General features: G+C 57.0%; 1 protein-coding gene across 4 annotated transcripts; it reads right to left on the bottom strand.

The window, feature by feature from the left end:
- Window positions 1–815: 815 nt before the first annotated feature.
- Window positions 816–85,710, bottom strand: FOXP4 (forkhead box P4). 4 transcript variants are annotated; one of them, XM_054181563.1, is made up of 17 exons: window positions 85,582–85,710; window positions 40,694–40,910; window positions 31,466–31,555; window positions 22,988–23,110; window positions 20,928–21,014; window positions 15,010–15,157; window positions 14,285–14,489; window positions 13,894–13,998; window positions 11,335–11,422; window positions 9,246–9,329; window positions 8,464–8,665; window positions 8,283–8,359; window positions 7,961–8,062; window positions 3,576–3,697; window positions 3,383–3,449; window positions 2,871–3,037; window positions 816–2,634 (listed from the first exon to the last, which is right to left on the bottom strand). In XM_054181563.1, exons 2-17 carry the CDS (start codon window positions 40,892–40,894, stop codon window positions 2,490–2,492), a joined length of 2,013 nt encoding a protein of 670 aa, XP_054037538.1. In that variant the 5' UTR covers window positions 40,895–40,910; window positions 85,582–85,710; the 3' UTR covers window positions 816–2,489. The 4 variants fall into 4 exon arrangements, with proteins under 4 accessions (XP_054037538.1, XP_054037536.1, XP_054037537.1 ...); XM_054181561.1 differs by lacking the exon at window positions 85,582–85,710 and adding an exon at window positions 64,665–64,847; XM_054181562.1 differs by lacking the exon at window positions 85,582–85,710 and adding an exon at window positions 63,561–63,690.
- Between the last annotated feature and the right edge of the window lie 36,186 nt (window positions 85,711–121,896).

Below are 121,896 nucleotides of genomic sequence, written 5' to 3'. Positions count from 1 at the left end.
AAAAAATAAAAAAGAAAATGGTAAGTTTTTTAAAAGAAAGCAGGTGGGGAACATACGCAGCGCCTTCGCCTCACGGCAGCTGTGGAGCTACGGGGGGGACACGGCGCTGGACCCACAAGAGATGGGGGTCGGTCCGTGCCCCCCGGCCCGGGCGGGGTCTCTGGTGCCCGGCGGAGCGCGATGGGACGGGCCGGGAGAGCGGGGACGGGGGGGCAGCGGGCGGCTCGGCCACCTCCTCGCCCGGCTTTTGCGGCGGCGGCGAAGGAGCGAGCCCGGAGAAACACGGGGCGAGTGGAGACACCTAGCGAGGGCCACACGGCGAGCACCCACGGCAGCGCGGCCACCACCCCCGCGGCGCGGCCACCACGCGTGGGGCTGGGGAGGGCGCGTTTGGCAGGATTTTCTGGGGTTTTAAGGAGGGGAAAGGACCCCTCTGCAGCACCGGGCCGGGGGAGGGGGGGGTGCTGCTGACCCCCCGTTAATAGTCCCCACCAGGCTCTGCTCCCCGAGGGTCTTGGCACCCCCCAGATGGTGCCAAGGGGGCACAGGGGAATGAGGCGGGGGGTGGGGGGGCTTCGCTCGGCCTCACTGGTGGCTGCGGCGGGGGGGCAACCAGGGACCACCCCATCTCTGCAGCCACCTGGGTACCGAGGATGCAACAGGCAGCAAAAAGGCTGGTCCGAGGTACCGGCTCGCCCCAGGGACACAGGCCACTGGGCCAGGAGCCCACGGGGAGGTCACAGAGGTGATGCACGGGGACAAAAAAGTACAGAATTCCCTCCCCCCACCCGCTCCGCCCCCAGCTGTGTTGCATTTTCAACCCAAAACGCAGCTCCCGGGGTGCCAGCGCCAGGACCCCGACACAGGGCTGGGGGCCATGTGCTGGGGCAGGCACGCAGCCCCCACCACCGATGTCTTAACTGGGGGTACTGGGGACAGGGAGGGACGGAGCAGCGCTGCCCGGGAGAGCCCGGAGCTGGGCTCAAAACCGAGAGCAGCCCCACGTCCATCACAGCAAGTCCCCCAAGACCCCACCACGTGCCAGGACAACCTGCGCCAGCCCCACCATGCTGGGAAAGGGGCTGGTTCCCAAAACTGGCACAGGGTACCCACATCACCACCACGGAAAGAAAGAGCAGGGAGAAGAGGGGTGTTTGGTTGTGTTGTTCTCGTTATTATTAATACTTCTTTTTTTTTTTCTTTTTTTTTTCTTTTTTTCTTTTTTGGCATTAATACCATCTGTTCACCTGAACTACGGACCTTCTGTCTCTAAAAATCTTTTGGTATCTTCCCATCTGGACGCACACGCACACAAAAGGATAACGAAAAGAAAAGATGAAAGCAGGAGCCCCAGCACCGGCAGGCTCGGCTCGCTGGCCACGGCCAGGTTCAGCTGCCACGGGGTGTCACCGGGGTCGGCTTTGTGACCAGCAGGATGGCCAGCAGTGGCCCACCGCCCGGTACCCCCCAGAGGAGGCTTGGTGGTGGTGGGTGCTGCCTCCCTGCGCCATTGCCCGTCCTCAGAGACACTCCCCCGGCTTCAGAGGGGGAATCGGGGGCGCAGGGGACCAGGAGCCTTTCCCTGGAGCTGAAGTTGGGCCACTGACCACCCGGCATGGGCTGGGAGAGGTGTCACCCGCTGCAGCCAACGTGGAGAAGGAAGCAGGGAGCCGTGTCCTCGCTGCCCGGCGCTGGCAGTTGGCTGGGGACGGTCATCGCTGCTGGGTGCCACCAGCCCCGCCACCAGCGGGAACCAGGGGTCTCGGGGAGGGTGGCCAACCCAGGGGGTTTAGCAACCTGCCAGAGGTGACAAGGCAAAGGGGACACAGTCCCACCGACGCGCCAGTCCTCATCCTTCCCCAGCCACGAGACAACGGTGCAAGCCCGACGTCCAGACCACGGCAGAGGACTCGCCCCCATTTCTGCTGTTTCTTCCCCCAAAGCTGGGTGGAGGCAGCGCGTGGGGAGGGTCCACGGTCCCTCTTAGTGCAAAACCCACTGGGGGATGGAGAGATGATGGTGGGTTCCTGCCATCACCTTCCCTCCCCGGGGCGGTCGCTGGCAGAGGCTCGAGCATCGTGGGGGAAGCGGGGATGGAGGTGCCTTCCCAGCGCCCACCGTGCATGGGGAAAGAAGGAGGGACCATTTCGGACAGAAACAACCTACCATCCTCGTTCACCAGTCACTAACCAAGGGAAGAAGGGAGAAAAAAGTCCAGCTCTTGGGTTTTTGCTTCTCGTGTCGCGGGACGTCCCCTGCGGCAGGGGTCGGTCAGTCACCGGGGCCGCGGCGCGGGGCAGTGGGGAGCGGGAGATACGCGCCGTCAGCAACAGGTGGTTGCACCAAGGAAACCCTTTTGCTTTGTGGAAGTGCCTTTAAGAAACAGGTATAACGCCGAAGGTCACCTTGGGGAGGTGGGAGCCGTCACTCGGTCTCCGGCCGGGAAGGTGGGAAGGGTTTGCCCCTCAGTGGGGAGGAGGAAGGGGTCCTTAGGACAAGTCTTCCACCGGCAGCTCCTCCTCCAGGTCCCTGTCGTCTGGAATCGTCACATTCTGGTTGGTGGTGGCCATCAGCGAGACAGGTCTACTGTCGTCCTCTGCCTCGGCGGGTTCCTCCTTCACGTGCACTGGATGGCTGCGGGGAGGGAAGCCTTCAGCCCCGGGGAGCCCGTTCCCGCTGGATGCACCCCCATGAAGCTCTCGGTCCAAACCCCCTCCATCCCTACGCTGCCTGGGGGGACCAGCACCAGGGGAGGCAACGAGCAGCTCCGGGTGCCCAATGTGCCAACGTCCCTTAGCTCCAACCCCTCCAGCAGCTCAGCAACACCCACTGGCACCGTCCCTCGTCCCCTCGCTCCCGGCCAGGCTGACCTGTACTGCTGCGGGGACAGGCGCGGGCTGTTGCTGCCGTTGCTGTTGACCTGCTCCACGGTGCTGCTGACATCGTCGTGGCCCACGTGCAGCATGCCGCCGGCAGAGCTGGTGTTGATCATGGTGGGGCTGTTCAGCAGCGGGAAGCTGCTCTCCGCCAGCGCAGCCTGCAACAGAAAGCGGCCGCCGTTCAAGGCGCGGAGGATGCAAGACCCCGATGGAAAACTGGGCTGTGGAGCAGCGAAGGTTTAGTGCCCCAGGAAGAAATTTTTCCCTCTGAGGGTGGTGAGATCTCAGGGGTCTCAGGTTGCCCAGAGAAGCTGTGGCTGCCCCATCCCTGGAGGGGTTCAAGGCCAGGTTGGACGGGGCTTGGAGCAACCTGGGCTGGTGGGAGGTGTCCCTGCCTGGGGCAGGGGGTGGCACTGGCTGGGCTTTAAGGCCCCTCCCAACCCAAACCGTTTTGTGATTCTCTGATTCTCTGACCCCCGCCAGGGATGGGACCACCTCCTTACCTGGTAACTTGCATTAAGTGCTCCGTAACCGAGTCCTGAAATCATGTTTTTGACTAAAGTTGGACTCCTGCAGAAAAAGAAAGCACAATGATGCAGGGCTGAGCGCTCCCGGCCCCGGGACCAGGGGGTTTGGCAGCGGGGATGGGCGCGATCGTGACTCCCCAGCTGCGTCCTGCGGGAGAGGAGGACCCACCCTGTCATCTTTGGTGGCCTTCGCTTTTGGTACTCGTGCTCGTCGACGGTCCAGACGGCTCCCTTGACGTTCTCCACGCGCACGAAGCACTTGTGCAGGCTCAGGTTGTGGCGGACGGCGTTCTGCGGGCAGAGCGGGCAGGAGAGCTCAGCCACATGGCCCTCGCCCTGCCCGGACCCCTCCTCTTCCTCCCATCCTCCTCCCCCAGCCCCTGTGGGTCCCCATAGCCCTGGGCTGCCCCAGCCATGGTCATCTGCAGCCAAACGCTCTGCACAGCCCATCAGCACCCAGAGGGTTCAGGAGCCCCCGAGCCGCACGTGGAACACAGCGCTGTTCCGTCAGCCTTGGCCAGATGCCGAGGAAGACGGGGACCGAGCGGGACAAGGGACAAGTGACACCAGCAAGGAGCCTGGAACCGAGCCGCCCTCTCCGCTGCAGCTCGTTCGGCGACGCTCGGCAAAGCCAGCTAATCTTTTCCCTTCTTTTTCTTTTCCCCCCACCCTCCCTTTTCGGTCCTTTCCCTCCCTTTCTTCTTTACATCGACCATCTTTACATTTCTAAATGTAAAATAAAGAGACACACACGTAGGCAGACAGCGCAGCCCCGAGAGATACCAGCTCCCTTGTCCCCTTCCAACTCCCTGCCATTTGCTACTGCCCCTATTTCATTACCAATTTTAATTTGCCTCTAATTAAATCCTGTGTATTTTTCCGACTCACTTGCTAATCCATGAGGGAGGCAGGAGGCTGGAGTGGAATCTCTCCGAGCTATAATTACAAAGGGCCTAATCACGCCGGGGCTCTGCCTTTGAATAAATTTCCTTGCATTAAGGTTCTCAGATTCTCTGCCTTGCAAATGAGAATGACCCCAATTTCAGGAAGTTGGCCTCGGAGGGTTTTTTTTTTATATATTTTTTTTTTTATTTCGAGTCCTGATTCGTGATGAGAGACTAATTCGTTACGCTAAAACATTAACAGCAATTTAAAAGGTCGAACGGGGGCTGTATAAACAAAGGAGCCGGCCAACACAACAAGGCAAAAGGAGACACAAGGACTGATGCCCCCCCCGCGCTGCAAAGTGTTAGAGTTCCCAGAAACTCACCAAATTGCACCATCGCCCCTTTTTCTTTTTAATTTAAGGACAAAAACAAACAAAGCTGGGGTCCTTCCCTCGTCATCCATCCATCCATCCATCCATCCATCCATCCATCCATCCCTCCCTCCCTCCCTCCCTCCCTCCCATCCTATCCTCTGGCCACTGCCCTGTGCCCACTGCCCGCCATCCGCCCCAGCGTCCCCGGCCGTGCCATCACACCGGCACACGGGTGACGCGGTGGCAGGCAGCGGGGACAGGCCGGCTCCTGCTCCTCCAGCCGTCCGGCAGAGCCAGCCCGGGAGAAGGGGAAACTTTGCAAGCGGCTGTCAGGAGCCTGTTCCTGGGAAAGGAGATTTGAGCACAGTCGATGCTGTTTGATGCGATTTTTTGGGGGAACTGGGTCACACTGGGAACCTCAGGTGATGCTCGGTGCGGTGCAGAGCCGTGTCCCCAGGTCCCAGCCCGGTGCCATCGCCGCTGTCACCCAAAGGGATATGCTCCATGTGGGACATGCCCTGCTCCGGGGGACAAGGCATCCCTCATCCTGAGACCCCATCACCCGGAGAGGAGGGTCGAGCTGCGCCCAGCACTGACACACGGGCATCCCGGGGAGCTGGAAATCCAAGCGGAACCGCAGACACCGCTGTGGTCCCCGGCCAGCAATGGAGCAGGATGAGTCCCTGGCTCTGCCCTTGCAGCATCTGCACAGATACCCCGCTCCCTGCCCGCACCTGGGGGTCTGAAGTCCAGCCGGGGCTGGGTGGGACACTGCCCTTGAACCCCTGTTCCCTGCTGAGCAAACACAGGAATTCCTCCCCTGGCCGGGGCCGGATCCTGCCCCGCGCTCCCCTTCCTCCTTCCTGCGCGCGCCGGGGGCTCCGCGTCCAAACAAAGCCCTGATTAAAGGCAAGAAGCGTGGCAAAGCCGAAACCCTTCCTGCACGTGGAAACGCAGCCCCGGCCCGGCAGCAACCATGTCCCCCGCCCCGGGTGACACCCCCGTGCTTCCAGGCACCGGCGGGTACGCGTTTGCTAGGGCAAAAATGGAAATAAAATAAATCCTGGCAGCGGGCAGGCGGTGGATGTGGTTCAGCATCGGCAGAGCCTGGGATGCCCCGTCCCCGGGTGTCGGGCAGGGTCGTGGCCCCAGGACACGGAGGAGGTGCCACACGAGACCCCTGGCATGGGAATCCTCCCACCCTGTGCCTGGGGAGGCAGGGGGGGGTGTTGTCCCTTCCTCATCCTAACGGGGCTTTTGTATTTCGACAGAGTATTTGTTCAGTGCCAGACTCGGCTGCTCTGTTTGCTTCTCATCTTTGCCTTTTCTAATGATGTTTGCTTTACGCCCCCGGCCCCGCTCCCCGTGCCGTGCCGGGGGTCTCCCCGTGGGCCCCCACGCCGCACCATGGCTCTGCCCCACCGTGGGGACGGGGTACCCACCTCGGCCCCCGCCAGCCCCAGCCCCATCCCGGGGGCAGCTGAGGCCGGAGACGAGGGAGAAGCCACAGCAGAAACAGTGGTTTTCCGAAGAGCGGAAATACACTATTTTTTCCTGCGTATCCCCCTCCTTTAAAAAAAGCCCGACCTTGGGACACTGAAAGCTGGGAAGGGAATCACCCTCCCCCGGCTCTTTTTAATCCCCTGCCATCCCTTTGGGTGGTGGAACAGGAAAAAATAAAGAGCAGCAAAAAGAGAAGGGCTGCCCCTCTCTGGGACATCAACCCTGGGGTAACATGGGGCGCAGGGGAGCCACAGAGAAAAAAAAACCCAAAACTTTTATTCCTTTCAGCTAGCAAAAGGGAAAGAAAAAAGCACTTTCACCTGCCATTATCCCATTCCACAGACAGGGAAACTGAGGCACAGAGCAGGGAAAAGGCTGACCCGGACAGACCCACAGTGGGACACCATTCTGGGAGAGCGATGGCCACGCCGGGCTCTCCCCGCCGATGCTCCCCATCACTTCTCACCCTGTCCCCAAAACCGGGGGTGTCCCCACGGGCCTGACGGGAACAGCGGTGGCGGCCAGCGATGCTCCCCGCGGCGTGCGGCGCCGGCTTGCAGTGCTGCACGCGTGCCGTGAGGGGGACTCCAGACTGACGCAGGGCCACGGCCAGCAACCAAAAATGGCCCCGACACCTCTGACTGCTCCTTCCCGCTCCTTCCCGTCACCATCCTCCCCGCTCAGCCCGCGGGGATGCTCGGGACGGGCGATGCCGAAGCCGGGGGCCACCCATAGCGCTCTGGAGCCAAAACACCCGTTATTCACCCAAAGTTTGCTGCGAAGAAGTAAACCCCTGCTGCGGCCAGCTCTGATTTGCAGCAGCAACGCACGGGGGCCCCGGGCTCCAGAATAACCGATTCCTGCCTTAACCCTTTCAAAATGCACCATCTCGCTTGCAATCTCACTTATTCTAATTTATTTTTTTAAGTGTTAAGGTTCCCTCTGCCACTTTGCCTCGCGCCGCCCTGGCCAGGAGGAAGCGGTCTCAGTAAATACATGCAGCAGGAAACAATAAATAAATCCATCCTGGTTCGGGGCAATAACTGCTCCTTCTCACAACCGCCCTCTTCCTCCGAGACGCTTTTTCTCAGTTCTCTCAGATTTGGTGATTTCTATATAACCGAGGGGGAAACAGCTCCGGCGCCCATGGGTTGCCCCAAAATTCACACCCGTCAAGCCCAGGCCTGTGAAAAAAGGCTCCTCGGTGCCAAAATCTTTCAATGCCTGCCTGTACAGCGCCGGGCACCGGGTGGGGGGAGCCGATGGGCACAGGGCACCCACCGGTCCCCCCACCACCCTCCCTCCGTCCCCATGGAGCAGTACCCGCGGCCCCGGCCACCGCCCAGCCCCAGCCGCCGCGTATCGCAGCCCGGCTGCGGCATCTCCCGCTCGCAGCGTGCCACCCGCCCCCGGGTTATCATTAACCTTATTTGCTATTTCGAGTGTCTGGCTCTTTTCTCTGCCCTTCTCCCGGCGCCGCGGCGGGGGCTCCGCTCCAGCCCCAGCACCACAGAAAGCCCCGCTTTCTACAGCGCGGCACTTTGCCATATCCTACGGCGTGGACGATGCGTCCCCAGAGACCAGGGATGCATTTTGGAGGGGGGAAAATGTGGGATTTATCCATAAAATCACTTCCTCCACCGTCTCAGAGCTGTGCAATGAACTGGTCCTTTACCACAGGTGCCCATATAAGCTGGAGCATCTCCCGCAGCAGGTAGCCCCGGGTGGGATGGGGCGAGCCCTGAGTGGGATGGGGTGAGCCCCGCGGCTCCGAGCAGGGCTGCTCTCACCTTCCAAGTGGCCGTGTTCCTCCGGAAGTAGGCAAACATCCGCGTGAACCAGTTATAGATTTCGTTCAAGGTTAGCTGCCTGTCGGGGGTCTCCAGGATGGCCTGGGAAACCAGAGAGGGGACAAGAGCATCACTCGTGGTGCCCCGGCAGGGTGTGACGCCCGTCCCGTGGCGGGGCATGAGGGGGAGAAATGGGGGTTCAGAGAGCACGGGGACTCCCCCAGGGCTGAGAAAGTGGGGAAGAGCATGGCTTTGCTTGCCGTGCCCCACAGGAAGGTCCCAGGGTGCAGAGCTGAACCCCGCGGCACGGGGAGTCACTCACCTGCCGGATGAGTGAGGCATACGTGAAGGGCGGCCGGACGTCCGCGTTTTTGTAAAACTCGTGATTCTGTGCAAGTTCTGGAACGGGGGGACAAGAAACGGGGAGGCAGGGGATGAAGGGACCCGCTTTGGGACTCGAGGACTGTGCAATGGAGGGTGCCGAGCCCCATCCCGGAGCTCACCTGAAGATATCGGGGTGCAGAACTTCTCCGAGTTTCTCCTGCGGATGGGCCCCACGTTGTGTAAAGTGGAAGAGCTGATGACGGAAGGGCCCTGCCGCAGGGGGGTGATGGGCGCCGTGGCGGAGGTGGGGGGATGAGGTAAGCCATCGGGGAACGTGTCGGAAGTGCTCTTGGAGAGGGTGGCACTGGAGACCAGGTTCAGCTGCGGGGACAGGCGGGAGGGAGGGCGGGTGGTTGGGCACCGGCACGGGGAAGACGGGCTGGGAGAGCCCCCGGCACAACCGGCAGCTCGGCAGGGCTGAGCCGGGTCATGCCGCAAAGCAGGTGATGAAGGGCTTGCAGGGGGGAGACTTGCTGGGCTTGGCAGGGACAAGATGCAACCTTGGGATGGTTGGATCCCACAGGGATGCAACCGTGGGATGGGGATGCAACCATGGCAGAGGATGCACCCACGGGACGGGATGTAACCATGGGATGAGATGCAACCGCAGGACGGGATGCACCCACTACATGTCCAAGCAAGCACGGAGCAGCACGACAGGCTGACACAGGCTGCGTTTCACTCCTGCTTGATCCCTTGCACCAGCACAAGGGACCAGGCTACGCGCACCAGAGCGTGGCCACGGAATGCCTGTCCCAGGGATCTCATCCAGCCGGGCCATGCAGGGCCGTGGTGACCTTATGCAGGGCAGGGAGGGGACGTCAGACAGCAGCGAGGGGAAAGGGGAGGAGAGAGGGTGGCTGCAGGGACGCACAAGGGCAGAAGGGACACGCACGCTTACAGGTTGGCTGAAAGGCTTTGGCTCTGAAGGTCTCATGTGAAGATGGGCCATCATTGCTTGGAGACGCTCGCTCTCCTTTGCCAGCTGTGGGAGGCAAGAAGCAGAAGAGAGATGGTCAGGCAGTGCCGGCAGTCACCCACGGAGATGCCCATGGCCCGGAGGAGCTGCCCACCCAGCCCCGAGCCCTGCCTGTGGGCACACAGCATCCTCCAGTGTCCCCACAGGAGCCGCCTCCTGCCTGACGCCGAGCCCTCCTGAGAGCCCCAGTGGGACCGTGGCTCCGCGGGGGGCTGTGGCGCCCATCACGGGGGGGACTGGGGACCGCTCCGGCTCCACGTGTGCAGCCAGATGAAAAATCTATGGTGAAACAGAGTCATTTCAAGTGTCCCGGCCACCCACCAGCTCTCGCTCTCCTTCCCGGGCGCTCCAGTCCCCGTGCCCCGGTGCCAGACGTCCCCGTCCCCTTCACCCTCCTCCAGCCTCTGCTGCCTCCCGCTCACCAGCAGCTCCCTGTCCATCCACCCATCCCTCTGTCCGTCCGTCCATCCATCTGGCCGCACAACATCGCTTTAATTGCGCGCTCCTGCCTGTTTACTCCCCGGAGTGCGGAGAAGGGTGAAATATTCACTCTGGCACCAGGAGAGATTTTGAGCCTGGCGGAGGCGATGGGATCTGACACCCGCTCTCTTCCCGTCACCTTCCCTTTCCACCGCGACCCCTCAAGCTCAGGGCTCGGCCACATCCCCGTGTGCTGCCGGCTCTCCGCCAGCCAAGCCCCCTCCCCGGGCAGGCGCCGGACCCGGGAGCCGGGTGAGGAAGGAGTTAAAGGCAGGAGCCAGAGCGGAGTTTGCTGCAAGTTTGGAGCAGCTCGGATGCTTTCGCGCTGTCGTGGTGCTCATTAGAGCTGACAGGTCTCCCCTCGTGATGCAGACGCTCTCCGCCGGCACAGCGGGAGCTCCGCGCTGAAAACTTTATAATTGGTAGCTCCGGTGGCAGGTTCTCCTCTGCACACGCAGCTTTCTGCTCGCCCTTCAGATTTTTTTTTTTCCCCCCTTCCTTTCCCTCCCCTCTTTAAGCCCCAGTAATTGCTTTCAACCTCTCGCTTTAGCGAGGGCTGGGGAGCAGGATGCGATCGCTCGGCTTCGCCCGGGCAGCTTGGCAGCCTCCCCTCCCGGGGAGGTTTTGCTGTGTCCCCCCCACCCAACCCTGCAGCCCCCGTTATTGTAACTCCAGGCGCAGGCTCCCAAGGCTGCCGCACATCACGGCTGGTGTCCCCGGTGACGATCCCCACTGCCACGCACGGCGATGGGCACAAACCCCTCTGAGCTGCTGCCAGCCCCTGGCCCAACAGCCGGGCACCGTCACGCCATGGGGGGTCTCGGTGAGCGACCCTCTGACACCCCTGCCCTGTCCCGCTTTCCTCCTCAACCGCTTTCAAGTCCCAAGATGAAAACTCTCTGTTTCCTCCCATTTTCCCCCCTCCCTTCTCTATTAACCGAATTACGCACGGCACGTCGGGGAGTCGGGAGATGCTGGGAAAGGCGCTATTTAAAGAACAGGCGTTCCAAAAATAGCAACCCAAAGTCGGGCTCCAAAGACCATGCTCAGACACCAAAATAAGTGGCCTGATTTCTAAAGAGCCCAGCAGCCCCGCGGCTCTCGCTGTGGCGGCATGGCTGGGCACGAGGGCTGGGGCACGGCTCACGTCCCGCCTGTGGGTACGCACCCCCCCAGGCGCCACGTGCCTTCCCGGTGTGTGACATCTCCTTGTACCCACAGGGACACTTGGGGCAGGAGAAATGGCTTGTCCCTTCCTCCAGCCCCACCATAATCATGCAGGGATGCTGGTATTGAAGGGGCAACCAGTTTGAGGGTCTCCGAGGTCTTGAGCCCAGCCAGGGGCAGCACCTCTATGAGGGAAGGATGCTTAAAATGAGCCCCCCGTGGCACTGGGGTGGCCAGTTACCTTGCTGGTGGCCCCCAACCTCGCTACCCCCACCCTGCAGAGAGCAGCCAAGTCACAACGTGCAGATTTGGGAAGGAGATGGTTTTTCAACCGTGCGGCCTTCGAGGCTGGGGCGGTACCCACCTGTATTTCCAGCTGCTGTACCACTTGCATCTGGACTCGACACTGGGCCGTGCTTCGGTCGTCAAGTGCATGTTCTGTATTGAGGTGTCTGGGGAGAAGAACACGGGGGTTGATGCCTGGACGTGCCCAAAATGTGCTCCCTCCACCAGGGCCACACCTGGGATCAGCCCCGACCTGCAAACTGCCTGTGCTGCAGCAACGCTTGGAGATGCCGGTGCTGGGGATGCTCCGGGGCTGCTGCCCAAAGCGTGACGAGCAGAGGGGAAACTGAGGCACGAAGGCAGCCAAGCAAACTGGGCTGTTCCTCCTCCCCTAGAACAGGCTGGAGGGCGGCCATAGGCCACCAGCCCTGCCCAGGGCAGCCCCGCGGTGTTTAGGAGCAGCCGCTGGTTGACGGAAAGTCCTTGCGAAGGGCTGCTGGCAGGAGGCGCCCAGGAGGACCTGAGGAGCAGGTTTCCAGGACAAAGGCGGTATTATGGAAGTTTACTTACACCCTCTAAGGAAACCCCCGAAGGCAGGAGGTGACATTTCCAGGGTGCTCCTCATCCTACCGCTTTCCTGCCTTGTGTTTATAAGGCACTTCATGTTTATAAAGCACAAGGACCTTTGGTCCTCGCCGCCCTCCCTCGTTCTCGGGGAGGGGAAGGGCTCCCAGCAGAGGCGAGCAGCGGGTGACGGGGACACCGCTGGTGGCAGAGCCAGGGACATCCCAGCATCACCTTTTGGGGGTCCTCGTCCCCAGACCCAGCAAAGCAGCAGCCCGGGGACGCACCCAGCCCTGAAGATGCCACATGGCCAGGGCACGTCCTTGCTGGGGTGGGTGCAAACCCCAGGGGGGTCCTCACCGGGGGAGTGGGACAGCTCAGAGGGGGGATGCCGGGCAGCAGGGCAAACTGCACCAGGGCCGCCCCAGGAACACCCCAAAAGGTGGCATCCGATGCTGGGAAACACAGAGGTGTCCCAGGGCTGTGGGCCAATGCTCTCCAGGACCAAGAGTGAGATATTTCTGCTGGGACATCCCAGGAGAAGGTGCCTGAGGAGCACCTACCCTCCGTGCAGATGTGGAAGACAGCGGGAGTCTCACCCGGCTGTTTGTGAGAGACTTCCAGCCCCAACTTGCAAAAACAAGTTAGGTAACTGGGACCAGCTGCCAAGCCGTATGCAAGCAAACTCTGCCGGTGTCCCAGCCCTGCTCCGCAGGGCTGTGGCTGGACCGACGGCCGGAACCGGCCGTTTCTCCCGGGAAAAAGCTATGGAGAGTCTAGGCTGTGCTGAGCAGGAACGGAGACGTCTCCCACTGACCCTCACAGGCTTCAATAAATCACTGCTCAAAGCACGCGTGGCCCCTTGGCAGCCCAGCGCTGAGGCTTCCGAGCTGCTCCGCGGAGGCGATGCTCCGAGAGGGCTCAAAGCCGGTGCCTGAACTCAAAGCAAGGTCCACACTGCAGCTGGGCTCAGCCTTTGGGAGCAGGAAGTTTTTCATCTGTCCCACACCCCGACACGTGCTCACATTGGCAGAGAGGGGACAGAAAGACTTCACTAGTGCTGCCGCGGAGGCTGCCTTCCCCTCGGGAAGGTTGCTCCTGGAAGAACTAGGTGTGCTTAGGGGGAGCAGGCAGGTGGGATACAGGGATCCTCCAGCCCCAACTGGAATCCAGCCCCAGCCATCCCCTGCCAACCCCAATTCCAGCTTCCAAACCGGAGCTTGCTCATCATGTAAACACGCCTGGAGAGGCGGGAGGAGATGCCTTATCTAGGTTCACCCTGTGAGTCAGAGGAAGGAGAACGCAGGAGCCTGACTCACTCACTCAGTCCCCACCAGGCAACGCTCCCCCGGCCTCCCCGGGCTGCCCTCGCACCCCCTCATCCTCCTCTGCAAGGCCTCTGCCCAGCTCCTTCCCCGGGAACGAGGAGGCCAGTGTGGTCTGAGGGATGCTCCCACCGCAGCTGGCCCCGAGTGCGTGGCAGCGGGTGGGATCGGTTTGTAAAAATCCCCAAAATCTTGCTGATGGAGAGCGAAACGCGCCGGTGCGTCTCGGCCGCCGCATCGAGCAGACAGCCGGAGAGGCGGGGGAGGAAGGAGCAAGCAAGCCCGTCAGTTCCTTCTGATGTCTTTGCTAAAAATCCCGGCTACAAAGAGATCTAATTGCAAATGAACTAATTAAGTAAACCTCTGACGAAGCGTGAAAACAATTTGTTTGACCCTGACGCTAGCAGAGGGCTCTTCGACAGCGGAGTTAATCAGTCAGCGCCGGAGCCCACAAGCGGTGTCAGCGGGCTGCCGCGCCGCCATCTGCTTCCTCCCCTCCTCTCGCCCCCCAGGAGGGGACCCGCAAACTCCCCTCGCCTCCTGCCCGCTGCAGTGGGTCTCTTCTCCTCTTGCAGCAATCTCTGGTGCTTTCTCCTTTTGCATGGACAAACCCCCCCACCCAGCTCTGGGCAGACAGACTTTGGGGTGTCCGAACCCATTTCCAGGGTCTCCCCCTCCGCCAGCCCCCCATGCTGTCCTGGCTCTCCCCTCCTCCGGCAAAACCTCCCCCAAAAAAGGGGAGCACTTACTTGACAAACTGTCCCAAGTCCTCACAGAGGGTTTCGCAGCCAGGCCACTTGCACTCTCCGTGGCCGTAGAGCGGGTGGGAGCTGGGGGTCTCTTCATGGGAAGAGCTGCAGGAGATGGGAAGGGATGGTCAGATGGGCAGCCGTGATGCTCCAGCATTCCCGTGCACGGGGCCAGCCCCGTCCCCAGCTCAGGGACCCATGGGAGACCCTGCAGCGATGGCTCCCTGCCCTCCACAGGCACAGCGAAACAGCGATAGGGCTTGTTTATGGGGTGGGCAGAACCCCTCCAGCCCTCCCAACCCTGCTGCCAGCTCCATGGGTGACAAATCCCAGCCCCTTCCACCTCTCCCGGGATAAAAACACCAAGTGCCAGGGCCCGACCCGGCTCTACCTGTCCCTTCTCGGCGTGTGCATGGTGCTCTGTCCATTGGGCAGAGGGTGATGGGAAATGGGAGGCGAGACCTTGGCGGCCGAAAACGAGGTAGAGTTGGAGGTGTTGGTGGTGAGGTCGAGACCTTCTTGCTTAATGCTGTCCTCAACGGGCTGGGCGGCTGTGACCTCCTTCCAGAGCTGCTGGAGGTCCGAGGGGCACACAGCTACGGCGCGGGGAGAAAAGCGCCTGCCGTCAGCGGGGAGAAGGAGCAGCACCCGCTGGCACCCAGCCAGCAGGGATGGCTCCGGACCCCGTGGCTCCCTCCCTGCCCGGCCGGTGCAGCTCGGCTCCGCGAAGCTCAGGCACCGGGGAATCGTCACCTGAAGCTGGGCACAGCCCTCTGTGCCGGCAGATGGGGAGGAGAAGCTGCACGGCCCCACTGGGAACCCCCAAAACAAGCCACCTGCAGCACCTGGAGAGCCCCAGAGGGGACGAGACCCTCAGCTCTCCCCAACCCTGGCATCTCCATGCAAGAAGCAGGTGGGGGCCCAATCCTGCACATAACCCAGCTCAAACTCTCCCAGGCTACTCCAGACATCAATGCAATCCAGCCCCAAACTTTAGATGGGGACGCATTTGGAAAATCAACGCTCCAGCCCCCTCCCCTCACCCGGAGCAGGGAGATGCTGCAGCCGTGGGGGATCCCCCCGATGCACCCCCCGACCCCGGGCAGGGGTCCTTACCTTGGGGCAGGGTCTGGAGGGGCACGGTGCCCTGTCCTGGCGGGAGGCTGACCAGCCCCTGGCGCTGCAGGTTTAACAGGTGCTGCTGCTGGAGCTGCTGCATCTGCAGGAGCTGCTGCTGGAAGGCCAGCTGCTTGTTCCCTAACGGCTGCCGGGAGACAAAAGGGAGAAATCAAAGCGCGTTATTTCCAGCCTTGCAGCAGAAGCCTCGCAGGGGAGGCAGAGACCCGGCGGCGGCGAGGGAAGCCCATGGCGGTGGCACCGCGGCCGCGCGTGTCTCCGTCCTGCTGCCCAGCCGCTGTGCCGGCTCGGAGGCTTTGATCTATGGGAAGAGGAGGGGGAAAAAAGGAAAGGGGAAGGGAAAAAAATAAAGCGCTGGAAAGAGAAGGAGAGAGCAGACCTGGGGGCTCGCTCAGAGCAGGGACCCAGCTCTGCCTGCACGATGGGTGAACCCGAGCCACGGGGTCCCACGTGGGGAGGCTCATCCGCAGGGCGAGCTCCCACGGGCACCGAGCACCATCCAGCACCCGAAAGGCATCCTGAGACTGCCCAGATCCCTAACACCCTCCTTTAAGTGAGGAAACTGTCTGTATTTACCAAAAATGACCATTATGAACTCCTTCTTCGTGGGGGGCAGAAAACAACCACCCGCAGGGGAGCAGGCACCCAGCGCTCCCAGTCCCCGGGCACCAGCACCTGTGCCCCCACCCTGGCTACGAGCACCCCCCGGGTAGGCGACTCTCCCACCCGTCCCCAGGAGCCGGCCACGCTCTGACCGGCGTAGCCGGCCCTAAACTAGTTAGGCAGGATGCGTCCCCGGGGAGGCACCAAGAAATCCATGAGAATTAACTGAAGGGGAGAGAATTCAATTAGGGACGGGGACAGGCAGCTGCTAATCCGAGCCGGCCACGAGAGGGGAGCTGCCCCGGGCCTGCCCGGCCTCATTAGCGGGGCAGGCGTCTCCGTAACCCCTTGAACCCCCCTGTTTGCCCAGACGTTGTTTGCGGGTTGCGAGGAGCCGGGCTGGCAGGCAGCGCGAGCCGGCTGTGCCGACCAGCCCCAGCAGCTGCCAGGCCCCGCCACGGCAGCTCCGTTATCCGGGAAAAGTGCCGGGACCCCCCTCGGCACAGCAAGCCCCCGCCTCGACGGAGCACCCCGGCCGAGCCCGTGCTTCCCCCCGATCCCACTGCGCTCCTGAGCGGGGGCCGTTGCTTGGGCCAAAAAGGAGTATTTTCATGCCCACGTTCTTTCTAACGTGCGCAAGAGCTTTGCAATAGGAAATGACCTTTTTTTTTAATCTTCTGGATGGGTCTGGGCATGGCGGGGGTTTGGGGCATCCCAGGGACCTGGCGCACCCCCACCTCGCTCTCTCAATGATCCCCGAGGCTGCATCTCGCTCTCTGCTCAACACGGACCAGTAAACAAACCCTCCGAGGCAAACCCAGTTCCCAGCTTAGTTCGGGTTCAGTACTTGCTGCTGCACCCGAGGCGGCCCCCCGGGTCCCCGGGAGACAGGCCGTCCCCTGCAGATGCTGCGGATGCTCGGCCGTGGCTGTGAAACAGGGCAAGGTCGGGTCCAGGCACAGCCCTGCAAAATCCCCATGGTCTGCAACGCGACGCTGGACTGCGAGTCCTGTCTAGAGTTTAAACCTGGTTTCTCAGCCTCAGAGGGATGTGCGACCCCCCCCCACCTCTTGGCCACAGCAGAATTGTCCCCCCGGAGTCAGGTCCGGATCCCCTCTGGCTTTGTCTGGCTCCTGCACTTCTGACGCTTGAGGATAAAGGCGTAAATCAACCCCATTTCTGCTCAGCCAAGAGAAAACCCCTCGCTCCTGAGCCAGCCACTGAGCCAGCAGGGCTTCAGGCCACGGGACCGGAGTGGTCAGTGGCCCTGTAGGACCGTGATGAGGAGAAACGGCAGGACCAGGCTGCGCGCCCGAGGGCCTTAAGAGAGGCAGCGCTGTCCTCCATGGTGTCCCTGTCCCCTTCGACCAAGCTCTGCCACCACGTGGGATGGACACGTGTCCTCGCCTTGGTTAGAAACTGGAACCAGGACGGGATGGGATGGGATGGGCTGGGCTTCTCCTCCTCTTCCGAGCTCCACCACAGCCCTCCCCGGCGGCCCTGGGGCAAGCCTGGGCTCCGCACAAACACAACCTCATTCCCTGCACTTCCAGGCTACGGAGCAGGAGGAAATTGGGAGCGGATGAAGTCATGAAGATCCCGGGGGCACAACGCCTGCGCCTCGTAGCCTGGCTGGGCTTTCCCGACCCGGCCTCCCCGGAGCTACGGCCGGCAGAGACAGACCCCCCTGAGACCCCAGGACCCTGACTCATGCGTGGTTCTGGCAGGGATGATGCCGTCCAGGAAGCACCTTCACGTGCTTCAAATCCACGTGCGCATCCTTCCAGCTCCACCAGACCAGGAAGACAGGGACCAGTCCCGGGAATACGAGTCCTGGTCCCTGGCGGACACACAGCCGTGCCGGGTGAGTCAAACCAAGGACCACTTCTCTCCGGGGAAGCCCATCTGCCAGCCCCTAGAGAGCAACCGCTGCGCAGCGGAGCCAACAAACTGCACGGGCTCAAAACCACCGAGAGCGATGGGTGAAGAGGAGCACCCACATGTGGACCTACCCAACGGCACGCGGGGGCTCCGAGTCCAGAGTCTGCTCTGGAGAAGGCAGGGCGGCGAGAGCCTGAATTTCAGCCCCAACCTTATTGAAAATCTCTCTCCCCGGCCATCACCCCACCAGCTTCGCTCACCTCCTCTCCCCTCGGCAACCCCCAGCCCAGCAAACACCAACTGAATCCCTCCCAGAGGGGACCCACTGGTGCCAGCTGGAGGAGCTGGCTCCCTTTTAGGGCCAGATCCTGCATTTGGTCCCCGTGACCCCCCCAGTCCCGTCTCCCATCCCAGCGCGGGGGCTCGGGGTCCGGAGCTTCGCCTGCGCTGGGCGTACATTAGACGCAGCTGACTGGGTGCAGCTACCGGGGTAAGAGCTGCCGTCACTTTGATTTATGAGCACATCAGGAGGAGTTTCGGCGTGACACGCGGGACTGACAGGAGCAGTTCATTAAGCTGACACTGAGGTTAGGCGGCAGGCAGCCCCCACCGCCGCCCCCCTCCCCTGCCCCACTGGACTCGGGAGAGGGACAACCCCCACCGGCAGCTTTGGGGGCACACGGAGACCCTCTGGCTTCATCCCCAGGGGATATCGGGATTGCTTGGAGAGGCAAAGCGGCTGGGGGAAAGTGTGGGATTGCAAACACTGGCTTTGCTGCCGCTTGGCACAAGGGTGAGGGGCTGCTGGAGCCGTCCCAGCCCTGCACTGCAGCCCCTGGCTCCCCCCCGTCCCCAGGATGCTGCTGGGGGCTGAGGGTTCACCCCTGCACCCGAGACAGGCTGGGATATGGGATGTGCTGCAGCTCAGCCCCATCCCAGCAGGACGCATGGATACACGGATCAGCCGCCTCGCTCGGCCCCTTCCTTGCACCCCCCCGCCACGGTGCGGCTTCTCGCAGACGCCGAGCACCGCCCCCCCACCCCGCATCCTCTGGGACAGGATGCTGCCGACAGGCGCTTCCGACACGTTTCCATCCTCCGCGCTCCCTCTTTTCCTGCTCTCCCCGTCCCCGCGCCCGCCGGGGGACCTCCAGCCGCGCCGCTCCTCCTGGGGAGATCTGAGCTGCTCCTCCATGAGACGCTGCTGCCTGCTCCCGGCACAGCGGTGGCGGCACAAAGCCGTTCCCACCTGCTGATCCCCCTCCGCGCTCGCAGACGAGCCGCTGCCTTACAATTACACCCAGGCAAGTCCTTGAAATCAAGCAGAGGGAAAGCAGAAGGCGCTCGGTTTACAAACCTTGCAGCGGGGCCGTAATTAAATACCGCCGTGGATTTCTGTGAAGGAGGCGATGCCGGCCAAGAGCGGCTCTGCGGCGGCATCCCAGACATGCCAGCTATTCCCCGTGCTGTCGGGGGGAAGCGACGGCATCGCCGTGCCCAGCAGGCAAGCACTGCTGCCGAAAACACGGGCTTGATTAATAGCAGCTGCCCAAATTCACGGGGTGAAGCCGACCCCACAAAGCCTGGCCAGGGATTTCGGGGAGGGGAAACGCCGTGGCACCCCCTCGCAGGGACGCTCTCGTGGTTTTTCCCGGCCATGGGTTGACGATGCTGCCGGGAGCTGGACATGCACCCGCTTTGGCAGCATCTAATGCCTCTGCCCCCCCACTGACCACTCAGACTTTCTTAGCGGATAAATTTCTCATCTCCTCTGTACCATTTAATTAAAAGTTAACATGCGCTTTTTAAACCAGGAGCCCGCTAAGCAAGCCCTTTGTTAGAGCTTAATTACATCCCCGTTCGGTGCTGCAATATAACATCGCCACAGCCAAGAGGAAAGTCCTTGAGGAAGCTCAGATTTATGCCTCCCCTGTTCCTGGAGTGCGAGCAGCTACTCCAGCTCCTGGAGATGGCTCCGATAAAGCCTGACCCCGCGCGCGCTGCGTAAATACGCCAACATCTTGCAATGAAAGCCCGGGTCAAAGTCTATTGAAGGCTCGAGTGGGTGCTGGTCCGACCCCGAGCTGCTCAAGCCGCCTTATTCCCCCCAACGCCAGTGAGTTCTTTGCCGTCGAGCCCCCGCCGCCGTCACCCCAGTGCACAGCCTGGGCTTAAACGCTTTCTTCCTCAAAAGAAAGCTGAATTTTGAAGTGCTGAGAGTGGATGAGTGGAAATGAGAGCGCTGGGTTTCAGGAGGGGCGATGGCAATGACCAGCCCCAGCATCCCCTTCCCCTGCTCGCTACCGATGCTCGGCCGGGGCCAGGGACCGCGCGGCTCAGCTCCACCTCCCACCGCGCTGGGAGCCCACGGGAGGATGCCCGACACAGAGGGCGGGTGATACCAGACATACAGCAGCATCCACAACGCAAAATACCCCCCCCCCCAGGGGGTACCACACACACCAATCTGGGAAAAGAGAGGGGCAAAAATATATAAAGAAAAGGAAGTGAGCGGTGCTGTCTGCCCGCTGCCGGTCGGGGTCAACCCCCAGCATCCCTGCGACCGGCACATCCCCAAAACTGAGCATTGCCGATACAGCCGCAACGCCTCGGAGCGCGTTACTATGGGAAAGGACAGTAAAAACTGTTGGGTAAAGGGAGTTGTACAAGACTGATGCAATCACACGCACGTAAACACTTCTCCACCAGGCAACCGCCTCCCCAGCAAAGGACCCACCGCTGCCAACCCGGTGACGTGGGGGGGGGCTGACAGCATCCCCTGCCTGAGCGTCTCCCGCTGGAAAAGCCCCTTTGCCGGCATCGCTGGGATTTCACGCAGCGCTTGGGTTTTGCAGAACCGCCCTTCCTGGCAGGAAAAGCCCTGGTTTGGGTTCCCACCTTGATCCCACCCTTGCCAGGCTGCTGCCGTGCCAGCTCAATCACCCGACCTGACCCACGCCGAGAGCTCAGCCCATGGGGCAAGGGCTGAGCCCTCTGCCCCCCACCATGAGGGGGATTCGGGGACCCCTCGCTCTATCCCAGGGGGGCAGCGACCTGCCCCTCCTGCCGGGGAGGGTCCGGTGGCTCTGCCGGAGCCACCATCCCACACCCGCTGACTGCACCGCTCCCCACACCCGCCCCATAGTTTCTAGATGCGCTGACAAGGACACACCGCTGAGAACAACGCAGCTCGGTGCACATGCCAGATCGCAGATAGGGAGGAGGAGGAACTCCCAGCACCCGGACCAGCCGCCCCAGCAACCCCCAGGAGAAGGGTGCCCCTGTGTCCCATCCCCGCTGACTCCCAGCTGGCTGCCGTGGGTGCCGGGATTCACAAACACCTTGTTTTGTGCTGGTCCCCCTTTCATTTGGAGCCAGATCTGATGGCCCAGAACACATCTGCGTGAGCTCACCTCTTTGGGTTGCTGCTTTCCGGCTTGCTGCTGTGTCAATAGCTGCAGGTGAAGCTGCTCCTGTTGCTTCTTGTAGTATTCCTGCAACTGGGAGGGAAGGAGGCAGGGACAGGAGGGGAGAGAGCAGCTCGGATTAGCAGCAGAAACACCCGGCTCGCATCTCCCTGCCTGGCACTAGCCCCTGCCCAGCACCGGGCTTTGCCACAGCCGTGCCAGCTCCCGGCACCACGCCAGCACGGCAGGCTCTCGGCCAAAGAAAAGCACCCGCCAAAGGAGTCACGGCTGCAGAAGAAACCTTGGGCACCGGCTCCTAAGGGCTCTGGATCCCCACAGCGAGTAAAATCCCCCAACGCCATCAATACCCAACCTGCCGTTCCAGCACTGCCCAGTCGCCCTGGCCTTCTGCCACCGGCTGCTCTGGGAGCCTCCGCCTGGCAGGGCCTCGGGAAGGAGGGTCACAACCCCCCCGGCTCAGTAATTCCTGTGCATCCCAGGGATTCTACAGCTGCCCTGGGGGGAAACTGTTTGATGGGGGATGTGATACACCAGGAGCTGGGCGACCCCCTTGAAAAATGGGGTCCAGGCACCTAACCCAAGGTTTCACCAGTGGAGAAACCCCATTTTCGGCACGGTGGGACCCCCAAAAAACCCTGGCAAGTGTTGCAAGAGCTGGGGGGCTGCTGGCTGGGAAGGGGCCGGGAGCAGCCACGGCTCCTGGTCTGGACAGTGCAAAGCCACGAGTGCTGGGGGCTCAGACCTGCACCCCCCTTCACAGGGACCATGGCAGAGCGCAGGCAACCCGGCTCCTCGCAGCACCCTGCCCAAAAAGAGAGTTTTTCTGGGCCAGTAAAACTGAGAAAACGACCCTGGCCCCACGACGAGCCACCGAAGAGGGTCCCAGTCTGCTGGAGTAAGCGCCGGGACCTGCTGGCGTTGACACCAGTTCTCACCCCGGCCCCTAAATAAACTGTTGGTGATGGATTTGCTGGGCGCCGGCGGGGGGGGGGCTGGAGGCACGGGGAGGTCAGCGAGCCCCGTACCCCGCACAGGGGCGACGGCGGCGGCTCAGGAATGCCCCTTTGGATGCCGGGAAGCCTTTATCAGCTCAGGGCTGACAGGGCTGACAGCAGCAACTTTGCTTTTTCTGTCGGCGAACAGGTTTGGAAAGGCTGGGTGTTTACCCAAAAGCCAATCAAAGCCAGGTCTCTGCAACATGGTCGAGCGAGGCTGCGGGAACATTGGGTCAGGGGTGAGAGGTGTGATGTTTGGTTTTCTTCTGGTGGAGAATGCGAGCTATTCCGGCCTGGGTTGTTTAATTTGCAGTCAAACGTGTTTCTTTATCCGGCTCCAAAGAGGCTCGGAGAAGGACCCACCCAGGGTAGTGTTTACCCTTTGTTCTTTCCCTGGGGCCAACCTTGAATCCTTATCAGCCTGTTTGGAGTAAACAGGTACTGGAGGCAGGAGGAAGGGTGTGGAGGATGCTTGTGGGATTTCTCCTTCTCTCCCTCCCGCCGGCGGGAGGTGTTTACCCAAGCAGACCTGTTTTGTTTCAGAGTTGAGGTTTGGTTTTTTGGGGTTTTTTTTTTTTTTTTTTTTTCTTCTCCTCCTTTTTCTTCCCTCTCGGTTCACTTTACATTTGATTGAGCATTCCGGAAAAGCCGTGCGGGGCCGTGAGAAACAAACCCATGCACGCAGGTCTGGAGCCCGACCCAGGGACCTGCCCCAAAGCCCCGGCAGGAGGTAAAGGGGGGTCCATTGAGCCGAGAGCACCCACCCTGACCCCAGCTCTCCCCAGGAGCTGAGCAGCCCCAAACCAGCTCTTGTGCAGGGGCTTTCTGGGCTTTGAGACCCTGGCCCAGGGCAGCAGCATCCCGTTAGCACCTGCAGCTCTTTTCACCCCTTGGTGCTGGAAATGCTGGGAATCCCCAGGGAAATACAGGAGACCAAGGAGGCAAGGACCCCTCTGCCTGCCCCCGATAAGCTCCAGCATTCCCGGACACCGGTGGGAAATGGCTTGGCCGGACCCGGCCGATGCGCAGCCAGCGCAGGAGCCACGTTACCTGTTGCAGCATTATGGCCTGCTGCTGCTGCAGGAGGGCCTGGAGCTGGGGCGGCGAGAGGATCTGCTGCATTTGCTGCGGCGTGATCATCTGCGGGGACATCATGGCCACGGACACGGGGACCTGCGGAGAGGAAGGACGTGTCACCACCATTCCCAATTCCAACCTTGGAAAACCCTCCCCAAATGCCGACAGCCTCTAAGTGCCTCCCACCCCCCAAGCTCTCCCGGGGCATCCTCCATGCCCCCATTCCTGCATCACCTTCTGGTGAAGCTGTTGGCCACCAGTCTTCTGGCATGCCGAGGCCACCACTGGGGACATGGTGATGGCACCGAGATGCCCCATGGTGTAGCTGGCACCGGGATGAAGCTTCCTAAACCAGGAGCTCCCCGCACCCTGCGGGCAGGATGCTCTTTGCCCACAGGGTCTTCTTTAAATCCAATTTAGCCAGAGGAATTAGGCGTTGAGAGGAGCCAGCGGCAGATGGTCAGCCAGCTCCAAACCACGGCTCCCTCCCCTCCTGCGAGCACGGGAAAGGTGCCGGGCACCGCTCCTTCCCTTGGGGTCCCGGCGGCTGCAGGGAGCAGGGAAATGCCAAGGGAAGCGGGGAAGATACCGATCACCCAAATAACTTTGCAAAGCAGAGCACAGAGGAAGAGGTTACCAGGTTTTCCATAGACACATCAAAGCTTTACCTCCGGTTGACACCAGTAACTCGCGTAATTACCATGCCAAGTGGAGGGAGGGCTAAGAAAACCTGCCAACCCCTGCCTTTGGTTATCAAAACACGGGTCCACAGCCCCAGGGCAAAGCGCCGGAGAAGGTGCCGGTGATGGATCCCAGCCCCGCTGGTCCTGCCCAGGGGGAGCGACGCCGCCTTCCCAACCACGGCCATCCAGAGCTGCCTTCTCCCAGCCAGCCCTTTGCCGATCCCACCAGCCCAAAGCCCTTCCCAAGGCTCTGGGCAGGATTATGGTTTTGCTGTAATTTAAGAATCCTTCCTGGGTGCTCCCTTTTCCTAGGAAAGCAGATGACTGCCGCTCGTCAGGAGCAGGAGAGGCGGTGAGCCACCAGCAGCCTCCTGCCTGTCCCTGCCTGGTGGCGCTGGGGTCTTCAAGGGGACCCCAGGAAGGGGCAACTCCTCAGCATGTGGGACACAGCAGAGCCCGAGCCAGGCTCCCCGTGCACGCCAAGGACTCAAGTTTGATCCGAAGTGGATGATTCCATGACTTCTCCTTCCCTCACTCCTAGGTCTTGGGACCTCAGAGAACGAGGGACAGAGAAACAATGCAAACGGCTCCAGAGCACCCAGCAAAGTCCAGATAAGAGCCCGGTACCTGCCAGACCCCCCTGCCCAGCACCCCCAGTGATGTCCAGACCCCCCAGCCTGGATCTGCCGCCCGCCCTGGGGGCTGCCCTCCCCCTCCAGCCACCCCGGTGAGACATGGGACCCCAGGGGTGGCCCCGTGCTGTCCCTCCTGTCCATGGCAGGTGTCCGGCCGGGCTGGAGCACGCTGACCTTCAAGGGAGACTGCAAAGGCTTATCTGTTTACTCAGGCATTTTGCTGGAGGGAGGTGTCACAAACGGCCTGAGTTTCATTTGTCGCCGGTGATCCCCCCCCCACCAGCTGCCTTCGTGTCAGAGTTATTGATTAATTGCTGTGTGTTCACACCCAAGGGCTGCTGCTGGGGACGCCTTCGACCGCGCTGGCTTGGCTGGCGGTGGTGGGGGTCCGGAGGAGCGGGAGCATCCCCAGCAAAGAGCTGCAAAGCCCTGGCAGGGCTCCGGCACCCGCCGATGCCTGACGGGGAGCCAGGAGAGACCCGAGCATCCCCCGCGGCACCAGCGCCGGCGGAGAACTGGTGTCGGGGCCATCAGGTGCTCGCAGCCAGCTGTGCAAAGCCCTCGGCGAACATCTGGGAAGGAGGGATGCCCGTGACGAGGGCGAGCCGAGCGCGAGCGGGGCGCGCGCCCGCTCGCTGGGAGCGAAGCATCCCCGCTAATTTCCCTTTGCCAATTCATCAGCTGGCAACGTGCTCGGAATGAGAGCCCCTAATTAATTGCTCATCCGCATCCCCCATCCGGGCGGCCTCCCCGCCCCCACCGCCGCCACTGCCTCTCGTACGCGTTTGCTGGCATTTTCAAATCGGAGGCATCCTAATTACCGGAGAGTTATAACACCTTCCATTTCTCGCCCAGCGGACTGACACCCTGTCAAGAGCAAAGAGAATTGCCAGAGGTTTTGACAACACTAATTGCCCCTATAATCTAAAAACACAAAGGAGAGGCGATTAGTCGAGAGGGCCCCAGCTCTCGATCCGACACGAGGTTTTCACAATGTTACAAGAAAACAAAAGTGACGCTTTTTAGAGTTTGATGGCTGCTAACAAAAGCAGAATTATATTTTCATACAACCTTTGTCTGCACTAAACGTTTTTGGTTTTTTTTTTTCCTTCCACGCTCGGATGCGGAGCTGACACGGGGAAATGGCGGCGGCTTCGCCAAGGGGTGAGGTGTGAATGGGGTGAACTGGTGCCACCTCTTGTGGGGGGCACCCCGGCTTTGCCACCTCCCCGAGCCCCGACGGATGCCGAAGCCCCACGAAGAATTTCCCCCCGGCATGGAAAACATCCCCCTCCTGCCTAAGGTTTCCCGGGAGGGCAGGAACTTTCTTTAGTAAGAGGGGAAAATCCCATATACAGCCAGTTTTGCTCCCGCTGTGGTGATCCATCACGGGTGCCGGGGCGCCTGCGCGGTGCCACCGGCAGCTGGCTTGAGCCCGGCGCGGGGGCAGCAAACCCCGGTGCTGTGGTCCCCCGCCCCAGGCTCCGGTGACAGCCCCAGCTGCCTCCCTTGGGGACGGTGACAGCTGCTGCCCCGGCAAAATGAAATGGGGACAGACACGTCTGTCCCAAGCCCGCAGCTGATCTGCTTATGGGGAGGGGGACGGCGCAGCCCCCCGGGATGATTCAGCCCCTTCGCTTGCATCCACAGCACTCAGCGGCCACCGCCTTCCCCACAGCAGGGGACAAGGCCAGCCTGGCATCCCTGGACAACACGGTGGCTTCGGGCAACAGTCGCCTCTCCAAAGCTGGGATCCAACACAAGGGAGAGCCAAAGGGCGCCGAGCAGAGCACACGGGGGACACAGACGGGGTGAGCCGTGTCCTCTCCATCCCATCCACCCGGCAGCAAAGTCGCTCCCCATGTGCCAGAGGCACCGGGGACCATCCCCGCAGGCGGCGGTGGCACCGCAGCCAGCAAATCCCTCGGGAAACGGGTCCCAGCAGCCAGCCCCGCAGCGGCGGCGGGTCCCCGGCCAGCACGTCACCAGCTGGCATCTGCCAGACACCGAGTCAGGAAGGGTTTGACTCACTCCTTGGCCGGCTGCCACCCCGCAAAACTGCTTACTAACAGCTCCGGCTGCCTCCCAGAAAGCCCCAGCGCTGCGGCTGCCACCGGCGAGCGGGATCTCGAGGGGGTGATTTTCCAGGCGGTCCCGGTTGTAATCCCTCCGTGCCAGAGGACGGGGAGGGAGGACGCGGATCATCAGGCGGCGGGTGGAAAACGAGATGGGTATTACAGGGGAAAGTCGGCGCTCGGCGTAAGCGCAGAGCGACTCTGCCAAAGCCGGCTGAGCGAAACGGGATTTGGCTGGGCGTAACGCAGCGGGATGGGGGAGCGATGCTTTTATTTAAATCTTAGTTAATTTTTTTTTTTTTTTTTACGGGAAGCGGATTGCAACTCCCAGCCACGAGGCAGAGCGGGGAAAGCCACGGCCCGACGGCCGGTCTTGGCTCCCAGTGCCGCAGGGCTGCCGTCAGAGGGATGGCTGCCCTCCTGGCCCCCGGGACCGCCGGTTTGGCACAGCGCGGGGGCCGGGACATCCCCCATCAGCCCAAGGCGTGTGAGCAAGCCTGTGGTTTGCTCAGCCTCAAAGCATCCCTGCACCGACCTTCACCTCCCAGCCCCGCCGTCACCCACGCCGGGTGGTTGCCGCAGGAGCGCCGTGTCCCCAGGGAGCCGGGGGGAGCACATCGCAACCACCATGGGAAGGAGCATCTCCAGGTCCACAGCTAAAACCACACATCCAAGCTCCTGTGACAGGGTGGGCGCAGCCCGGACCTTGTCCCCCCCTGTCCCTGCTGACCCCGGAGGGGCTCTGGGGCCCCTGGGACGAGCAAACCTCAACACCAGTTCCCTGGGGCGTTCGATGCTTCCCGCAGGAGCCCAAGGCACTGCACAACCTTGGCTCTGATCTAATCTCAGGTCTTAACTCCCAATGCGAAACAACAGCAAACATGTTTGTGCTGTTTTTCTTTTTTTTTTTTCTTTTTAACACCCTTTTCAATTCCAAAACCAACAGAAACAAACGAAGGAGGCTGGCGAGGGAGGCGGGGAGCTGGGAATAGAATGGGGGAAGCAATCACCACCATGAGCAGCTTCAGATCTGCTGTTTTTTGGGGCAGGGGATGAGCAAACCCCGCCCTGGGCACCCCCTTCTCGCTGCCGCGGTTGGAGGGACCCAAACCTTTCACTCCGAGTCCAGTCAGGGCACATCCACGCGTCCCCTCCTGCGCTCAGCATCCCTGGGCGAGCTCCGGGATCCAGCTGGCTCAGACCATCTGCAAGAGCTTCCAACGCCCGGGGCCAGGCAGTGACGCCATCGGTGTCACCCCAGCCACGGTTATATACACCTGGATGGGTGACACAGGGCCACCCAAACACTGCTCCAGCCCCTCTCCGCTCACACCACGCTGCGTCTGGACCTTACCAAGATGGGGCAGAGAGGACAGACCAAAATCTACCCAGGCTCAGAGGAGAAACCGAACCCAGATTTACACGGCAGCTCCTGCTCCATGTGCCAGGCTGGCTTTTGAGGCTGTGGGGGTTATTTTATGAATACTTTGAAGAGCTTTAGCACCAAAGGACTAATTGCCCTGGGTGGTGGTGGCAGGAGGGCAGCTGCATGGGGCGAGCGGGCACCGGTGTATCTGCGTGGAGGACAACCAGCCTCTGATGTTCAGCCGCACGCAAAGAAAAGGAGGAATCAATCCCCTGCGTGTTCAACCCAACGTGCATCCTCGTTAGCACGGCGTGCCCCACCGGGGAGGCACTAATCGCGCATAATTGGGCTGCGAGTCGCTGGAAGTTGAAAGGGAGTTTGGCTGGGGGATGCTTATGGCAGAGGCTGGAGCGTTCGCTGCCCGGCAGCCCCTTCCTCGGCACGGCTCGGGGTGAGCCACTGCCCCCCAGCATCCTCCCGCCAGGATCCATGGGCATGGGGCGCTGGCACGGCTCGTCACGCCGAATCCACAGGGATTGACGCGTCTCCTTTGCTCCCCTGTTAATCCAAAACGCCCTTGCGGCAGCAGGGAGCACGGAGCGGGACGGCGGCGGCGCTGGCAGAGCCGGGGGCTCCGGGAAGGATGAGGGGGAGCGGCGGGGGGAGCGGGGATGGACGGCGGTGCCGTGAGTTCAAATGGAAAAATCTAGCGCTGCGCGAGCCGAGACGGACGGGCTGCTGTATTTTTTTTCCTGGAGAGGGACCACAGAAGGGCTGGTATTGATCTGTCTTCATTACCCATTTCACTCAAGTTTCAAATCAACAAAATACACTTTTCCGCTCCGCTGCCCTCCCCGCCGCAGCAGACAAAAGAAAAGCAATTTCCCGCAGTTCGCTCCAAACTCCTCTCCCCTTCCCTCGGCGCCCTCCAGCCCCTCTCCCATTTCGGAGGCTTTTTAAAACCTCAGCAAGTTGCTCCCGCTGCAGGCTGGGAGACCCCCCGGGCTCTGGGAGCCGAGCTGGGGAAGGGACCCCAAAAAGGGCACCCCATGATTCAGCGGTGCCTCAGAGCCCAGGAACGGCCCCGCACCGAAAACATGGGGCACGGACAGACTCCCCACCGCCTTTCCAAGCACGCTTCAGCACCTCGCGCCATGGGCTTTACCGCATCCCCGTGCCGGCAGGATCCCGGCGGGATGCACTGCTCCCGACCAGCCTCGGGCAGGCACGGAGTGCCCTGCAGCAAAAGTCCTCAAACGCAACACTTTGTCAGCATCCACCAAGTTTCTAACAGTTTTGAAGTTGCAAAGAAAAAAAAACATTTTAAAATGTTTTGGGTGGGCTTTTTTGGCTTTTTTTTCCTTTTTTACTCTCCCCACACCCCTCCAGGCATCTGGGGGGAGAGAGGGTTCACGCTCCAAACCCCCCCCCAGGATCCCATCAACCCCAGCAGCTCCTTGTTTGTCTTTAAGAGCACGCCGTCGCCGCCTGTCATTACCATCCCCGCTGGCTTGGCGCCCCAGGAACGTCCCTGTCCCCATCAACAGGGTGGCAGGGAGCTGCGAACGCATGGTGTCGGCAAGCGCAGGAACCTGCAGCCGTCCTGGGATTTGGGTGCTGGGACGCTCCGGGGGGACCCTCCGATATGGGACACCGCACCCCCCGCCCCAAATGATGTGGAAAAACAGCCCCATGTCCCCAGGCAGAGCGAGGGCACCCCAAGTCCCAACACTGCAATGAACACCCCGGTCCTGCCGCGCTCCCCCCTGCTTCCCCAGCCAGGGGCTGCTGCAGTGGGACCCAGCCTTCCTCCTCCTCCTCCTCCTCCTCCAGCCGTCCTGGCCAGTCTCATCCACACCACTCTGCCGTTAGATAAACTTCCTTTCAAAGGAGTCTGCTTAATCCTCTATCTCCCCTCGGTCAGATCCCGCTCCAGCTGCCGGCCGGGCCAGGGGGAGGAAGAGGCCGGTCGCTGCTGAGTTATGAGCTATTTCTGACTCACGTCTACAACTTTCACAAGTCTTTTCGCAACGCAGAAAGGGAGGAGGGGAGAGGAAGGCAGATCCAGTTCACTCCGGCAAAGCCGCTGGCCAGATGGGCAGGGAGGGGAGGTGGGAGAGCGGCAGGGAAAGCGGGGGACGGGATGTCAAGCGAGCGGCGAGCGAGCGAAGCGTGCGTGTATTGCAGGCGGGGGAAGCGGGGGAGAGAGCGGTAAGGGATAGGCAGGAGAAGAAGTGCAGGCAGGAGCACAGGCAGCGACACGCACCCACGGAGGGGAGCGAGGCGCCGGTTACCGGAATCTGACTTCACCCTCGCTGCCTTTGTCCTTCGCAGGCGTTTTCCATGCAGTGACTGCATTTCCTTCCTGTGAGCGCCACTGGAAAAAGCCGCCTGTTTGTGCCGCGGGAGCCCTGACTAATTCCCGCTGCTTGTACCCGGCTGCTGCTTCCCAACCCGTTGGGGCAGCTGGGGGGGGGGGGGGGGGGCTCCGGGCTCCCCCCCGCCCACCCAGGTACTGGCAGCACCGGGATGGCACCGGGAGAGGAGCCGGCGATGGCCCGTCCCAGTCCCGGCTCTCGCCGCCCTCCCGCTGCCGTGCTGGCTCAGCCTGGCATAGGCAGGACCTCCAGCTCCGAGAGCGCTTGTGCTAATTACTTTCCTTTGTTAATTAAACCCACGTGGCTCTAATAAGGTAACCTGCTGTTCTCCGATAAATTTAATTAGCCTGAAGGGAGAGCCCCTCCACACAGCTATTTAAATTGTCACTTCCCATCGCTTGGGCTTTGCTTCTTTCTGCCTCCCTCTCCCCGGGTTCACTCCCCTCGTCTGCCCCTTTCCTTTGGCGGAGGAGGGCAGCAAAGGGGAGGACCCCCTCCCCCAGGGGAGCAAGATGTCACCCAAGGGTGCTGCATCCACCCAAAGCCCTGTTTTCCTGCCGGTGCCACCAAACCCCAGCCTAGACGGGCCTTTGTCCTGTCCCAGGGGCTGTCCCATGATGGAGGACCTGCCCTGGCTGTGGAACGAAGGGACTGTCCCTTATCCAGCCCCAAGGGACTGTCCCTTACCCAATCCTAAGGGACCGTCCCTTCTCCAGCCCCGCGCCCCGCTCACAGCACCCGGAATGAATCCTGGGGTGCCCCAACCCTGGGAAACTCTGCACCTCCCTACCCAAAATGCTGTCCCAAGGGATGGTGGCACACGGTGACCTCTCCCCGGTCCTTACCCCACCTGGAGCCAGCCCTTCTCTCGCATCGCCCTTTCCCACCATGTCACCACAGATGAGGACCACAAAAATACCCTCCAAACACCCCTGCAATAAATTTCTGGAGGTTTATAGGGGATTTCATAGAATTATGGAATGGTTTGGGTTGGAAGGGACCTTAAAGCCCAGCCAGTGCCACCCCCTGCCCTGGGCAGGGACACCTCCCACCAGCCCAGGTTGCTCCAAGCCCCGTCCAACCTGGCCTTGAACCCCTCCAGGGATGGGGCAGCCACAGCTTCTCTGGGCAATCTAACTCTTTAGGTTAGATTTAACTCTTTGTGGGCTCCTGGTGTGCTTTGGCCACCCCAAAGACGGAGACAACGTGTGTTTCCCCATTCACTTTCCCACCGCATCAGTTTGCAGCCGAGCCCGTCCCGACCAAGGGGGTGATGGGGACACATGGACACACACACGCGTCCTCGGGGCTCACCTGCACCGCCGGCTGCTTGCCCTCGTTGCTGCTGGGGGAGCTCAGCCCCGTGGCCTGCTGCAGCAGGAACTGGCGTGCCACCTGGAGAGCCTGCAAAAGAGACACAGCGGGTGGGCAGGAGGAAGGGGTGCCCTCCTCTTCCTCCTCCCTCCTCCGGACACCCTCCCCGGAGCAGCGCCCGGACTGGCTCTCCACAGCTTTGATTCACGGGGTGCGAGCGATGCACAAGGAGGGCAGCACTCCCCGCGCGCTCCCTCCTGCCACACCAGTATGACCAGTACATCCCATTACAGGCCACCGCTCTCCCTGCGCCCCACAGCCCGGGGCGACGAGGACCTGGGGACAACCCTACCGTCTTCCAAAAACCCCCATCATGTCTTCAGCAAGTCACCACGTCCAACATCTTCATCCTCCAGCAGGTTCCCAGGCGGGTCACCCCCAGCCCCAGCACATACTGGGACCAGGCACAACCAGTGCCCAACCTGCGACCGGGGGGGTCCGGCGGAGGGTCCAGCTCCCGGCTGCTTTATCCTACCCTTGCATGGAGCCACCACTACTTTTTGGCCGCAGATGACACCCCTGGTGTCTAAAGCTACCATGTATATTTAATTTTACATCTGATCATTGTGCTGGAGCACCAAAAAAGTCCCACTCAACGCCCAGATTTGGGTCAGGCAGGATTAAACCCTGAATTAATAATCCACGAACGCATCCGCACGGAGTTTATAGCGATGCAGGAAGAGTTTAGCAACTCGTACAAGTGACCAAGATGAAACCTGCTTGTTTTTACGGGTCTTTGCCTAGAAAGAGTTACGGGTTTCCTCAAGTTGTCTGCGGGGATGACGGTGTCTCGCTGGGAAGTCGCGTAACAGGCAAAAGAGGGAGAAACCCACATAAATCGATAAAAAACAGGTGTGGAAACACACGCAGGCACAAGCAACCGGGAGCGAGATGTTCACAGCGGCGTCGGCAGCTGAAGAAATTTGGTGAGATTACGAGAAATCCTGCAAAGAGAGAAGGACGGGAGAGGAGCAAGCGCGAGCCGGCGGGTCACAGGCGAGGGCGAGCACCGGTGTGTGCAAGCGGAGAAAAGGAGCTTCATTCAGGAGCTGGGAAAGGGAAAATAAAGCCCTACCGAAAAAAACAAAAACAACCCTGCGGTACCCGGCTGCTGCTCCCAGCCCCGCTTCCTCGCACGCTCCTTAGTTTTGCTTTTAAGGGAATTTTTCTTTATTTTTTGGGGGGTGTATTTCCGAACAACCAAACCATTGTAGCCCTGCCTGCGGGACAGGTTCGCGTTGGGGGTCAGCGCCCGGCTCGGCAGTTCCCCCCCGGCTGTCATCACCCCGGCCGTAAATCACCCTCCCGGCTTCCAGGCGGCGGCCGCGCGTCCCGAGAAAGGGCCGCTTGTTAATTCTCCGCGTTTCCAGCCATAAAGAAGAAAGCCCCCAGCCCCAGCGCCGCCTTCCCCATCCCTCCCTGCCAAACCCGCTCGCAAACCGGAGCAGCGTCACCCTGCGGCGCGGATGCACCTTAATACGCCCGCTCTGGTCCACGCGCTAATTATTTAAGCTCTGCGAACCAAGGGGCACCCACAGCACCCTTAAACGGTTGCTCAACAGAGCACCCATGAAGACTCATTACCTGCGTTTTAATCAAAAGGTCCCGTTTCGTGCTCCTCTCCGCAGGGGGCTGCTCGGGAAGAGGGTATGCAACGGGTCTAAAGCAAAGGATGGCCGAGCTGCGCCGCTTTTTTATTTTTGTGGATAAATCCATCCAACCCGCTCCTTGCGCATGGACAAGCATTAGAAGCGCACTTACAAAATGAGAGTTTTTTTAAAGATTTTAAAGAGCCGAGGGTTTAGCAGACGCAGCCTTACTCATTTTTCTTAAAAGAAAAATCATCATTTCATAGCAAGGGCCCCAAACCCAAGACGCACCCTCTGCCCTGCTGTGTCTGTCACCGCCTGCGTGAACCAAATGGCCCCCAAGAAAGGCAAAAGCCCAGGAGTTTCAGAAGCAAGACAGGATTCCGACGTTACGCTCCCATGATGAATCTCCGGGGCTGCCCCATGGCCTCCGCCTCTTCCTCAGCATCCCCGGCCGGCTGCTGGGGATGCTCAAAAACCGCGTCCCCACTAACTTGCAAACTGGCTTTAGCCAAACGACTGAAAAACCATAAAATCCTCAAGGACAAACGTGGCAACGTGCTGCCGGGAATCGCTGATGGCACGAGCCCGTGGTCCACGTCCCGGCGCCGTCGCAGCCCCAGCGCAAGGCGCGTTTCTCCACGGGCACGTTATTCCCCTGTTATTAACAGTAATAGATGTGCATCGGTAATGCGAACACAAAAACCATGTGACAGTTATGACAGCTCAAGGTCTGATATTTTAATTACTTTTTGAAATGAAAACAGTAATTCCCAGTTAAAAGCCAAGGGTGGAGGAACTCAATCGAGGGCTGCTCAGCGCCGGGGTGCAGCAGAGGCGGCAGGTCCAGGGCTCCCGCCCGAGGATGGGTGCTGGACCACCGGCTGCATCCCGCGTGCGCAACGGCTGCCTGAGCTCTACCTATTTTTCCACACGTCTGTTTGACAGATATTTGCAGGGGTTTGGTCTCTCCATCTCCGCCACATGCAGTTCCTCCAGCGTTCGGAAGGACAATCTCATAGAGGTGACCTGGCACGGCAGGTCCCTGCCCCAGCCCAACAAAAATCACTGCAGCAGGTCGGGAAAACACAGCAAAGGGGAAAACCAGAAGAGACCCAACGCCAGCACCCAGGCGAAGCGCTAAGCCGGACTTCTCCCAGAATCTCGCTTTCTAAACCCAAACACTGGCTGGCCCGCGGGTGCCACCGTGTCCCCAGCGCCCGGCTGGCTCAGCCCTTCCGCTGGCCGCCCACCCCGCGCCGCCTCTCAGGGGGGAATTTAATTCACTCCCCGCTGGCTCTCTCACTTTGTTGTGCTCTGAAGCATGAAATTACAAGATTTACGGGGGGGGGAAGAAAAATAATAATAATAAAAAAAAAATGACATGGCCTTACGATTGCACACAGGGGCCTCCCTACCACTGCCGCGGAGCTGCCCCCTCCCTCCCCGCCACCCGGCAGCGATTTCCACTTCAGCCTAAATTCAGCTCAGCCTGCAAATGAAGGATGCTCTGGCCGGCAGCAAACCTGTTGCACGGCTGCACAAGGCAGACGGAGCCCCAAGAATTGAATTTCGGGATGCAGAGCATCCCGTTATCTGTATTTATTACCCCGCAGGGCAGGAGGAGCAGCCCGGGTGCCGGGGCGGGGGAAGCCTTTCCATAGGGATGCACAAGGAAAACGTCACCCGCAAGCTCTCCCTGGGGCTGAGGAGACGGCAAGCAGAAGGGAGAAAGTCTCCTCGTAGGAGTGGAGGGGTTTTCACCTCCGGGCTCTGTGAACTGAAGAAAAAATGATTTATTTAAAAAAAAAAAATAAAAAATATCCTGCTGCATGGTGTTATTCAAGAGTCATTAGCATGTTACCCGTAATTAGGAACGAATGGGTTGTGTCAGATTCATCATGCTCCTGGATGGCTCCCTTTGATCAGCAAATTATCCCATTAAAAAGTTTGTAACGTCTCAGACACTTACGTCAAAGAGCTGATGCTTTTTGGCTTTGCCCTCCCCAAGAGCAGCAGCAGGAGGTTTCGGGGCTGAGGAAGACGATGGTGACCCAAACTGCGCTGGGGGTGACCCAAAACTACCCCAGGCTACATTGGGGCATATAAAACATCAGTTCAGAGCAACACTCGAAGCCCCCTACCCTGGTAGAGCCATGCCCGGGGTAGGAAAGCTTTGAACCTGGTGGGATTTTGCTCATTTAATTATTTCAGCTGCTGCCTTTTTTAACAACTAAACCGCAAAATCTCAGACAAGGTTGCACCAGTTTCTGGGTGCGTTCTGCGCTATTTCTCCAACTACGTTCAGTGTAGGCTCCGTGATAGAAATAAAACGCAGTCTGCAGCTATCATGGCTTCTAAAGAAGTATTTTTAAAGGCGACCAAAAAGCTGAAAAGTACTTAGACAAGTTCTTCGCGCGTCGGAGGAAAAGCCTCCCCCAGGCTCAGCACCTCTGTGTGCCCCACGCGGGGTTTCTGCGAGGGTTTTCGCAGCGATGCTGCAGAAGCGAGCACCGGGGGATGCCGGAAGGGGCGTGCTGGGACGGCGAGGGCGGGGGGGGGGGGGGGGGTGTCAATACACAAACCATGCCTGGGATTGAGCCAATTCGCTGGATAAACCAAGGCTGGATCCTCCCCGCCCCCGACTTCAGGCAAAAGCATCTCATCCTCCAGCGGGGCAGCAGCCCGTTATCCCGCCTTCCACCCAGCGTAAATGGGAATTATCACTAATTCTCTCCCCAAAAGGCTCATGCTCCGGTTGGTGGGACTCCACACCTCCACTCCGCAGGTGATGGAGGTTCCCAGGAGCGTGGGAGGGCCAGCTTTTGCCCGCCTTCCCCATGGCAAACACCACAAACTCCCCTTCTCCCACGGGGAACACCAGGTCCCGTCTCATCCCGGGGAGAGGAGACGGCGGCTCCCATCCCGTTTAGGGTGGGCTGACCCACACTTCAACCCCCCGTTAATCCCCCATCCCTGCCTGGCCATCTTTTTTCCCCCATAAAATTTGCCCAAGCCGAGTCTCTCCGAGGTCTCCCATCGCCTGGTCAAATTGGGAAGAAAGAGGTCAAGTAGTTCAAAAAACTTTGGCGAGGTTGGAGACATCCCCGGCTCTTTCTAAAAACACACAAGCCTGGGCCTCCCCAAAAATCAAACAGCGCAATGGAAAATCCTGCCCAGGGTATTTTTAAACCACCTTGTTCTCCCAGGTATTTCGTTTTACGAGGGTGTACTTTTTAATTACGCCCAGCGGTGCCCGGCCGCTCCAGCTGCCGGAGCCAAAAAGCAGCACGCCGGCCGCCTGCCGCGCTGGGGATGGGAAGCACTGCCCAAAAATAGCTGAGGGATTTTCCACCTGGATGGGATCAAAGCTTTGCACGGGGGTTTTAACCCCCAACGAGTGAAAAGCCGCGCGAAAAAATGATATTAAACCAAGAATTTTGCCAAGAAAGGGGAATCTATAAAGAGCGTGGATCTTCCCTTTTCCCTCCGTTCCTTTTGGAGGGTAGAAAGAGGTCGGGAAGGGACGAAAAAATGTTAAAAAAAAAAAGATTTTTTACACTAACCTCATAAAAATGACATCGTCACATTCCAGAATTAGAGCTATTAAAACAACACACACACACGCAGATATTTTTAGATGGATATTAACGGTAAATGATGCCATATTGAGAAGCACTTCCACCCAGCCTGGCCCCGGTCTTGCTTAACCAGAACCAAATGGCTCAAAGAGATGAAAATTAACAAAAATGACACAAGTCTTCACAAAAGGGGGGAGGAAAAAAAAAAGTCCTTTTTACGACCGTCTCTGCGCCTCTCCCGTGGCCCCAGCTGTTCTGCCTTTCGCTGCACACGCTAATGCTTCTGGACTTTATTCCTCCGCTCCTGCCTCCTCGATCCTCGCAGGCGAGGGGTTAAACCCATTCCCACTAATCAAGAACACAAGGAACAAGCTCCCGACCATCCCACCCCATGGAGAAAAAAGAAAAAAAAAAAAAAAAAGGAAAAAAAAAAAAGGGGGGGGGAACCCCCCCACCCCCTTCTGCATTTGTACTCGGTAAAATATGAAATATAAATCAAGGGACCTAATAGAGAGATGAGTTTCACTTAAGTGCTCCGGTCTCATTTTTATCTTAAACACCCTAATAATAGCGGATTACACAATATATTTGAGATGTGATCACATGTTTTATAGAACGGTATCTTTCCTACGGCAGAGAAGTGCCTCTCCTCCCCCCACCCCCACCCATCTTTAACTACCAAAAACCTCTGCTTTGCTTCTTTTTTCTTAAAAAAAAAAAAGTCTTATTTTTGTTTAATAACTTAACGTTTCTTCGACATGTGCCTGCAATAAACTGCAAAATTTTTTTCTTTTTTTTTTTTTTTTTTTTTGCATAATGAAAAAATACGCCGACCAACGCTAGAGCGAGCGAGCGGCTGGATTTTCCAGATGGCTCCTTTTCCATGGGATTGCAAGTTGGAACGAGCTACCGTGTGGCTGCTGGGCTCGGGGACTTTTCCCGTCATTCCCCCAGGACATCCCTGCTCCGAGCCCCTTCGTGCTCCCACCCTGCCACCTCTTGCCCTCCAAATCCACAATTCCCCCCCGCAAGACCCAGCCGTGAGCCCCCCACGGCTTTAAACCCCAGCTCCAGGAGGAAACTTGCGAGATTTTTTGCAGGAATTCCATGGAAATCCTGAAAAGACCTGAATCACGGCAGAGCACCCCCCCGTTCAGCACGGCAGCACCCACGGGTCTCCTCTGCGCCCCCCAATCGTTCCCATGGGGTGCAGCCCTGCCCCCCATACCCACGGCGGAGCATCCCCATCCTTCTCGCACTGCAGGGATGCGACACCCCCATCACCCCCCCCTGCCCCGCTGCCCCCCGTTTCCTGCCCAGCTTTCCTCCGCTGAGGATTACTGGAGGATAGGGGGGGTCCCGACGTGGCGGGAGGGGAGGTACAAGGGGCCGACCCCCACGTTAAAAACTCATTAATGCGCCAGGGCGGCGGGGCCCTTTGGATCCCGGCCGGAGGATGTCAGCGCGCTGGAGGTCTCGCCACGTTCCCACAGCAACGGCGGTGGGAGACCCCGGGGGGCGGGCAGCCCTCCCATGCCCCCGGCCGACCTCTCCCCTCCGCCAACCCCGCCACAATGCGGGCGCGCGCTATTCAAGCTTTTCAACCCCAATCCCGCCATTGAAATCCAAGGATTTAACCCAAACGCCCATCCCTTGGGCTGGGGGGAGAGGGAGGAAGGGAGGGGGATGCCCTTTCTCCACCCCATCCCTGCCGGGCTCCCGCTCTCCCTCCGGGATCTCTGGACCACGGGATGCTCTGAAGTCACACGGAACAGGGTGGAATGATGGACCAGGCGCTGCCGAGGATGGCCACAGAAAGCTGTGGCTGGCAACCCCTGTCCTGGGCTGGTGCGGGCAGGCACCCTTGGCCCTCTTGCTCCAGGGACTCCCCAAAACAGCCTCAGGGGGTCCCCGAGCACCCTACGATACACCCGCCTCCCCCCAGGCTCCCACCCGGAGCACTCGCCTCCAGACACCATCCTCGGAGCGGAGTTTTAACCTGAGAAATCCCTACAAAAGGGTTGTCTGGGTTCACTCTTTCGAAAGGGTTGACAGCAGAGAGACTGCGGGCCCCAAGGAAGGTCAAAACCAGCTCTTTTCGCCAAAAGGTGCAAAATCAGCCCAAAACGAGGGCAGAGAACATGGCCCCGGGGAGCCGCATCGCCCACGCCAAGCCCTACGGACAGGGAGTTGTACGGCACTGGTGGCCCTTCAAGCCTGGGGGAGGTGGTCAAGTGGTGGGTTCCCACCCTTCCAGGCTTCCTAACGTTTCTTGGGGATTTCGTACAGTTAAATAAAAATAAGGATTGAGCACCGACATTCTGGGAGCTGCGGCGGAGCCGGGACGGAGGAGCCGGGAACAGCCCAGTGGCCTGGGAGCCTGGCTGCGACTAGGGGGGAACGCTGGGTGCTGCCGAGGATGGTGTAAAGCCTCCATAAAGCACTTAATTGTGCAAAACTCTCTATATGGGGACATTTATTCCTGACCCCAGCTGGTGCTCAGCCTGGTCCCTGAAGCATGAAGATTGATAGTCCTCGGGATGGGGTGGTGGGAGGTTTTTTTTCCCTCCCCCCAAGGTGCTGTCATTGCAGATGTCATTTGTTGTTGGAAGTTTACCAAACCCTCTCTGCCTTAGTGAATTCCCCGTGCCGGTGAGTTTCCCAGGGTGATTACACTGGGAATCCGAAAGAAGAAACGCAAAAGGATGAAATTAAACCTTGGCCGTGCCTTGGGCAGGGCAGGATTTACCGGCTGAGCTCAGGGAGCGACATCCGCGGGGATGAGCCAAGAGCAGCAGCGCTCCGCGTTGCACAAATTAAAAAAAAAAAAAAAACCACAACAAAACAACCACCTTTTTAAATTTTTTTTCTCCGTATTTTCTGGAGGACATAACCCCGTTTCACGACCACGCCGCCCATTTTGCACTGTTTTGGCCGTTCGGGAACAAGCATCTCCCCTTCGCCCCTGGCTCCGGCTGCCGCTCGGTGAAATTTGGGGCCGTCCGCAGCGCGGGAAAGGGAGCGAGCGGCGGCTCCTTCGGCAGGGGTGACTCGCAGCGGCATTACACGCATGATTACCCCGCAGATCAGGGGAACAGGGGCTTAACTGCGTGAGAAACGGCTGTTATTCAGGTAATGGATTTACAGCGCTCACTACTAAAGTATCAGACACAGCAATTTTTTACAGCTTTCACGCTGGAATTTATGGCTCGGGGAGGCGATCTCCATACGAGGCAGGGATCATTGCCTTATTTAGTATCCCAGGAGGAAAATTTATGTTTTCTCCCAAGTTTGTTTTGAAAGGTAACCTGCAGGCACGCACACACGTTCCCCCCCCCGCCTCCCCACAGCCGCCGGGGCGCGCAGGGGGCGAGGGCAGACGTGTGCCACGCGGCTCCCGGGGTGCACGCGCGTGTGCTCACGACAGAGCTCTTGCACGCACGTGTCAAAGTCACACGTGTCCCCGGCCACGCATGTGGTTAATTAAGCTGAAGGCACCAGGAGCCCCAGAGAAGGGAGGGGACACCACCTCTGGTAACTAAATACAGACTCGGAGACAACCTGCTCCTTATTTTACAGCCAAGGGGTCTTTGCTCTGCTCTCACAGCCCCCCTCCTTTTCCTGCCCCGCTCTCCCCCCGCACCCATGGGGGACACAGCAGGCAGAGCCGCCAGCACAGGATGGGCCTCCCCCCAAAACCCCAAATGGGGCAGCAGCCACCGTCCCACGAGCTGCAGGGAGGGATGGGCTCCATCTTCCAAGGGACGTGCACCCCCAAGGACAAGCATGTGGGTTTTTTGGGGCAGCACCTGCTTTTTGGGGCACCCCAACTTCAACAGGGATGACCAAGCCTGGTGCCACCCATCTTCTGGGCCGGCCCCAGGGACAACAGAAGGGTTAAACTGTGTGTTGCCCCCAAACCCGTATCCTCGAAGGACCCGTTTCCCCGTCCCCCTGTGTAAGGCGGGTACGAGAAGGAAGCGGGGTGTCCCTCCTACCTGCTGCTGCTGGAAGTGCAGGAGCTCCACGGGGCTCATCTCGCCGTTGGTCTCCCCGCTGGCGGCTCCTTCGCGCCCGCCGCCCCCTCCGCCGCCCCCCGCGCCGCCCCCGCCGCCATCGGGCTGGTTGCTGAGGCTGCTGACTCCGTTTTGGCTGGAGGGAGTGGACCGTATCGTCTCCGAGGCGGATTCAACCATCATGACTTGCTAGCAGGACCTGAGGAAGAGGAGGAGAGAGCAGAGGTTGAGAAGAGAGTCCGAAATCCCTGTCTTGGCATCCCCACCTCCGCCTGCCCCATGTCCCGTCCTCACCCTGCCCCGTCTCCCACGCCCGCCAGCTCCGGCAGGGGAGATGCAGGGATGGGGATGTCAAACCCCGGCCAGTTTTAGCTGCGTTCAATTTACTCCAAAAAATAAACGTGCAGCAGCCCGAGCTGCCATGAACGCGCTGCCAGCCCTTTACAGCGCCGGGGCAAAGCAAGCGCAACCCGTCTCTTACGAAAACACCATGTTTTCAGCTTTCTCCCAGCCTGGTGGAAGACATAAAACCCCAGGAATCCAAGCGTTTTTCACCAGAATCCCAAAATATTCCACTTTGAGACGGGGGAGACAGCAGAGCTGAAGTTCCAGCGAGGCTGCACACCAAGCGCACGGAGCCTGCGCCGCACATTTCACCGTGAAAACCTCAGCAAAGTTAACACATCGCCACAAAGCGCTTCAGCTCCCAGCAAAACCAGCACTTCCCAGCAGGAAAAAACCACCCGGCACAAAGTTTGCCGCCCGGTCGAGGAAACCCCAAGGTACCGCGGGGCTGGGATGTGGCAAAAAACGAGAGCACGGCGGCGCTTCCGAAAACACCAGTTGGAAAATCCTCCCTTTCTCCCAGATGCTTCCGTGCACCCCTTCGCGCTGCTGTACCCCCCCATCCCGCCGTACCCCTCGGATGCTCTCCAAGGACCAAGCCCCTGCTGCAGGGGCTACAACACCCACTGCATTTTCAGCCCCACAGGAGCCCCCCACCCCCCCCCCAGTTTTGGGGCTCTTGCGCTTCATTTCATGCGATTCCAGGCTTCCCCCTCGCAAGGCAAGAGCAAAACCACTTCTCCTTCGTGGACGGGTTTTATCCCTGTAAACTCTCCTCTTACACCCGGGGCACAGGGGCAGAACTGCCCGGAGGTGGCGGCTCTTCCCCAGGTCCCAGGTGCCCCTGGGTGCCGCAGCAATGCCGGGAGCGGAGCCGGGGGGTGCCGGTAGTCTTGGCTGCCATCCGGAGCTCCCTTCGGCCAACACGAGCTCCCGAGGCACCGCGCCGAGCTGGGGGACCAGGGCACCGGGTGAGACACAGGCTGGAAAAGCTTCTCACACCCCAACATGTGGCCGGCTGCAGGGGGCTGGGTGCCAAGAGCATCCCTTACCCCCCCGAGTGTGAAACGCTATTGACATTAAGGCAGAGGGACGAGGGGGGGGACTCCCCAAGAGCTCCAGGGTTGGTTTCAAAGCCAGGAGATGCGGCGTCTTTGCTCAGTTGGCTGCGATGAGGGGGCAGGTCGTGAGCTGTAAACCTGAGGGTCCGTGCCCTTTCCAGGGGAAACTCCTGGATCCGGACCGGCACCGGAGGGAAAACCACCCCCCGCAACCAGCATCACCCCCTGCTGCTGCCGAAGCCCCCCGGGGCCGCGTCCAGCCCCGACAGCACGGGATGGGGACACTGAAAGCCCCACCGGAGCTGAGGGTCTCTCCCCGCTTCCCAACACCCACTTTGCTCCCTGGAAAAGCGCAGGACACAGTTTTATCCCATTCAATCCCACTCCTTCCCCGGAGCGGGATCAGCGTTCATCCATCACCGCTCGCAGCCGACCAGCGAGTTTCAGACAGGAGGGGAAGAAAGAAAGAGGGCCGGGGAGAAGAAATACTGCTTCTCCCTTTTTCTTCTCTTTTTTTTTCCCCCCCATTTTCCCCCCTCCCCGCCCCAAAAGACAGAAAGACAAACTGCGAACGACATAATTGCTGAAATGTGGCGTGTAATAATAGCTATTCAGAAGCTGATCATTCATATTAAACAGGGTGAAGCAAGCTTCTCATTTGCATGTTTGAGATTATATGCATTTCAGAAGTCATTTCCGCGGGGTATATGACTGACATTAATTCCCATGTGGAGCTGCCGGCTCCCTCCCGCCGTCCTGGCACTGCCAAACCCGCGCAGGGTGACACACCGGCGGCCGCCGGAGAGTTCAAGGTTAACGGGATTATTGGGTTTTGGCTTTGTTGGAAGCGCAGGAGCCGGGACGCCGGGGTGGGAGCCGGGATGAGACCACAGCACGGTCAGAGCATCTTCCCCAGAAAGGATCGGGAAAGGATGGGATGCTTGCCTACGGATGCTGCGCTAGGAGCAAAAAAAGCTGGAAGAAACAAAACGCCTTTTCCCCTCGAAAACTCCATTTGCTCCATCCTCCCTCAGACGTCAACCAAGAGCCTGCAGGAATATTAAATGATGATTGCCGTTACTTTTCTCATTTTCCTTCCGAAATTGTGCCGCCTGCTCCGTGTTTGGGTCCCGCGGGGAAAGCCCGGCTCTGCCCGTGTCCGGCAGACGCAAGGCATCGCCACCGCCAGAAAAGAAAAAAAAGGACTTGACTTTTATACGGAGACCAAGAATATCCAGAGTTACAACAGGAAGTATTAAAAAAGGAAAAAAAAAAAAAAAAAAAAAAAAAAGGAAAAAAAAAAGTTTTTGGAAAGGATATAAAACTTTCCTGGCTTCGGGGCATAAACTGAAGCTTAACTATTGGGAATTAGGAGGAAATCTCTTCTGGTGGAGGAGCTGTAGCCGGGGGCTTGCTCTGCCGGCCCCTGCCAGAGGCAGGATGCTGGAGCAGATGAAGCGGCGCTGGGGTCCAGCTGGGTGATTCCCGCAGCCCGGGACACGGGGCCAGTTGGGTTCCCTCTCCAAGTCTAGTAAAAAACCGACTTCCCGTTCGCAAACCCTACTGGGATGCTGGTGCGTCTGGGTTCCCAACGCTGCAAGGGAAGTCATAAAAGAAAGTAATAATAATAATGAAAATATTTCCATTCGTATAAAAGTTTTACAAAACCTTACAGGGGGAAAAAAAAAAAGAAAAAGAAAAAAAAAGAAATGAAGCCAGTGTCTACGATGTTATAAAGTCGATTTAAATTAGGAATGAGTGCCTTTTCCAGCCGGGGCTGATCCGGGATGGCTGAAGCCGCGTTGGGAAGAACAAAACCCCGGCTGCGAGCACTGCAGCACACGGGCATCCCCGCGCACCGACGGGAGGGCTCTGCAGCACCCCAGCCCCAGCTTTTCATCTATTTTAGTTCAAAACGGTCCAATATTTTAGGGATTCTCCGTACCCTGGTATCCAGAGGGTCTAACCGGGATGAGACCTTCCCCTAGGCATAAAGGCAGGGACCGTGCCCAGACAGTCACCGCAGAAGATACAACACCCCCGATGAGGTAGAAAAGGATGGTTTTAGTTAAAAGGGGAGGGGAGGAGACCCCTCTAATGGCAATGAGCAACAGAAGCTGTGCAAATGGATTGCTAATTACCATTTCAGACTCAAAAATCACTTCACTGAATAAGCACTCTGCCTCCCACCCCCCCAACCCCCCTTTTTACTTAAACGTGCACCTTTCGCAGGACAAAGAAAAGGAAACAGAGAATTACAAACGGAGCAAAGAATCCCCCTGCCTTTAGCAGTACCATATGGCAATGAGAGTATATTAATTACCGTTGCTTTTTAATTAACAATTGCTTCATCATCGGAGCAGTAACATTTCCTTGACATCCCCTGACTTGCCGCTAACCTGTGAAGCGCGCGCGCCACGCCAAGTCATCAATTCATTTTTATTGACATTCCGTCCCCCCCCAAACAGGCACGATACCAGGGTTTTCCAATTAACACCTCCACACTCTCTAATTAGCGCAATTAACAGACTGATGGATGCCCAGAGCTTCCCTGCCAGGGAGGGTGCAGATCAGCTGGCCGGGCTGTTGGACACGGTTCCCGACACACGTGTGCCCGACACGCGTGTGCCATGCTGCCTGGGGTCCCGCGGGAGCAAGACGTGTGTGCCACGGAGCTCGGCATCGCCACGGAGCCCAGCATCGCCACGGAGCCTTTCCGAGCCCCAGCAGAAAGGGGAGGACAAACGCACCAGAAAACTCGAAGCAAAGCTTTACACCCAAGGACGCGGGGTCTTTAGGAGCGGGAAGAGGAGACGAAGCATTTACAGAGCGACTTCTCCCCAAAAGCTCCCCAGGAATTTTGGGGCGCCCAGACCCACCCGAAGCGATGCCGCTTCTCCATCCCATTCAGCTCCACGGCCGTGAAAATCTAAATGGCGCTTCTCAGCCCCCGGGACACGCAGGAACAGGTACAGCCAAGACCATGAGCTCCTAAGGACCGACTGCCCGAACACCTATTTTAGCCGCTTCTCCGATTTTTAAATATCCTCAATACCGCGGTCCTCAAGGGCTCCGTAACTTTGGGCTGCCCTTTGCGGGCTGCCGGCAGGACTTGGGCTGCGTATGGACCCTGCATCGCGTCCCTCCTGCCAGCGGGTCCCTGTCCCCATCCCCATCCCCATGCCACCAGGTGCCCCTTGGCCTCAGTTTCCCTATACGCAAACCCAAAGAGCATCCCCCGCTCGAAACCACCACCCAGGAGGGATGGGGGATGGCCAGTGGGAAACACTGGTGGGAAAAACGCTTCCCCCCACGTCTCCGTCAACTGAGAAAGTCCCCGGTGCCCAACCGCATTTCATAAGGCACAGCACAGGTGACACCACGCGTTTATGAGCAACCTGCTACCACGATGCTCCAGAGGCTTTTTCCACCCTTCCCACCACATCCCAGCCCCAAAGCTGTTTTCCAGACCCTTCCTCCCAGCTCCAGCCTCGGCAGGACCCGGAGGGGAGCAGGGGGCTGCCCCACGGCACGGCAAGGGCTCTCCCCCCAACAGCCTCTCCTGTGGGTACCGGTAGGTGACGGAGGAGCACGGACTGAGCAAATCCCACCCAAAGCCGTAGGAATTTTCACGGGATACTCCTCTGCACGGCTGGGAGGTGAGGAATAGGGGAAGCTGGATCCCAGGCACCGGATCTGCTCCCAGCTATGGAAAGTTGAGTGACCTGCTCATCCGGATCCCTGCCCTTCTGGATCCCTGCTCGTATGGATCCCTGCTCCTCCGGATCCCTGCCCCTCCGGCTCCGGCACCGCCGAGGCTTTAGGAAGCGGCTGGCTAATCTTAAAAGGCTTCGGCTTGAAGAGAAGCGGCAGCCGGGATTGCTCGGAGAGTGGCTTTTTACCCTTTAATTAACACATAAACACATGGAAATGTGGAAAGGGGATTAAAATAAAAGTCTGGGGGAGCTGAAACGAATCTGGAGCATTACTGTAAATTAGAAGAGATTTAAGGAACCAAGGACTGGCTAAGCCTGGGCACCGCTTTAATGGGATCTCACCTCTGGGCACTTTCATCTCCCACTTTCATCTCGCTCCCAGCAACTTCTTTGCGAAGAACCAACCTGCGGGCGCTGGCCCTGGCCGGCGGGGAGACCTTCGCCCCCTGCGGCTCTCCGCGCCTGCCCACCGCCACGCCATCGCCACCCCGGCCACGCCGGCGGCCACCGGCAACCCTCAGGCAGCGGCGAGCATTTCCCGCTACGCGGAAATCAAGCGAGAACAACCACAGCCAGGTTTTTCTCCCCAAAAAGGTGGGTCACGCCATTCGAAGAGCCGGGAGATCACCTGGAAGCGTGAGCACCACCAACGAGGGAAGCCACCGGGACCGTGCCGTGTCGGTCAGCAGGACGTGGCACTTACTGCTTGCGTCCCGACGAGCCCACCTCTCCGAAACACGTCTCCTGCGGAAGCATCCTTTGCTCTCTGGAGCATCCTTTGCTCTCCAGAGCATCGAGGACACGCCAGCCGTAGCCAACCCCACAGGAGACCCTCGGTGCCCACCCCAGCGCACCATCCTGAAGCTCCGGAGATGCCGACGGCTGGCTGGTGCATCTCCCGTTCCCTGCCAAGCTTCAAGGAAAAGAAAATCCCTTCCGGCACGGATGCAGGGATGGACGGACGGTGCCGGACGGTGCCGAGGGGGTGCTGGGCACGTGCCGGGCACCGGGGCCGCTGCTCCATCCTGCGTTCCCTCGCTGCGCTCTTGAAAAGATTAAAAAAAAAAATAAAAAAAAAAGAGCCCCACTCCATCTCATTAAGAAAGTAAACACAAGAGCCGTCTAAGTGTCTAATTAAGCTTCTAATTAGTCCCTGCTTGTTACTAATGCAAATTAGATTACGCCGCTTAACTACAGCATGTCCACAACACCCTTGTTAATTGCGGCCTTTTGAAATTAAATTACTCCCTAATTAGCATATCAAAGCCATTGATTCGGAGCCAGGAAAGATGAGGGCAGGAGGAAGCCGAACGCCAAGTTTTGTTAATCAGGGACTTCTAATTAAATAGTGACGTGGTGCACGGGGGCTCCCGCCTCGCTGCTCGGGAGCCGCATGTGTGGGCCCAGGGGGGACCCCGAGCAGGGCAGCACCCTCGGTGGGTGCTGGCTGGGTGGGTGCACCCACTATGGTTCACCACTGCCATGCTGGAGCATCCCTGCGGGGCTGGGGTGCTGGTCCAGCATCCCAATGGATCGGGGTGCTGGTCCAGCATCCCTGCAGCGACTGGGTACTGGTCCAGCATCCCCGTGGGTATGGGACGCTCATCCAGCATCCCTGTGGATCAGGGTGCCGGGCCAGCATCCCCATGGGTCTGGGATGCCGGTCCGTCATCCCCATGGATCAGGGTGCTGGGCCAGCATCCCTGTGGGTCTGGGATGCCGGTCCAGCATCCCCGTGGATCAGGGTGCCAGTCCAGCATCCCCGTGGGTCTGGGATGCTGGTCCAGCATCCCCATGGATCAGGGTGCCAGTCCAGCATCCCTGTGGGTCTCGGGTGCTGGTCCAGCATCCCTGCGGGATTGCGTGCTGGTCCAGTATCCATATAAGTCAGGGTGCCTGTCCAGCACCCGCATCCCAGCAGATGCCACTGCTGGGAGGCAAAGCCCAAACTCCAGGAAGCCCCCGTGGAGCTACGCCTGCCACCGCGGTGCCAGGATCCAGCCCTGGCAGCAGGGATAGAGGTTAAAGCACAACCCAATTTCTCATCCCTCCAAAAAAAACTTGCTTTCCCTCCGCCCAATGTGTTCCAAATGGGAATCCAAAGGAAAACTGCTCTGAAGTGCAGACACAGCCCCGCACAGAGCACCCCCAAAATCCGTGGGCACTCCCGCGGGAGCAGAAGAGGGACCCGAGCGAGGGCAGACAGGGCTGGAAACGGGCAACGGCCTCTCTCACCTGTAGGACCCCAAATCCAACTTGGCACAAAAAAAAACCCCTCGCCGCAATGGGGGATGGGACAGCGCGTGGCACGGGGAGGGGACAGCGCATGGCATGGGGAGGGGACGTCTGCGCCAGTGGCCCTGGCATCAAATCACCCCTTGCCCAGGGCTCCGGATGGGGGGGATCCATCCCCCATCAGCCATGGGGCGCCCATGGAGGAAACACCCCCCCTCCATCGCAGGTACCGACCGGTGTCCGACACGGATCCGCTCTTCCACGAAAACCAAAGCACCTCGGCACCCGCTCGAGTCATCGCCAAACTCCCCCCAAATCCCCAGCCCCAAATCCACGACGGGACATAAACAACGGCGGCACCACGGAAGAGCCTGGATCTCGAAGTGACCGGGTAGATTCACTCCAAGGAGAGCAGAAATGAAGCGAACGCCTATTTTTTTTTAAGTTACTTCAATAACTTCCTGAATGACCCAGTTCTTTAAATTTTATAACTTTTCCTCTCTCTCTCTCTTTTTTATTTTTTTTGTTTAAAGAGGTGGGAAGGCAAAAAAAAAAAAAAAAAAAGGGACGAAGATTGGAAAAGTTTAATAGAGGGAGAAAAACTCTATTAAAAAAAAAAAAAAAAAAAAAGACGCAGGCAGCCCATCTCGGGGGAAAGAGTCGCAATATTAAAGAAAGGAAAAAAATCGCTTCTCCGGCTGCCGAGCCAGAGGAGGAGAATGGAGCGGCTTGAAGAGAAGGAGCCGCGCGCTTTTAATTGAAAAGAGGGAGATTCAAATGAACTATCCAATATCCCCCATTAAAGAAAGGAAGAAAGACGGACCCTGGCCGCTTTGCTACGCCAAGAAATTGCTAAAGCCCCAACTTTCTTTCTCTCCCCCGAAGTTATAGGAAAGAGGGATGAGAGAAAGGAAAGGGGGGGGAAAAAAAAAAAAAAGGGTCTTTCATACAAGAGGAACTCAAGGGAGTGGGGGAGGAGGGTGGGAAGAGAGCCCAAGTTTTATTCATTTATTTTATGAGATGAGTAAAAATAATATATATTAAAAAAAAAAAAAAAAGAAAAAAAAAGGCAGAGTTTTATAATGTCACAGTGTTTGGAAGCAGCAGCAGAAGGAGAAGAGAGGGGGGAAAGCAACTAAGAACAGAAGGGCCAGCTCCAACCACCCGCCGCACGAGCCTCTCTCCCAACGAGATTCAATTAATTGATAACAAGAGGCATCAAATTAATTTTTCAAGGATGTTAGATTTTGATGAAGGAAAAAATCTCTCTGATTTTAATCGGGGCGGCGTTTAAAAGGCATAAATGAATATCCCTTTCTAATCATCTGAGGCGCCGAGGAAGCACCAAGCGGTTAACGTGAAAATTCAAATCGTTTAATTAGGGGGGGGCCGAGGGGAGGTGGCCGTGGTGGGGGAAGGGGACCTGGGTTTTTCTTTTTAAAGAGCTTTATGAAGAAATTATTTTTAAAATGATTTCTTTCAAGCATCTTTGCTCTCCCCCCCACCCCCCCCCCACCACCACCTCGCCCCGAAACGCACCCAGCACTTGTAAAAACACATCTCAGAGGTTCTTCTTTTTGAATAGAGAGCGTTCCCCCTCACAATCTAATTAACAAAAATGATAATGAATAGGGTGGGGAAAAAAAAAAATAATTCATGGGGAACAAAAAAAAAAAAAAAATTCTCCAAACTCCCAGGAAAAAAAAAGAAAGAAAAAAAGAAAAAAAAACCCGGGAGGAAGAACGTGTGATTTGTGATTTCCCCACGCGCAGAAGTCGCCGTTGAGAGCGAGTTCCACACGGGACGGGGGCTTTGAGGTACGAAGGAATTTCAGCATGAACACACACACACACACACACACACACACACACACACACACACCCCCAAATCCTACTGAAATAGTGAAAAGCACCCCCCACGGCTGGCGGGGGACAGACCTGCAGCCAAAGCCCAGCCCGGCGGCGGCAGCTGCAGGGACCGGCACAGCACGGACGGACCACGGTGCACGCGTGTGCACACACACACACGTACACACACACACACACGTACACACACACACACGTGTGCACACACACGCTGTGCACGTCTGCACACACAACTTGTGCCCATACACCCCCGTTGTGCACGTTTGCGCACGCACACACGTTGTACATGTTTGCACACACACATTGTACGTTTGCACACACACACGTGTGCACACACACCCCCCCTCGTGCACATTTGCAGACACGCACATGCACACCCCCCCCCGTTGTGCACGTTTGCACACCCACCCCCACACACCCCCACAGTGCACGTTTGCACACACACATGCACACCCCCCATAGTGCACGTTTGCACACACCCCCACGCCCACACACCCCGTTGTACATTTGCACACACACCCGTGCACAAACACATTGTGCACATTTGCACACACACGTGCGCACACCCCCATAGCGCACGTCTGCGCGCACACACGTGCATACACGCTGCTGTTGTGTATGTTTGCGCACACACGCGTGCCCACACCCCCCCACTGTGCGCATTTGCGCACACACATCCCCTGCTGTATGCTTGCACACACATGTGCACATTTGCACACACACACGCACACCCCCACGGTGCAAGTTTGCACACGCACACGTGCATACACACTGCGGTTGTGCACGTTCGCACACACGCACGCACACACCCCCCTGTTGTGCGCATCTGCACACACACACATACACACCCCCCCGTTGTGCGCATTTGCACTCACACACACGTGCACACACACCCCTGTTGTGCACATCTGCACACACACACGTGCACACACACCCCTGTTGTGCACATCTGCACACACACACATGCACACACACCCCTGTTGTGCACATCTGCACACACACACGTGCATACACCCCCCTGTTGTGCGCATTTGCACTCACACACGTGCACACACACCCTGTTGTGCACATCTGCACACACATATGCCCACATGCCCCGTTGTACATGCTTGCACACACACGTGCACAACCCCCATAGCGCACGTTTGCACACACCCCCCCCCCATTGTGCACATTTGCACACACACACGCGCACACACCCCCCGTCCGTGCTCCCGGCCACGGCTCCCCAGCCCAGCTCCAGCGGCCGGGACGCACCAGCATTTTGCAAAGGCTCCTCCAGCACCTCCCAGTAAATCCCCGCCGCGCTGTAAGTCTCTGCCCACCTGCCCGGCTCACACAATTATTTTTTTGCCCCGTCGGTACCACCCGCGGCGGGGACATCCCGGGAACACCCAGCCTTTCTGCTGCAGCATCCCGCCAGCGGCAGAGCCCCCAGCCCGCCCGGGGCACACGCAACAACGCGCCTCGCACACGCAACGTCCCCGCCATCCCCTTGGCACGCAGCCTGAACGCCGCGTTGCCCCCATCGAGGCACCCGCCCACCGGAGCCTCGGGCTCTTCCTCCCGCAGGGCATCATCGCCCCACGGGAGGCGAGGAAGAGGAGGGATGTGGGGAAACATCCGAACTCGCCCAGGAGGAAGCACCCCTGGGAATGGTAAAGGCAGCGAGGGGTGGAGGAAGGTTCCCAACGAGGGGAAAGCTCTTAAATACCAATAAAAACCAAGCTCCAGGAGCTCCCCCCCCAGCCCCATCCCTTCAGGGGAGGCTGCAAAAGGCCCGGGCAGAGCCCGGGAGGAAGAAAAATGAGCCGGAGCAGGTGAGGGACAAACCCGACCGGGATGGGGAGCGATGGCGGGGCCATCGGTGTCAGGGACCCAGCGCTGGGACACAACCCCCCCGTGTCAGACCCCGAGCAAAATCTCCCAGCTGAGTTTGCCCAAAGTCAGGCCGGAGGTTGCTAAAAGTCTCTTCTGGCCTTTAAATAATCCGGAGGGGAGGAAAAGAAAGTCACGGCGCCTACGGAACAGGAGGGAGGAACTCGGATGCTGCAAGTTTTCCCAGACTCCGTCATGTTTGTGCAAAAATTCATCCAGAAAAACGCTCTGTTTAACACGCTCCCCGCGCACACCGCCGCTTTCCACTGCAAATCCCATTTCTATGCAGGAAGAGGCCTGGTTTCCATCCAGAAATTATGCTGCTCACGAGGAGGGAGAAGAAAAAAGGCGGTGGGGGGGAAAGAACTATCCTTGGGCATTTTCAAACTCCCGGTCTGAAGTCCATTTTTTCTGCATCCAAACCAGAGGCGAGCATGACCCGAGGCCGGCTCCGACTCGCAGCCGCCGCCAGAGCCGGGCTCGGCGCTTTCCAACAACCTTCCCGATTTTATTTCTGCACAGCTCGGCTCCATCTCGCACGGATTCAACACCTCCCGGTCTGCACCCCCCCCCGCCCCCGAGCAAACGGCCGCCCCGAAGACGAACACAGCTCCCGACAGCCGCGACGTCTCTGCTCAGAGCAAGCGACTGGAATAAGATGAGGAATTTCTCCCAGTGCTTTCTTAAAAGCCGGGAAGTGGCGTGCCCAGCGGAGAGGCTGGGCTGTCCCGGGGTCTCACACCGGGAATGGCGATGGGTGGCCACGAGAAGGTGCTTTTAACATTTTGGGTGCTGGGGAAGAGGGTACGGCTCAGCAGAGAGGCACGGAGCATCCCTCCGGCTGGGGGAAGCGTTTCCCCACACAGACCCTGTGCCAAAGCCAAGAGATCGCCAGGGTCCCTCCGTGCCCCTGCTCCGGGTGACCTGGAGGAGCCACAATCCAGCTGCCACATCCTCATCCTTGTGAGAGCATCCCCCTCCAGCACCCTTGGCCGGGGAGTCCGGCAGGGCGACACTTTGCCCAGCGCACCCACGGCTGCGGGATGCAGCAAGAGCATTTTCCCCGGCGTTCCCGGCGGGATGGCAGCGCATCCCGTGGTTTCAGCGTCCCTCTGGACCGCCGCCAGCACCAGGAAGGTGATCTAGTCCCACAGCATCACTTCGGTGTCACCCCTGGCATTCCCCAGGTGATGCCGATCCATCCAGGCGCCCAAGCCCTCTCCATCCCTAGAGCTCAGCCCTTACCACGCCGCATGTCGGGACACAGCACCTTCCCGAATCCGGGCAGCGCACCCCTGCTTTATGGATTGGGATGGAGCTATGGGAGGATGAAGCGAATCGACAGAGGCTGTGCAGCAAACCTGTGGCAGAGGTGATTTGCACCTCCCGAATCCCAGGCAGCAGGCGATGCTGCCTCCCGAGACCAGCGAGATTCCCGAAAAAGCCCAGCCGCGGGGTGCAGAAGCCCCCAGGAGCAGCACGGAGGTGGCTGCTGATGCTCCAGGCCACAAGTGGCCAGGCTGCAGTGGCCAAGGAGGCCACCAGCACCTTCCCGCCGGCATGGGACAGCCATCACCGTGCAAATCCAGGGGATTATCGCTGTTCGTGTGGTGTTAGATACGTCCTCACAGCAAAGCACCTTGAAAAATTGTGGTGTCCCCCCCCTTAAAAATAATCCTCATTCTGTAAAATATTAGTTTATGATGCACCAATTCCAAGCTGTAACACCCCGCATCTTGCCCAGCCCTGCAGCTCTCGGCTGCCACGTCCCAGGGGACTTGCGAGCACCCATGGGTGCTGGGGCAGAAAGGGGGTCGACATGTGTGTACCCCCTGCCCGGGGAGGACTCACTGATGGGAACCGCAATCCTCCGCAACCAGGTCACATCATCTTTCCGCATCTCCCGCTGAGCCAGGGTCACAGACATCCCTCTCCCCGCTGTCCCCAAAGTGCATCCCCCCGGGGTGGGGAGCGAGCACTCCGTGACCACTGGCTGCAGGACACGGGTCCGTCACCGGTCACCCCAGGCCACCAACCCACGGGACATCCCCAGACCAAAAACCATCACATTACAGCGAGAGAAGGCAATGACACTGGGATATCGCATCAGGCAAGACACGAAGCGGACACAGTCCAGGTCACCAAGTCCCCCAGGGACACGTCCCACCTCCCTGCCCGGCGACGAGCCCCCAGCATCTGCCAGGGATTTTAAAACGCCAATTATTATTTTAAACCTCCAGCTAAAACCAGCTTGTTCCCAGCCCCAGGGCAATTCCCGGAGCAGTTATATCTGTGACAGCGATGGCCAGCGGAGATCTCCGCTGCGGTCGGGAAGGACCGGTCCTGCAGTGAAAGGAGATGTGTGTCCCCGCTGAGGGCTGAGGGCTGGGCTCCGTCTCTCCATCCCTCTCCCGGACGGACGGGCACGGCCGCCGTCTCCTCCCGCAGCAGCCCAACTGGAAACCCAGCAGCCCCGACGCTCCCCACCGCAGCACCCCCAGCTCCGGTACGGCAGGGACCCGAGTCACCAGATGGCACCGACCTTCCCCAAAACCAGCATCAATCCCCAAACGAGCCATTTTACCCATTAAACTTTATCTCATTGCGTTTCTAAACGGACTGGCCTTTTCATCAGAATATTTTAAAACCTAGAACCCAGGGGAAAATCGTTCCGGCACTGGAACTGCTCATTTTTCGCCCAGGCGATGCCGGCGCCGGTGCGGTACCCGCGTGGTGCGGGAACAAGGTGGCGTTTGATGCACAGACGGGGCTGCACCGACAGCCCCCAAGTTTGACCCAGATTCGGAGCCTTGGCTCCACTTCCCAGGGAAAAAAAAAAAAAAAAAAAAAAAAAAAGACATTTGTTCAGGGCTCGAGCCCCGCCAGCATCAAGGGAAAGACTTCAAGGGATTTTGAAAAAGGCCCTAAAAGCAGGCTCGGCCACGCGAGGTATAAATAAAAACCCGGTTTAAAAGGAGAAACATGAATAACCTGAATAAAGCCGTGCCGACCCCGACCTGCCCGATGCATCCGGAGAGTCCGGAGCATCCCGAGCAGAGCCCGGCCCCGGGGACCCGTCCCGGTAAGAGGAGCCGGGCTGGTCCCTGCAGCCCCCCCCCTCCGCCGCTGCCAGGGGGAGCGGAGGAGCCGGGGAAACTCAGACCCAAATTTCAGCACGGACCTTCCGCCCGTCGCGACGGCAAAAGAGGGATGAAACGAACCTCGTGTCGCCCCATGGGAGCGGAGCTCGGCCAGAAACCCCTCACTGGGGGGGTTTCTCCAACACGCTCGCACCCCCCATCCCAGCCAAGATGGATTTTTAGGACATTTGCCTTTAGCTGTTTTTCTCCGGAGTGCATTGACTGAGCATCTCCCTGCCCAAAATACACAACAAACCCCCAATTTGGGGAGATTTTCCCCAAGACCACAGAGATGCCTCCGCAGGCTGGCACTTGCTCGCCCCCCCATACACGGCAGCGATGCCCCACACTCGGCAGCCCCCACATCCCTTCCCTGCCAGAAACCCTCCGAGGAGGGACCAAAAAACGAGAAAACCCGCATCCAGGTCCGCCTGCACCTGGTGCACATCTGGGGCCTTTTCCCTCCCCTTCTTGCACGTCCCCCCCCAGCCCTCCCGAGCGATCCCAGGGGCTCCATCAGCCGGGCGTGATGTGGAAAACCATCCACCACCCGACCCCCCCGCTGCCGTAACACAGGATCTGCCGGAGCATCACGGGCACCCGAGAAGCGAGCGCCTGATCCTGACCCCTCCAGAGGGGACACCCCCAAGCACCAGTAACACCCCCCCACGCAGGCATCTTCGGAGCCTTTCCCAGGGCGTTTCAGTGGTTTTACCCCCATCCGTCGGGGTCTTCTGGGGAAACCAGCACCGTTCTGACCCCGGCCAGCCTCGCAGGGGTGCAGGATCTGGCCCTGCATGTCCCAGTCTGCCCAGTCCTCTCCTTCACCTGCTTCTTGCCTTCCACCTGCATGGGTCAAACCCAGACCACCCCCACACAGGCAGCACCCTACAAACCCACCACCCCCAGCGCCACGGGGGGTCGGAGGGGTGGGAACGGGACCCACTGCGGGGGGAGAAGAAAGGCAGGAGCACCTCGGACCACAGGGACAAATTGGGAGCGATGGGACACGCAGCAGCGGGACCTTCCTCCTCCCCCCAGCCCCAGATTTACCCGCACGGCAGGGGACAAACGTCCCTTTTGTTTTCCAAACGAGAAATCACTTTGATTTTTGCAGTTTTAATTTATTAAGGGCGAACATCTGTGCCAGGCAGAGCGGTCGCAGCCTGGCTCCCCAAAGCCCGCTCCCGGCGGAGCCGAAGCCAAGCACGGGAAAAGCGGGAGATGGGGACAGGGGAGACCAAAACCCACCACATCCCACCAGGACCCCCCTGCGGAGATGCAGGATAAAAGTGGCATCGCTCCGGTCGGGAAGCGACTTCACCGCGGGGAAAGCAGGTTGGGGAGGAAAAGGGAAAAGCGTAAATACTTTGGAAAAAACCCTGGAGAAGGGCAAAGCTGGAGACAGCACTTTATACAAGCACGGTTTTGCCCCTACCCGAATCCATCGCAGAAAAATAAAGGGTTTTTTTTTTCAGCTACGCACAGCACTTTTTCAAAATCTGCGTTTTCAAAATCCGCGTTTTCAAAATCCACATTTTCAAAATCCACATTTTCAAAATCCACGTTTCCTGCCACAGAAGTTACGGGACACTTTCCCCCCAACCCCATTTTTATTTTCTCTCCTTCTTCCATTTTTTTTTTTTTTTCAATAGGCCCAACGATGCCCTATTTGTATTCCAGATGCGAGTTACCCCGCGCTCCCGGCAATTTCCCTCCCACCGTCAGGTCTGGCCGCATCCAGGAGGGATGGGCTGGGGGACTTTGGACTCCAGAGGAAGGAGTGACAGCCCGCTGGGTGACGGCCACCCGCCGGGAAACCCTCTTGGTGGCACTAAGCATCTCCCCACCTCCTCCTGCCTCCGGGACAGGGATGTGGGACCACTGGATGCTCAGCAGCGCTGGCCCCTTGACTGGTGCATGGAGCTCCATGGGGAGACGTCAGGGGGTGGGGCGGGGAAGATATCCAAGAAATAAAAAAAATTATGAGTCGTTAAAGGGTGTTTTGGGGGTCCTGGGCTGCTTCCACGCCGTGCTGAGGAGGGGTGACATTTGGGGTCGGCTTCTCCAGACGCAGCAGCCCAAAAGCCAGCGCAGCCCTTGCGAAAGGGCTCCTGGTGCCACGCAGCTCTGCGGGGAGGTGGCTGCCAGGACACGGCCTGGCAAGTGGCACCCAGGGGGGGACGTGACACCACACGGGACCCCCGAGCCACGGGAGAGGGTTTTTCCCTCCCCAATACAGGTCTCTGCCCACCACCCCTGCCCCAACCCAGGGCCAGTGGAACCGAAAACTCCCGACGCTCAACAAGAAACTTTCTCTCTGGCAGGTATTTCTGGCCATAAATCGTCCCCCCCGCCCCGGGGGTGGCTCCTCCAACACCCTCATGACCCCCCACCCCCAGTCCCAAACAGCCCCAAGGCCTTTTGCCAGTGCTGCTGTGGGGCACTTTCCCGGGAGGCAGCGAGGTGTCCCCTGCTGTCCCCTGCCATCCCGGCCAGGCACTTCCATCCCCTGGCAGCTGGGGGTGATGCCATCGGACAAGCCGGGAGTCGAATTTTCCCCAAAACCTCACGTCCCAGCGGGGTCTGGGGACAGTCCTGCAGCCAGGAGCATCCTCCCGGCGGCACCCAGGACCGCGTGGCCGAAGCGGGATCTCCCGCGCCACAAACCCCCATCCCGCGGTGGCCAACCCAACCGCCGCGTCGCGTCGCCATCCCGGCACGTGACGTGTGGCACCCAACCGAGCCGCGAGCCCAGCGCAAGCCCCAGCACACCAGTGAGCCACCCCCACCCCCTCCACCCGGCCATCCCAGCACCGGCAGAAAGTCACTGGGCAAACACATTCCCACTGCGGGCAACCTGCAGGCAGAGAACCAAAGCCCAGGGGCCACCAGGAGGAGGAGATGCTCCTGGGAGATGGGATCCCAGCACGTCCTTTGCTCGCGAGCACAAGTCCCCGCGTTTTATTTTGCGTTAAGCGACCCACCTCGAGCCTTCCTCCGCTCTCCCTCTTTTCTAAGCCTAAAGATATCTTTTTACCAAGCCCGTGACAGCGTCTCGGTGGTTCCCCGTCCACATCTCGCTACAGGCAAACAAATCAAGGGCAGTCTCCAGCTTGCAAATTCACCATAAGCAGGCAAAAAGAAAATCCCTCACCTAAAAAAAAATAATAAATAAATCTACAATTTGTGGCATAAACTGAGACTCGGAGGGTTCAGAGTCAGGGCTTCGATGGCTCCTGGCCCCTGACAAGACTCTCTAGCCCGATGCTCGCCTGGCCCTGCTGAAGCGCTCGCCACCCCGGCCGGCACCGTTGGTGTTTTACGCCTTTATTAGCCTCGGCGCAGTCAAATCCCGCTGGATAAACCCAGCTCCGCCAGCGACGACCTGGCAAAGGTGTGTTGAAAGAAGTTTCGCCACTGCCCGCTCCGGGCGAGCGGCTCAGCCCCGGGTTTGTTTAAACCGGAGCATCGGTGCCCGAGCAAAAACACCCCCCCAGGGACGGCATCTTCCCCGAGACGCCGGAGATGCCAAAACAGCCCGCACACGGAGCATGTACCCATTGCCCAGGGGCCTTCCTCCTCCTCCTCCTCCGGGGTCACAGCCCCCCAGCCCCTGCGCGGTCTCCCGGCTGGTGCCAGCCCCCCACCGGAGCATGGAGGAGATTTGCCAACGAAGCAGAATAAACACCTCCCAAATCGCCTCCAAACTGGGGCCCCCCTATGGGATTTCTTTCTTTTTCCTCCTTTGGTACCTTAAAAAGAATATTTTTTTTTCCGCATGTTTCCATAGGTTTTAAAATTAATCTTCCCAAAAGAAGTTTTATTACGGCACCTCTCACTTCCAACAAACACACCCAGGAGCCCCCGGCCGAGCCGAGCCGCCGGGACCAGGAGAAATTTCCTCCTCCCACAGCCACCCTCACCCTCCACTCCCTATTTTGCTAAAAAATAAGCCGTGTTTTTGCTGTCAGTCTGGACCGGGCGGCGCGGGAGGAGGGTTTCCGCTGGAACGCGCCGCCAAGGACTTTTTGCCAACTTGCCAGGGCACGAGAGCCGGGCGGCAAGCGTCGCCTGGGGCCAGCGAACACCGACACGGGTTCGCTTCACCCGACCTCGGCAGAGCCGACTGCAAACACAGGGTTTGTGGTGGTTTTTTCCTTAAAAAAAAAAAAAAAAAAAAAAAAAAAAAAAAAAAAAAAGAAGAAGAGCAGACGCCGACTCCCTGTGCCAAGTGCCTGGCGCAGGCCGGGCTCCTCTCCCGGGGTATCCCGGTCCCGTCACTGCCAGCCCCGTGCCCACCTCCGCGCCGCAGCATCCTCATCCCTTAGCGACATCCCTCCGGCTCCGTCCCCCCATCTCATCTCTCCTCCAGCGGGATCCTTAGAAAATAAAACGCGGCGGGCGGACAGGCTGCGTTCTGCTCCGCGGCATCGCGCTGCCAACCTCCGAAGGGAGCAGCTCTCCTCCTCCGCTGCCTCTGCCTCTCAATTCTTCCCTGTCCCCGATGCTATTCCACTTGCAAACACATTTTTGTCACGGGCAACCTGATTGCCAGCAACATGTTTTATCACGGAGACTTCCCTACGCGATTGCCAAAAGGGGTTTAAATTAGGAAAAGTTGGGTTTTTTTTTTAAAAAAAAAACCTCTCAAGCAACATTTTCGCCGTGTTTTATACAACAAACACTTGCAGCAGGGGGGGAAAAAAAAAAAAAAAATATTGGGAAGTTTTTCAAGCCATGCCCAGCCCTATCTCGATCTACAAGTTATATTTGACTTTAAAAGGTGCAGCAGCGCGAGCAGGGGGAGGGGGAAGGTTTTGCAAGATGATGAAATGGGTGCGAGCCCTTCCCCGCGCCGCTCTCCCACCGGCGGGCAGAGGAGCGGGCTACTGGCCAAAGCCCCCGCGGCCACCCGGAGGGGCGAGCAGGGCCAGCCCCACACGAGCCCGACGGCCACCGGCTGCAAACCTGATTATCACGGCCTTTGGGTTTATTTTCAAGCGAGTAAGGTTGAAAATACCCCTGCGTTTTCGGTCTCCAGAAGCGGCACGCGGAGGATTTTTACATCTTCCGAGACAAACGATGAGTTTCCAAGTGCATTTCCCATTTTATTCCCCCTCCCGCTAACTCGGAGCCTGTCCCTCCAAAGGGAAGATGATGCCCACGGCGCATCCCTCCCGGGGCACGACCGAGACACCCCCCCCAGCCCAGCCCCTGCCCCCCGTTACCCCGCGGCCGCACCGGAGGAGCTGGAAATCAAAGCGGACGGGACAGGAAATTTCAAGTTTCCACTTCCAGCCGTGGCAGGTGACGCCGAGGCGGCGACAGGGTCATTTCGGGAGCCCCGGAGGATAAACCCAGGGTGGCCCCCCAGGAGAAGGAGGAGGTGGGACCCCCCCCCACCCCGCGCAGGGAGATACTGGGGTGCAAGCAATGGGGAGCATCCCCACAAAATTCCCCCCAAACCACCTGCCGGCCATGACCGGGGGGGCTCTCGGTGCTTCAAAACCACCGCAGGGAAGCGGGGGGGACGAAGGGAAACCCTCCCCCCCCCCCCCCCCCCCGGCTCCCTCTTCCACAAATAAGAGAACCTCCCCCAACATTTCAGGCTACCAAACCCTGAAACGCGCCGCAAAGAGCCATAAACATGTACTACTTTTAAATAAGAGCGAAAAAGAAAAGCCGGGGAGCTCCGGGCTCTCCCGCCTTTCTCCGGTGGAAGAATGAACCCGTCCCGGCCGGGGGCACGGCTCGCCCCCCACCTTGCTGCTACAAAGGCCAAGCCAGCCCCACACCTCTCCTCCGGCCTCGCTCCCCGCCCCGTCCACCCTCCAACGAGAAAAGAGGAAAAAAAGGGGGGCGGCGGGGGGGGGGGATAAAATAAAAGGAAATAAACCCCCTGAAAAGCGGCAGCGCCTCGCCAGCCCCTCTCCCCCAGCCCCACATCAGCAGACTCAAAGCATCCCCCCCCCTGCCCCCCGCCTTCTCCAGCGGCGGAAAAGAAAAGCTCCCGGGTTCTCCGGGGCAGCAACTTCACAACTGAGTGCACTCGCATTCCTGCCGGGTTATTAGGAGAGAAAGGGCGAGGGCCCGGAGTAGATATTTTAGTGTCACTTGATTTTATACATTGCACAGATTAATTTATTTTTATTTATTATTATTTTTTTCCTGCTCTTCCCTTTCCAATGAGGACGGAAAACCCACGGTCACCCGTCTTTCCCGGAGGGCAGGGAAGTGTCTCAGATATTTACGGCATTTACAGATATTTTTTATATTATTTCCCCCCCCCCCCCCCCCCCCCCCCCCTCAGGTCTGAGTATCAGCCCCCTCCCCGCCTTCCCCCCAGCGGCGACTTTAATCCGTTTTCTTTCCTTTCGTTCTGTTTGCTCAGCCTTCCCCCCCCCAAACCCCACCGCGTTCTCCATCACATCCTCCTGCCCCAAAGCGGGGGGCACCCATGGGTCCGGCACCCCACGGGGCGACGCATCCCCGGGGTGCGCAGGTTAAAGCCCTGGGCGGGGGGGGTGGGGGGCGATTTTCCACACCAATCCTTCTATCCTTCTCTCCCGCATTTCTTCCCCCCCCCCATCAAGCCCGACTTTGAGCGATGGAGCCGGTTTGGGTTTATCCCGGGAGCGATGCTCCAGCCCCATCCACACCACACACCCTGGCAAAAGGAGCTTAGGATGGGGGGGGGGGGGGGTGTGTGTGTGTAAAAATTTAAAGAAAAAAAATACCCAAACCAGGTAGCATCTCAAAACAGCAGCTCGGGACCATTATTCGGAAGCTCTTCCCTGCCCGGCCCCCACCACAAAAGGCAGGAGCCACCAGGGCTCCGCAGCCCTGACAAAAGCTCCGCAAAGGAAATTTTGTCCCTTCTTCCCCCCCCCCCCCCCCCAAAATCCCCCCTTCCCAGTTTGATTTAAGCGACCTGGAGCAAGGGGGGAAAACAAACAACAAAAAAGAAAAAGCAGGGGAAACAGGGTAATTTTCCCAAATTTGATTATTTTCTCCATCCACCCACCCCCCTGGGGGCTCGGGGGATTTTTTAATGGACTTTAAGGTGGGGTGGGAATTAAAAAAAAAAAAAAAAAAAACAAACAAAAAAACCAAAAAAACCCCCAAACCCCAAAAAACTAAATTAAGAGTTAGATTTCACAACGCTTGAGAAGCCGGGGAGGCGCGGAAGGGAACACGTCCCCGCAAACACACGGGGACCGGCGGGGGGGTGGGGGGGGGGGGGGAAGTCACACCGCCCGGGCGAGACACATGTTGGGTTGATTTAACATCAAATGCCTGTTCTCCGGCGTAACACGTTTCTCGTGTAAATTTTTAACACACAAGAAGAAATTTGTAAAAGTAAATCCGACTTCTGGTTTGGGTTAAAAACAACCCAACCTTTTAATACAGAAACTAATAACATTTTTATTGTATGCCCCACAGCTTTACAATGCTCGCGGAAAAGTGAGGTCTTAATCCGATGCTAAGTTGGTTCTGAGTGTGGTAAAAGGCGAACCTCTGGGTATCGCGGTCTCCCAGCCAGAGCGATGGGGATGGAGGAGCCGCCCGAAGCCGAGGAGCGATCCCGGGGAGGAATTCGGACACAAATTCCTCTAGGACTATATTAAGAATAGCAAAAAAAAAAAATAATCCCAGCGCAAGTTTTCAAAGCGGGCGCTTCCCGAGCACGACTCCGAGCAAAGTGGAGTTCGCAGATGCCCATGAATTACTCCTGCTTTCCCTTACGCAAATTTTTATTTGTATTAAAAGGTGCACAGGAGGGGAGAGAGGCAGAGAGACAGCCCTTCGCTTATTTATTTTTTTTCTTTTTCTTTTTTCCAAAGGGGAAAGAAAAAAAAAAAATAAAATAAAAAAGAATCGCTCCCGAATGGAAAAAGAAAAACCAATTACACTCCACTTGTTCTCTCCTATCCACACCTTCGAAACGCGCCTGCCAACTCAAAACAGATTTCCTACCACCAAAAGAAACACTGGGAGCGATCTGCTGCTAAGGCGGCACTTTCCGCAGCGCCTTTCTTTTTTAGCGGGGGAGAGGGGGAGCGGGGAGAGGAGACAGAGGCGCGTTTGTTTATCCCGCAGAGGAGGGAGATGGAGCAGGGAAGAATAGAAATCTCCGAACTTTGCCGGCGCTGGGGCTGGGAGAGCATCTCGCAACGACGGCGGACACCGGGGTGGAAACGGGATGAAAGAGGCTGATCCGGGGCTCCCGGCGACGCCTCCGCCAGCTTGGCTAAACCAGATTTGCCCGGGAATTTCTCAACTCCCAGAAGACGACAGCTCCGTAATAAAAACTCTTTTTTCCAAAAAAAACCACGTTGTTATTATTGCCAATACTATTAGTCGCCGCTGACGGGAGGGTCCCAGCCTGCGGAGACCTCCCGCAGGCGGCGGGCATCGTCTTGAGGTTAAAGACCCCCCCAAAACCCTTGGAAAAAAACAAAACAAATATCCCCGACCTCAAACAAAGACACACCAAAACCTCTCCAACTTCCCAACTGGGCGAAAAAACGCAGGGAACGGGCAACACCGCAGCTGCCGTAGAGTCGTCCCCCCAACCCCTGCCCCGCCATGTCCGGAATCCAAACCTGCGGGAATTTCTTGGGAATATTCCTCCAGCTCCATCCAAAGCCGTGCATTTGTCCTCCTCTCCCCTCACCTTGCAGTTTGGGTCAGTGTTTTAGACACGGCGCAGGATTTTGGGTGCCGGAGCGACGGCCGGGCTCGGCTGCAGGTTGACGGCGGCGGCTGTTTCTCCCAGTATTTTCAAAACTTGGGGCTGACTTAATTATTTATCTCCAAGGAGGCGATGGCACCCGCTGGGCCGCTCCTCGGCACCCAGCGGCGGGGCTGGGGCTGAGTTAAAATTAAGCGGGGGGGAGGGGGGGGGGGAAATTGGGGGGAAAACCCCCCAAAACCCACCCGAGCCCTCCCAAGCAGCCGGAATTAAAACAAAACTGCCAGGCAGAAGAGAAAAACGGGGGTGGGGGTGGGAAATGGGAAGCACCAACAAAGGGAGCCCAGGGGCTGCCGTGCCCCCCCCCCCCACCCCCCGCCTGGTGCTCAGCACCCCCCCACCCCGGGGGGCGGCGGGACCCCACGGCGCCGGGGCAGCGGCAGGTCTGGATCCGGCACCGGCAGCGCGGCTCTCCCGGCGGCGGAGCAAGTTCTCCGGTGCCCGACCCCCCCCCTTCCCTTCCCCTTCCCCCAAGCCCCCCACTCCCCGAGGGGGCTGCCCCCCCCCTTCTCCTCCCCTCCGCCGGCCGCGGAAACGCCTCGGGGTCCGGGGGGGCGGTGAGGGGTGGCGGAGACCCCCGTGCCCGCCCGCCGCCGGGGCTTCCCCGGGCTCACCGAGCCGCGGACACCTCCCCCGGGGTGCGCACCGAGCACCGACACCTCCCCCCCCCCAGGGGGACCCCGCACCCCCCGCGGCCCCGCTCCCTTTGTCCGGCCGCCGCAACAAACTTCCGAGCGCCGGGGCGGAGGGGGGGGGGGGGACACGGACCCGCCGCGCTCCCGGGGAGGATGGCGGGGGGTGGCATACACAACCGGCGCCCCCCACACCTGCCGGTGGGGATGGGGACCGGGGAGGGCAGCATCCCGAATTCTTCCCCCCCCCCCCGCCGGCAGCAGCACGGGGCAGTCCGGCGGCGGGGACACGCACCCACCCGCCCCGCTCCGTTCTCACCCACCTGGTCGCGCCGAGCGCCGGGGATCCGCGGCGGGGCATGCGGCCGCGCCGCCTCTCACCGCCCCCCCGCCGCCGCCGCCGCCGCCGCCGCCACCACCACCCCCCCGGGACCCCCTTCCCCAAAACTTCGACGGGGCGGCCGCGGCGGGGCTGCGAGCTTAGGAGCGGCTCGGCATGGCGGGGACCGGGGGGGTGGGGGGGTGGGCTACCGGGCACCGGCACCACCACCGCCGCCGCCGCCCCGGTGTCCCTGCTGCGGCTGCTGGGCGGCGCCGGGCCGTGCGGAGCGCGGGCAGCCCCGGGGCCGGGCCGGGGCCGTGCGCGCCGCGCTCAGGTCCGGCTCGGCGCGGCGGCGGCGGCGGCGCGGGCGCGGCGGCGCGGGGCGGGCGCCGGCCGCCCTACCATAGTTCCTCTAAAGCAGGTGCAGCCGCTTTCCCCGCCCGACACCCCTCCCCGGGGCGCGCACCACCACCACCCCCCCGCCCCAACCCGCGCTGCCGCTATTTTTTTTTTTTTTTTTTTTTTTTTTTTTTTTTTTTGGGGAGGGGGGAGTATCCCCACCCCCCCTGCACACACCCCAGTGCGACGGGTCCCGGCCTCTCCCCCCCTCCGCATTTTGCTCGTTAACGCCTGCGCTAATTGGGTTCCGCTGCTCGTGGCGCAGCGATGTCTTGGAGGGGGGAATTCGTGGGAGGGAAACTGAGGCACGCGGGAGTGGCGGGATGTAGGGTGCTGGGGGCACACACGACCCCCCCCCCTTTACTCACAGAGCTGGGAAAGAGTCACTAAACCCATTTTACAGATGGGAACAGCGAGGCACTGAGCTGGTGACACCAGCAGCCCCCCAGCCCTGCCCTGTTACACCCCGACATCCCGTCCCGCCGGCAGGAAGAGGGTCCCCACAGCCCTTGGGGGAGCAGAGCCCAACTCAGGGCGCTGGACCCAAACAGCACCCAGATGCTGGACCCAAACACCTGGATGAAGGCCCCAAACCTCCCTGCGGATGCAGGACCCCAAAGTATCAGATACAGGACCCCAAAGCATCACTGGGATGCAGGACCCCAAATCAGCACCCGGATGCCGGACCCCAAAGTGTCGCCCAGGCGCTGGGGTCACTCGGAGCCAGTCGGGGAGTCTCAGTCGGCTGTGGCGGAGGGCTCGGAGCAGCACTTTGGGAGGTGACATTCCCATCTGCGCAGGCTGGGGACGGATGGGCCAAATCTCACGTGGAAGGAGTGAAATAAAGTTTTTCACCAAGTGTCAAAGCCACTATGTGTCAATCCACCAAAGTGTGACCACTCTATGTTCTCCTTTTCTTACCTCGAAAGTAGCTTTTGGGAAATTTCCATTTTATGGACAGATAAAATAGTTTTAAAAGGTGAAATCGGAATGAAAAGTATTTCAGCTCACCTGGATTTTATTTTGTTTTTCTATAATTTGATTTTTTACAGGAAAACTTTTTAAGAAAATAATCTATTCTTGAATGAAATTCTGTATCTGGGAATTTCTGGGCGATGGAAAAGCTGGTTGCCTCCAGCTGCACGCTCTGGTGGCCCCAGCAAAGATCCCAGCAAACCCAGCAGTTTTGCCCCCCCCAAAAAAAATCTTCCCTGGAGGGGACAAACGGGGCGAGGGCTGGGGGTGCGGGACTTGGCTTCTGGAGGCCTGGGATTTTCCAGAGGGCTCGGCTTGTTTTCCGCCACCCCCGAGGCTCCCGCGGGGGGAGCGTTTGCTGCACACCCACTTCTGCAGAATCGGGTCCCGGCGGCAGGAGCCCGACTTTCTTGGAAGAGGCCCCCCGCCGCGGGACCCAGTTCTCGGAAGCGCGGTGCAGCGGCGCTGCGGGCGGGGGGGAGCTCCGCTTCTTGTCAGCTCCCTTTCCCTTGGGGAGGGGACAGCGTTCCCCTCTCCCTTGCAATGAAAAACCAGATGAACCCCCCCAGAGCCAGCCCTCTCCATGCTCCCTGGCTGTTTCTCCATCGCAGGCAGGGGGTTTCCTGCATGGGTCGCACCCGGCGCAGGCAGCCCCCCCCTTGCCATGCTGGGCAGGACCCCTCTGTGGGCAGCACGATGCTCAGCACCCCGCAAACGCCAGCCTGGCACCCCCGGCCTGGCACAAGCCCCCCCCACCGTCCTCCAGCCTCCCCTGCACCGCGGGAGGCCACCGGGCCACCCCTTGCACCCGCAGCCGGGGCCGGCCGAGCATCGTCCATGGGAGCCCCCCGGCCGAGCCGGAGGCCTGGACCCCACCGCCACCATGGCAAAGGCATTTTTTCCTTTATTTATCTATTTATTTGCACAAAAGGGAAATTTTAACTCAAGAGTTAGAAAGCAGGAAGGTGTTGAGAGCCCTTTCTGTGCTCAGGCTTCAGAGACACGAGACACCCCAACCCACTCGGGGGCCGGGTACCAGGCGGGAAGCGGAGAAGCTTCGATTCCCCCCACACCCCTCCTGGTATTTTGCAAATCCGTGAAGACGTCGTAGCGCCGAGACAGCTGTGATGAGTTTGCTCTCCGCACGCAGAGGGGCAGACCCACAGAGGCTGCCCTCCCTTGCCCCATCGGCATCCCCGGAGGAAGCCTGGGCCCCGCAGTAGCCAAACGGAGACACTGCAAGTCACCGCCTGCCCCTGGCTTGGCCAACACGATGCTCTACGGGCTATTTTTGTGGGTTCAAGGAGTTTTATTTCCCTCCCAGGGACATAAAAGCTGTTTTTCCCAGTCGTCTCCCCAAATTTGTACCCTAAGACCCAATGTTCTGACTTTATGAGTTATTCGCCCAAATATCGGCCTATGAAAAACAGAATATATCTATTTTTTAATCCCAAACCGGCGCTTTTCTGAGCGAAAAATGGCTTTGAGCGACGGGCCTCGTCCAACCTGCGCTTGCCCTCTTTTCTCAACATAAGAATAGCCCCTTTGAAGACATCAAATAGCATCCGAGCGGGAAGGATTTGCACAAAAAGACGACGGGCAGCCTTCCGCCAAGGGGAGTTTGTGGATTGAGCGTGGCCTGAAGATCCCTCTTTGTTCAGCCGTGTCAGCCAGGAAAAAAATAAAAAATAGGAATGAGCAGGAATCTGGGTGAGGAGACATGGCTTGACCAGGCTTCGGCACCGACGGTGATGCCGTACCCACCTCGGCTGGAAGCCCGTTGCCACGGGGACATCAGGGATGCTGCAGGGGAGGCCAGGAGATTCCCAGGAGGGCGACGGCAAGAGAGACCACGGATGCTCGTGCTGCAGCACTGAACTCCCAAAAGAGGAAAAAAAGAAGGAGAAAACTTCCTTTATTCTGCAGCAAGCTTCAGGCACGTATCATCTCCAAATGGTGTAACAGGGGCAGCAGGATTCAGAGCTCTTGGATTAAATATCTCACATAATGTCCGGTTATAAAGCGCTGAGACACGCGGCCGCAAAACCGGGAGTTAGTGTGAGGTAAGTGACAGGTCCCAAACGCAGTGTCCTTCGTCTCTCCTAGGAAAATGACACGTTCCAGCTCTTCCAAGCGTGGTGCTCATCCTCACTCATGCCTCTGCAATCGATCCCCAAACTCTTTATTTGTGGGAAATTGTTTCTCCTGGCAAAGTCTTTTTTTTTTTTTTTTTTTTTCTCTCCTCCCGAAAGTGCTTTTCTAACCAGAACATTGAAAACCTTTATAAAGTGAAAATGTTCAACCAAAAGTTTTCGATCCTGTGGTTACCTGGAATGGAAATATTCTCTGGCTGCTCTAAGGTTGACAGAAAGCGGAAATCATGGAAAAGGTCAGTTTGGGGTTGTCCTAAATCCCACTCAAGGCAAAGCAGCTCCAAACCGGGCAGCATCCGCATCCTTCTGGGAAAGTCCTCTCCAAGCCGGATTTAAAGCCCATTTGCCCCATGTTATAATGGGTGGTGGAGAACATAAGAGATGAAGCTCATTTTTCTGTGTTTTCTTCAATGGGATGAGTAACTTCAAGAAGAAAACCTGACTTTTCTAACGATGTTCATTGGAAAAAATGTGTTTTTGAAGATGTGAAGGAGTTCCCTGAACCCCTCTGCTTCCTGCCTTGTCTCCGATTCTCTCCCTCCTCCTTTCAAGGCAAAATAAAGAGGAAAAAAACAGACGGAAAGAAGCAAAAGAAGAAAACTGGGAATGGGAAAAAAAAAATTGGAATGGGAAAATAGGGAGAACAAGGGAAGAAAGTTACTTTTTCCCTTCCAGAGCAGTGTTTTGGGGAGAAAGCCATGAGTTGGCACAGCTAAGCCCCAAATTCCCATCCCTTCCAAGGTGGAAATTTCAAGAGATGAGTAGAAAAGCTGGTTTTCCACCCAAATTACACCAGCCCCTTTCCTGCAGTTCTTGCAGCAGCACCCTGTGAAGCTGCGGCGCCCGGCAGCGCTCGGAGCCCAGCCCTCCATCCTCTCCCTCGCCTCCCGGGGGGTCCGGGACTGAGCCATGCCAGGGTCCATCTTGGCAGCGTTTGCAGCCAGGATGCGCCGGAGAAGGATGCGGGATGAGTCCTCCTCGGGCGAAACCCACCGTTCCAGGCACCGCATCCCCGTCCAGCGCAGGGCTGGTGGAGCCGGGGGTCCCGAGGAGACCCCCCCCCAGAGCCCTCGAGGGAGGACTCGGCGTGGCCTCAGCCCACGTTCGCCAGCCACCGGAGGAAGCCGGCTTTGCCCAGACGTGCTGGCAGGGCCGCGGCCGACGCCGAGCTCTTGGACCCCGCTCGCCTCTTGCGTAAGGCAAAGAAATGATGCACCGAGTTACTGTAAGTGATGAGAGGCTCCTGGCTCCCTTTTAAAGCGACAGGCTGCTGTCTGCCCCCAGGGCCGGCATCGCCCCCCCCTGCCCCAGCCTGCGTGCCCCCGCTGCCCTCAGCCAAAAAGCCCCCCAGCGTTTCCCCAGGGGAGCAGCCCCCCGGGGAGGAGGGTCCTGACACCCTCAGGGGCTGGTGGCTCCGCTTGGGAGCTGCACATAGAGGAGAGACTTTTGGGGGGAACGTTGCGGAGGGGTGCAGCAACTCAGGCACAGCGGGGGCTTTGCAGCCCCTCCGGCTTGCAGCAGTGCCGTGCCTCAGTTTCCCCTACTTGCGCAGACAGACGGGACTCAGCTGGGCTTTCGTGAGCCAAAGTTAAAGGTTAAAGGAGAGACAGGCGAAAACGCCAGCGCCTGGGTGTGCGGCTCCCACACACGGAGAAAAGGATGTGGCGTGTGGGGTCTCCAGACAGTGACCAATTTCCCTCCGCGCCTGCACAGCCTCAGCGCGGGAGGGGAAGGAGCCTGCCAGCGGAGGGGCTGCGGGTCGCCCCGCGGCGGGGCACCCTGCGTCCCCCACGGAGCCGTACCCCCGCGCGGAAGCCCACGTGTCGCACCGTGCCATGCCACCAGCACACGGAGACACCTGGCTTTTCTCTCCTCACCAGCACGTGCTGTGGTTTGGTGTGGTTTTTTGGTTTGTTCTTTTTTTTGTTTTTCCTTTCCCCTTTTCTCTTTTTTTTTTTTTTCCTTTATCTGCTTTTCCAATAACGTTACTCATCCAGAGCAGGACGCCGGCGTTCACCACTCACCGTGTTTGTCTGCATTGTTTCCTTCGGGGAGATGCTTTACCCGCGCGCGGTGACTCCTTGTCTGAGCCGTCACGGTGCCGAGCGGCGGGGATTACTCATGGTGTAAAGGTTGGAGAAAGGAGGGGGGAGGCCAGATTCGGCGCTTTGTCTGCAGTTGTTCATTTCTCACTCTTTGATATATATATTTTTTTTTTTTTTTCCCCTCCTCTCTTTCTTCTTCTGCCAATACTCTCCATCCTGGCTCCCGGAGCTCCCTCCTCCTTGTTCTTACACCGGGGCCAGAGCATCTGGCTGAATCCCTGTGGGATGTAAAAGGACCTCTCCTGCCCTGCGGGTGCAAAGGGGTTCTGCATCCCCTCGCACCCAGCCGGGAGAACCAGTCCCTCCCTTTGGGACCCTTCTCTTCCCACGCTGACCACCGCCGCCGGCTCTGCCCACTCCACAGTTGCCCATTTCCACTCATTCTTGGCCCAACTTTCCCCCCGTCTCTGCAATGACATTCCCAGGCTGCACAAACCGCTCTGCCCACGCTGGACCAGAGCCGACCCTGACACACACCCCCCCCGCCCCCGCCAGAGAAGACCCAAAACCTGGTGCGTAAAACCTCAGCCATCGTTAGGCGTAATAGCAGGATAAAGGCAGCGGAACAAATATCTCGGAAGCCCGAGATCCTCGTTTCAGCCCCGGATCTCGCCGGGTTCCCCGACGGGCGCCGGCCAAGGGCTGACGCGCGACCTGCCGCGTCCGCAAGGCTGGGGCACAACCCGCCGGTTTAAGCTCCTGCTTGGGAAGACTCAACAGAAAAGCATTTGGGGCACGGTCCTTCCCTTCCTCTGCGCAAACCCGCGGCAGATCAATGAATATTTTAACAAAGAAATATTTCATTAAAAGAGTTGATTGCTTAATGAACTGTCCCTGTGAGCCATCAAAATGCAATTTTTTTTTTTTTTTCCTCCCTTTAACGAAGGCGAAGATTCATATCACGAAGAACTGGCTTATCAAATTACCGTAATAGCCTGTGTAGACCAAGCCCGTGGAGCGGCGCGGGGAGGCCGGGGGCTGCCTCGCCCCAGGGACGCGACTCCACGGGTGCGTTTAGACGATCGCGAACAAGATGGGACCAGACCAGGGTCCCTGGGTGCAACCGGAACGTGATCCATAAATAACAGTGGTTGGGATAGCACGAGGCAGGTCTGTTTTCCTTTGGGCTGCCAATATTTGAAGGGTATGAAAACGATCCATCTTTTTTCCCCCATCCTAAGAATGTGACAAAGGGACAGCACCTGGTTCGAGACCCGTTAAAAACCGGTTCTGATGCCCGAGTCTACAAACTCAGCAAAGTTCTGCCGGATTCGCACCAGGGCTCCAGCCTCGATCACCTGGCTCTCACCTCGGGTGATTAAAAGAGAAAGGCATCCAAAAATGTAATCGGCTCTCTCTTATCGACGCCGTTTGCCTGTTTGTGTGCTGTGATGGAAACAGCCGAGTGCTTCCCGTGGCGGCTGCCGGGCAGGACCTCGCCCCTCTCTTCCTTGCTCCTTTTTAAAGTTTCCATTGCATTGAAAGTTTATTAATGAAAATATTCCTCTTCCTCTCCTGTTTCATAAAGACTCTGCTTAGGGCGAGAGCCGGGAGACGCTCGCCGGGCTCCCAGGCCGGGCACGGCTGGCGGGAGCGGAGTCATTAGCGGGCGGGAAATGAACAATAACCTGACAAGAAACGACCAATTTTCCATCAATTAGAGCGAAGCCTCTTTTTGTCTTTTTGTAAAATTAAGTTTTGCCGACTGGTGATTACTTTGGTCTGATGACAATTCATTAAAATTTACACGGGGAGGATGCTAACGGCACGGCCAGGAGGAGGAGAAGGAGAGGGAAAGGTGGCGAAGCAGCCGGTGCTGGGGCCGAGATGCGCTTGGATGGAGATGTGGGTTTGGAGGAAGGCTCTGGAGGTCAGGATCTGGCCCATTTAATGCTCCAGCAGCAGGATGGGACACGGGAAGAGGGAAGCAGCCCCCAAAAGTGGGGCAGCAGGAAGCCATCCCTGCTCACGCTCCGGCGGGAGCACAAAAGCGCTTTGTTTGGGGCCGGAGTTCGGCTTCTCACGCCGCTTCCCCCACCGAGGGGTCCACCGCCGCCTTGCTCCGCTTTAACGATGCTGCAGCAACCCCGGGATCCCGACCGGGGCCACAGAGCAGCTCCATGAGCTCGGGGACAAGAGGGACCTGTGCCACGAGCCCTGGTGCAGCCGGTGGCTGCGCTCGCCGTGCCCTCGGCGGTGCCGGGATGGGGATGGGGTGGCAGCGGGGCCCGGAGCCGGGCAGCCGCGGGAGCAGGGATGGGCAGCGGCAGGGGTGAGCTGGTTCCGCAAGACCAGACGGGGAAGTCGCCACCAGCACCTTGAGCAACCGCCCAAACCAGATGCCATCGGGACCCAACTTCGGTTAAAAGAGCGAGGGGGAAAACACACACTGAGTTTGCATTTGCAGACACGCGCGTGTGTGTGTGTGTGTGTGCGCACACTGGCGCCTTTAAAAACCATGCCAAACAATGGCTCAGAGCCGCCTCTGTCGCAGGATTCAGGGCTCTTTTTCCCCCATCTCATTCCCGAAACCGAGCAGAGAGGTTTCTCGGGCTGCTGCTCCATTCGCACATGCCTCGGCTGGGCTCGAACTGGCACTGGGGGGGCCTTAATCCTCCGGGATCCCCCCTCAACTCTCCCCTGCGCTTTGGAAAACTTTCCTGGGTGAGCCAACCCCCAAAACTTCCATGTTTATTTACTTCCCTGTAAAAGTTTCCCAACGATTCCAAAGCCTGGCGCTCATCCGCCCGGCGTTTTCTACGGAAAGGAGCTGCCTCTGCAATCCCTTCCCAGGGAAACGGGCAGGGATTAGATCATCCGATGGCGGTTGTGAAAGCTCGGCGAGTATTTACTGTAAGAAGGGCTTTGATTCAGCAAGGCGGGCGTTCGAGTGCTAAGCCGATGGGATGGGAGTAGGTGCTTCGGTGCGGGGTTGGATCAGAGGCGCAGCCGAGCCCTCCCCGCACCCCGGAGCACCCAGGTTTCTCGGGACACCCACCCAAATCCCCATCCTGCAGCAACGGCCGGGTTTGAAGGACGCAAAGATTTAGTAGGGAAAAAAAAGTCAGGTTCTCACCAGGTTCTTCTCTTTTTCTTCCCCAAACTCACCGCAAGTTCAGAAGGGGCGAAATCTGACGTTGATTTTTTTACCAGTCCCGGGCACACTGGGTAAATACAGGGATGATTTGCTCCGTGCGCCTTTTTGTCACTCGATTTACAACTTTATTTGGGAGGGGATTTCCACAAAAAGCCATAAAAACTGGGGTTTCCCACTGAAAAGCTTTTCATGTTCTTTCATGACCTTTGTTCAACAATGACCTAATTTCACTCAAACTCTGGCACACGCTATTCCTGAGGTGGGAGGAGAAGTGGCATTCCAAATTGGGTCAGTTTTCATTAAAAATGCTTCCGTTTACTAATAGTTTTTCATTTGTCGGAAGGGCTCGGATCCGCTCAAAACGCCACTCGGCGCAGAGGGGACGGCTGCCGCCGTTCCTGACTTGAGAAATGGGTTAATCTTCATGGGAAATCACCCGTCGCCGCTGTTGATGCTCAAGGACTCGCTGGCTCTGGGCTAAGACCTTTCTCCCCCGAAAGGCCCCGATGGACGCGGTGTCTCGGTGCTACGCGGCGCTCGCGATGGCTGCGCCTTCCCGAGGGTCCTGCGCTGGGTGCAAGGACCGGGAGGGACAGGGGCTGCCGTGGTGGTTTGTGCCCGATGACACGCGTGTCACTCGCCCTTCGGTTCACGGGTACGAGCGGCGTGTTGGCCGGGGAGGCTCCGGTTCAGCCGTGCCCCAGGAAAAGATGCGGGAGGGAACGACGAAAGCAACTGGGAGGATGAAACATCCCATACCCTGACCTAATTCAGAGCCTAATCCAAAGCCTGCCCTAATCAGGGGGATCTGAATCTTCAAGTCTGATCCCCACCCCCCCGGCCCAGTAAAGCAAATGGGAAAATGCAGTGGGATCTGGGAGATGGGGGCCAGCTGCCCTCCATCCGCAGGGGCTCCTCGCTGGGGCTCCCAGGGTGTGGGAAGGGACTTCTGGTCCCCAGAGAGGCGAGAGCTACGAAACTTCGCTTTCTGGAGCCGCTGAAGATGGGTCGGGAGGGAAGACGCACTCAGAGAGCGGCAGAGCCCACAGACCCTGCCATTAAACCCTGCGAGAGCCGCGGGGTGGGCGAAAGGTGGCAATAAACCCGGCTGAGAACCGAGCGAGGTGGAGAAGGAAGCAAAGCAAAGCGCCCGGCTCTCAGACGCGTTCCTGCCGCCGCTTCGCAAATGCGCAAATTATGCAGCCATTTCACGGGACACTTAGGAGTCAATTTGCAACGCGGCTCAGGGGGGAAATTGGGCACATAATTCCCCCTGAACAATAACCGGGAGCAGCCCGCTTAATTTAATGCCGAGCCTGCGCCTTGTTAGCGCTTGCCGAGGGGAGGATGCTGCGGGTGCCGGGGCCACGTGCCCCCATCCCGCCGGACCCCCGGCGCTGGCGGCGATGCCGCAAGGACCGAAGGGCGGCCGGGGACGGCCACGGGGATGGCTGGCGTGTCCCACGCCGGCTTGCACACGCGCCGCGCACCATCGGGCTCCGGCAGCCCGGAGCACAGTGGCAGCAGGCTGTTCTCATTACAGCCCAATGAGGCTGTTTACTCACCCAGCTGGAGACAGTTAGAGAGTGATAAATAATGAAAGAGAAAACATGATTTTCCCCTCTGTGGTTTCTATTTGTGTAACCATATGTCACAGCTCAATACAGCAGCATTTTTTTCTGCTTTATTCAGGAAAGAGTTGATTTTTTCCATAGAGCGGCTATTTTTTTCCCCGCTTTTCTTTTTTTTATTTTTTTTTTTTCCCCCTGGTGCGGTGCCTTAAGTATTTCTGTTTGTTTTCCTGCGAAACTCACTCATATTCAGTCTCCTTAAAGTCTGGCTTGTCCCAGTGACTGCAAAGGTTTGATGGGACTATTCTCAGCTTCTTTTCAAATACCTGTCACAAGGCTGCGGGGAGAAGAAACAGCCGAAACCAGCCCGGTGAAGGAACACCACCCTGAGCGAGGGCTGAGAAGAGCTGAGCCCGCGTCTCTCTCAGGCGGCAGCAACTTTATACCGCAGGATGAAACATCTCCGAGTTTTCCCTGGCGAGGGAAGGGAGGGTTAGATGAGTGATAACTGGGGCATTTTTGCAAGCAAAGCTCTGCCGAGTGCTTTGCCGGGGTAATAGAGCATCGCTCCTGCCACGATGAAGGTAGGGAAACTGAGGCACGGCGCTGCGGAGGTTTCATCCAGGCAGTGAAGCTGCAGCGGCAGAGCCCAGCACCCCGTTGGGCAACTGCATTTGTCCGTCCCGGGGTGGCAGAAGCTGAGTTTTCACCGGGGGAGAAGGAGCTGGTGGAGGGAAGGAGGCAGCCCGGCAGGCGAAGGAGAAGCTCCCAAATGAACGCAGCTCTTTCCCCAAGGAAAAGCCCTTGCGCAGCCCGTTCTGGCGTCGGGGAGAGCTGGGCGTCCGTACCCACGCTGTGCCCTGGGGAGGGCAGGTCCCTGCAAGGCCCCTCTCCCTCCCCGCCAGGCACCGCACGCCTTCCTCCTGCAATCAGCCCCCCCCGGCTTCCCCTAACGCCGCATCTCGGCTGCCGGCGTCTCTTCTCCTGCCATGCCCCTGCAGTCTAGCGTTCGGAGGTCTTGGCACGCTCTGCGGATGAGTTTCCCCTCGGAGCGCTCTTGGCCAGCGGGGTGCGATGTATTGTGTTTTTTGCCCTAGCAAGTTCTCCGGCTTCACAACATCCTCTTCCCGCAAGATACATCGTTTGGGGAGAGCAATTATCCCAGTGACCTCATCCATGTCTGCGGCATGAGGTCACCAACGTTCGGGGAGGTGCGCACCTCACCCGGCCCAAACGGGGTGTGCGCGGCTCACCCCCATCCGGCATTTGGGCTCCCTCCAGAGCCCCATCCCAGCGCCGAGGAAACCGGCAATTAATTGCGGCGTAATTCCCAGAGGCCAAATCAGGTACCCGAGCGTAGATGCAGCCGCGGTTGGATGGCTGTAAGAAAGAGCCCGACTGGCAGCGATTCCCAATATCCCTGCCCCGACGCACCGCCGTGGGCTCCGGGAGAGCCGCGCCGGGGCTGAATGTGCCCCTTTGTGCTGAAATAGCCCCGAGTATCGTATCTCCCTGGCACAGACCTCCTGAAAGGAGACCCCCTGGCCCACCGCTCCGCCTGCCTTCGGCGGGGTCCGGGTCCCGGCCCTCGGTGTGTAATGACGGCGGGTACACGGCGTTAGCTGCGATACCTCATCTCTACAACCAGCGTCCCGAAAGCCTTCCGCCGTGTTTGAATTACCTCAATTAAATTTAGCAAACACACCTCCTCGTACGGCTGATCACTTCTTAAAAAACCCATTTCTCCAGAGGTTTTGTGCGTAATAATCCACACTTTGCTTCATCGTTTCCTACATCTGCTCTACAACTGGTTTGGGACGAGTCTGGCATTTCACCGGCATCCTACAGATCTCGGAGGTGAGGTCCCACCAGTGTCAAAAATGAGCTCAAATTCACCCAAATGCTGAAAAGCCGGCTTTTACCCAGACTGGAGCCACCACGTCCCAGCAAAACCGCCCCAGCTCTGAGTCTGAACCATCCACTGAGCATCCCAACACTTTTAGTGTTGATGGTGTTGCCCTTTTTTAAAGCAATTTAACAGAGTAAAATCAGTATCTCCTCGCTTCGGGTCACAGCGCGCTCTCGTTGCAGGGCTTGAGCTGGAGACCGGGGGAAGATGGACCCCGCTGGTTCCCCTGACCCCCCCCGCCTCCTGCCCCAGCAATTTTTACAGCCTTCCCCAGGCAGCCCAAACCCGCTCCTTGGGCCTCCGGGTCCCGCTCCTCTCCCTGCAAGCATGGAAAAATAAGGGCTGGGAATTTGCTGCAGGTTAATTGGGGTTATTTCATATTAAAGCCCCTTTGCCTCTGTAAAGTGAACCTTTGCTGGGCGGCTTCGGTGGCTTCTACGTGCCTTATTACACCTCCCCGGGCACAGAGGGGGTTTGCACTCTGTCGAGGAGATGCGGACGCTTCCTCCATCAGCTCCTGTGGCCCCAGGTGACGCCCCTGGCCAACACAGGACGTGCCACCTCTTCACCTGTGTCATCTCCTGCTGTGGGTCACATCAGCCAGGAGGTGACGAACCCCAAATCCTCTTGCCCCCAGGTTGAGCACCGGTGTGGGTGCCTCCCTGGAGACCACCTGGATGGCATCTGGAGGGAGTCGGCAGCCTCTGGAGAAGATGTCCATCAGCTGGGAGCCGTATCTAACGCCGCGGCATGGGAACATCAAACCAGCTCCTCTGGGTAACATTTCTACCCGCAGATCTCGCATCTCCAGGCTTCCAGCCCCCGCCTCCACAGCTACCCCGGCTCTGCCAGGAAGCATAAAGGCTCTCCATGGCTTTTTCCACTCCTGGCTGTGCAAACAACGTGGCCCCTGCTTCCCCTCCGCACCCCCTCCGCTGCCCGGCCCGGCACCACCTGGGTTAACGGGAGGGCAGTTGGATGGAAAAGGCCCTTTTTTATTGTAACAGCAGATACAAAGAAGAAAAAGCGCTAGAATCATTTATCTGGCTCACAGTTTCGCTAATGCCCTCGGCTTTAGGCCAACGTGAGATATTATGAGGTAAATCGGCCAAGTCATGCTATACAAACATTTCAAAAAAGAAAGATATTTTCAGGCTCTTGCAGGAATCCAGCCCTCCCCCCCCCCCCCCGGCCCCGCATCGGGTTTCTGCAGGATTCGGCCGGGTTTGTAGTCCACTTTGTGTTCATCTGCGGGCGTTCAAAAAACGGGAGAACCAGGCAAAAGGTGTCACTCGAATTTGGCGCGGGGTTTGCTCGGCGACGCAACGGCCTCAGCACCGGCCGGGCGCATCGCGGAGCATCCCCGGAGATGCAGAGAAAAGGCCTTTATGGTCCCATTCTTTCCTCTCAGCATCCCGGGACTTGCCACATGGCACAGCGGTGCTCCAAGATGAACCTCTCCAGCCACCCCGCGCTGCTGGGACACTCCACCGAGCGCGGCGGGCAATGGCAGCCCCTCCAACGCCTCCGCGCAGTCACCAGGGACCGACCCCGGCACTGGTCCCTCCTGCCCCCGGTCTGCAGAAGAGCTCAGAGCCTCCCGCATCGTGCACGGGCAACCCCAAAACCAAAGATATTCTTCTCTGGGTAGCGGGCACAGTTAGCTTTTTAGGCTAATAATGGATTTTAACTGCACGGGAACTATGTATGTTCAACAATATATACATATTTTTTATTGCTTACAACATTTAAATGGATGGGTTCTTTGTTATTTATTAAAGGGCCATTGAAAATGTCTTTCCGTTCTTGTTCCTGTGTCTTAAGCAGTTCATTAAAATGCCCACCTTTCCTGTCATAAAACCCACGTACGCAGGCTAATAAAATCCAAACATGTACTATTAAAGTCCCCACACACAGAATAAAAAAACCCCACCCGCAGCCCCTATTCCAAGCGCCCACATAAAACCCAGTAAAAGCCTTATGCCACGGCCTGACACCCGCTCAGACGCCTCTGACAACGGCGATGAGAGCATGGAGAGAGGGAGCCAGTGCCTGGGGGGGGGTCCCTGCTGCCCCCAGTGGGTTTCACGGGGGACAGACCCCCCCCGTCCGTGCCAGCAGTGGGGCAGACCCTACCCGTGACCCTGTAACTGAGCTCTGCCTTGTTTCCATCTTGAAGGTCCTACAGACACTGCTCCTTCCCTTACCGCAGTGCACAAGAGGTTGAAGTGTGGGGTTTCTCGGGGCGTTTCCAACATTGGGGGTACCCGGAGCTGCCAGTCTCCGTCCTCCTCCACCACGTCCCCACGGGGAGCAGGGAAGGGGCTGCAGAGCCTGAGGGTGGGTGTGAGACATCGCCATCCCTCTCCCAGGCGAGGGAAATGCCTGCGGGGGAGTTTGCAGTTGGGTTTGGTTGGTTTCCAGTGAGGAAACCTGCCTGAGCAGGGCTCGCAGCCATGGAACCACCTTGGTTGTCCACCCGCCCCGAGGCAGAGGTGCAGAGAGGGGGGATTCGGCATCACATGAGCTCCAGAGGTGCAGAGGCAGAAATCCACGTCCTGTGCCATTGCTGCAACTGGACATAGCCAAGCAAGATTTCCGCCTACAGGCTTTTTCCCCCCTTTCTATCCCCCGTTGCATCTCGGAGGGTTACAGCAAGATGGGCTCAGCCCAGGTCTGCGCACCGTCACTGGGAGCAGATGCTCCCAGGGTGACACAAGCAGGGGAGAGGGCTGGTGGCACCTGCCCCTCTGAACACAGCGCTGGGAGACGCGTCCTGGAGAAACCCTTTGCTCTCCCCTACTTCATCCCCACCCCAGCCAGGCCGTGCGTGTGGGTGGGCGAGGAGAAAGGCAGACAGGCTTCTCCGGAGCCGCTCTCCTGCGGCAGCCCCTGGCCTGGTGATGTGTCTATCACCGAGCATTTACAGCCTCTGATCGATGGCGGGTTGGGCAAAACACTCCAGCGCATCATTATTGTAACGACCTGACAGCAAAATCGGTACACGCTGTCCTGGGGTGATGGTTCCATCTCCCTCACTGGGCACCAGTGCCAGCACCAGCGAGAGGCAGCAGCACCTTTCCCTGCCCACCTCTTGCTTTTGGTGGACCCCCATGAAGCGTCCAGAGCCTGCAGCCACCGCACGCCGGCCCCGAGCCCCCGTTGCCATGCCGGAGCATCCACCGGCATCGCAACCCCTGTCATCCCCCCTCCGCCTGCCTCCTCCCCCAGGGAAGCCGGCGCTTTGCTGGAGGGCACAGAGCGAATCATCCAGTAACACAGAAATCTCCGAGTCCTCTTTAGACGTCCCAGGAGGAGGCAGATCTGAGGGAAGGCAGCGGAGAAGATGCCTGCAGCAATGTCAGTGCTAGAACAGCCGGGCTGACAGGATTCAGAGCGGGGATTAAGGTTGGGATCAGGGATGCGGGGAAAATGAAAAAAAAGACTCCGGCTTTCAGGCGTGCTTCGGCTGTGTTTGTCTTCTTGTTTGCTCGGGAGGAGGACAGGCTCCCGGCTTTAAAAGGCCCCCGATCACCTTCCTGAAGAGGCCAGGGTTCACTTCGGTGCTGCATCTGGAGATGTTTGCGAGGGGAGAGAGGATGCGCTGGGCACGTTCTGCCATCCCCAGGGCAGCCAGACCAGCGGCAGCAGGGACAGGCTGGGCGGACCAAGCGCTGTCCCACGGGAGGGTGCACCGAGCAGCGCCAAGCAGCCGTGGGTGCCTGGGGAATATCTGCCTTTTCGCAGGGGTTTCTGAAATGTCACTCTGTCACTTCCCCACCAGAACTCCACCTACTTCCAATCTCCGCAGTGTTTCTTGGCCAGGACATCTCTGCCTTCCTCCCAGGCAGGGGCAGCAGGGACACCGGGGGGGTGACAACTTTCTTACCAGCTGCAACTCCCTGTGCTCTAAGGTGGCATTTTATTGCGCATGGGAAAGCGGAGCAGCTGCCTCTCCCTGTGCTCCAGCCCCGGCTAAAAGCAGGACGACGGGTCATGGGAACCTCAAGGAGAGCAAGAAAGGAGGAGGAAAAGCCAGGCCAATTATGCAGCTCGTTTAGGTGCAGGAACTGGGGACTCCCCTCGGCTGCTGCCCATCCCCTGCTCGCGTCCCACCCTGTCACCAAGAAGAGACCCAGCCACTTGTCACCCAGTGTCACAGCTTTGCTCTGCTTCCCCTATGGTTTCCCCAGAAAGGGTTTGCGCCCTGGCAAGCCGAGCTGGAGCTCCACCTTTCCAGAGGCTGCTCCGGGGTCCTCCTCCCCAGGTCACAGCCCCACCAAAGGGCACGAAACAGCCCCCAAAGGGCAGGTGCTGCTGCGTTTCATAGAATCGCGGCGTGGTTTGGGTTGGAAAGGACCTTAAAGCCCATCCAGTGCCACCCCCTGCCCTGGGCAGGGACACCTCCCACAGACCAGGTTGCTCCAAGCTCCATTTTCCCTGGGGAAGCTGGGGAAGAGAGGAGACAGCCAAAGTTTGATGCCAGTGAAAGCACAACCTACCTAAAAATTGCACTCAGAAGAAGAAAAAAGTCCCACCTGCTTCTGACCCAGACGGAGCCAGTCTGAGGGTCCCTGCCCGGGCTCAGCCCCCCATCTCTCCCCCAGCCCTCCCAGTAGCTGATCAGTCCCAGGCGCTGGAGCAGGGTCCCCCTGCGGCCCCCACTCTTATCTCTGGGGGAGGGAAGGGGCCGCAGGGTCCCAAACACTCTCCAGAGCACCGCGGGGCTGCTCTAATCCACAGCCTCCGCAACCATCCACCGGCCAGGCGGTATTTCCAGTCAAAGCAAATCTGGACTCTCTTCCCTTCAGCCCATTTCTCTCCTCCTTCCTTGCCTCTTTCCCCCCCCCTTCTCTCTTATCTCCACATAGACCATTAACTTTCTCCCCAGTGCTGCCCGCCCTCCTCGGGGCTCCTTCACAAGGTTTTTTTCATGGTTTACACTGACGGCCCCACACACCCCCCTTGCTCGCGCAGTGCCTAGAGGCCGCAGAGCCCCGGGGCCGCTCACAAGATGCCCGTACAGTTCATACGCCCCAACACCCTCCTCCGCTTCGCCACTCCGACGCTCTCATTTCCAAGCTCCCTCTTTCCCCCCAATCCAGATACAAAAGGCACCAAGTTTTCCCTTCACAGCCCTCTTTTCCCCTTCTCCCCTCCCCTTGACTCGCAGTATCCAACCCTCTGTTTTCAAGGGCTTCCCCCCCCTTCTTTCCTACCCCTCTCCGCCCCCCCCCTTTTTTTTTTATTTAAGTTTTTCTTTTAACTTTCAAGGTCAACACGGACAGACAATGCCACCAGTGCCTGTTTGATATGTGAGCGCTATTGGCGTCCATTGCCACGGTTTCCGTGGTAACACAGTAACCATTAATTTTCAATTAAAGTAGACAAAAAGCCCGATGACAGCTCCAGGTCTGCTGAAGATGTCAAGAATCCGTATTAATATACAGCAAGAGAGCATAATTGTGTGTCCATCTTCCCGAGCAACGAAAATGGAGGGATAATTACCAGCTAGAAAGCCACTCTGTAATTTTGTTCTTACTGTCACCACAACCCTACATATTAGCATAAATTAAAAGCAGGGTTTATTGTTACCAAAGTGCATTGATATTTCCAGCCTATTTTCTTCCTTTTAACTGTTTGTTGTTGATGAGTGACTCCTGGACACATGGTGGGTGAGCCCACAGGAGCAATCGAGATGCCAGAAAGTAATGGATGAAGCCTCGCGATGCCACCCAGGTGGAAGGAAGGGAAGAGCAGCGAGATGCTGCACGGAGGTGGAGGAGAAATCCCAGATGGGTCTGCAGCCCTCTTCCAGCCTCCGGATCCACCAGGAGCTCCCGGCCCCAGCGTGGTCCATCCCAGCTCAGCTCCCCCATGGACCATGCGGTGGGGGCTCCGTCACGTTGTCCCCGTTGCCACCTCCTCGGGCTTCGCCTCGGAGCTGGAAGGGGTGTAAGTCCCCGACTGCTGCGCGCTTGGTGACAGCCGCTGAATTCATGAATTTAAGTGAATGGAAAAAAGCGGGTTCCTTGTATCATATCCAGAGAAAGCTGTCCTTCAAAAGGAAATTTAGTGTAATTACCCTTAAGGGAGCGATCCTCACTCAGTCAGTCACAACACTGACCTGCTGCTAGGATCTGACAGGGAAATTACAGGCTGTGTACTCAACAAAAGGGGCTTCCTTCCTTCTTAGAGGAGAGATGAAATGCCGAGGTTTGAAAAGAAAAGTATTGGCTTCTGGGTTTTAAATCAGTATCTCGCACAGGGCCTTCCTGGGCACTGAAATTAGAAGGGGGTGGAGGAGGACCAAGCCAGGGAGGGGAATGGGCGTTTTTTTATGGGCTGGGAAAAGAACTGAGAAGCTCCAAATTCCCACCGAGCGAGTAAAGTGGTTTTTCAGGATTTGCTTTCGCGATAGGCAGCGAGGCGACGGGCATGGCAAAGAGCAGAAGTGAGATGGCCTCGCAAAGAAGGCTGCAGGCGCCGGCACACCCCCGTCCCTCTGCAGGAGCAGTGTCGCTGTACGGAGCCAAGCCAAGCCCATGCCCCCCAGCTGCCGTTGCCCCGGCATCCAACCTGGGGGCTCTTCACGCAGAGCCCCAACACTGAGGGGGGTCACGAACTCCCCCTCAGATGCTGTCACCACTCCAAGTGGGGCTGGGCTTGGAGAAACCTCCGTGGTCCCCTCTTGTACATAAGGGGGGACTAAAGCCCTCGCTGACCCGTTGGTTTCCATCTCCAGGAACTCAGGTGGGGAACTCCCAGAGGGCTGGACAAGACAATCACAACATCGATGATTAAAGGGGGTGTGGGGGGGATTAGTCAGAATAAATCAATACTCAGAAAAATATACAAATAGATTATTAAGCAATCAATTTGTAAGGAGCTAAAAAGACAACGGTGAGGAGATGGGTTTGTCTCCAATACTGTGTCAAGGCAGCACCTTCCCGTGCCGAGGCGGCTGGCCCGGCAGAAACGGGGAGAGCGGGCGATCCGACACAGGCTGGCTGCGGGAAGGCTTTCGGTGCAGCCTCCCCAATATCCTCATAAGCAAATAAAGGTAACACGGTCTCGAGGTGAAATCATCCATCCCCCTGCAGCAGCACAGCTGGGTGGGAAACCCCACTAGGAGCCATCAGCAGCTCGTGACCAAACTGCAAGGGCTTTCTCAGGGCTGGGGTGGGAGGGACTGTCCCCAGCCCAGGCAGTATTTTCGGTGGTGAGTTAAGATGCACACAGAGGGTACACATGCAGGGTCTGTGAGAACAGCCTGGGAAGGGGCTGCCATTTGGGGGGACAGGATTAGCGTTCAAACCACCTGGGTAAGAGGAACAAATGACCTGGTGAGCTGCAGTCGGGCTAATGGCACGGACACGAATTTAGGAATGAGAAGCAAAAACTACAACTTTCCGAAAGGCGGGCGAGCCAGCAGTGCAATGAAGAGTGAACCGGGATTTGTGTTTGATCACAAGCTCGGTATTAACCAACAAACTGCCTAACGCGGCCAGAGCAAGAGAGGCTGCAGCAGGGCGCAGGGGATGCCGCGGGGATGCTCAGCCGGGTACCCAGCCTGCGTCCCTGCCGCCCGCCAGCGGGCGATGGGTGGACGGGAGGGAGTTCAAAAGCAAGCGGAGAAGCAACGATAAGAGGTTTGGAAAACATGACCCATGAGGAGAGATTGGAGGAGCTGCGTCTGTTTAGTCTAGCCCAGAGAAGGGTAAGGAGGGCAGATGATAACGGCCTTACGGTATAAATATTGCTGCAAAGAGAACAGGGATCAACCGCTCTCCGTATTCCCAGCGCAGGAGGAGCAGAAAGGGGCTTCATTTGCAGGGAAGAAGCTTTAGGATAGGGAAAGCTTTGTACAAAAGTATTGCAATATGTGACCAAGGGAGGTCACAAGCTTTTTCATAACAAGACTTAAAAGAAGATATTAGAGGGGAGGGAGGCGTCGATGCCACCTGCGAGAGAGACCCGACCCCCTGAGCATCCCCTCCCAGGCAGCACTGCAGGCTCCAGGCTCCGGCACAGCAGCGGTGGGGGCTCACCCCCAACTTGTCTTGGATGTCAATGTTTGCAGTAGGACTAAAACGAAGATTTCCTGAACAAGCTTCAAGGTGCTTCAACAGCCAGGTGATCTGAACAGGCAGTTCAGCGAGTAACAAGGGTAAATACAACCAAAAAATCCTGGTTTTGTCCAAATCAAAACACTTCAAAAGCAGGTCAGCTCTAGCAATCTTTCAGAGTAGAAATAAGGAGACAGGAGCAGCCTGATAGCACCTCATCTGTGCAGGCCAGGAGTGGGGAGGCCAGTTTTGAACAGATTTGTTTGGAGAACATTTAGTACCTCTAACACTTAAAAATATGACAACAGCTTTAAAAGCTCAAAACACGATCATCTGATTTTCTGTAAACAAAGCCCTCAGTCAGTTGAAGGGGTTTTTTTTTCTTCCAATCTCCAGTTCATGCTAATTAAAAAAAGTTTCTTGTCTATTTGTGGATAGAATTTTCTTTTTCTACTGTAGGATTTGCACCGATTATGAATCTATATGATGGGAGCCCCAACAGCTGGAATATTCAAAACAGGGCAGGTTAGGAGAGCGGCCTGTATGCTTTCCTGGCTATAAAACATCACACACAATTATCACACCGGTGTTCAGCCCTTATCTACAGCTTCAGGGACTTACTACTTCAGTCAAGACTCACCTTCCAGACGGAATGCTCCTGGGATCCTGATGTGCGCATGAACCTCATCCATCATACGTGGGGTTACGAACCACGGTGCCAACACACTGCCCTAGAGGGTGTAAATACCACGGCAGGGAGGGAGGCTCCATCTTCCTGGGGAAACACAGCCTCCACAACGAGCCCCTTTTATCCAGGTGCCCCTGGGCCGCCCGCGGTGGAAGCTACGAGCATTGGCTGGATTGCAAAACACCCTGGGCCAAATCAGCCAGTGTGAACTGGTGCTACTCCACCAGCACACGTGTTCAGATGCTGATTTAAACGAGCTGAGGGCTTAGCTCTCAGGGTTTAATTTCCACCTGATGGAGGTCAGCTGTTTGCAGCATTTTCCCTTCACTTCCCGCATCTGGTGTAGGACACTCTGATCCCAACCTCAGGATCTGTCCTAGAAGTGGCAGAAGGAGCGCCTGGAAGATTTGTACATGCTATTGGGATCCCCCAGGACGAGGGAAGATGCTATAAGCATTATTCACGTGCCCAGCTCAGCTGATGGATATTGCATACCCTCCCGGACTAGGAAACAGGCCAAATTCTGCTTCTTGTTACACAAGGGTAAATCTAGAGCAAGTCCCTTCTGACTGCACCTCCCTCCCAGAGACAGCCTGCGAAGCATCCACATTTTGTTTAGTTTAGGGGGGGGAAAAAAACCCACCCAGATGATTTACAGGGGCAGGTCTGAAAGGGAAGGCGACAGAACCGGCTCATGGCCAGGAAAGTCTCCGCTCGCCTGTCTTTGCTGGAGTTCTCCGCCGGGCGGGCGGGTGAGGGCAGACTGACCCCCCGACACCTTTCAGGGTGCAGGAGGGTCCCCGACGCGGGACCCTGCGGGTGCTGAGCTGCGGCGCTCGGGTGCGTGCGTGGCTGGGATGGACGCAGGCAGAGCTGGATCTCGGACCTAACGGGGCAATGATTGGAAGCAAGGAGCGAGAAAGGCACCTCTCCGGCCCCTTGCTGCTGCTCCTCTGTCCCCTCAGCTTTCCCAGGACGGTCCCGTCTCTGGGCTCACGGTGGCTGGGATGTGCCAGCAGGCTACTAACCATCTCCAGCTCTAACCACCTCCAGCCAATGTCACTTGAAATACAACACACCTTTATTCAACTCGCCTTTTGCTGAGCTGCAGAAAGGCCGTTTCCAGCTGCGAGCCGAAGGCACGGCTGGGGCTCAGGCCGCGACTCCGAGCTCCGGTGCCAGCCCCAGGCTGTTGCACGGCCAAGGGCGAGCCGGGCTGAGCTTCACCCGTCTGCTTCCCGGGGCTGTGCATCCTTCCTTCCTCCCCTTCCCTCCGTGGGGCTTATGTAGCTTCCAGGCTGTCCGAGGCGGGGAATCCCTCACCAGACATTTATCCACCCAGTGCCTGGCACGGCGATCCCAGCCGGGAGCTCTGCACGGCAGAGAAATGCCAATGCTCACCCAAAGCTCTCGCACCCCTGCCTGGCTTTGTCCCCCCGCTCCTGTGTGACACCCAGCCCGGACCCTCCGGCTTTCAAAACACCCCAGTTCATGCAGCCGCAGCCAGCAAAGGGTCAAAAAGATCCCAGCCCTCCTTTTCCTCCCCCTTGATATAAATACCAGCCTACCAGTCGACACAGAGTACATACATCTTAAACAAACACTTGGCCGGGCTGTTTATCTCCACAGCCTTTAAACAAACTCTTTCAAAGGTTTCTGCTGATATGAGAGATTTACTGAAAACCATTCGCCCTTCTTAAAAGCCTCTCAGTTTATGCTGCTACGGGTGAAACGAATAGTGTTTTAGCCTGGAGTTTTCTGTCTTCTGACCGCATGTTTATCCTAGGGGCCACTGCTGGCTTTGATACGAGAGCAGCACGGACACAAATCTTTACGAGGGAAAATATAAAATAAACCCAGAAACTGCGTGTGTGCGTGCGTGTGCGCGCGTGTGTGTGTGGCACGGGCGGAGGGGACCGGGCAGGGAGGGGTGAATGAAAAGTTTCGTCCTTGTTAGTGTCACGCTCGGCATCTCCGGTCTGCGGCTCCAGCATCCCGTGGCGTACATTATTCCCATGAAATTTTTCATCCCTGCAATCGGTGTGGGGCTCCCTGAGATTATATATGTCTAGCAGCTCTCAGCATCACCCGCGACAGACAGCTCAGCACCTCCACGGGGCACGCCGCCGTCACGCCCATCGCTTCGCAGAGCAGGACTCATTAAACCGCTGGCAAAAAACCGAGAGACATCAGAGCTGCTGCCAGAGCAGCGAGGACGTCGGTACGGCCTGAGGCACTTCATAGCGTCTCAGTGCCTTTTCAGCCCCATTTCACAGGTGGGGAACCTGAGGCAGAGGGAAATGATGTGCTCAAGGACACTTGGGAAGTAAATGGGAGGAATTGGACCTGAGTTTAAATACTAGATGGTCCTGCTTCAAGTAAGGCTGATTTGCTGCTTCTGACTCCAACATAAGAAGAAGAAATGGGAGAAGACAGATTGAAAGCGCTTTGGGAGGAGCTGAGCCATTTAGTGGGAAAAGCATTTGCCCACAGGGTTTAGAAATCACACCTTGATTTTAACCGGGGCCTTTTGCATCCTGCCCATGGCTTCGCAGTGATCGCTCCAGGCTTCAACCAAATCCAAAGGTTCTCACACACGTTGGGGGGATTTGTCAAAATGGTCTGCAAGGGGCAGAGCTGAGGTCTCCTGAGACCTGGCATCCCTGAGATCAGGGCTGGTTTCATGCCTGGGAGCCCCTGGTCCTCCTGCCCCCTCTGCAAGCAGCCAAACAGCCCACCAGTGCAGGGAGAAGAGCAGCACGTGGGGGCACAGGGATGTCCCCTGGGGTCCTGCCAACGGGAAGGGCTGGGGCAGGAAGGCTGGATGCAGCGGGATGTGCTCGGAGACGCCTGGGGAAGCAGGGAAGCAGACCTGGCAGCCTGGCAGGAGAACAGGCATCTTCTGTCCTCACTTGTACCCAGGGACAGCCAGGGTAGCTGCTTCAGTGAGGCTTTTTCTACAGACTTTGATGGGTTTTCTGGTGAAACCCAGGCTAATTTCACCAAAGCTGTGGGTTTGCCTGGCACCCACAGCAAGGTAATTAGAAGATTCTGGCACAGCTGTAATTACCGCTTGTTGGATGCAGCGCAGGAGAGGATGTGGCGAGGCATGATCTGGGCTCCTATCGCAGCCCCAGGCACAGGGGGGACCTTCGCCACCGCTCACCGTCCGTGTGCCAGCAGCTATGGCACAGGGATTGCTCCAAGGGGGGGATGCAAAAGGTGCCTCTGCCCCAGGACATCGTGCCCACACAGAGCTGTCTCGACAGCCCTGCCGCAATGTCCCCCTGTGCTGGGCAAACTCTGAATAAAGACGGTCCCTGCCCCAAAGACCCTGCAATCTAGCGACAGGGTAAACCATTCTTTCTCCTTTTTATCACGCAGTTTACGTTGTTTTCTCCAGTGTTTTCCAAGGAGATGACCGAGCCTTCGATTTGCTTCTGCTGCAACGTGCCATGCAGAGGAGGAATCGGTTCCCTTGTTCCCAGCCGCCCAGGGCTTTGCAGCATTACGTGTCATTTCTTATTTACCGTCCTCCCTCGCTTATGACACACGCGGGTAGAGACCTGTTTGTTGTCAGTATGACACCCACATTGGTAAACAAGGCGAGTTTACCCAGCCATCAATCAGGGAGTTATCGATAGCAGGCACAGCTTTCTGACGGCAAGAGCAACCTCGGGGTGGGCGAGAGCTCGGAGCCAGCGCAGGCGAGGCTCTGTCATCCAACATCCTTGGGGTCTCCACCTCACCGCCAGAGGACGAGGGTCTTGCACCGCTGAAAATCAGCAACCTGGGATGCAGGCCCTGCAGGGAGAAGGTTACAATCAGGTCTAGGCTCCTACAGGTTTTGTTTTCTTTTATTACTATGTGATTTTTTTTTTCTCCCCTTGGCTCTCTAGCTCCCTGGATCTCTCAGGGTTTTAGCCAGTCGGTGTGAACAAAGCCACAGGACAGGTTTCAGAGTAAACACTGGCTACCACGAGACTCCTGATAAAATTGCAAAAGCTCTGGCCACCCAGCCACACTCGGAGATACGACCTCACTACCCCAGCAGGCCTGGAAAGCAGAAGGCAAATAAAGAAAACCCCAAGAAATTTATTGTGGACAGCCACCACAGCATCGGGGCATGGGTTTTCAGCCCGTCTTGGAATAAGCTGGAGGCCTCACATGGGATTTGTGAATGCTGGCATTGATGGGACTGCTTTTCCATCCCTCCTCCGGCCCCTCAGCTCAAGGCAGGAGAAACTCAGACACTTCTGGGTCTCCAGTGAGCCCCAGGTCTGAGGCTGCCAGGAGGGAGGAGGATGAAGAAGACAGTTCCCAGATGTCTCTCCGCGCCACCATGCCCACAGAGACACGGAGACTGGGTGATTGGGGTCTCTCTGGGGATAAAAGGCGGTTTCGTGTGCTCCGCGTTTAGGAGAAACCCGGCAAAAGAGCAAAGGTCAGGAGAGAAATGCTGGTATTTATTTATACAGGAGAGCTTTGTGAACAACATGTATTTGGGAGCCTTTCGAAACAACAAAACTCGCCCTGCAGAGCTGCTAAACCAGTTTGGTAGCGACACTCCTGCACGCACAGGGGCGGCCGGAGGGACACTGCGGGAGAGCCTGCGGAAGGGCAGCCGGGAACGCAGCCGTCCACCGCGGCACGAGAACTCACCCCAAATCCAGGGGGGGCTCAGGGCAGCCAGCCCTTCCCTGGGACACCCCCAATCCCCTTTGTAGCCCCGTTTCTGGGTGCTGGTTAACCCAGGCTGAGCGCAGGCCTGATGCTGGGGTGAGGGGCGGGATAAGGTTAGCTCTAGCTGGAAACCAAGGGAAAAAAGCAAAGAGCTGCCCAGTCCTGACCTTTCCTGTGCTTGGGGAAACCTTGGAGCGCTGCCCCCGGGAGTTTCAGGCCCTGGATTTGCGGCATTTGCTTTAACAGGGCGGGTGGGTGTTTCTCCATGGGAATCCGTGAGCCTGGGGTGCTTGGCATCCCTGCACCAAACCCTGTCTGTGCTCAGCCCCCAAAATCAGTAGCCACTTCTGAAAACTCATGGCCGCGAAGTGGAGCCTTTGTGCAGTTGGTGTGGGTCTGAGAGCAGAGCCCAGCCGGGGTCCAGGTGGCAGCGGGGGCCCCCAGCCCGTAACAACCACCTCCCTCCGAATGGAAACTTTCCCTTATTTTATCGCCGTTTTACTGCTCCGACACAGCGCGCAGACGAACCCGCAGCTGGGCAGAGGGAGAGACGGAAGCAGGAGCCAGGCAAGATGCTGCTCCCTCGGCCGTGCCGATGTTTCTGGTGGCTTGGAGGGGAGTCGTTCATTATAAAACGGGCTTTTTCTGAAGGCTCTTCGCTGCTGGATTGGTGCTGCAGGAGGATGGGACGTGCACCCGTCCCGATGGGTTCGCCTGGAAGCATTTTGGCGAGCAGGGTTCACCGCGGTGGCTGGACCATGCCGGCATGGTGGCTGCTGTGGTGCCGCCCGGGCATCGGCTCCTGGGCCATCCCCACTCCCTTTGCTCCTGGGAAGGCTCCCAGGCTCCTGGCTCCTTGCTCCCAGGCTCCTGGGAAGGCAAAACCACACTGGCGAGGGCTTGGGGTGCTTCTGGGCACCGTGTGAGCAAACGCGAGCTGGTAACGGCAGCGTGGTCAGTGGCCTTTCCTGAGCCGTGTCTGTAAAAGCTCAGATCTGCCCTCCCTATGCCATTTTGGGGGGACCCTGCCTGCCGTATGAATGACCAACCCCCCGACATCTCAGCCCCAGCCAAGGCTTTGTAGGAAAAAACTAAATGCCGGCAAAATCTTCAGCCCAAAGATGGCGAGGCCGACTTGGACGTGCTCCGGCGGCGCCGCTTGGGATCGGTAGCTCATTTTTTCGCACACCCCCGACGGGCAGCTCGACCCCGAACACATCCCAGCCCCTTTCACATCCCCTACGGCCGGCAATGAGCAAAACCCCCGCGGGCAGCCCGTCCCCTGCGGGGAGCAGCACGGTGGCCGCCCCGGTCCCCGCGCCGGGCACGGTGGAGCCCTGCTGCCGGCGAAACGTGGGTAGCACAGACGGGCCCTTGAGCATAAACCGAAGAGAAGACTTTTTGTTCACATGTGTTGGCTCAGCTCAAATAACTCATCGGGGACCCGAGCTGCAGGCTGGAAGGGGAAGAAACTCTCTCCAGATGAAAGGATGTCAGAAAATTGTATTTAGTCAACTGCGTGTGTGTGTTAGAAAGGGGCGGAGGGAGGAAGGGGCCGCGGAGGCTGTTACTGTGACTGACTTTCTGACTTCTTAACTTGTCAGCATATCCTAAAGTTAAAAATGCACATGCACACAGGACTGCAGCCAAAGAGGCTGTCTAGCCGCAAATCCAGATGTGGGGGCCACTGCGCAGCCAGCCAGCCCCGCTCTCCCTGAAACGACTTTCAGACTAAACAATTGTGACTTGGCTGTGAGAGGCAGCGCAATTCCAGATGCTGCTTTCCTTTCACGTTGTTTTAATTGGGCTGGCAGGCGCAAGGGCTCTTTCAGTGAGAGGAAAGCTTCCCCACGGGACCGCAATGTTTTGGCAAAGCTCCCACGCTGCTACCTTAAGAGAGCGAGAGAGGGAAGGAGAGGGAGAGGAGGGAGGTGGTGGTGGGGAGAAAAATTGAGAGCGACTTTCCAAGGTGTTTACTGCTGCGAACGGCTGCCGCTTTGCGTTTTTATCTGCTGAAATTCTCACCTTTTTTTTTTTTTTTTTTTGGGTTGGGTTTGTTTAACGTCACCCTGGAAAAAACAAAACACAAAACAAGGACACGGGGCTGTGCTGGGGAATGGGGACTCGTCCCCTCTCAGCCTGGAGCGTATCCAGTGGCAGAAGCCGAGAGCCACAGCGGGTTTCCGTGGTGGCCATCCTCACGGTGCTGCCTTGGGGATGCTTCCCCGTCCCTTCCCAGATGGCGACAGTCACAACAGCCCCGGCACCGAGCTGGACGGAGCCATCGGGTTTGCCCTTCACCTCGCCCTGGCAGAGTGGGAAGCGATAAGGGCTGTTAAAATCACTGCAGATCTCTCCCTAAGCGATGTAGGTCCTGACACCCAGACCCTTGCTCCGAGGGGGAAAGCCCACGTTTGGGTGGTGAACACCCTCGTTTTGTCCTGCCCTAACTCCCCACGCCGGCTGGTAGAAATGGGTTAAACCAACCCATTTTGGTACCCCCCATCACCACCCGTGCTGCTCCCCTCTTTATCCCCCTTCTCCCGCAGCACACCCAGGGGAGAGGGTTCATCCCCAGGGCTCTGCCCTCGCAGGGTTAAGGCAGCGTGGTCCTTCCTCCATGGGGTGAGACCCCGAATGCTCTTTTAACTGCCTGGAAGCGGTGTGCCGGCCGCCCGGCCGCTGCCAGCGGGTGAGTCAATCGCACAATTTTAGCCTGGGCCGGGCTCCTCTCCCGAAGCCAGGCTGAGCCAAGGGAGGCACAGCCGCTGCCGGGATGGGATTTTAAGGTGGAGTTTGGAAAAAAAACCTCAGGAGCCCCACGGGGAGCACGGGAGGCGAGAGGGGAGCGTGGAGCTGGAGAACCGTCCCCACCGGAGCAGCCGCGGTGCTGGGGTAAAGCGGCTGCCGGCAGCACCCGGCCGCTTGCAGAACACACAGAGTAGCAGAGATGCAAAAATACGGCTTTGCTGTTTTTCTGGGGGGATGCTAAAATCCCGGGGAATGCTGCCCGGCCATGGGGAAGGGGTTGGCAACTCGGTCGCCTTCAGCGGTGCCACTGGGACGGCTGCCCCGCGGCCACGCAGCCCTGCGGGCGCTGCCCTCGCCACCTTCCTCCGCCTCGTTCGGCTTAAAATTGGGAGGTCTGAATCCCTGCTGGATGCTGCCTTTGAGATTCAGGAAAGGCCGGTCATCGGCCTCCTCCGTCCAGCGCTTCCAGGAGCGACAGGTACTTCCGATTCATGAAATGCGAGGCGAAAAAAAAATACGCTTTTGGGGTCGGGGGGCTCTGACAATGCAAACAGAGCGAGGAACTGAAATTGCTGTCCCAAACCCAGCCCGGCTTCTGGGCCAAGTGCGCTGGGAATGTTAAAAAATAATCAGGAAGGTTTTCTAGACAGGGAAAAAAAAAAAGTCCCAAACACATCCTTAGCCTGCGCCCTTACAAGTCCCTTAACTCTTTTTTTCCCCCCTTAAATGGGGAGGGAAATAGTGTGTTTTTTTGCTTTGGTTTGTTTGGGGGGGTTGTTTGTTTTGTTTGTTTTAAAACTTTGGCCTCATTAATTTCCAAAAAAAATTTCCCCCCAATAAAAGGAAAACATGGAAAGAAAAACAAACTATTAGAAAAGAGAGGAGGGAGGAAATGTTATTTAAAAGGTTACCAGACCACATCATTTTCCAATGATATTATATACTCCCTGCAGTATCCAAAATATATATGGGCCCTAGGCCAAGAATGTAAAAAAAAAAGGAGAAGAAGAAGAAGAAAAAAAAAAGAAAAAAAAACACCCAGCGTAGACACAACATCTGGACAGAGGCTGAACAAAACCTCCATTTATCACACTTAATCCTGCAATGAAGCAGTCAACAGTTTACTTCTGTTTTGCTAATTTAGCTGCTTTCATGCTTCCGAGGTGGAAAAGCCAAAGTAAAAGCTTTGAATTAAGTGTCACTTTGTGAAGCGACTTCTCCTTTTTCTCTTTTTCATAAAACTTTCTTCTCCGTTCTTTTTTTAATCCCGGCCTTTTATTAATTCCACCTTCCCTGCCCCCTCCTGCCTTTTTTTTTTTTTTTTTTACTTTTTTGTTTTTTTTTTTTCCTAGGATCAGTTAGAAAATCTGGTGGCACAGCCCATATGGACAAACCCGGTGGCTGCCTGTGCCCACAGACACATGGGTCTTGGAGGGGGTTTTCAATGGAAAATTGGTTTTCTCCCACGCCAATCCAGGTGGCGAGGGCTTCTGTGTGTGAAATGAGCCTTTTTCCCCAAGAATCGTTCAACTTTTCATAGAAAACCAAATGATACCTGGGCCAGGGTCCCCTCTTCCCTTCCAAAAAGGCAGTGGCCACCCTGGGAAACTGGGAGATCGGGCTCCGGGTGCATCCCCCCGCTCTCCTCCCGCTGCCGCGTTTCGGGGTAATTCTGACACTGATTTGTCTTCTTCCCTGAAAAAAAAAACCAACAAAAAAACCAAAAACCAACAACACACGTTTTCAGTAGAGAAAAACCCCATTTCCTGACCTACTGCAGCGCAAATATGAGTACGTACATGTGTCTGCCTGCTATCTCCCACACCCACAGCTCCTACAATTAATTACAGAGGCAGATTTCGCTGTCCTCGGAGAAGAAACTCTTCCTTCCAACTAGCTATAAAGTACCCGACGCCCCGTTTGGGGGTCGGTGATGATAACACCAACCACAGCATCAACCACAGCACATCTTCCATCTCCCCAGGAGTTACGGGCTCTGGAGGATTCTTCTTTAGCTGCTTAAATACGGATTTCTGAGCCCAAATTCAGGCTCTCGAGTTGGAAAAAAATTTGGCTGCTGATGCCGTGTTGCCCAAAGGATGAGAGGTCTGGGGCTCCTAAACGGCAGGCTGGTTTGTCTCATCCCGATGTTTCATCAAAGTTAAGGAGTAAAACCCAGTTTCTGTTGGAAATTCGGCTATTTCCATCAGTGGGACAGCATTCCGCAGGGTGGAGCCGAGCAGCACAGGAGAGAAGGGTAAAACATCCCCGAATATCCAGCTGGGCCAGGGTATTTGCACATGTTTAGTAAACACAGTTATTTGTCCGCTTTTGTCGCTTCTTCAGATTATTTTTGTTGTGTCAAGAGCAGAAGATACAACAAATATCCCTCCTCAGAGGCTTAATTAATATTTGTTAAGACCAAAATAGCCCACATCTCAGGAGCTGCAGGGTGTCCTGCCTCTTTCAAGCCGAACATTATCAGACAAGGCTCAACGCAGCGTGGGGAATTCGGTTTATTTCGGGAGCTGTTTGGTTCTCTGCTATTGTTACACGTGTGGTAGTGCCGTCCTTTCCCTTGACTTGATGCGGTTCCATGCGTGTGTCAAAGGCTGGCTTGTCTCTACCGAAGCTCCTTATTACTGTTTTATAAACTGGAAGAATAATGAACTAACTAACTAACGGAGTGCTTTAAGATCTGCAAAGAAAAAGCCTTGCGCGGTGCGAAATGCAAAAATATTAATGGCTTATCCCGAGCGGCTTGCGGGTCCTGAATGCCGGTATTCAGAAGTGACACACGCTGCATACCTCGTCTAACAGACACATCAATACAAGATTAGATAAGGAACAGCGCATTCAGGCTGTCTAGAGCAAAAAAAGAAAAAAAAACAACCCCCTGTACCTCGCTTTGAAAAACAGGATCAGAAAATTGCCGGCATGCATGATATTGGTACGGCCGCCATCCCTGGTTCAATGGACTAATTTTATGAAAACATGCATCGGTCTGAAACGAAGCGACAAGTCTCCCTTCCACGTCTGGCTTAATAAGAACCATGGAGTCGCCCGTGCCCTTTTGGGGCAGATATGCCATATGCAGATTTGGTGTCCGCAGATATTTAGTACTTAATGCATAATAGCGTGGGGCCCATAATGTTAATACGATGAATTTTCTCTGTCTGTAGGAAGGTAAAGTAATATAAGTGAGTTAAGCTGTTCGAAATGGGAGTTTTGAGGGGTAACAGCCAGAGCTTTTCTTTCTGGAGGTGTCAGTCTCTGTTCAGAGGGTGGGAAGCCGCGGGCTCCCTCCCACATGTGGAGTTTAGTTAGTTAGTTAGTTAGTTATTAGTTATTTATAGTTAGTTATTTAGTTAGTTTAGTTTTTCAGTCGTCGCTTCTTACTTCTGGACCCAAACGGGAGGTAAATCAGGCTGTGCCGGGCAGTGTGGCCTGGCTTCCCTCGGTGCATGGTGTGGTCATGCCACCAACGTGTCACCCCCTGCCACCCCCAGGCTCCTGCCTCCTTCAGAGCACAGCCACGTCCCTCTGCTTTGGGTGCAAAGGGCAAAAAACTGCTCAGAGGCCACTGGGCTCCTGGGACAGCCCTCTTAAAACCCACTAAACAATATTAAAGTGTAACGGAACGAGATTTGTTGCTTTCTGGACCTGCCCATTAGCTCAAAGAACAAGCGTTTCCCATTTTGCTCCTCCATCCCAGCAAACTTTTGCAGGGCTTTGAGCCATTTCCCTGCAGGGATTTTTCCCATTTCTTTCCAGAAGCTTGTCTTAGATGGAAACAGGAGAGCCATAATGCTGTGCAAATGTTCTCTTATGTGTCCTGCCCAATTCTGCCAGCTGTAGACGCTGAAGGATATTTTGCTATAACTTAGCTAACGCATCGTAGCATCCTGCCGCAAGCTTAGCGATTGGAAATTCAATATATTCAGCCGACTGCTGATAATAAATAATCACACTACTTTTCCTCCTCGCAAAGGGAAGGTCTGGCGGCTCGCACGTGTTTGCCGCCCAGGGCACGGCCGGATCTGAGACCCCCCAGCCCCGACTGGCCGAGGCCACGGCTGCGCCCGCGATCCCCGAGGCCACCGCTGTCTCCCCGGCGTGACGTAACCCCCGCTGCATTCCCACGGCTCTCCAGCGCACAGACAGACTATTTCAACCCTAGCATGTCGCTCCGGGGTCATCCGTTCATGTTTACTGTAGGGGAAGGAGGCCGCAGCAAACATTCCTCCTTGGTGCCTCAGCCGGGCGGGAGCTCTCCCACCGCGTCGGTGGCAGCCCCGGTGCCCTGGGAAAAGCTGCCGGACGCGGCGCCCAGCTCTGCCCGCCTCGTGCAGGTGCAGCCGGCGGGGAAAGAGCCCCGTATGGCGTTTCAGAGACCTTTTTGTTGCAATGAGGTTGGGGGGCTTCAGGATCATACCTCTGAGCCTTTGGATGGAGGGCCTGACCACGCTGGCCCCTTCCTACGATGGAGCGGTCGGTGTTTCCCCAGAGACACAGCCATGCCAGGAGCTTGACGCCGATCCTTTTGCACCATGAACACTAGGCAGGGGGTTATGGCCCCCAGCTCCCTCCCCAAATGAGCAGGCAAATCCCCTCCTGGGGGCTTTCTCCCCCCTTGGTACCTCCTGCCCCAGTGTGGTTAATAAATTATATGAACTCCAACAACCGCTGCGAGCTGCGACACTGCTGCCCAGCCATCAGCATCCCTGCCCAGGGGGTGGCAAAAGCCCCCCTGCAGCTTTCCGGCAGGGAACCCCCCCCACACATCTGGCAGGAGCCTCTGCCCATCCCTGCTGGCCCCTGCCGCAGCGTGGAGGAGCTGCCGAGGGAGGGCAGGAGGTGGACGGGAGAGGTCAGCGGGGAGAGCAAACACCCCCCTCGCCAGCGAGGCCGCCTGCTTGTGCTCCGGCTGCTGCACAAAGACCCTGCTCCGACCCACCTTCGCTCGTCCCCGGCTCAGCAGGGTTTTGGCAGGAGGGGCCATGCTCGCTGGGGAGTCAATTTGGCCCTTCGTGGGAGAGATGATCATCCCTGAGCCAGACTGAGAGCAGGGCTCCTTGGGCTGATGCAAAAGGGATGCTCGGTTCACATTTGCTACCCCCCGACGTGTAGAATAAATAGTTCCCAAATCCCAGTTCCCAAATCCACCCATTCCCTTCCATGCACAAAGAGCATCAGCGGTCCAGAAAGAGGGTCTGTCAAACTACAGCCAAAAATAAGCCCTCTGCTTGGCTGGGGAGCTCCTCTCTCCCGTGCTGGGAGGGGAATCGCTTCCCTTCCTGCTCAGCCAGGACTCCCGGTGGGAGCGGGACCCCCGGAGCCGCCTGGATGCTGGATGCTGGCTGCACTGCGCGGCTGGTATTTACAGAGGCAGCGCGGGGCTGCTGGGGCGAACGCTGTGCAAACAGGCTCCGGGAGGATCCCCCGCCCTGGAGAGCCTCCGGACTAATTGGAACAAAGGAAACCTTCGCAGAGGCAGAAAGGGGACAAAGAGCCGCCAAGTGCTTTTCCCAAGGCCACCTGTGGCAGGGACGGAGCTGGGGGGCACAGTCCGAGATGCTTCACGGTGGGCTTGGGGCCACCTTCCCCCCTGGCTGCCCGGCGGCGCGGCAGGAAGGCAGCAGCCCTTGGCTGAGCGAGGTCTGGCGAGGTGCTGGGTGAGCAGAAGGCACGTGTAGGGAGGAAAAACGGGGAGCGAGTTTCTCCATGTGTCCATTTTTTCCCGGATCCCCCCTTCTCCCCGCTGTGCCGCGCTGTGCCAGGCTGTGCGGACACACCGCTCCCTCCTTTCTGGCCTCCCTTATAAACCCTCTCAGCCGGGGAGACGCCGCTGAGCCCAGCCACCGGCCCCCGGCCTCATCCAGCAACTCCCGCAAAGAGTCTGAGCAAGGCCCACCCCAGCTCCTGCTCCTCGGCTACCTTACACCCCGCCACGTTTGCCAAGAAACCCCAGGTTTGCTGCTTTCTGCTAAGAAAAGTAAAGCAGAGAGCCTCTGGTGCAGATAGTTTTGTTGCATCAACCGCTTTTGGCCCAAAGGGACGACTTGCAGCCAAACTCCTCCACCGGCAAACGCCGGCCGAGCATCCCCGGAGAAACACCTCCTTTACCCCGGCTGCGAATCTGACCAAGGCACCGGCTTTACCTCCGCGTCTGCCGATGCTTTAAAGCAGCCTCTTTAAGGTTGTTGTCTCATGCAGTTTTCTTTTTTCGTATTTAATATTAATAGTAATGACTGTGGCAGTAAGATAATAAGCTTCAGTCAGATTAGAAGGGGGTCGGCTCTTATCTGTGACTGCTGAAGACGCATGTCTTTCACCTGCTCCTTTAATATCCCCCATCTTTCATTCCTACCGCCGAGCCCCCTCCCACTGTCCTAGAACAAAAGGGGTATTATTGTCCGGGGTCTTTTCAGGCTGGAGCCAGGAAGACCTCCTCCTCCCCCAGCCGCTCCCCGAATGTGCAGCAGTTTGAAATGAGCCTTTTTCCTTCCCCGGCAGGAGATTAGCTCGGTTTGACAAGGCGGTGAACTTTAGGCAGGGTGAAATAGGGTCTCCTTGGGGAGTGGAGGCAGTTCAGCCCTGACTAATTCTGACAAAGAGAGGCACCGAAAAAAAAAAAAAAATCCCTGCCAAAAAAAAAAAAAAATTAAAATAAGAAAAACAAGCGAGCTGGAGAGGAGGCAGGGAGGGGGAGGCTCTGGGGGAAGGAGGGAGCGCGGAGGCCGCGGGGAGGAAGGAGGGATGGGAGGCCAGAGGGCACGTTCCCGAGCGGGGCTGGGCTGGAGCTCGGGGTTTGCTTCCTTGGGGTCTGGCCGCGGAGGAGGGAATCGCCTCCCCGCGACTCTCCGGCCAGCCCCGACACGGCACGGCACGAATGGCCGCCACGGGGATCCTGCTGCTCTGGGTTGGCTTTCTCCTGAAATCCCCTTTCATTATATTTTTAAAAGTTCTTTGGAAACGCTTTGAAATTAACGCTGTGGAAGCAGTACGCAAGACTCCCAGCTTCCTTTTAAAACGCAAAATGAAGTGTATGGCTGCTGTGGCCAAGGTAGACGGTTTAAAGAACAAAAAAAACCCAAACCCCAACCAAAATCAGGATTTCAATGGAAAGGAACCAAACTGATTTAATTTCAAAATGCCGTTTGTGCGTCAGAGGCCCTGAGTTTGTGCAGAGACTTGTGATCGTGACGTGCCCAGGGTGGAGAGGGTGTGGATGGAGCCGGGGAGTGACGTAGGTAAGGGATTAAAGGAGAGAGACTGGCAAAGGAAGAACCAAACCGTTTCATACTGCGGTGTCTAGTCCAGGGGTGTCTTCCATCACAAAAAAAAGGCTTTAAAGTGATGCAGAAAAGGGTCACAGTAACTGAAAGAAGGGAAGGTAACCAGGGACTGTGTGTTTTGAGTGCTCAGGGCAGAGAAAAAGGAAGCTTTTTCTGTGGCCTTACACTAGCACAGCAACAGTGCCCCGCGCACTTCGTGCCTCACAGAGTGGTTCGTGTAATACGGGTGGAGAATCCACTTGGCAATACCCTGGAGTGATTTCCCAGGTCAGGGCGACATTGGGCGGGCACCATGTTCCTCTGCAGCCGAGAAACTTTCACATTGAATAGGCTTTTAATTTGCAAATGTTTGCAGATGAAAAGTTCTGTGTCAGTCTTCCTCACTCTGCATATAGATACACATAAATATTACTTATATTTTATACGTATGTACACTCATGCACACATATGCATGTACATCTACTCTACCGAGGAGAAGCAGGCATATGATGTGAGTTCTTGGCACTCTGAAATCCCCCGTCAAAGGGGAAAAGAGGAGGCAGAGGCTGCGCAGACGAGCCTGTGCACAGGAGAGGTGTGACGCGGCAGCAGAGACCACGTTCTGGCTTAACTCGTCTCTCAAAATGCCTTTTGAGCCCCACGGAAGAGGGACTCTCACGCCAGCTTGTCCCCGAACACACCAGTGAACTGTCACTTGGGATGTTCCTGTCTGAGCTCCGAGTTTGGATTCAGGACCCAGACAGCCAAGCAAGGCTGCTGTCGTCAGTTCTTGCCGATGTCCTGGCCCATTGGTGCACAAAGGTGTGTTTTCCTCCTCCCAGCCCGGTGCTGCCTCCCTTCGCCATCACCCACCTCCGGACCCGTAGCACCCGCATCCCGCTGCCGCAGGGCAAGTACCGACCTCCAGCAACGCATCCCGGCAGGCATCATCCTTCCGCCCTTCCCTTTGCTCCCGGTGTCCCAGCCCCTGTCTTGCAGGACACGCCACATCGTACGGGACATTTCCTGCCAGTGGCTCGGCAAACCCCTGAAATCTCCCCGTCCTGCCAGGAGATTCCTCCCTAATACTCATTAAGCCGCTTGCAAATCCCTGGCTGAACACGGCTGCACAAGTTTAATAAAGCAAAAGACAGATGCCATCAATCATGTGGGCCCGCCACACATCTGGGGGAAATCCAGGGCCATTACTCTCCTTTCTTCTCCCCACCTCCGTGTCCCAGCAGTCAATATCCCAGGAGTTACGCAGGACGGGTCTGCTCCCTGCCCGGGCTTCCTGCACCCCCTCCATCCCCCGGGGCCCTTTCCATGTCCTGCTCCCCGTCACCGGAGCCCCAAAACTCGCACGAGTGCTAAAGGGGCTTTACACCTCACATAAGCCGTTTTCCTCTGGGCAGTGGGATTTCCATCTTGCGGTTGAATTTTTTTTTTTTTTTTTTTGCTTTTTGAAATGACCAGGGAGGTCCCCACAATGGGCCAAGCACCGAGGAAGGACCTTGGCACCCCGTTTTGGTCGTGCAAAGCAAGACGGGGGCCAGGGGGAGAAGGAGAGTGGGGAAAAGGCACAGGAGGCAGAGGAGGAGAGCAGAGGCCGGGGCTTTATCCTTCCACCTTCGTGTTACTCTTTGATTTTCGGCATTGCCTCCTGCTTGGAAGCGGCGGGAGCGGGGAGGAAGACGATCCCTTCAGCAGGGCTCAACGCGTAGCTTTTTGGTTTAAATTCAGACGATGGCACCTACGCTCCCCATCTGGAACAAATCCACACCTTTACTCAACTGCTTCCATCAGGTGGGAGACAACATTTATTGAGCAGATGTTCACCGTGGAGGAGTCAGGACCTCGCTGGTGTGTCTGAGCGATGCACAGCCCGAGTATGCACTTCATTTAGGAGGGGCGGCTTTCTTTAAGCACAGCAATCCTCTGCTCTGCCTCAGATTCGCTCAGAAGAGCTCCTATTTATTTGTTTTACAAGTTCCTTTTCTAAAGGAAAGCTTTTCTAAAATCTTCATTTAAAAACACACGTTGCAGGTGACCAACTCATCGCAGTGCAATGGAGCTCACCTGCACGTCAGTCCTCCAACAGGCTCTGGTTTCTTTTTGCCTTTGCAGCCCCGATAGTGAGGTGAGAGGCAGGCGAGAGACGCGTGGTTGAAGGGGGGATTGATGGATCGATCTGCCCCGCTTTCTTTTTGGGATAACTTGTCATCCGAGGGTGACAAGGCTGCACGCCCTGCAGATGCTGCAGTGTTGGTGTGGGCACAGGCGTGGATGTGGTTTTCGAAGGAGTCGCCGTCTCAGTGCTGGAAGGTCAGTGAAGAGCCAGCGGTCACTTGATTTTGGATAGGTACTCTCATCTGGGCTTATTTCTCCAGATTTCCAGGTTGAGCTGGTGTCACCAGGAGGACACGGGCTCCTCGAGGTCTTTCCTTTTTCCAAGTGTGGGAGGCAGCACAGCTTGGGCAAGGAAAAGTTGCCTGGGATGGAGAGTAGTGGGGAAAAGGGGAATGTAAAGATCCTCATTAGCCTAAAATCAGGCCAAGCCACGTGGTCAGAGAGACACAACCTCCAGAGAGCCTCGAGGCCACATCAAGGACAGCCATTAGCACTATGGGACAACAGGCATGTCCTGCTTCTGCCCCCAAACCTGCTTGAAAGCGAAGATTATCCCTCTCCTCCCGCCGCATCCCTGGGCTGCGACGGGAAATTCCTCTCTATTTGCTTGGTGTTGAGACCAGAGGGAAGCCAGGAAAATAGCCCAGCAGGAGCCACTGCTTAACTAAAGCTATCTGTTAAATAAAGTGGTCTTTAAAGGTTTAGGGAGGCTCTTTCCCCACCGAGTCTCCAGGGCTGGTGCTGGCAGCCGTCCCCTGGGTGCCGGCGGCATCGCCTTGACTGGCAGCTCCGAGTGACAGACAAATAGATCTGGCAGCCAGGACAGCGCTTTGGCTCCTGCACAAAGTTCTGCCAAGTGCCAAACACGCTTCTCGTTTCTGTTTTGCAAAAGCCTCGATATGTATTTATTAAAAAAAAAAAAAAAAAAGAAACACAACAGAGAGAAGGGAGGATTTGATGATCTGATCTTTTTATGCACACCCGTGCTTATGATCAAGGATGTGTTATTGACTAACAGAGCGTCGTGGGACTGGAATAATGCGCGGGGTTTACTTCGTTTTTGTCTCCATCAGCCACAGAGGGATCTAAACACGTTAGAGCTGAACAGTTTAGTGCATCCAGCTGGGACGGCGCAGCTCCTGGGTCCCTTTCCCAGCTCGTGGAGGCGGAATTCGTGTGTGGTTGCAGAGCAGCAAAGAGCCAACTCTTCCCTCAGCCCTGCGAAGGCTCAGGGTGGGATCTGGGACCAGTCACCCCAACTCATGCAGTGCTGTCTCCCCAGCAGTCAGTGGGGAGGATGGTACCTGTTTCCCAACAGGTTGATGCTGAAGTGGAAATCCTCACCAATAGGTACTGAGATGAGCAAAGACGGGCTTCATAGAATCACAGAATGGCCGGGGCTGGAAGGGACCTTTCAGATCATCGAGTCCAACCACCAACGCAACTCTGACAAAAACCATCACTAAACCAGATCTCCAAGCACTACGTCTACCCGCTTTTAAATACCTCCAGGGATGGTGCCTCAACCTGGGCAGCCTGCTCCAATGCTTAATAACCCTTTCAGTGTAAGAATTTTGGCACCCTTCAGCTCAGCACAGGGACTTAAGATATTTAGATGTGCTCACGGCTTGTCTTCTCTTGTCCTCCTCATGCTGCCCCTTCCACCCCGCAGGCTTCCACCTTGTCCCTTTGGACCAGCCCACGCCGTCAAACTGAGCAAAAGAGGATGCAGGAAAAAAAAAAAAGCCTCCAATGGAGGGAAGTGTCTGGGCCGGAGCCCGTAAAGGGCTGGGCTGATTTCGGCAGGAGCCGCGGAGTCCGGCCGGGCTGCGGCGCGGGACGCCCGCCAAGTCGCACATGTGGGATAGATTAGCCACAGTGGCTTAGAGGGGCTTCTCTCGCTGCCACTCACCTATCCGCCCGTGTGGCAGAGGGGATGGCAGAAAGGTTTTCACAGCTGGAATAAATTGCAGGGAGGAGGAGGAGGAGGGGTTTGGGAGAGACAAAAACCAACATTGAACTCAAGATGGAAGAAAGACAGTATTAGCGGAGTTAATGGAGAAAATATGTGTGTGTGTGAGAGAGAGGGTATTTTATTTACAGTCTGTTTGTTTGGTGTTGCCCACACACGGTGAAAGCTGGGCAGTGGCTGGACTCCAAAATCCCAGCAGGCGCTTTGGCTGGGAGAGGTAAGGAGAAGCAGAAAGGGAAAAAGAAGGGAAGAGGGAAACACAGAAATAAGGAGAAAGAGGTGGGATTAGAAAAGGAAACAATCAAGTGGCACTTGTTTGGACAGTGAAGGCATTTAGTGGATGGGGTGATGGAAGATGGCGGGGACTGCCTGTGCCTCTGCTCGTGGTGGAGATGGCTGGACAGGGAGATCCCTGGATGTTTCCTCACCCCCTCTGGCAAACCCTTGAGGTTGGCGAGGCCTTCCTCAAGGGATGTCAGTGCAAAACCAGCCCTCTCTATCCTTTCAGAGCTGAGCCAGTCATTGTTCCTGGGCACAGGGTGCCTCGCCTGCATCTCCGCCTGGCCTGCGAGCAGAGCCCTACCCCGAGCCCAACACCGTGCTTAACCCCGGCGTGTCCTGCAGCACCCCCAGCACTGCCACGGTCACACACAGCCAACATCCCGACTCTCAGAGCTTGGGTCAGAGGCAGCCAAAGCTGAGCACCAACAAGAAAACCAGGCGCAAGCTTTACCCTGCCCAGAACTTCCCTGGATTCAACCATGGCTCCTCCCAACATGGCGAAAGTCGCTCCTTCCCAAGCCCTCTCCATCTGCTTCCCACTGACGGTGGCACAAGCTTTCAATTGCTGGTCATTAGTCAGCTTTACCCAGCCATCCCCTCCAAACCCGTCATGCTTCAGAAAGAAGAGCCGCCCCAGGGCTGCACCTCCCACCAGGACCCTTGACATTGGCCTTGGGCCAAGGGAAAGGGAGAGGAGGTGGGGAAGGAGATGACAGTGACATTGCCACCCGAGGAGCCCCAGCAGCCATCACTGACCCCTCTGCACATCCCTGGGGAAGGATAAGAAAACCCACAACTCCCCAGTGAAAGGTTTTATTCTTCACCCTCTCCCCCCGCCCCATCTCATGAAATATTGGAATTAATATAATAACACACCTTAATAATATTATGCCTTGTCGAGTCCATAAAAGTCCCCTCTTGCATTACGGCATTTGAGAGACTATTAAGTTTTAAGGCCACGAGACCTCCGTGAAGGAGAGAAGTCGTTTCCATTTTTTTCTTTCTTTCGAGGGCACTGGGGTTTATGGGGTAGTCAGCAACTGGGATTGACGAGGCTTCCCCACGACAGCATGTGGGCCAGCACGCTCACCGGGGAGGGCAGGACCCAGGGCAGCAGTGATGGGGGTCCCGGCACGTCCCCGAGGATGCAGCTATCAATAATATGGGCTTGGAGTGGCTAATGCAATTATTTTGCTCTTGGTTCTTCCCAAATCTTAGGTTTTCTCGCAAAGACAGGTGTTTGGGAGAAGATTGCTTTGACATACAATGGTGTGAGGATGTGGGATGAAACAACGGCTTGAGATCCTCTTCTGCATTTCCACCCCTCTACACATCTGAGCGTGCAAATATCCCAGCTGCGTGCAGAGTAACCCGATAAATTAAGCACCCTTTGCTGCAGAGCAGACCTGTTTGTTATTTATTCTATATATCTCCAGCAGTATGGTAGAAAAATGTTAAATATTTTCATTACTATCCCATAGGAAAACAGTCTGCCTGTCCTGTCTGCATGTGCTGGTTCTGACCCCGTGTGCGAGCAGAAATAATGCCCTGGTCACACGAAGAGTCCTGCACGGGCTGGGCAAAGCGACCTTGTCCTCAGGAAGGCTTGATGCACATGTAAGGATTTCAGAGACGGGCAGAGCTGGAGGCTGCTTGGTGTTTTCCAAAACTCAGTCCAGAAGTGAGCACAAGCCTGTCCAGAAGTGATCTGAGCGTTCATTCCCCAAAATCCAAAGCTCTAAGCATTTTGGATATGGTCGGGTCACTGCTGGTGGCGCGGATTTGGGGGTTATTTGGCTCGAATCGCTCACTGCTCAGCAGCGAGGCACAGAGCTAAGCACGACAGAGCCCTGATTCCTGGGGCCATTCCCAGGCAGGTACTTTGGCATCTGCACGGCCTCGCTGACAAGTGGATACCTCTGTTCATGCAGCCCAGAATTGCATTTGGCTTAGATTTAGCAAAGCACTTTGTCTCAAGTGCTTCGCTAAGCAGGGATGGACTTCACCCCGCTCTCTGAGTTAAGCAGGTTCTTATGCACTTTGGAGGCGCAGAAACCACCGTGGCTGCGGAGCAAACACAGCCACCCGCTGCCGAGATCTCCCAAAGGCAGGACGGTGTCCTCCGGCGAGCCCCAGGACACGAGCCGCCGTCCGGGCAGGCTGGCGGTGGCTGGCGGCTCCCAGCGTGGCTGTGCTTGCCGTGGTGTCCCCACTGTGAGAGGGTGAAAAAACACAGCTCTGCAGCGTGCTGGAAGTCAGCGCTCCCTCTCTGGGGCGGGTCTTGGAAAAATGCAGCGAGGGTGGAAAATTCAACATTTTGCATGGAAATGGGCGCACCCATGCACCCAGTGCAGCCCTTTCTTCTGAGAGCAAGTGTGCAAAATACAGGGGGGGTTTTGCTCGCTGTCCTTCCCCTTTCATTTCTGCTTACCCTCATTTGAGAGCAAAACACCACCAGGATTCAAATGCAAAGGCCTGATCCCGCTCTCGCGGAGAGCAGTGCAGAAGCTGTCGGTGACAGCGGTGGTGACACAAAGCTGGCTTGTGTGAGCTGGGGTAGCACCGGTTGAGCAGGAGGCACTCAGACCACGTGTGCCAGGAGAGAAAGGGTTTTGCAGAGCTTACGGTTAATAACGCGCTAGCGTTTGGGGGTTTCCTTCACAGTTTTTATGTGCTGTATAAGAACTTCAGGGATTGTCCCCAAAGAGAAGCAAGGGGTCGCGGCCCAAACCTGATGGCACGGTGGGAAGCCAGGAGGACCTTCACTGAAAGGCAAAGGAGGTAAAAAGCAAAGTGAAAGGCGCCCAGCAGTAGTAACAGTCCCTCAGTGGAAACAAAAGCACCAAAGCGAATGATGAAAGGAAAGGAGAATGTAAAAATTTTGTCCCTTTTAGCAGGAGCATCACAGTGATTTTAAGCAGCTGGTTAGATTCAGAGAACTATTTACTCCAGATTTCTGCCTCTGCTGAAGGCAGCGGAGTTGTTTGCGATTTACCCCCAAGTTAAGGACCTCTGATTTGTCGTATTTAACCTGCCCTTCCCTGGGTTGCTCCCCCAGCCCGCGCCGTGCAGGGAGTTCAGCGTCGGCACCGGGATCTCAGAGTTTCAGTTTCCTCTGCTTGCTGTGTCGCCAAAGAAGGGGCTCATGAGAAATGTGTAATTTTTTTTTTCTTGAAGCATGATTTCACAAAAGATACGGCGCTACAGAAAAACCTCCACCTTCACTAAAAAACAAATAAAACATCGTTCTGATTGCCAAGAAGAGTTTGAAAATGTGACCACTGCAGGCTCAAAAAACCAGAAGGCCAATTAAAAAAAAAACCCTTTCACATTTATTATTATGTAAAATCTCATGCTCTTTAGGGCAATCTCATGATTATGAAGGGGTCAGGGGAACTGATTTATGATTAGAGAGCTCTTGGCATCGGCAATATTGTATATGTTTTAATTTTGAACCTTAATAATCCATCCAATATGCAGCACTTGATCATGACACTCATTTCTCACATATAATTTTCCAAGACTCTACACATCCACCTTCACCTCCTCTCTAACATATACACCCGCCTGCGCCGCACCGCGTAGCTGTTAAACCTGTTCCCTGCGCCAAAGTCAAACGCCATCCAACTTTTCCCTTTCGAACCAAACCTCCCCCCAAAAAGCCCAGCGTTCGCGGAGCCGCTGCCGCGCCATGCCGCGCTCCCTGCCCCTTTCACGGACGCTTTCTGCAGCAGCGCTAAAGCAGCCGGTGCTCTCGCCGAGTGGACGTTTCTACGTAGGTGAAGGGAAAACTAGGCATTTCTCTGGATTTTTTTGTCAATTCCCCTCCTGAAAGGGAAAAAGAAATCCTGACCTTTCTTTCTAAAATCTTAGATTTGTAAAGATAGGTTGCTTTTGCTCGTTGATCGCAATGCACAGAAGCATCAAATGCCAGGCGCTGCCGAGACAGCGTGGTGGGCCACAGTGCCCCGACATCAATCAAATTACAACCTGTGTCCGTTAGGGTGAAAAAAGGGGAAACTGGGGCTGGTGGATTAATACCGGGCTGAGGAAGACACCCCACTGCCCTGGAAACCTTGATCGGTGAGGACACATGAGGCTGAGGGCATAGAGCTCGGCGGAGGCGGCTCGAGGTCCGTCCTGCTCTGATTTAACAGGATTCCCTTTCAAACCAACCCAAGCTGCGACTTCCCTGCCCAGGATGCCCTCCTCGCCTCCGCGGCCGTCTCCTCTCCCTTTTTCTCCCATTCGAGGTGTTTATTTAATTGTTTTCCCTACTCCTCGGTGGCAGCGCTTCCCTGCCATTAAACCCTGCCATCCGCGTTCTGACTGTGTAATTTAAAGCTATAGTTAAATTATGACTTCTCTGAACCTGTTGTGGCACTGACGCATAACCCTAATTAAATGATCACATCCATTCTAAAGCCAGTCTTTTCTCCCCTCAAACGTTAATTACAACATAAGAGGCTTTAATGGCTCGCCTCACCTCCAGCTCCTCGAAAGAAAGGTCATGCGATTAATTTTCGTCATTAATCTTTTCCCAATGTGGACATTGTGCTGTCACTGGAGCCTATTAAACCCCCTTTGTCCCCCTCCCCTTCTTCTCCCTTCTCCCCCCTCCATTCCTCCCCCCATCCCTAAGTGAATGAGAGAACAAAAATATTTAAGCTCCACTTTGGCTCTAGTGCTTTCTTGGGGTGAGCGGGGCTTGGGACGGCGGGGCTAGAAGATGTTCTGGGAGATGTCCCACGTCCCACCATTGACCTGATAGCGGGCTGAGGGTGGGGACGCTGCTCTGTTGCACAGGGGACAATTTGGGGGTGGTGGGGACCTTCTTGAGAGCTGCACAGGGCCCTGGGGCGGCAACGCGAGGGCATGGCCACCTCCTTGGTGGTGGAGGCTACCGAGGCTTTGTTGGGGGCAACTGCTGGACAGACGTTTGGCTAGCAAAAGGTGGAGGGTTTGAGGCAGGAGGGCAAGGGTGCACGGGGCAGCAGGAGGGATGCGAAGAGGCTGCAGAGCCCGTCCATGCCCGCCCGGGGTGGGCAAGATGCGGGGAGCGGAGCCCAGCGCCGCAGGAGAGTCTCCCTGGTGCCCGGTGGCTGCCGCAGCCTCCGCTGTTGGTGGGGCCCGTTTCGAGGCCATTTTTCTTTTTTTTTTTTTCCAAAGGAAATGGGCGTTTTTCTAAACTCCACAAAATCGTCTTGGGTGACTTAATCCCCTGAACCTCGGAGCAGGTCTTATTTCAACCTGCGCCAGGCAGGTCTTGTTCCTCGGAAGATGGGCGGGAGGGGGGCGGGTGGGGAGCGGAGCACACGTTTAGCTAATTTGCCGTATTGTTTCAGCTGAAACGAAGGTCTGAATAATTCCCTTTTATGCAGGGTGACGTAATCGGGGAACAAGTTGCTGCACGGTGGGGGCTGGCAGCGCGCACGGCACCGTTTGAAATGGCTGCTTTAGGCAAAAAACGCCCCGGGATGAGTCGCGCAGCCGAGTCCGAACAGAGCCGTGTCCCTGGACTCGCGGCGTGCCCCAGTTTGGAGGGGCTGAGAGTGCTCCTGAAGGGTATGACCCACTTCCCAGTCCTCCCTCCAGCTCGCTGACATCCTTTCTTCCTATTCCCAAGGACGACGACTCATGGGGGAAAATCCTGGAGTATTTTAATAAAGAGGAGACAGATGGTAGTCACCTCGCTGGGTAAATATGTTAGTGGGAAGTGGTCCAATACCGCGGTGATGAAAATAGAATAGAAGAGAGACGAGATGATCCTATTTTGACCAGGATCCTTCCTTCAATGCACACTGCTAACCGTCTCCTTCGCGCCCTCAAGGGTCTCTTTGGATTTAGACGTCTACTGGTGCACGTGCTGGATTCAAATCCCTCTCCCAGTAAAGGGCAGGGTGCTCAAAACCCTGCACCTCTCCGGCAGGTTTCAAGGGTTTGCTGGTGGCTAATCCCTGGTCTCTTGCTCCAGGCCTGAGCTGAGAAAAGCAAGGAAACCTGGACGTGCTTTTGCCAGAGGATTTGCTGGTAGCAAGGGCAGGGCAAACTGCTCGGGATGGGGCTGGCAAAATCCATCCGAATTTGGGAATCTGAGCAGGCACTCCTTGTGAGCGCCAAGGCTGGGTGCCGAGCCCGGCTGGGGTTTCTGCGGGTTGCAGCCACACAAATAGAAATCTCTGGTCTTTCTGGAGCCCTTTGGGCTCCTTCCCATGGGCATTAGGGATGGCGAAATTCCCAGAAATGGGTGGTGAAGAGTCTGGGGAATGAGCAGACACAGCAATACTCCTCCCTGGGACGGGAGCCCTGTCCCATGGAAGCCCTCGGTGAGATGGGGGGAGCCGAGCCAAGGGGACCTCGGTGCCTCCCACATGGTGAATTCAGCTGGTAAACACCTGATGTTGGGGGAGGGAGTTTAGTGTGTGGCTCCGGGGCTAAAATTAGCTCCAGGAACTGCCAGAGGATCCTTTCCACTGAAACAAGCCTGGAAAGAGACAACGTGCAAATGAGGAGAAACCAGGAAAGTGTCTGGGGGTATGGCCTGGGGCTTTGCCGAGGTCTCTGCGCAGCCTGGGATGGACGATGGAGTTACAGGGGAAAGAGAGGATGGCAAGCGTGAAAGCAGCATCCCCAGCCAGGCTAAACCACTCCAGTTCTGCTGAGATCAATAGACCTGGGCTGATCTGGGCCCTTCTCACCTTGAGTGATGCTAAACCGCTTGATAAGAGAACAGCAGCCAAAATACGATCTCTGCGCAAGCCTCAGACACTATAATAATAATTAATACATTTCTGACTACCACTTTATCATTAGAAAATAAACAGCCAATGGATAAAAGCCTTCCCATAGATTCCTGTGCACTGGACCACAGGAACATTGCAGTGTGCGTCCATCCACCAGCGTTAAATTTCAGACCAACTACAGAACGTACCCGTGGTCTCCATATAAAGAGGTTAAACAAGGAATTTTTAGCCCAGGGCTAATTTTTGGTTGCATTTCTCTCATGTGAGCGAGACAGGGAGGGAAAGGGCAGCTGGAGATGTGTCAGCCAGCACAAGCCCTCTTTTCAAGACACGCCGCAGTCACGGACGTGGCCAGTTAGTTGGTGGCCTGTGGACTGGTGTTGGTCCAAAGGCTGGACCTGAACTGGGTGACGTGGCTGCGATTTAGCTTGGCGAGTGCTCGCTCCATAAATACAGGTGGAGGCAGCTCCGGGCTCGGGAAAGGCTGGGCGATTTCTGGCTTGTTCGAGGGAAGTCTTTTTGGCCTCTGATGTAGGCGCGTTTCTTTTCCCCCTTAACCAGCCAGCAAGGGGAAAAGCAAAATCCCTCAAAAATGATTTGAGACGGCAGATTTTTTTTCAGGAAATTAACAACTGAGTCGCTGTCAAGAGTTGGGATGAATTTCTTCGTGGCTGGGCAAAATTAGCCAGCCGAACCAAGGGGAGATATAACCACAACAGGGTATTATTCCGGTTAATAACAATAGTAGCAGCAGCGTGGAGATGCTACATTGGCCCGGGGGCTCTCTGTGCCAGCGACAGAGGCAGAAATCGCTGCTCCCCCCAGTCTTTACATTGCAAAACGACAGCCTGGAGACTCGTGTCCCTCTTTTTCTGCAGAGATACGTTTGCCACTATAAAATCCACATCAGGATTTCTGACACCCTAGGTGCTGAGGGGGTCTGGTACTTGCAGCTCAGATGATCATAATGGTTCTTCCCGGCTTTAAAAGCCAGTGACTAGGAAAATTCAGCTCTGAAGTCGGGTCTGGTTTCCAGCCCCTCGGAGGCAGCGGTGCAGAACCCGACCCGGCTCCGCTGGGAGCGATGGGACCCACCTGCAGGTCTGAGTCTCCCTGGGCATTGAGGAACAATGACATATTTGGGCTCATCTCTAAACATTAACCAAAGTTTGGGGACAAAGGCAGGCAGCAGGGTGACCTGATTTTTATTTCGTTTTCTAGCCAAATAACCCCTTGACCCAAAACGTGGGCAGCAGCTGGCAGCGGGGCAGCACACATCAAGGCACACTGGAATAAAAGAAAGCTGCGGAGATGGAGACCGTGGTTGGCAGCAGATACCAGCCACGGCTCCTGCCAAACACCGTCGCACCGGAGACGACGGCAAAACCCCTCTCGCTTCACACCGCTGGCTGCCAGGAGCCTGCCCCGGCTCGGACACCCTGCTTTTTTTTTTTCTCTTTGTCCCAAGGACATTGGGGACATCACGTCCGCAGTGCTCTGTGTAGCAGGATAATAATAATTAATAACCATTAGCAACAATAAGGATAATACCAGCGCCAGGCCGGACTGACTGTGCAGAAGAGACACTTTTTTTTTTTCACTTTAATGAAAACAATGATTTGACTTTGAAGAAAGTGACTTTTTTTTTTTTAAGTGAAAGCTGAATCCGCTCCCCTGCCCCCCCGCACACTCCTTCTTCGCCCCCTCCCTCCCTTTTTTTTTTTTAACTCTCCTTTTTTCTTTTTCTTTTAATACTCTGCGTTCTATCATGCAAATCCCCTTTCAAATTATGAGAGTATTAGAGCCATCAGCGGTAATGTCACCGCCACAAAATGAGAGCAGGGACTTAAGCACCTAACGAACAATGAAATGTGCGAGCCCTGGGACAGGACAATTAAGAACTGGGCTTAGCCAGCCAGGGAAATTTATTGCTATCAAATCCATATTTCTATTTTCCCCCTGAACAGTAACCTATTTGAATATGATTAAAGGGTTTCATTAGAGCCGAGAGAAAGGCCCGTGTCCCGCCGTTCCCTGTGAGCTCACAAACACGCGCTCCGCAGCCCGCGCTTTGGGGAGGAGGAGGACGGGGAAGGAGGGGAGGAAGGAGGGGAGACACGCGTGGGACGGATGTCCGGGGTCACTGCTCCGGAGAGGGACGAGGGTGCTCGCCGGGAGCTGGACCGCTGGCATGGGCCTTTGCGAGAGCAGCGGTGGCCAGAGATTGCTCTTGCTGTGCCGCTGGCAGCCCCAAAGGTGCTGGAGCGCTGAGGGGAGCCCAGCTGGCAGGAGCCGGGGTGCCGGGAAAGAGGGAGGCGAGACAGGAGCCCTGGGGCAGGCAGGAGCCACCACCCGCTGCCCGCAGAGGGGCCCAGCATCACAGGGTGCTGCTGGATAACGGACACATCAGGGCTTTGGTGGGAGACAGCAGGGTGACCCCGCATCCCGACTTGGTGCACCCTCGATTCTATGCACTGAGCTGTGACCGTTCTCGTGGGGACGTCACCGTCAGCTGGGTGACTCGGGGACTAGGCGCAGCGCAGACAGGGGGACAGGTGCGCAGACGGACACCCCCTCCTCCCTTCCCCACACACACGGTCTGTCTGAACAGTCCTTCGGGAGGTGAACGAGAAGAAGGTTTGCCCAGATCGAGGAATACCTGAAACCCCAGACTGTTTTACAGCTGTTTCCCTGTCCCTCAAAGGAGGCTGTTTGTGTCCTGGGCAAACCCGTATCGCTGTGCAAACCCCTACATGCGCAATCACAAGAGCTCTGTGGTCGCAATCACCTGTCCCGCTTATTAGCTGGAGCCCACTGTTACCAGCACTGGAGTTTTTCCATCACTTCAGAGCTTTAACACCTCTAATGTTCACTATTTTTGCCATGAGAGAAGTTTAATCCCCTGCTATACTATTTATGTACTCACTACCCCCACGCAACAGTGTATTTGTCACAAGAGCCAAGTCCCAGTTCACTCGATCTTTTTTCAGCTGAACAATATTTTTGGGCATTTGCAAGCTCGATTGAGCCCTTCATTTCTCGCACCTCAGCTTTTGGTCTTGCTGCAGGGACCAGGTCACCGGAGTGAACACAGGAGCTGGGATGGACAGGAGTGAGACAGAGGGAGAAAAGGGGAAGGTTCTTCAGCTGAGCAAATATGGGGAAATAAAGTACAAAACCTTTGGAGAGAAAGGAAAGAAAGAGAACAGGTCTGTCCCCTTGTGTACCAGCTTCAATCATTCAATACATGTGCTCTTTGACATCGATATTTTGCTTGTAATTAGTCCAGAAAGCAACAACAATACTAGGGTTTGTGATACTGTTTTGCTGTTGTTATTTCTGGAAGAGGTTGGCCCGTAAGAGCGCATTTCCCACCTTTCCAAGGCAGTTTAGCCCCAAGTCGCTGTTTTGCCAAGGCACCCTGAAATCCCTGGCTGCCTCCTTCCCCCGTGCCTGGAGAACTGTCAATGTAACACACAGGTATTTAATTCCAGGCCATTGAGTGATCTGAATTGCCAGCATCACTTTCCATCTGTTTATATCATTTGCGTTTAAAAGAACAGAGAGGATTTGAACTCAGATTTGAATTTCTCTCACTCTGTCTCTCTTTTGAGCAAATATGGATTAATTTCCCCTTGGTATTTCTCACCCAACCCTTCCCTGCATGTGCGAATCCCGGCGGGTGCTGGAGCCAGGGCTGGCACGGAGCAGGTGACCCCACTCCCTTCCTTTGGATGTCCCAGAGAAGCCCCGATGGAAGCACAGGGCTGAGGATGACAAGGCGGGACACGGTCTTCTGTGCCTTCAGCCCATCCGGCCTCGGGGAGGACAATCCTGCCCTGAAAAAGGTGCAGATGTGCCACTGTCACAGGGTCCCTCTCCTCTGACCTGGGCACTAGAGGTGCCGCAAGGCTGGAAACTGCAGGAAGATGCTGCCGATTTCTGGAACGAGAGGTGGCTGCATGTCGTGCTGGGTGACAGCAGGGGACATGGCAGACACCTGGACAGATCTGGGCTCAACGGCTTCTGGGAGGCTCTTACATTTACTGTGGGACTATTGTGAATAATCACTGATTTGGGAAAACACCAATTTTCAGGGAAGCGTTTAAGCATGCAGTTAAGTCCCATTAGAGTCAACGGGACTTATGGACATGCTTAAGTTAAGCATGCATTTAAACACTTTCCTGAATGGATGCCAATAATAATAATTAGTGCATCTCCTGGCAATTACGGAACCAAAGCTTTTAAGGCCAGGGAGAAACCTGCTGCCTCTCTGCTGTGACCTCCTGCGTTGCACAGCCCGGAGGGTGCAGCCCTGGATTTCCGACACGGGGCCCAACGTGAAACACACATCGACGGTCCGTGGCAGCACACGGGTCCTTCCTCCCACATCCGCGCCTCCTGGTCCCGACACCTCGCGCCTCCCCTTGCCAGAGAAACACGCTCCTCTTCAATTATAGCTCCATAACGAGCTCGCCCTGTGCCGTGCCGGCTCTCCCTGACGGGTGCTGGGCAGTGGGGAGGGCTGGCAGAGCCCGGTGGCCCCCCGGGACCTGCCGCCGATGGAGCTGGCGTGCGTGGCAGCTTTGTTCCTTCGGCAGGTCGCCCTGCGCCGGGGCCCTCCTACCGCTGCCTCCCCTGCCCACCCCCACCCCGGCGAGGCATCACAGCTCCTAACGAAACGGAACTGCTGCCAGATGAAATATATTACTATTAAATACTTAATTCTTCTAGTGAGCGGAGAGCAGCCAGTATGAATACGATTATTAAAGAAAATTACTTTGGCTGATCAGATATTTCTGCATACTAATTTCTGACCCTTCTTTCCTCTCTGCTTGCTTCTCATCCCTTAGAGACCAGGACAGATAAAATTCCATCACAAATAGCTGATTACTGGGGCTTGCATTAAAATCAAATTTTTTTTCCTCTCGGCGCTAATGTCCTTGCCTAAAGTAGAGGCAGCAGCTGTCAAAAAAAAAAAAAAAAAAAGCCTAGAGATTGGTCTAGATCTGAATATCCCTGAACTTTGAGGCTGCTGGTGTTATCATCTAGATCCAAATGTTGAAGTTGTCTCTCCGACCAGCTGGGCTGGCGGGTTTCGAGTGGCAGGGCCGGCGGGAGGGATGCCCGCATCACGGGGGCAGTGATGCTGCGGGGGCGGCAGGAGGCTCAGCTCCCCACAGCCCTCGCCCCTGCCCTCCTCCTGCTCCAGCCCTACTCGTGGCGTTGCTTCCCAGCCCCCCTCAGCCAACATTATCCTGTTGCCAGTGAAGAGGGTGGATGCTAATCTATGCTGATAGAAGCGGGCGGATTGAACAGGGCAGGCAATGGGATGAGTACAGCCTTGATACTCAATGGGGGGGTTCAGACCCGCACGGCATCACCCCCATTCCCCGCTCTCCCATTACAGCCATTTCCACGGACGAACAGATGTAGGACCTACACAAATATTCTCTCTCCTCATTGAGCCCAACCAACTTCCTTCAAGTTTCTGCATCTCCCACCCATCACCCAGGCCCTGGCCAACCTGTCACAGCACCAGGATGCCACTAAAAATAATTCACTCCTGTGAATTCCCCTCCCCACCATCATCACCACCAACCTCCCCCCCGCTATCGTACCCAACCTGGAAGCCTCCAATTTACCTGCTTTTAAATAAAGACACTTGTAAAGGTGTCATGGTGCTGAAGCCCTAATTACAGCCTAAGCATGTTAATTCCCGGCTCCGGCTCTGCAAGCGCTTGTCGCAATGGGGGATCCTGTCTGCCCTCGTCCTCTCCCCCTGCCTCGGGGAAGTGCACGTGGGAGTGGGAAGGGATCAGGCGCCTGCGCAAGTGAGGGTGACTGGGGAATTCAAAGCTCAACTTTGCAGCCTCCAGAGCTTTCTGGAACAGGGTTCCTTTGGTAGGTGAAGCCCATGAGGTTTGAGTTTCACGTCTGACCCTGCTGGATTCGCTACCAGAGATGTGCCCTTGTGCTGGGGAAGGCAAAAGGGAAAATCCCTTTGCAAAGGTGGTGTGTTCTCCTTTGCTTCCCAGCTGCCCTAAAGCAAGGCGTGGGGCTGCGCCCGGTGGCCCTGGCTTCGGGCACCATCTGGGAGCCCCCGGTCTGCCATGCACAGCAGGCCAGCGCTGCGGCGGCCCAGGGATGTGTGTGCACAAGGACGAGGAATGTTTGTTTTTCCTTATTGACTTTCTCCGAATAAACGCAGGGCAGGCAGAAAGGGGCTCCGGCGGCAGCTGTTTGCCAAGTGTTTGTGATAAAAAGCCTTCTCCATAGGAACAGGTAGCAACAGGACTGTCCCCAGGAAGCGCCGAGGGGGGCCTCTGCAGCCTGCCACAGCTAGCTATTTAGCGCAAAGGAGAAAATATAGTTTATACGTGGCTCTGGGTGCAGCCAGGCATGGGGTTATAGCTCAGGGGGTGCAGCTGAGTCAGGTACGTGGGCTGAATATTGCTGGGGACAACTGATGCTCAGAGGAGCTGTGCCAGAAAGAGGGAGCCCTGCCTGGACCCAGCCTCGTGCATAGAATCATAGAATCATAGAATCTTCCTGGTTGGAAAGGACCTTTGAGATCACCGAGTTCAACCATCGCTGCACTGGGCGGGCTTCTCCCCTTTTGCACGTTTTCCCCCTCTGATCTCACACACATGCGATGAGCTCTCCTCTAAGGGGCTTTCCCCTTGGTGAAGTGATCGGTCCCAAAGCACAAATTCATATTTACTTCAGCCTAAAGGAAGAGGAAAGGAGTGGCCCTGGGGTTACTGCTGGGGTTCTGTGCCATATCACAGTGGCAGAGTTTGCTCCTCGTCCTGGAAGCAACACGCTCCAAGCTGGGACTCGGCACACGCGGGAAGCGATGGCCGTTCCTCCGCTCCCAAACATGTCCCAACCACATCCTACCCTGGAAAATGGGGACGGGTGGCTCACAAATGCAGCTTTCCTCTCCCACCCCTCCTGCCCCCTGGCCACGGTGTGTGCCAGCTGCCATTGGCCTCGGCAGGGCACCCAGCCCCGGCTCCCCTCCATCTCGGCAGGGCACCCGGTGCGTGACCTGGCTCTCTGGGATTTGTGCAGTCCTGTGAGCAGGAACATTGGGTTGAGAGAGTTCAGCAGCGGGTGGTTTCATGTTGCATTAAAGGCGGCCGGCTTTGCGAGGCAGGATTTGGACTTCGGTGGGGCAGACAGAGGGCTGGTGCTTTGCTGTAACTGAAAGCTGATTTTACAGGGAACAAGGTGCTGTGACCGGGTACCAGCACACGAATCCTAACAGCTCAGCTGGCCGACAGCGCAAGAGGTTGGGGAAAGCTGATCCAGACAGCGCTGTTGCAAAATTAGCCCTGCCGCTAACAACGCAGCAGGACTGCTTTTGCCTTCCTTGGATGCAGACACATCCATCCTCCTCCAAGGATCCTGCTCAGCGTGGGTGAGCAGAGGCTGGCGGGAGCATCGCGCCGCATTGGCAGGCCCCACGCCCCAGCTCAGCACTGCCCAGACCTAAAAATCACTTAGCAGCAACATGCTGGCTAATCTTCCCGTCACAGAAACTCCATCTTCATCTACACCAATTACAGATGTACCTGAACCCCGACAGGTGAGATTTAGGATGCCTGATGGTGTTGCTATTATTTACAGATGCTGGCAGGTTTGGCTATCCATGTGTTGATTCGGTTTTTTTTTCCGTTTTGCTGAACCTTCATCCTCAAAAACTCCTGAGCATGCAAAAGTACTGCCTTTTATTGCTGTTGCGATAAGAGATAGAGAGAGCTGGGTTTCCAACCTTCTGCTTCTAAAGCAGTCAATACTTTATCTATTATTTCCTCTATTAGCTACTATACATAGGAATGTCGTTGTAACACCGGCCCTACACTTGGTTCGGTGAGTTAGCAGCAAAGAGGGGTGGTGGAAGAATCAGGAAGGGGTGGGCAGGAGAGTGGGGAAAGGAATTGGGATATGAAAAAAAAAGTGGGTATTGGAGGAGAAGAAAACAGTCTGGTTCTCCGAGGCAGCGCTGGGACCTCTTCGCCTTGCCTGGGTTGGGTTGGGTCCTACGGTAAAGGTAGAAGGAAGCAAAGGGAAACAAATACTTAAATGATCAGGGAGAAGGGATAGGAAGAGAGATGAAGACAGGAGATGACATATGGAAGATACCGGCATCACTCAGGAAAAGACAACAAACTTTGGCAGCCCATGGACAGGGCGCTTGGAGGACGAGGAGAAGCCTCAGGAGGAAACAATCCTGACCCAGGGAATTTGTTCCAGCCCTTGGGGCTCTTTGCCACAAGGTCTCAAGAGCTTGGCAGGATTAAAACATAGTTTGGACATTTATGTGGATAATAAGAATGTCCAATGTGGTGGAAATTAGTCAAGAAGCTGGTGAGATGCTAATCCGCTCTCTTTCAAGACATTTGAGCTCTCAGGCCTCTCAGCCTCGATTCATCCCACACAATGTTGTGTCCTCCTGGTGGGAAGGGGAAGCAGCTCTCGCTTCACCCAACCCAGGGACCTGATTTCACCCGAAGCCTGGAACATTAACGTCGATGCTGAAAAGGGGATATTTTATTGTCTGGGAATATTATATTGGCACCTCTTTAGAATTTTCCCCCTCATGCACACCCTTCCCTACCTCTGCGACAATTAACAGCATTTCTGCCATTAACTCTTTGCAGCTCGCCTGGCTGCAGCCAGAGGGACGGAGCTTTTCCCACCTGGCACCCGGCTCACCACATTTAATTATTCTCCTTCCCATCACACCACTCAGCTGCCACTCGCCTTTTACTGGCTGCAGCGGCACATTCACCCGAACCCAGAAATGTCGCTTAGCGTTTGATGGATGTCAGTCCCTCCTGACACTGCGGGCTCCCACCCAAACTCGAATTTGTCTAAACCGATCCTTTTTCACTGATTTATTCCCTGTTTGCATCGGGCTGAAATGAGGACCTAACCTGGAGAAAAAGGTTTCCAGAGGATGCAATGCTTTTCTTTCTCTGTGCTGTGAGGGCAAAGGGTGAATTTCCCAACTCTTCTCTTCAGCAGCTAAATCCAGCTGGGAAATGCTATCTTTTTTGTGCTTGGGAAAAAAAAGAAGACTAAAATAATAACAAAAAATTTCCTCTCATTTTTATGTGGTTTTGAGTACACAAACATGAGGAACAGTCCTTGCTGGAAAAGATATTTTGTCAGGTAGGAAAGGAGACGGGGTTTATGTGTATTTTTTTTGACAAACTGCTGAAAACCTGGAGATTTCCCTTTTTGTTCTGACAGAAACTCCCACTAAACCTAAAAGTCCCTTCCCACCGAGGGTGGAAGAGAGAAGAGGAAGAACAAAACCACATCACCGGGAAGAGGAGAGTTCGATGCCCGGCGGCACAGTTGGGATGAGCCCCATGGCTGCGTCCGCCATGGGGCCGTTAGCCCGTGCCTGATGTGACCACGGCGGAGACGTGTCCCAGGGCCCCTTCCCCGCGCCTCCCGCCGACGGAGGTTCCAGCCTGTCACCTGCTTCCCCGCCAGGCAGCAGGACTGTTAACTTCTGCTGCCACGGGCACCGAGCAGCCCCTCCCCGTCCTTGATAACTCATGGCAGCAACACTTGCACAAATCTTTAATTGTTTAGTTTAAAGAATTGTGTTTTGACCGCAAGGGGATTTTGGCTGGAGCTCAAGAACTGATAATGATATTTTGCTGCCAAGACGTCTTCTTGGCTCTGCCTGTGTTAATGTTCACTTACAAGAAGCTCCAATTAACTGCATCAGCTCTCATAGAGCGAGAGCAAGCGAGAGTGGGAGACAGAGATTATGTCTTTTCGTGAAAGAAAGGAAGAGAGAAAGAAAGAAAGAAAGAAAGAAAGAGAAAAAAGAGAGAGAGAGAAAGAAAAGCAAACCAAAGCAATCAACACAAACAGCACTTGGCCTATGGCAGGAGATGACTTCCAAGAGGCTGGTTCATGGGGTCCCAGCTCTGCTCCAGCCAAGGGCTTCGTCTCCCTTTGCAAGGCCATTGCAATGCAAAGAACAGCCCCCGGCAAGCTGGTCCCAGTGACGATGGGGGTGGCGGGGGGCTGCACAGTGCTGCCCCTTGGGAGCACCCTGAGGGTCGGGGGGCTCTGACCAGGTGCGTGCGTATTGACCCCTTCCCATCCCCACTTTTTGTGGGAACAGATGCAAGCAGGTAAAACTGAGGTGTGCTGGGACTGCTCCTCACCGCTCCCTCCAGCTCGGAGCGGGACAATCCACAGGCCACCACAGAGCCGTGATTAATCCCCCAGGGCAGACGCGCGGGTTCAACTTTGCCCACTTCTTCCTCAACTCCGACCTGGGGAGACAAATGGCTGGGGAGACGCATGCTTTCGGGCTGCCATGTCTGAGCGGACACCAAACAAACAAGGTGCAGCAGAGCTACATGGCAGGAGGTTTATGGAGAGCATCTTT

This window comes from Rissa tridactyla, chromosome 21 (genome assembly GCF_028500815.1).
Source record: "Rissa tridactyla isolate bRisTri1 chromosome 21, bRisTri1.patW.cur.20221130, whole genome shotgun sequence".
Taxonomy (NCBI): domain Eukaryota; kingdom Metazoa; phylum Chordata; class Aves; order Charadriiformes; family Laridae; genus Rissa; species Rissa tridactyla.
This window is presented reverse-complemented; position numbering and strand designations above follow the sequence as displayed.

Excerpts from the sequence above, each read along its gene's own strand:
- FOXP4 (XM_054181563.1), bottom strand. The coding sequence starts at position 40,894 with ATGATGGTTGAATCCGCCTCGGAGACGATACGGTCCACTCCCTCCAGC. Across the intron at positions 9,330-11,334 it reads TACAGCAGCTGGAAATACAG|CTGGCAAAGGAGAGCGAGCG; the intron begins GTGGGTACCGCC and ends TGCCTCCCACAG. Across the intron at positions 8,063-8,282 it reads ATGCCTCACTCATCCGGCAG|GCCATCCTGGAGACCCCCGA; the intron begins GTGAGTGACTCC and ends CTGGTTTCCCAG.